General features: G+C 43.2%; 1 protein-coding gene across 9 annotated transcripts; it reads left to right on the forward strand.

Moving 5' to 3' along the window:
* Positions 1–21,920: 21,920 nt before the first annotated feature.
* On the forward strand, positions 21,921–96,584 carry LOC148020707 (uncharacterized). Of its 9 annotated transcripts, XM_087698509.1 has the most exons (11): positions 21,921–22,095; positions 22,177–22,223; positions 22,349–22,426; positions 22,555–22,715; positions 46,179–46,290; positions 46,445–46,506; positions 93,285–93,389; positions 93,920–93,998; positions 94,086–95,191; positions 95,280–95,718; positions 95,847–96,584. In XM_087698509.1, the coding sequence occupies exons 4-9, from the start codon at positions 22,683–22,685 to the stop codon at positions 94,865–94,867; spliced, it is 1,173 nt and encodes a 390-aa protein (XP_087554635.1). In that variant the 5' UTR covers positions 21,921–22,095; positions 22,177–22,223; positions 22,349–22,426; positions 22,555–22,682; the 3' UTR covers positions 94,868–95,191; positions 95,280–95,718; positions 95,847–96,584. The 9 variants fall into 9 exon arrangements, with proteins under 9 accessions (XP_087554635.1, XP_087554633.1, XP_087554634.1 ...); XM_087698507.1 differs by lacking the exon at positions 22,349–22,426 and having other exon boundaries at positions 22,177–22,298; positions 22,455–22,715; XM_087698508.1 differs by lacking the exon at positions 22,349–22,426 and having other exon boundaries at positions 22,177–22,298; positions 22,507–22,715.
* The last annotated feature ends 47,595 nt before the right edge of the window (positions 96,585–144,179 follow it).

A 144,179-nucleotide genomic window follows, 5' to 3' on the forward strand; every position in this document is an offset into this window, starting at 1 on the left:
TCGAAAAGGCCCTAATCCCTTGAACTTCTTTTGTATTTGTGGCCCATTATTGAGTACAACGCTAAGTCACCCTGTTCAAATTCTCAGTGGTAGCTGATGTGCTTGTCAAACCAACCCTTGCGACATGCCTTTTGGCAAATCAATGCACAGGTGGCTAGAAGTCCAGTCTCTAATAAGTGTTCTAGCTCGATCAAGTAGTCAGTCCATGCCTCCTTTCTGTCCCATCTCTCTTGTGTAGCTACTCTCAGGCTCCAGACAAAGAACTCTACAGGTAGAATGGCTTCAATTCCGTAGGTTAACTTCAAGGGAGTTTGTCCTATAGGTTGTTTTATAGGTTATTCGATAGGTAGAGACCACTTTGGTCAGGTCATTCACTAAGATCTTATTGATAGACTCGGCTTGGCCATTTTCCTAAGGGTAGTAGGGTGAGGATTTTTTATGGATGATTAGAAAGGTTGATAGGAGGTGAGCAATCACTTCATCAATGAAGTGTATGCCTTGATCACTAACTAGTTCAATGGGGCAACCAAAGCATGAGATCACCTGCTCCCAAAGAAACTTAGCAGTGGTTGTAGCATCATTTTTCCTTGTGGCTCATGCTTCTGCCTACTTTCTGAGATAGTCTGTAGTAGCAACAAAGATGTACTGTGCCGCAAGACTAATTGGCCCAATGAAGTCAATTCCCCATTTCTCGAATGGTTTTCTTACAATGATTCCATTTTGTCCTTGCGAACTGGTACCTTGGTCTGTTGGCACTCGTCACAATGCTTTACAAATCGTGCTGCATCTCGAAAAAGAGTAGGCCACCACAGTTGAGACTACAGCACCTTGCGAGCCATCGTGTCTCTGCTGAAGTGCTCTCCTACAACTCTGCCATGTGCTTCTGTAAGTGTGTCATGCATCTTATGTTCACATACACATCTACGCAACCAATCGTTGGGCCCTAACCTATAGAGTTGTCCTACTATCAACTAGTAGGGTTGTATTTTAAGAATGAGTCGTCTAAGTTGGTCCTTCTTGATAGGTCTTTCAGGTAGTTCGTGCTCGAGCACTTGGACTATGTTGTCTACCCAATATGGCGTCAAGTCAACTCTAAACAAGTCCCTTTCACTGGATAGGTTAAATAGGTGCGCGTCTGGCAAGTCGTCTGTGATGCCATGTCTAGTGGCTTCTCATGTGGGTATGGGAGACATATGGTCGGCCATGTAGTGCTACTTCCCTTTGCGTATAACCACAAAGAAGTTAAACTCAAGAAGTAGAAGTAACCATTGAGCAATGTGTTCCGTAGCGTAGGGTTTGTTAACACGATAAATCAAGGCTTGATGGTCAACAAAGAAGACAAAAGGTGTGGTCAAAAGGTGATATCAAAATTTCTTTATAGCAAACACCATGGCTAACCCCTCCTTCTCCATGGTGGAGTAGTTCATCTCAGTATCCGTGAGTTTTCTACTAGCAAGGCTCACTGGATAGTCTAAATTCTGTTCACCCAACTGGCACAACATAGCCCCCATGGTAGACTTGAAGGCATCAATGTGAACGTGGAAGGTTATGGTCTAGTCTCTGGGGCTTGTAGGATTGGCGCTGTGGTTAAAGCCTTCTTTAACTCTTCATATGCATGTCAGCATTCCTCGGTTCATTCAAATATCACCAGCAATTTGTATAGAGGCCTAGTGATTAATACATAGTTTAACACAAATCGTCGAGAGTACCCTGTATGGCCAAGGAAGCATTGAAATTCCTTGTAGTTGATTGGTGGTGGAAGATTGATGATAGCCCTAACTTTCGAGAAGTCGGTGGCAATGCCATTCTTTGATACCACCTACCATAGGATGCATCCGTGCTTCACCCAAAACTGGCATTTCAACGGGTTCCAACAAGAGACGGACCAATATAATCTATAGCTTTCAAAGACTGCTTGGAGCTTTCCTAGGTGTGCCTTCCAATTGGAGTGGACACATAAATTGTCAACAAATACCTCTAACTCTTGTCTAAGCATGTCTTTGAAAATGGCACACATGAGCTTTTGAAATGTGACTGGTGTGTTCATCAACTTGAAGGACATGACTACGTAGGCAAAGATGCCCCACTCGGTAGTGGTCTTGTGCCTATCATCCGAATGCACTTGCACATGATTGTATCCAAAGAAGTCGTCTAGGAAACTATAGGCCTCTTTAACGGAAACCCTCTTGAGCATATGTTCAATGTATGGCTGTGGATAATTGTCTCTCTTTATGGTAGCAGTGTTGAATTTCTTGTAATTGACACACACTCTGATTTTTTCATTTTTCTTCATTACAATCACTATGGGTGATACCCAATCTGTGTGCTCTATTTCATAAATGAATCATGCTCTCAATAGCTTATCGATTTCCTCCTTGACAGTATGAGCATGTCTGGGACTCATTGGATATGGTCGCTGCTTGACCGACATTGCATCGCATGTCATTGGGATGTTATGAGTCACTATACTTGGATCTACCCCCTTGAGTTCATCAAGGGACCAAACGAATACATCTATGTAATCTTGTAAGAGAGCAACAAGAATTTCCTCCTCTTCCTTGGTCAAGTCATCGGCCATAAAAACAGGTTGGGGTGTCTCCCCTTCCTCAACTAGATTAACCTCCTTGACTTTGGCGGGTCCTTCTATAGGTTCGCTCACTAACCCTCATCTCTTGGATCCTAGCAAGACCACTACCCTCTCACCTTTCTTAAATCTCATGAATCATTTTGGCAGGTCTTGCGGCTTCCTCTACTCCTTAGCTTGAAAATACCTAGGCTATTTCCTCTTTTCCTCCTTCAACCTTCAGCGCCTTAGGTGGATTGGTAGGTTTCCTCTTGTGCATTTGGTCTTAGGTGGCTTGGGTATCTTAGGATCACTGTTTGAGCTCACTTTCGGCTTAGAATCGAACTCTCTGTCTTCTCTAGAAGAGGAAGTATCTCATGGAGGTCGTAGCTCTGATGGTGATTCCATTCTGAGTACAAGTGTGACACTTGGTTGGGCAAGACCTACTTCATCATAATCAATCGCTCCTATGTGCTCCAATCAGGTGTAATCACAACCCATTTGCATGACTCCTTTCTCGATTCTGAAGATGCTCTCTTTCTGTTGGGAGTCTTCCCATATTTGTTCAATCTCTTGCCTCTCCATGTCATACTCTATCATATCGATCTCTTCTTCACTCGTCATTGGAGGAATAACAATCGTCGTCCTCATCCAACTGCTTGTCATCTCCTAAGTGCGATTCCTTGTCAACAGTGGCTAAGGCCCAATTGTACATAAAGTTTAGGTCATGCACCTTGGTCCATCACCACTTAGGTTTATCCAAGAGATCCTTGGGTGGTTTAAGATTTGCAATTGGGTTACCAGCTAATTTGACCGTCAGGTGCTCTAAGATCTCATGGAGATCTCATTTATTATTCGGGACATGAAATGCGATAGAGGCAGGTCACCCATGTGAGCTCCTAGGCATCATGCAAGTTTGTACTAAGGGCATGTCTCTGGGCTTACTGACTTCCTTAGCAGCTTCCTCATATTTCTTGTTATTTGAGAATGGAAGATTGATTGCAGCTAGCATATGCATCCAATCTCACTCATCCTCAATGCAAGGGATATAATTAATCGGTGGCCCATCAGATTTCTTGTTCTGAGCATTGTCCTTGAGCATAGCTGAGATGGTTTCTAGGTCGATTGGTGTAGTCTTCCAAGTATTCATCTCCACTCTTATTTGTTCCCTTTGATTGCCTAGGAAGATCAAACTGTTACCCCAGTCTTCTATGACTCATGCGTTGTGCATCCAGGGTCGGCCTAAACAGGATATCAGAGTCCACTTCTTTCATAACTATAAAGTCCACAGAGAACTAGACTCCTGCAATCTTCAATGGCCAATTTCTCAGCACTCCGGATGGCTTCACTTTCATTCTGTTAGCCAGCATGATATTAAACATAGCATTCTCGACAAGCGGGTTACTCCAAGCGTGGAGTACTGCATGGCTAAGTACACTGACTCCTGCCCCTGTGTCTACAATCCCTTTCCTTATGGTATCACCTAGAGCTAGGATCGACAAAACCATGTGCATTTGAGTGCCTTCCCAAAAAGCATTAACATAAAAAGACGGGTGTTGAGTGTGGCATCAGGCTCGTTATTTGTGTTATTGTGTCATGGTCTTGCAAGTCAATGGAAACTTGCTCCATCAATCCCTCCACCCATTGCTTTAGCTCCTGCCATAGCATCGAATGCTATCTAAGTAGATCTCCTATGCTCAAAGTTATAGGGGTGGTCACTAGCATTGTGAGAAGATTGCTAGCCGCTTGCTTGTCTCCTAATTCTGTGCTTCTTGGCCACTGGCCTTGACAAGCTTGCTAGCCCGTGGAGTTCTATTTAGGCTGCACGATTTGAGATGCGAACGTGTCTCCCAATCATGTGGGAGAGACTGGTGTGCTCACGCTAGAGAGATCATTGATCTCATCCTTTAAAATGGGCTCAGCATACTTTAAGTGTCCATGGGCTTCTCTCACCCACTCCTTAACCTTTTCTATAATTCGATTTGGCACTTCGGATTGGGGTACTCCCCTACCTTGGTGCTCCCTTTTTTAGCTGTCTTTGGAGTGGATGTTTTTACCTCAATATCTATGACTTTTTTTCCGATAGGTAGTGTCATTGCGCTCTCGGTTTTCAACATGACCTTTGCTTCACTTTTATTCTTTCTTTGCCTACAAAATTTCTTTCCGATTGAGGCTACATCAGGTTACTAGGCCCTAGCAATGATATGCCAGCCTACTTCATCTGTGCATAGATCATAACATGCAACGAGATGGGCATAGCCTCCCCATTGAGTGTCTCGATGCCAAACAGCCCCAACGGAACTAATGGTACCATTTTCGAACTAGAGGATGGTCTCCACCTAGGGTAGTGGCAACACAGGTGGGTGATTCCACACTCAATACATCTGAGATCAACCTTATCTCAATTGGTTTGCTTCCTCTCGAGGGGGGGGGCATGAAGAGATGTGTCTTGGGTGACCAAAAGTCCTTGGCTCTTGGGTCTACCCTCATAAGCCTCTGTCTCTTCGTCTTCCTAATGCCATCATCAGCATTGGTTGATAGTCCATGAGAACCGAATTGCCCTCTTCGTCGTATGAGAAGTAGGAGTTTACCTAAGGCTCCTCATCATTTGGTTCCTCCATGTACTGGATTGGAGCGTCGCTCGATGGATGGGTTACGTAGGGTCCAAGCGGCCTAGGTATCCCCATGAGATTGATCTCCATCCTAAGGATGGCTGGATTTATATCATTAGGTTTTGAAAGGGCCAATGGGGCTCCTCTCCCGAAGAAATTTAGAGGCCTATTCCCTAGGTAAGGTTGGTTATCAGACTGTGAATATGGGAGTCTCCACGACTGTCTGCAATGCATGGCATCATGACCGAACTTCTGTAATTGGTGCAAGGTCAGGACTACGTAGGTCTCCTCATCATTTCTTGTAGTCTATCTAGCTTCATTTTCATCTATGCTAGCCCCGGGCTTGGGTCAGCGCCCTTCCCTTTACCTTGGTTTCTTGGGCCTGACCGTTTGCTAGATGGCGTCGCTTGATGGATGGGTTACGTAGGGTCCAAGCGGCCTAGGTATGCCTGTGAGATTGATCTCCATCCTAAGGATGGCTGGATTTATATCATTAGGTTATGAAAGGGCCAATGGGGCTCCTCTCCCAAAGAAATTTAGAGGCTTATTTCCTAGGTAAGGTTGGTTATAAGACTGTGAATATGGGAGTCTGCGACAGTCTGCAATGCATGGCATCATGAGTGAACTTCCGTAATTGGTGCAAGGTCAGGACTATGTAGGTCTCCTCATCATTTCTTGTAGTCTATCTAGCTTCATTTTCATCTAAGCTAGCCCCGGGCTTGGGTCAGCACCCTTCCCTTTATCTTGGTTTCTTGGGCCTGACCGTTTGCTAGATGGCATTGACCTTTCTGGGATTCTAGAGTCATCATCATCTCGATTTGAGGTCCTAGAGCTTCTCTCCTTAAGTTGATTGTCCACTCGTATGGCCTCTTCAAAGACCCTAGCTAGTGCGTCTCTCTTGCAAGCTTGAGTTGCCTATCAAGGCCTTGTAGAGTTCCTCACTACATCTTACGTTGATTAATACTACTGCGGACACCACTCTCTTTATGGGTTGCTCATTAGTGGGCAATCTCTTATAGAGACTCCGCAAGTGAGTAATGTAGTCCCTGATGTCCTGTTTGTCCCCATGCTTGACATTCATCAACCACACGATAAGACTATCCGAGTACCCGGCCTTTGAGAATCTCTTAATGAAGAGACTCTTGAGGTCATTGAAATTTTTGCGCTCCACAATGTCTAGGCTTGTGTGCCATGTCCTATCCTTATCACCGAAGCATAGGCCGAAAGCTTGTGAGTGTGGGATTTTTCGCTCAACCTCCAAGACCCACGGACCACTTATTGCTTCAAGCATTCCAAGCGATCTCTAATGGCTACCTCTCACATAATCAATGCGCCGTCGATCCTACGAGTGTAGTGAGCTTACCTTGATGCCGATGTGAATTGCCTTCTCTCTTGCACACACCGGTAGCTCCACGATCCTAGATGCTAGCTCAAGCATCCTCAAGCCTCCTCTTCCTCCAAGCTCCATCCACCATAGCCGCACGTGCAAGAGAAGGGAAGAGAAGAGAAGAGAAGAAGAGAAGAAGAGAAGAGGGGATGGTGAAGAGCTTCACCCTCTTGATCCCTCACTCTCACACACTCAGTCCCTCACACTCTCACACTCCCTCTCTCAAGAGCACACACAAGCAAGAAGAGGAGAAGAAGAGAAGAAGAGAAGAGCTCTTGTTAGCCACACACCAAAGAATGAGCTTCCATTCACTTTTTGAACTTTATATATACAAACCCTAGAACCCCATGGGTGCCCATCCCTTTTTACATGACCGGCCATTGTGGCAAGGACCCTTTTTCTAATTCATTCTTCTTGCTTCATGCCCTAAGCCTATACCCATCTATTCTTTTACAAGTGGCACAGGAGGGAGCTTGGAGCTCTTTTACAAGAGTTTTTGGAGTTTTTGAGGCGCCTTTTATTTAAAATTACACTTTTGGCCCCGGCTTAGCTTTAGAGGCCGACTGCGTGTCTTTGCTCCTCTTCCATCTTCTTCCCGCTTTTTCATTCGTTCTTCCACCTTCTTGGCTTGGGCATTCTTCCCACTTTTTCATTCATTCTTCTGCCTTCTTGGCTTGGGCATTCTTCCGCCTTCTTGGCTTGGGCATTCTTCCACCTTCTTGGCTCTTGGGCATTCGTCCACCTTCTTGGCTTGGGGTTAACATTGCTCCCTCCGAGACGGGTGCCAGTCCCATGGCACTCGGTTTAAGAGGTAGTTGGTACAGTAGTCGTGTAAGGGCAGGGCCACGTGTAGACTCGGGTGCTCGTGGAAGCTTGGTAGTAAGGTTTGTTGGAGAAGTCAAACAGATAGCAAGTGGTTGACGGGGGCCTCCGAAGTCGGTGGTTGGTCGCCTTTATGATGCTTGGAAGGAAAGGGTGCGGTGCTCTACCTAAGGGGGGTGTCTACTTTATTGTATAGTGCCTTGTGCTCGTGCTGGTGGAATGGGGAGTTGGATCTAACCACAGCTAGTCGGGGAGATATCCCACGCTTGGGGGTCCCATTTGTGCAAGAGGTGCAGTGCAAGTAGCTTAGGGTGATAGGTCTAACCATAGGTGAGTGTGACCTCCCTAGGTATCTCCTACCCTTGATGGGCCCTAAGCGCGAAATGGGAAAGCAAAAGGGGCTAGGGGGTTAGGAACGGAGCTGGCCGACCAAAGCCACCGGGCACGCCTAACTTAAGGACCCCTAGGTGCAATGATCGTGCTCTATGTGGTGCTAACTGCTGCTGTAAGTGAGTTGTTTTTTCCATTCCATGTGTAATGTTCCGCTTGCTCTTCCTTGGATGCTTTTTCTTTTTCTTTTGTTTTTTTAAAAGAATAAGTAGTATTACACTAGTAAAACGATAGCATGTACCTAATCTTCCTTGTCTAATTTAGGCGGAGAAGGGGATCGGATGGATTTGCTCAAAAATTGATGGCTTTGCATGCACCCTTTGAGGTTCATATGGACGTGGAGGGAGGTGCTGGAGAGGAAGGGATGGTTGCACCTAGTGAACTGGTTGTCGTTTATATCCTCTAGGAGAGCTAGGGAAAAGGAGGGGACAAGGCTAGCTCTTATCATTAGATGCACCATGGCACAACTGTCAATGGCGTTAGGGTCAAAAAAGAAGGGAGGCAAGCCACGCTCTTGCGGGGTCAGGTCCTGCTTGAGTAGTAGCTTAAGTAGCCTAAGATAATTATAGGTACTTATAAAGGCTGGATTGGGGCATGAAGAGAAGTCTGCGAGAAAACACGTCATGGAATCATTTAGGCTTCCCGAGTCAAAAAGGAGGGCATGTTCGAAGGAGGCGGCATTGGAGTTGTAGATGATGGGGAAATCATGATGCCCATGGAGGGTGGCAAAAAAATCCACACCTACCTTATGAGGATACGCTATGAATGTGGGGTCGTTCCTCTCATAGAGCAGGGTGTTACAAAAAGCCATCCACGCGAGCATGCTAATATCGCACACTCACCTCCTCCATAGGGGTTGGCAGTTGTAGCCCTGTATAGTATGTGGTATTTCGAACACCTTGTCTTGCCAAAACTCTGCTTCTTCCCTTCCCCACAGAGTGGGGGTCCTCTCCCTCTCTTCCAACCATTTTTGTCCCAATCGGTTGCCAATCACGATCACCTCCTCCATTACCTTGATTGATAGGACCCTCCGCAGGCTGTTAGGCATGAGGAAGCTGAAGGTGAATGGGTCTTTTTATTTTCTTGCCATTCCCAAATCAGTAGCTCCACGTGGAATCTAGTAGGGAGGTCATCAGGGCACGGTGGGAGGGGTGCGGACGGCTGCACACCCGGTTTGGCTCTTAACTGCTTCCTAGTTTCCTCAACTAATTTTCTTCGTCTCTCCCTTAGTGCGGCTTGTCTTTGCGTAGATGGATCAATCTATTGCTGTTCTTGGACATGTGGCGAGGGGGTTTGTGGGATTACCTCTTCTCTGATTCTCCCCATAACGAATTCAAGGTCAGCCTCCTCCCCATGTCGGTCTTCTAGTTGTGCTCCTTCTCAAAGCCCAGTGAATCCAATTCCTGGGGGGTTAGGCCGGCCAGTAGTAGGTACTTCCATTGCTCTTCTAAGCTCAGCCTAACCTCCGTAGGTTGGGGTGGCATCTATAGCCCCACATCCAAGGCTCTACGTGCGATGGTCAATTTTTTCTGCACCATCTTCAATGACTTCTTTCCCTCTGGGCCGCTCGTGTCCAGTAATGTGTTGAGAAAGGCCTGTTGTTGGGCACTGAAGACTGTCTGGACGACGTCTGCTTTACCTTCTGCAAGGATTTTTTCTTTCTCCACCAAAGCGAGGCGTCGTGCCAGTGTCTTCACCCGTTTCTCATTTTGTGCCGCCCATTTCTCTGCTCTTTTATTCATTCCTTCTATGCTTTCCCCCTTCTTTTGTGCTAGGGTTACGAGCTTCTGCTCCTGGGCTTTGAGTTCTCTGCTCATATTCTCGTGCTCTTTCCTTCCCAAATGTAGTTGATTGATCATAGACTCGATCTCCTTTTTCTGCTGCTCCCTCTCTTGCTTTCTCTCCTCCTCTTTGGCATTTAATTCCTCCATCATTTGCTCGATGTTGGCGGTTTTCGCCTCCGATTCCCCATGTTGCATCAGCAGCAGGAGGAGCTTATATTCCCGCTGCATCTGCACCAGTTCTTGATTCTCATCCTTGAGCCGCTGCTTGTAGCTTTCTTCCATGTCTTCCTTGGCTTTTAATTCTTGCTTGAGGTCAAAGATATGTCGTTGTTGCATGGCTATTGTGCAAGTTTTTTCAAGCTGAAAAGCAGTTACTAACTCCTTTTCTGCCACCAACTCAGCCACAACCATCCTCTTTTCTTTCTTCGCCCTCTCCAATTGGGAGAGCAACTCAGCGACGTACTCGTCGTAACTGGTTGGTGGCGTCATTATTGTGTGGGTTGGGGTAGTTGAGGTTTCCACTCTCGAATCCTTCTGGTCTTGTCATGACTCAGCATTTGCAGCTGGTCTCTTTTGCCCCGTGGCCGTGGTTTCTATGCTCTTTTCTTGGGCCATTTCTTTATTGATAAAATATTTCATCTAGGCCACAAAGTTGGAAACCTCCATGCTGGTGGGGATGCTAGGGGTGAGGGTGGTTGGTTCAGTGGAGAGCACCATGAGGGTGGGGATAGGATGGAGGAGGGCCTTGCCTTTGCCTTAAAAGACAGCGGGCAGTGTGACTTCTAGTATCTGTGTGCTAGAGCTAGGCCCTTCTTCTCTCAACAGGCTCCAGCCTCCTGGATCATCAGCCCTACCACTGCTGCTCAATGGCCAAGTCCTCCTCCTCCTTTCTTCTTAGTTCCTCTTCTACCTTTGCGGCTCTTCTTTGCCTTTCTTCTTCAGCTTTTCTCTACTCTTCCTCCAGTTTCTCTTTTTCTTCCCGCTCTTCTCTTTTTCTCTTCTCGGCCTCTTGTTTTGACACCTTTTTAGCCCTCTTGACTTCTTCTTTTGTTTTTTCTTCTTCTTGTTTCTTTTTCTTTTCCCTCTCATCGGCCTCCTTGAGGGATTGTCTTTTTGCCTTTTCCAAATCCTCTTTCTCCTTCTTGCGGCCTTCATCTGACTTCTTTTTCTTTTGTGTTGTCTTCTTCTTGGGTTCCTGGGCTTGCTTTTTGCCCGATTGTTTTTCTTGTCCCTGCCCTTCCTTATCAGTCTCGGTCCTGTCCACTGGACATCTCTTGGTTCTGGTGAGGGGGTGACCTGTCGGGCATTTCTCCTTCCCCTTCTTTTGCATTCTGTGTCTCTTTCACTGCCTCCTGGATGAGTGCAGTCAAAATGCATCCATAGGCAATAAACGAGGCCTTCTTTCTTTTCGTGGTCTTGGAAGCTGGGGACTCTTCTCCTGCTGGTGTGCTTTCTAAAGTCGGTGCTTTAGCCGCCTGGTCCATAATTTTGCGCACATAACCATTCCAATCGACTTCATGCAGGGTGTAAGTCGCTACGTTCTCCAGCATAGGCATGCTGATTCAATGCATTAAGGAATTGTAGCGCTGGCTGGAGAAGAGTGCATGTACTAGTTTTGCTTGCAATCTGGCTTCCACATCAGGGATGTCCTGGATGCTGATGCCGTCGTTTGCTAGCATGTCCTCCTTTCTCATTTTCAGCATGGTGTACACATCCCTCTTCTGCTTCTTCTCTATCTTTGGCTCCAGTCCCAACGCCTTCTCCACCAAGCAAGGATTAAGAGAACCTGTACCTGTTTGGCATTTTCTCCCCTTCCTACCATGATGGTGCTGCACTCATTGTCAGGGTCGTAAGACCTGAGAAACTCCACACACTTTGTGTGGTCGGGTTCTTGCGCAAATTTTTCGAGGTACTTGGTAAAGTTGAATTATTCAATGACTCTCCTGGCCGCTTCCTCCTTGGCCACCACACCCTCTACGTTGTGAATGGTTCAGAACTTAAGATGGTTGTAGGCACGACTTTCAAGAGTGATGCTGTACTGTGCTCTTTCCTCTTCCGTGAATGGAAGTCGGTGGGCACAGTGTCTTAGCGCGTAGGGTTGAAGGTCACCACAGGGGTTTGGCAAGAGAAGAATGTATGGGGGTTCAAGAGCTTTGACTTTGAAGATGGTAGATATAAGAGAAGGGTTGAAGGTTTCAAGTCGAGTTCTTGAAGATAAGAGACAGTAGGGTGTAGGTAGATTCAAGAAGAGGAGTAGACAGAAGAGAAGGGGTTTGAAGAGATTGAATATGTAGTAGAATACTCCCAAAAATAATTTAAAAATATAGAAGAATACTAACAGAGATGAAGCCTATCTGTTTCTTTTAGCATTATGAGAAAATATAACTCTAATAGACAAAAACGTGTACAAAATAATACCTTCCTCTATGCTACTCAGATCACCAATCTGATACTTCCAATGGCTCTGAAAGGAGGGTTAAAAACCAGGACACTTGGCCAGAATCCTGCCAGATCACTCCTTCATCTCCTACTTTCAGAGTGCTGTTCACTACCTAAAAATAGCGATAACCCATCGCGCAATTTCGCTAATCTCTTTTTTTACACAAAATCCTCTCGAATTTGCTGAAAGCTACATGTTTTCTTTTACATGTCCTCCTAATCTAAAAGTTATCTATAGTTTTATGGATTTTTACAAGAGATAATATCTAGAATATCAAAAATTGACTAAAAACTTATCCAAAAAAAGCTAATATTTTGAACCATGGATACTAATACTAATGCCTAAAGTGGCATTGGCTCTCTAAATCTAAAAGAAAGCCACACTCTAGATTTTTTTTACACGGTGTGCGTGTAGCGGCATGACATCCATCCCCTCCTAACCTGCACATCCTCTGGTATGTGCCAAAGTCTTACGGATTTGCAGTGTAAGAAGAAGTATCTTCTGTCATGTCAATGTCTTGATCTTCTGCCTCTTCTTCTTCCTCTATGCCTTCATGCTCTTGAATTATATTCAAGTCTTCTAGCTCATATGTTGAACTTTCTCTTTGTTTGAAGAGATTGATTCTTTTTCCAGCTATGGGTATCTTCATGCTTGTTCCATCCAATTCAGCCAATGAATATGTGGCATTGTCATGAACGACCTTTACCACATATGGGCCAAACCAACGCTTTACCATCTTCCTAGAAGCATTGTATTGATTGTCTAGGCTGCTGTCATAGACAAGCACCCAACAATTTTCTTGAATTGCTCTTGGCTGAAGTCGATGTCGCTTATCAAATCTTCTTTTGTTCTTTAGTCTTGCTATCTTTAGCTTCTCAATAGCTGCTTGAACATCTTTAGGCCTTCTTTCTAGCTGCCATATGCGCAAAGTCAATAACTCTTCTCTACTGATGCCTTCCTCCCAAGGTAGAAAACTCCATGTGAGAATAGATTCTTCAATTGGCATAATTGGTTGTTGTCCATGCATAAGTTCAGCTGGCATATAGCCAGTCTCGCTAAACTATGAGTAGTCCAGTCAGCCCATAATGCAAAAGGTAGCATTTTAGGCCATTCTTTGATCTTTTCTCTACAATACTTTGCTAGAGCTTTGAGAATAGGTTTATGACCTCTCTCACTCTTTCCATTGCCTTCAGGGTTATAGGATAATGTAAAAGCCAACTTAATACCCAATTGAGCAAAGAAATTGCGTGCCTCATTAGCAGCCAACTCTCCTCTATCTGCAGTTACTTTACCCACACAACCATATCTACAAAACACTTCTTCAAGAAAAAAACGACGAGTCAAAGTTTGAAAAAGGAAATCTGTATTAGATCTTAATGAATTCATTCAAAAGCATAGAGTTTTTTCTTTTTCAGCAATTATTATGTCACAAGCACTGATGGAAATTACTTGACAGGAACAAGAAATGTCGTAGCAGGACTGAGCCCACCAACTTCCTTTCACAGAGGAGAGAATGTGGTATACTTTTGCTTAAAAACTATGTGTTGCTCAAAATATGAGAGAAAATGACTTCTATTTCTAATTATTTACTTAATCCCTATTTCTAATTATTAACACAACCCCCTCCCCTTCCCTAAAAATTGTAAAGGGATGCACATACTTGATTTTCATCATTTGATACCTTTTTTTGTAAGGAGTCCATTGTCTAATTGGTTGTGTAATTGGGTACCTCCTTAACTTCCCCCTTGTCGAGCAACTCGAGATTGGTCCTACTACTGTAGGGGGAGGTGTAGAATTACCTAGGCTAGCCAAAGATCTCCCTAATGCCAAGATTGAAGCGGATTTCCTCGCCAAGCTTTCCTCTTCTCTCCTGCTCTTCTGAAACCCTGCAATGCACAATGTGGCCTTTCTTGTCACTTCTGGCCCTTATACCCTCTTCCGGGTATGGCATTGGCACCCCCAATAACTCGCTTACCGACCTTAGGCATCATAAGTAAGTTTTTTTTTTCCACATTTACACGATTCTTGCCCTGTTTTGCAACAGTAACCCTAATGCTTATTTTCTTTGTTTTTCTTTGTTTTCTTCTACTCTAATGCATCCAAATCACAAAGTAAATACCTACACTACTCCATCTCTCAACATGAATCTCAAGAAAAACAACAAACCTACTTGCCAAGGAGATCGAATACCATCTTCAACCCCCTCACTTCCTACCTATCTCAAGCATCGGTTCAGGGAAAACCCTACTCCAATGCTCGATTCGAAGCGCGCAAGCGCTCAAGGCTTGAATCCGTTGGTCCAGGCAACAAAACCAAAATGTGGGAGCGTTCACTCAACTGCCAAGACCCACGGACCGCTTATTGTTTCAAGCATTCCAAGCCGAGCACTAATGGCTACCTCTCACATAACCGACGTGCCATCCATATCTACGGGTGTAGTGAGCTTACCTCCGTGCCGTTCGAGTTACCTCCTCTTCCGCGCACTCTGGTAGCTCCACGATCCAAGTGCAAGCTTCAAGCAAGCTCCATCCTCAAGCTCCATGCTCCAAGCTCCATTGCCACGAGCAAGAGAAGATAAGAGAATAGAAGAGAAGAAGAGAGGAGAAGATGGAGAGCTTCTCCTCCTCGGTCCCTCACCCTCACACACTCACTCCCTCACACTCTCACACTCCCTCTCTCAAGCACAAGCTCAATCAAGCAAGAAGAAGAAGAAGAAGAAGAAGAAGAGGAGAGTTACTTTTGGCCACACACAAGAATGGGCTTCTCATTCACTTTTTAACTTTATATACAAAACCCTAAATCCCTTTTGGGCAGTCATTCCCTTTTCCCCTTTTTACATGGCCGGCCATAGCCTAGTAGGCCCTTTTTCCCATTGTCCTTCTATCTTCCTAGCTTCCTTTCCACCGCCCATCTACATTTACAAATTGCACGGGTGAGAGCCCGGCGCTCTTTTACAAGATTTCAGGGTGCGCCTTTTTATTTTAAAATGCGCATTTCCCCTTTTGTATTTGCCTTGGACTTTTAAGGTTGCCCTTGCACTTTTGGCCTTTTCTCCTATTCTTTCTTCAGTCGGGCTACCTTTTTTCCGCCTTTGCCATGCGTCTTTTTTATTTCCTTTTGCTTTCTTCGTGTTGAGGTTAACAGGGCTATAGCTCGCAATCTCAAGGCTACCGATTGTATGATACTATTAATCAGGATGTCTACATGAGTCGTGATGTTCGGTTCGTGGAGGTTCTAGCTCTATAGGGGGGTGAGGACCACCCTGTACTTGGAGATCTTGATGATAGCTAGGCCCCAACAATTATTCCTCTCGAGCTTGTGTCTCTTGAGGACTAGGTAGGGCCACATAGGCAGGTGCCATGTGGTAGTAGTCAGACTGCATCAACAGTCGGAATGCATTAGTCGGCTACATTAAATGCAACCGACCTAATAATTTTTAGGCATTATTTTCAGCCTATAAATAGGCTATGTTTTTAGCAATATTTGGCAATTGTGTCTCACATATTTTAGCCTGCAGACTACGGAGATCGCTCTCGGGGCTGATGGAGATCGAGACCCCCAAGGTGGAGACATATGCAGATATTCTCTCTACACCTATGTATAATTCTGCATCCTTATACTGCATTCTTCACTGCAAATTTTATGTGTTTCACTATCTCTTTCACTCTCTTTCTTCACTCTATGGTTCACTCTTTGTCTCGGTCATTCGCTTCCGCATTGCTTCACTCTGACAACATTGAGCTCGACTCTCAAAATAATATTACAAATAATTATGCATCCACAATATTAATAGAAAAATATTTTTCACATATTGTAAGTGGCCTAAGAGAGTTAATCCTTTGAATATTCTTGATTTCCAACTTTATTTGCATTTTTTCTTTTGCTATTTTAGACATTCCTGTTTATGGCTTTCTATTGGCTGCTTTTGCCACCTTTAATTTTTCGTGGTTAACATCATACCACATAAAAAGCCATTTTGAGTGAATCAACTCTATGGTTAGACTAATATTATGCCTTGTTCTCTTGAGGAAAAAGCAAAGAAACGAAAAAGGTCTCAAAGAATAGAGGAGAAATAAGAGGCTTCTACTCACATAGTCAACATATCCTTAATGAATAATATTATATGAGAAGTAAAGGAGGTAGTTTGGAAGAAGAAGTTGTGGATCCAATGCAAAAGTCAATTGTGCAAGCTAACAATGTCATTGTAATAAAGAAAGATACTTGGGAGCTAGTGGATTGGCTAGCCGAAAGGAAGATTATTAACACCAAAGTGAGTCTAGATGGTAAAGTACAAGGCAAATGGGACCTTAGAAAATTATAAAGGTAGATTAGTAGCTCAAATATATCTTCAAGTTGAAGAATCTAATTTTCAAAAACTATAGAAATGACCACTATTTGCAAAGTACTTGTAGTGCAAGTTAGAAAAAGTTGTTAGTTTACAAAATGCATGTTACATCAACATTCTTGAATGATGACCCCAAGGAGGAGGTATACATAGCTGACCCACCTAGATTTGAGAGCCCCCTTCAAACAACAATGTTTGTAAGCTAAAAAAGGCACTAAATGGGCTAAAATAAGCCCTTAGAGTATGGTACTAGTAGATAGATGAGTTCTTTTAAGTTTAAACTTCAAAAGATATACCTTAGTTGTTTACTTATATATTTATAAGGATGGGAAACAATTTGTAGTGATTGTTTGATATGTGGATGAGCTTCTTATTACAAGTGACTATGAAATATTATCCATTAGACATAAAGGCTTTGAATACTAAGTTTGAAATCATAGATTTAGGCTTGATGCACTATTGTTAAGGGATTGAATCTAGCAAGAGCCAAGAAAGATCTTTATCTCTCAATAGATGTATAAATGGGAAAACTTGAAAACATTTGGCATGATCAATTGCAAGGAGATAGTTGCACATATGGAGGTCAATGTGAAGTTATCCATTGAGGACACATCATTATTAGCAAACATTGGGAGGTACAAAATTTGGTTAGTAATCTTATATATTTGTGTAAGACCAAACCAAATATCACTTTTATTATTGGTATATTGAGCAAGTAGCAAGTTCTCAAAACAAGCGTCATGCAAATAGTTGAAAATTTGGATGTAGGTGCTCAAATGCTCAACTATTTTAAGGGAGTCTCAAATATTTCAAGGGAGCTCTTCATTATAGCATCACATATAGTTTTAGAATTTCTTCAGCTAGGAATAGTAATCCGAGTTGGGTAGGATAGTGATTCAAAGAAATTAGTTTTCTATTATAGTTTATTTTAGATTTAGTAATTTTTAGTTGAATTAGTAAGAAGCAACTAATAGTGCCATTGTCTTCTATCAAGGCTAAGTACAAGGTAGCTTATATTTGCTACATTTGAAGCATGGTAGTTGAGGAGAACCTATGGCACATGGGAGTGCAAGATGATGGGCCAACTATGTGGAGACGTGACAATAGGATTAGAATCACCATTACCAAGAATTGAGTGTTCCATGTGCACACCAAACATATAGAGATTCATTACCCTAAATACACGATTTGACTAATAGGATAGTGGAGTTGATCTATTACCTCTCCATTTGAGGGATAATGGAGCAAATATCGTCATCGAGACACTTACAATGTATTTTTTGCAAGGACGAGTGATGGTGCTCAAGGCCCCATTTATGAGGACAAGCCGTGGTTGAGCCCTATGTTGACTTGTATATCAAAGGATATCTATGTGACTAAATGGTAGGAGGTGACTTTTGTGGGTCTAGCCTGCAAGCTAGATGGAGTAGTTAAGTTGGTAGCAACTCCAAGTACACAACATTGAGTCATGGGGTGTGGAAGTCATCAAGGATCCTTATTGTGAGTCCATGGCTAAGAGGTCCCAAGGGGGGCTGTGGCCCTATGGCCCCCTTGGTGGGGTTCAGGGGCAATGCCCTTGACTCAATGGGCGAAGGGAGTATTCCGTAGCCAAATAATGAAGGTTAATAATATGGTATGTCAATCAAGCTGACCGACTATCTTCATAGGCTATTAAAAGTAGGCCCTAAAAAAAGTATGATCATTTATCCATTCTCCTTATCAAAGTTCATCTAGCAAGGTTCAAGTTTTTCTTGTAGATTATATCTAGATTGCCATTTAAGATTCACTACGGAAGTAGAAGGGTGGATAGAGCCATCATCGTATCATTTTTTTTCCAATCAAAGGAATCTCAAAAATTTTCCAATTAAAGGAATCTCAATTTATCTCTAGTTTGTTTTATATTCCCTAGAAAATGCTCACATTTGTTTGCTTCCTTGTGTAACTTTGCAAGCCTATTCTAAGATGCTAATATGTCTCCATCTCGAAGTAAAGGGTCTTCTTTGTACATGTCAAATTTATTATGCAATGCATTGTGGATATCAAGGGCCTTTCTTGGCATCAAACTCCTCAACAATTCACATTGTAAAGGCAAGAATGATGTCATGAACAAGATTTCCAAACAAATGATTGTCCACTCTTTTTAGATGTTTTAAGCTACAGTCCATGGTACAACCTATGTGATTGGTTTATAGAGTTCGCATGTGATGGACTCAAATGAAGAGGATGAAGATTATGTCCCAAATGATCGTAGGGACAATGATGACAATGAAAATGAGAGAAAGAGGATGATGAGGATGGGAATAATGATGACAATGATGAGTTTTGGGATACTTTGTAGATTCACTATGTTATATACTCGAGAGCCAAGAAGGATACTTTGCATGTGAATTTGTATAATTAGATTCATCATTTTGTGGTGATCCTCAAACTTATGTAACATATCTATAATTCCATTGAATATGTTGGAATTACAAAGACTATCAAAATGCTAGAACCTTTGGTGGTAGTTGACTTTTTTGTGCATTAGAATTTGAGGTGTGTTTTAAAACTATGGAGTGCTAGAAGTTTTAGTGTTATTTTGAAAATTGTAGCATGTGTGCAATTTAAGACTTTTAATGATGATTATACAAAAATTTTCAAAATCCAAGAATTGCTTTGCTAGAGTACTTTCATGTATATAATCACCATTATTTGGTCCACATATAATAGATACATCAAGTCTATATGAAGGCAAGGACCAAAGGTTTGGTTCCATCACAAAGTAGTGATTGAGCTTTGAGTATCACATGATTCTTTTTCATCTCCTTTTTATCACGAGTCACACTTTCCTCTCTTCTCAATTCCTTTGTGCCCTTTTAATGGCATCTCTTTTGGGGGATGAGTGTAAGAATTGCATTTGAAGTTGGTAGTGTGGGTTTTCTTTGTGGAGAGTAGATTTACACACATTACAAGTGCAAGAAGGTTTATCTTAGAATATTGAAACACAACTATCTCCCCAACCACACATAGTATGAGCACCAATGTTATACGAACAAAAGAACAACTCACAATTAACTAAGCAAGATCCTTAACACATTTCAAGTTGATGACCTCACCCTTGCCACTTTTTGGCCAAGGTATGAAGGAAACTCCTCGTTTAGGTTTGAATATGGAACTTCACATGTTTGATACCTTCTTCCTCTTTGCCTAACTTGGGCATGGCAACTCTTTAGCTCCTTCTTATGATTGCAATGCTTGAAAAAAACTTCTTTTGTTCTTCCACATCAACCTCTTCTTGTTCTCATCTATGACCTTCTACTTTTTTAGGTCTTTTTAGGCCTAATTGGCTACTATGCCACACTTGATTGGTCTTCTAATCTTATTGGTTTGTGACTGGCCTTCTACTCTTCCACATGAACCTCTTCTTGCTCTCTTTTAAGCTATGAACCTTAAGCTTTTATGTTCCTTACAATATGCTACATTTTGGCAATGTTTTTTTGCCTGAATCTACATTACGGTGTCATCGATGATGCCAATGTCCATGTTGTCAAATCTAGCATCTCTCCAAGGTGCTTTATAACATAGATATCACCTTAGCCTTCATAAGCCTTAGGCTTATGCACAAGTCCTTGTTCATATGCCCCAAAATCACATATGTAATCATAATGCATTGCCCATAACAATATTAGAAGTTATTCTCCCTTAAAATTCCTAAGGATGCATATGCAAAAAGTAAACATCCCTCCCTCTATTGCAACCTTACAACATTAGTGAGAATGCCTTGAACTTGTTTTGAGAACCAATAAATTCAATGGATTTTAGAAACAAGTCTTGTCATCTCTCCTTATAGAAAAATAACAACTTGCAAAATAGCTTAATTGCATTGCTTTCTTCATGCAACATTGTCCTTGTTGCTTCTTCCATCCTCATGTTCTCTCATAGTCCTTGACACTGGTAAAGCCCTACACTACAATATAATGGCAAAAACTTGTCAAAGCCCTTCAAACCAAAGATAAGCCTTACACACCTATCACAAAGAAAATTTGAATTTCAAAGGCTAATTTATTCCATTTCCTTTGTGTCCTAGAGCACAAAACTTGTTTTTTTTTCCTTATTGTGGTATAGTCACGTGTGTTGTTTTTTTTTCCTTATTGTGGTATAGTCACGTGTGTCCTTGTATCTCTTGTTAAATATTTTTTAGCATACCAAAAAATACTTCACAATGATGTCCAAACAAATTGACTAAGTCTAATATTGGAACTTTGATCCACTTCGACGCCTAAATAGATCCATGCATATTTCTTTTGTTGGCATTACTGGCCTCTAAGGGTGTGATATAATTGGCCCCTCAAGTTGCTTATGGTAACACATTGTGAGGCACCCAACTCAAAAATCTAAAAGATTGGGTGCTACTTCCTTACACACCAAAACCGTCAAAGCATACCAAAAAGATGGTCGTGGCCTAATGGTTAAGCCAATTGTGTTTTACATCAACGGTGGGCTTAAACCCCATTCGATGCAATGTTCTTTAATACATTTATCTTTACGTTCAATATATTTTGTAGTTGGAAAAGGCCATCTCCCAACATGTATACCAACTAGTTCCCCTATGGGTACTATATTGACATAGTTTGGGGAGTTGTGAATGGAGCTCATCAAGAGGAGTTGTCAACACCATCATTTCAATTTTTTCTCTACAATTTTTTGAGTTGGAGGGTTGATTTGATCGGTTGAGGTTGGGTACCCGCCTACATAGCTTGGGACACAGCAAGCTAGTTTGGGACCCCACCATGATATAGTTGATGTTGTTGAGTTTCCATTGGCCATGTGTTGCTTTAATCTTGGAAATTGCAATTTTTGAGCATAAAAGTGCAAGTTTCGAACCAACCTTGAAACTCCCATACTTAGTGTTGTTTTGTCACATGTCACTATGTTCCTTCATTTTTCCGGACAGGTAGAGGTTTCCTATGGATATGTAACTATCCCTTGGGAAAGCAGACGGGATGTAGCCCAAGTGGTTTGAGTGTGTGGGTGTGCACATGGGTGAGTGAGTTAAAACCTTGAAGACAACCTCAAGGCATCTTGCATGTTTCAAATTTCAGGCCTTCTCTATAAGATTTAAAAAAACTATACCTAAGAAACGAAACGATGATGTGTGGAGTATTGATCCACTTTCCTATCTTCTTTTTGTTGGTAACATATACCTACTTTGGACCACATATTTTGCTCAAAGCAGTAGAGGCTGGAGCCACTGGCCTTCTGACACGTGGTCAAAAAGAAAAAAGTGCCAAAAAGCCGCGCCCGCGTCGCTGGACACGTGGCATCCGCAAGAGCTCGAATCCTACTGGCTGAAAAATGCGCTTTATCGGCGCGGCAAACCCAAAAAAGGCCCCGAAAAGAGCGACCGTTATTTGCCGGTCGCATGCCGGTTTCCTGCGAGGAGTACATGGGGTGTGTTGACCGGCAACCCGGCAACGAATTCAAGTTGCCACGCAAGCGGCCGTTCATAGCCACAAGCTTTTGGCCTTTTCCCTGCTAAATTAAGCGGGCCTGTATTTTGGCATTTTTTAAATCGTTTTCCTTTTGGGGACCCTTTCCTCTCAGACAAGAAACTCATCGTCACAAGCTGCTTCTTCGTCTCCATAGCTAGACCAGATTCTTCGATCGCGGAGCACGCAGATCGCCATATCCAAGAAAGCGGGCCTGTTTCCTGTCTGACAAAAGAAGCCGCACCGTCGCGTACAATCTTTTCCACCACTGGTGTTCCCACAAGGTGCACTCCCCAGTCCCTTCTTTCAGTTTTCTCTTCCTTCTCCAGGTTTGCCTTGAACCTCAGCGAGGATTTCTCCTGCAGAAACTGAGTTAGGATGCTACTCTGTCTCTCTTTGAAGATCAGAGAAGGTCTTTTGCACATCCACACAGCTTGTTTCTGTTTACATCCATCGATCAAATTTCTGTGAATTCACTACGGTTAAGGTGACAACAGTTCCTTTCATTTGCAATTTCACCGTATTAGTTTTTTCCAGGAAGGAAATGAACGCCATTTTCACACACATACATGAATTTGCAAGTTTGTATTGGAGAACCGAGCAACTATACTTCTGGTAAATATGATAAGATGAATCTCTGCAGATCAAAGCTTACCTAACAAGACCTTAATGCCATCAAAGCATACTTATTTCAGGCATCCAGTAATGATGCTGGAAATGCAATGATCAAAAATGCTTTGCAGGAGGTAAGGGGCAGCTCCTGATGAGGGAAGGATGGTATGAGAACAGGCTTTCTAAGCTTACAAGGTTGCGATAGAAGCCTCCTATCACCTTTCAAAGACATGTGGAGTTCATGATCAGATTGTAAATTATGAGCACTTCTCCTGGAGTTGCAACACCCCAGGTGTGTGTTTTTACTTTCACATATGGACCCTTGACATTTTTTTGGAATGAGATTTTAAAACCAGTAGTATAGTGCACATGTTAGCAATAGTATTCACCTTAAAATTTGTATATTCATCAGTGCTTTGCACATAATGATGGATTTAAGATGAAATTTTAACTCCACAAAACCAGTCAGCATGATTTTATGACTTCCTCAGTATAGTCAACATACTGATATTTTACGGCAATGGACATGCATTGATATATGTAATGAATGCCATCTCTTTCAGCTCACGGATGCAATTCACATCTCAAAATTTAGCAATGTCTTATCTTTCCTCCAAATCATCAATGAGCAGGAGTATTCTCAAATCCATTGTAATAGCTATAACCAGCTGGTTCATCTTTTTTCCTGTCATGGGCTATCCTTGTGCCAAAAAGGTGTTTTGTGGGGGTGTTGTTGGGTGGTTGGGGGTGTATTGGGGGAGGGGGGGGGGGGTTTGGATGGCTACTCTAGGTTTTGAGCTACTTGGCATGCTGTTTTAGATTTTGGCCAGCAAAATGCCACTTAAGGAGCACCTATTCCTTTGGAGATGCCTGATTGGTATTAATCCTTTGGTTCCTATACTTGCAACCAAAAGGATTGCTCCTTCTACTTGTCATAGATGTGATGCTTTAATGAGACCTTTCCACATATTTTCTGCAGTTTTCCTTGTTCATAGGAGCTTATTTGGCATGTGTCTACTTCTCTCAGGCTCCCTTTTTGGTCTTTTGGATTTCACAAACTCTTTTGGCTCTTTGGTCCTTTCGGGTCAGTTTGAAGTTCTATGCCTTTCTTTTCTTGGGTCCACTTTTGGACCTTCTGGACTATTTGGGAACTTTGTAACTGGGCTGCCTCTTAGGCCATTTAATCTGGTGGCTACACTTCATTTTGCAGATCTCTGCACCAATCCCTTTCTAACAGCCTTGCCACTAAAATATTAGATAGACCTCATATTATCTTTCTTATGAGTGTTTTTTGAACTTTTTAGGGTGTACTCTTCTGTAGTGTTCAGTCACTTTGTATATTGAGTCCTAATACAATACTTACCACAAAAGTATGTGTGCACATGCATGCAAATACAGATGCGCACTTGTAGGTGAGTGGTGTGTGTTTTGTCTTTTGTGTGAAAGAGGGCAACATTTGCAATCTAAATATGCTTGCTTTCCCCCTATCTAAAGTCAGGTTCAGCATTTGAAAGGTCTTTTTGAATGTTTTGAGGCTCCCAAAGCTGTTGGCATGGCCTACTCTAGGTCTTGGGCTATTTGGTATGCAGCTTTAGATTTTGGCCTTGGTGTTATTTTCTCATGTTGTATGCATTCCACTAGAAGGATTGGTCATGCTACTCATCTTAGTTGTGACAACTACGGTCTCTTTTTTTCGGCTTGACGCGATCAGAGTTGAGCCCATCCAAGTCTCCAGTCTTGTCAGAATGACTATACTCCTTGTAGGGTTAGTCCTTGACTAAATGACAAGCTGTACATATAGAGGAAATCCAATGAGACTGCTTTTGTGCATAAAGTACTGGTTAAGAATAAAAACTGAATAAGCAAGATCTGTGTGGGTGTGAGTGAGCCATAGGAGCTTTCCCACTACCTAACAACAGCTATGCTTGTTGAAGGGAGGAGCATCGGAGTCCTTAATTAGCTTCACAATAGGGGTGGCCACTTGAGTGCAGCGTGAGGAAAGAACTAATTGACTTACTGAAGGGCATACTTTTTACTGTGGCATAAAGACATCTTGCAAATACTGCCCAACTTCAATGCCCAAGAAATAAGAGAGAAGGCCAAGGTTGGTGATCTTGGAAGTAGAGCTTAATTGTGCCTTTAGATGTGCAATGGTAGCTTAATTTAAGCTTGCAATTAGTAGATCATCAATTTTTAACAGCATATAGCTAACCCCTTGTGGAAGATCACATGTAATGATTTGGACCATAAGGGAAGAATGGAAACTGTGAAAAAATAAGAAGTCATCCTTTTTCTAGAACCAAGACCAAGGTGCTTGCTTGAGCCCATAAAGAGCTTTTCACAATCTGAATACCTTTCCTCACAGCCTGGAATAAAGAATCCAAGCGGCTTTTCCACCTATGCTTTCTTATCAAAAAAGCCATTTATAAAAGCACTCTTAACATCAGAGCAACATGGAAAGGAAGAATGGGCCCTTGGAACATCAAAATGCCATCTCAAAATGTGAGAGATGGGAAACATGATACACATTCCCAGCATGGGAACATTCCAGTTGCATTTTCCGACAATGTTCCAATGTTGGAAAGCTCCCCAACTAGGAAATGCTATCAAAGACATGGTGTTCTTGGCAAGGGACTTGATGGTCATTTTGTGGGAGACTACACTCATTGCTTGCTTCGCCTTTGTCTCTATTCCAAGTGTGGATGCCTCCATCTCCCACTTCACCTGCTGCAGCTTGCCATGTCTTCTCTTTTTTTTTTTCGTAAAAGGTAATTGTATTAATTACGAAAAAAATACAAGATTACTGGATTACAAGATACATGATGACACAAAGCCATCATGTGAAGAGGTTTTCTCTTTCTCTCTCTCTCTCTCTTTTTTCTGATTACAAGATACACGAGGGCCCTAGGCCAATGTGTGGGGAAGCCCCGTAGTAATACACTGAAAAGGTTACACCAATCATGGCAACGACCCAGAGGCAATTGCCATATGCCACGGATGCAAATCCTCCCGAGGGAGCAAGTCGGAGTGTCGGATGATATCTAGCTGCCAATGCAAGAGCCCTTTAAGCCTGGCAATATGTCGGGGTACATTAGAGGCCGAATCAAAGAGAAAAGCATTGCGCGTGGTCCAAATGTGCCAGCATCCCCAATATCTGAAAAAGTGAAATAAGATCTTCTCATGCAACTGTGGCGGTGCGGGATACTTCGGGCGCACAAAAACCCAGTCGAAAGGAGTTAGCGAGGATCCCACCACCGCACGCCAAATGTGCGACAAGAGTGACCAGATATTCTTGGCGAGCGGGCAAGAGAGAAAACGATGTCGGGTCGATTCCGCCGGTGTGGTACAGAAGAAACAATTGCCATTTGAGATGCGACGCTTGGCAAGGGCCGAGGCCAGAGGAAGACCACCAATCATCACCCGCCAAAGAAAAACCTTGCATTTGAAAGGTGTCTTATTTAGCCAGCCCTCCATCAGCGTTTTGCGCCACCATGACAGCGATTTCCGCAGTCCCCAAACAGTGTTAGCTTTCTCTCCCAGCCATTGGTGATCTTGAACAAGAAGATGATACACCTGATTGGTAGAGGCCTTTTCCAGACTCAGGCGGCCTGCAAGGTCCCAGTCCTGCCAAGGGCGATCCACAGTCAAGGCAGGAAATGGTTGCCGATCCTGAAGCTTCGACGAAAGCTGCTCCCATAAATCACGGTATCCACGTGGGATCTTAAAGAGTCGCCGAGCAATCCGAAATGATACGAGGACATTGTGAGTGGCAAGGGTAGCATCCGCAACCGACGTCACACCTAAACGGGCCATGCGATTAAATCTTGGTCTGAGTTGATGTTTATCTTCCCATGAAAGGAGTCTCGATACTGCCAACAATTCCAGCTGAAAGGAGTTAGTCTGCAAGCGGTCCCCTACTGGGTGCCAACGGGCCTTTTGGAGCACCACTTTCCAAGAGCCGACCAAGTGCAGTAACAAAGAGGAAGAGGGACTGGAAACACGAGAGTCAGCATTAAGGACATGCCACCAGGAGGCCCGAAGCCGTGTGTTGCCATGGCGGAGCCCGCTGTCCTCAAGAAAATAACGGGCTATGATGGTCCATGGGTGATGATCCACACACATGGCACGAAAAAGGGACCAACGGAGAGCTAACATATGAGTGTGTGCATCCAAAATAGCTCCTCCACCCATGCGCTTAGGGGTACATGCGTGTGACCATGAAATCCAGGAAATGCCGGCCTGCAGTGAATCCTTCTTCCATAGCATGAAACGGATGGGATGAGTGAGGGCCTTCAAAGTAGTAGGGCATCCATGGCAACAAAGGCAGGAAATACGTTAGCATTGGAAGCATGATTGTCTGGGCCACTTTGAGGCGGACATGGAATGGCCACGCTTGCGACTTCCAATACATAAACTTCGCTGCCAATTTTTGTGAAATCCACTCCAGCAGGGCTTTTGGCCGTACATCCACCCCCAATGGGTATCCAAGATACCTGACAATGGAGCCACGGGAAACCACCTGGCCTTGCCAGCCTAAGGACTGCAAATCAGGCTCCGTACAACTGAGAATGGCTGACTTAAGGGCATTGATGCGAAGCCCAGAGGCCTGACCAAAGAGTGTCCAAACATCTAATGCCCTTCGAATGTTGTCCCTGTCTGCCTGCAAAATCATAAAGGTGTCATCAGCCAAAGATTGGCTAACGAAGTGCTGACCCAACGGAAGAGACAGCCCGGCCAGCTGAGCAGAGGCTGCCATGGAGGATAACATTGAAAGGACCGGGTGAGTCGCCAGGGCAAAGAAGAGAGGGCTCAAAGGACAACCCTGTCTGACCGAGCGTGCAAGGACAAATGGCTCTGTAACTCCACCATTAAGCATAACTCTGGAGGAAGCCTCAGCACTAATGGTGTAGATCAATCGGGACATTCGGGTACCAAAGCCCATAGCCGACATGAGGTCTGCAATGAAAGACCAGTCCACATAATCAAACGTCTTTTCCAAGTCCAATTGGATCAATACCACTTCCTGACCGGAGTGCCGCGCATAGTCAATAGCCATTTGCACATTTAAGATATTATGCAGAATGTTGCGGCCCTTAATGAAACCATATTGGAGAGGATGCACAATAGCTGGAAGGTGCTTGTGGAGCCGATTCGCCAGTACTTTGGAGTAGATTTTATACATGGAGCCCATCAAAGAGATTGGTCTCCAGTGTTGCAACTTTGACGGCGAAGGGACCTTTGGAATTAGTTTGATAAGGCCTTCTTTCCATGAGGAGGGCATGACCCCCGTTTCTCACACCTGCTGAAACATGGCCACCAATGGCTTCACCAACTGTGTGGCCGAGGTCTGAAAGAATTCATTAGTGAGACCATCCCAGCCAGGACTTTTATCATTCGGCAGGTGCAACAAAACGTCCATAACCTCTTCCTCGCAAATATCCGTCTCCAAAGCGGCTTGCATATCAACTGGAACCTGCTGGCGGACCAGATGATAGAAGACCGAGCGGGCATGCATAACCTGGCTAGAAGGCGAGGAAGTGGAACCAAGAAGTTCCATAAAATAGTTTCTGCACATAGTGACAATGGTCTGCGGATCCGTGACCATGCGACCTTCCGAATCCTAGAGTCTGGTCATATTTTCGCGAGCCGGAGATGCATGCAAGGCGCGAAAGAACTTATGAGACTGGCAGGCGCTATCTTGCATTGTGTCCGTCAAGTTGTGCAGCTTGGCCTGTTGATAAGATTTCAACTGAAACACTTGAATAAGATGGGCCAACCGCCTCTCCAGAGACAGCAGAAAATCATCATCAGGGGAATCCAGGAGCAAGGAACGGACCAAAGCCAGTAAGTCTTCTGCTGCATGTCGACGTCGGCGGCAAAGCGAGGCATGATGGATCCCATACTGGCGAGCAACCCGCTGCACATTAGAGAGCAGCCATGCAAATGAAGGCCAGCCCTCAGAGGCGAAGTCCAATAAGAACCTCTCAATCAGCTGCTGCATATAGCCCTGGAAAATTGAATGCTTCAAATAAGAGGAGTTGAAACGTAAAGGGAGCCTATCCATGAATTGCACAAAAGGTGCAATAGAGTGTGTCCGCATCTCAAGCTGGAGGGGGAAATGGTCCGACAACGCATATTGCCGCAAGACCTTCATTTCCAGCATCTCGGGAAGAAAATCATCGCCCTGCATGATATACATTCTGTCCAGTCGCGACCAGGTAGTTGAATATTGTGCGGAATGAAAAGTAAACCCTAAAAAAGAAGGGTGAAGCCACGACCAAAGATCTTGCTTAAGCACGTGCAAAGCAAAGGAACTCCACACCCGGCTTTCCGGCGTATCCATTACCGAATGCCCTGAAGTGGACTGAGAAGAGTCAACACACATATTGAAATCTCCCATCAAGAACCCCCTTCGGCCGAGTGACATGGAGCCCTGCAAAGTGGACCAAAGATCCCGTCGGGATGCGGGATCATTCGGAGCATAGAGGCCCAACAGCCATAAAATCTCTCCTTCAAATAAGACTTCAATCACCAGAAAGCGGCCCTGCACATCATTTTTAACAAGGACAGGCTGATATTTCTCATGGACAATCATCAGCACACCCGAATAGTGCGTAGCATGGGTCCCTGCATAAAACAGACGGAATCCATGACAATCCATCACTTTTCCTGCTTCACCGTGACTTTTGTGCTCAACTGCACACAATACATCCCACTGGTTCTCGTGCAAGACGGTACACATGGCATGTTGCTTATGGCGAGAGCAAATGCCTCGCACATTCCACGTGGCTATCTTCATGTATCCTCAAAGAAGGAAGTCAGGAACGAGGCACCTGCTGCCTCGATTTCACCTTTTCCGCGAGAGCATCCAGGACACCCTCATCCAGAAAATCAGCCAATACTGCAAAAGAATTCTGGCGACCTGCTTTGGAGGTAGAAGGGAAATCCACTGCCTTGGGAGAGGGGCGGGGATAACGCCGATCCTAGGGTGTAATAACATTTCCTTTGGCATCGAACGCCAACTTGGCAGGTGGGCCTCTGGGGCCGTCGGTATAGGCTCTCCTTGGAGACTGATTGCGGGGGCCCGACGGGGCCGTAGGACGCGCAGCCTGCTGTGAAGTGGCCATTTCTTTCCGGCGCGTATATGTGCGCACGGAATCCTGGGAAGCGGGAGGCCCAGGATCCGCCAGGCCTGCATCCAACTTTTTACCTTTTTTAGGACGTGCTTCAGTCCAGTCAGTGCGACGGGAATCCACACTCAGGACCTGTTGTTTGCCTTTATCCATGACATGAGGAGACTGAAGGGCTTCCTGGGGCGTGGCATCAAGCACCATGTCGTCCTTGGGCAGCACAACCTGCGCATCCTCCGAAGACGATTGCTTTTCAGGGCATTCGGCCATGAAATGCTCCAATTTACCACATGAAAAGCAATGGCCCGCAAAGTTGCCCCATTTTAAGCGAAAATACAAAGGATGCATGCCCGAACAATTGAGGCGAAGCCACGCGGGCCTTTTCCTGGCCGTGTCCCATAGCATGCATAAACGGTTGCGGTTCATCGCCCTGAGGCTTGGGGGAACCAGCACTGTTCCCACAACTGCCATCGCATCCTTCAATATGGGCCAATAGACCGCCGGACAGTTTTCCACCTCTACCCACACCGGGCATTCGCGTTGAAGCAGACGCTGGAAGTCGGCCATGGGGCGCCATGGCACAACATGAACCAAGCGGCGATCAAAGAATAGCGGCAACTTGGACAGGAGCTCAGCGCGATGCGTTTCCGATTTTAGCAGGACCTCATAAAACCCGCGAGGTCCAAGGAAGATCTCCTCAACAGACTCCCCTTGCAATATATGGTGCAGCCACTGGCGAATATGCGAAAGCACTGGGATCCTGCCAGTGAAGAAAAGTATAACTGCACGGTCATAGAACACTGAGAAGGATTGCAAGACTGATTTGGGGTCCACCGTGGCTTCCAGCACATCATCCGTTCCCGCAACAGAAAAAGATTCGGTATTATGCTGGACATAATCGCCGAGCAGAGTATTGGCGAAGTCCAGCAAATGCTCCCAGTCGATTTCCTGTGAATCCACAGGATCAGAGGCCACTTGCGCATAGGAGCGTTCCGGAGGACTCATTGGCTCATCAGGCGTATGCTTGGAGCGTTTGCCGGCAGGCGGCTGTTCAGAACTCAACGGCAACTCCTCCGTGTATGGCACCATATCTTCCGGCTCCTCTGCATCGGAATCAGGGCCAAGGGCTGCCACCGTCCGGTCAAGAAAATCCAAATCCAGGCCAGCCATACTGCTGTCTTCACACAGAGGGCGAGCTCTCTCTCTCTCTCTCTCTCTCTCTCTCTCTCTCTCGTGAGGCAGAGGTGCACGTCTGTCTGCCTCAGTCGTGGCCTGTCCAGAGATAGTGTAGGTGACGCAGAGGGCAGGGTGCAACCCTAATGATGCAGGTTTACGAGCACGATTCGCAGGACTGAAGGGCAGCTGCAGGGACCACGGCGTGCAGGGACTACGAGGCTCAGGTTTGATGGCGACAGCAGGGACCTCGAATCGCAGGGCTGACAGGCGATGTCTGCGACCAGGACCCGCAGGTCAGACGGCCCGTGGCAGGGAGGGGCGGTCTGCCTCAGTCGTGGCCTGTCCAGAGATAGTGTAGGTGACGCAGAGGGGAGGGCGCAACCCTAATGATGCAGGTTTACGAGCACGATTCGCAGGACTGAAGGGCAGCTGCAGGGACCACGGCGTGCAGGGACCACGAGGCTCAGGTTTGATGGCGACAGCAGGGACCTCGAATCGCAGGGCTGACAGGCGATGTCTGTGGTGAGCTAATAGGCAGTTGACAGGCGACGGCGCCCAGGACTGATGGCGACGGCAAGGACCCCAGCACGCAGGGCGGACGGGTGACGACGGCAACCAGGACCTGCGTGCAAAAGCGGTGCCATGTCTTCTCTCTCTCTCTCTCTCACGCATGTTTTTCATCTTTCCTCGTTCCAGATGAGAAACACACCATCATTGTATGTACTGCTTTGGTCTCATAGGCCACATTGGCCTTTTAGAGACGTTAATATACTCTCTCTCTCTCTCTCTCACGCGGACATGTGTGTGCGAGTCACCAAGGTCCAAAATCATCAAGTTTCTGAACATACAAGCTATGTCCGTATGGGTGCAGGAGTGCCCCTGATAAGGTGCATGCTCATTTTTCGGGGAGGAAGGAAAAGAGGTGTGCTCTTGCACACGATTGATGCCTCAAAATAGGCACCAGTTTGAGATGGGTGTGGTAGACCTAGATGCCTTGGCTCGATCAAGGCAACATGTGGCCACCACTGATCTTGCCACACATATTCCACAGCTAGCATTGGATGCATCCGCATCGAGATGGGCTATAGCTACACCCTCATCCTCTCATGCCTAGAGCATGTTCGAGATTGTTGCCCCATCATCTACTTCTACTGCACCTTGTTTTGACAACATGGAAACTTTGAAGCTTCATGGGACCCACAAAAGGAGGAGACTGATGCTACCATCGCTTGCTACTTCTAACGTGATCACGTTGCCTTTCATGTTGTGAGGTAATTTTAAAACTAATAAGTTTTAGGGGAAAGATGGAAAGATGAGCAAGTGTCATGTTGGTGGATCATGGTGGGAAGGCTGACGTTTGGCCTAGTACTATGTGCAACACCCACGTTCTTGGCACCCATGGAAGGTGATAATACTTGATAGAAGGTGGATAGGCATCTACACAAATTGTGTGGCCATTTAAGTGATGTTCAAGGCTTGATACACTTGGGATGGATACCCTTGTGTGTAGGTCCCCATGGGTGCTTGTTTTGGGGGATATACCCCCACCATTGGTGCACCTCTATCATTTGGATGTGGGATAGGAATGGAACCTATGTGGGAATGAATATGAGGAGTAAATGGGATAGGTGGGATCTATAAATATGTGATGTACCAAAAGCTAAATCTTGCAATTGAATGAGAGGAGTTACCTTGTCTTCTTGCTCTTGAACCATCTTTATTGACGTTCACATGCTGGTATATGTATGGGCCAAGGTTATCATGAATACTTGCATCCATGGCCCACATATGAGACAAAGTAAACAAAGAAGGATCAGCTGAATGTAAAATTTGCATCCAGGCAGAAATGTAGCAAATCTGACATAAAACCTCAGCAGCAGCAAGGCATAGTCACAGGGGGTGCAGGGGACGCGGGCCCGGAACGCAAGGATCCTGTCTTGAAACACGGGACCAGTTCCCAATGTGTCCCAAAAAGGGTGTGTTTCCATGCAGTGGTTTGTCACAAGGGGACGCGTTTTGGGATAAGCGGGATAGGGGGGATGTGTGGGATGGGACACAGGGGACGCCACATATCATAGGGTTTTTACTATTTGCATTGTTTCTTGTAGTCTTTAGTCCACTAGTTTTATTGTTTCTCAGCTTGTACTGCTTCTTGTAGTCTTTAGTTCGAGGATTCACTATTTGGTAGTTACTGCTGGACACTAGTCTTTATGTCATATGGCATTTATGATTCCCTAGTTTTAACTTTATATTGTTTCTTGTTCAGTGTTTACTGTTGGACTTCAGTCTTTAAGTCGCATAACATTTCTCAATCACCATTTGGCATTGACAATTATTGCTTTTACCCTTCAATTTGAGTATTCATTTTTATTTATGTTTCAACTTTCATGGTTCATGTATTGTTTTAAACTTTTATGGGGTATTTTTAGAAGGTTTTTGAGTTAAGCTATTATATTTGTTAATGACAGAGTCAAATGCACTTCTTCAAGACGGCTCAAAATCCTGTCACAATCAGCAATATGATCAACCACAAATCTTCTACATCCATGCTCATTCAACTCTTAATTCTTCTCATAGATATCACATCCTTTAATCAACACATCATCAAGAAAGGGTAAGGTCAATTAAGGAATATACTCCCTCAAAACTTTATGCATAGCATTCATCATATGCGCCACTGAATTGGTTGCTACCTGTGGAAGCGTACACATCCTAACCAATCCAAGCGGTGTCTTCATGGTAGTGATATCCTAGCTTTCCAATGCAAGTTTGAACTGATCATATCCTGAATATAAATCACCCATAGGGTAAATTGCCACTGAATTGATTGCTACCTGTGGAAGCGTACACATCCTAACCAATCCAAGCGGTGTTTTCATGGTAGTGATATCCTAGCTTTCTAATGCAAGTTTGAACTGATCATATCTTGAATATAAATCACCCATAGAGTAAATTTCCTTGCTTGCAAATGCTTCTGCGAATTCATCCACCACTATCGGGCCTTATCCAACATTTCTTATGGTGACTTTATTAATTGGTTGTAAATCCTGTATAAACCTCAAAGCACCATTCTTCTTTGGAATAGTAAACCACCGATTCGAATATGGAGCTGAAGAAGGCCCCAAAATCCGCATTCTGATCTTCTCGTTCAAAAGCTCCAGCAGCTTAGGCAAATATGCCCCATGCACTAGAATAGGCTTTAAATTCCATGGCACATGAGGTATTGTAAAGATCACCATAGGTGCAACTATGGTCGGATTAACACATCCAATTTCATGTGGCTGAAACGCAAAGGCTTTTCCATGCCTTGCTAACATGTGCAAGAAACAAGCTCTTTCTACAGGCAAAAGGAAGCTTGTATCACCAATTTTCAGCTCTTGTAAAGTTTCAGCTGTAAATTAATGTCCTACTCCATGTGGATCCCGTAAAGTAGGCTGTTGAGTCACTTTTTCAGTCAACCCATTACTTTCAGGTGGTAAAGGCAAAGCCACAGGCTTAACCTTCTTTGCAACTGTTTTATACTTTTATCCACCCTTGCTTCAGCCTTGTTTTAAGTATTCTCTACTCCTTGCTCAGATTTTGTCTGCTGTGCCATGAAATTTCTACATGGTATTAGAGCGCGGGGGGCTTTGAGGAGTAAAGAGTATGCGAGAGGCAAGGGCTTTAAGAGCGAAGAGGAGAAATGCCATCTGCTGTATCAAGTAGCGGTGTTGGCCCATCAGGTGGTGCTGCTATTGTACCAGCAATTCAAATACTAAGGATTCATCCACCAACCTTCAACGAAGACAAGTTAGATGGTACAAACTATACTTTGTGAAAGTTTAAAATCATAACTATCCTTGATTCTTATGAGCTTTTGGAGATGGTGTTGGAGACTGAATCAAAACTACAATCCACCCTCGTCAAATTTAAGTGTTATGATTGCAAATCTTCTACGAGCTTGGAAACGAAGAAATGCAGATGCAATGTATGCCTTAGTTACAAGCTCTTTTGACAGTGTTTGGACCTTGATTCAACACACAACCAAGGCATCAGAGGCTTAGAACGTACTGAGAAGTTAGTACGAAATACGAAATGAAACAAGGATTTAGAACTTGGAGAATCAACTAGGAGCAAAGAAGTTTGCTGAAGAAGAGACAGTTAAAGCATTCATTACTCGAATCAAGAATCTGCGTGATTAGATGGCTGGCGGCGCTGGGATATAAAAAGCTAATGAGGAGCTAGCTCAGAGGTGTCTTTGGATTTGTCCACCAAAGTTTGATGGATTGGTAACTGCCCTAGACACTCAGGTGAGACCCCAAGCTTTGACGTTTGAGGAATTTTGTGCACTACTAACGGAGGAGGAGTTGAGGTTTAAAGTCCGAGAAGGTAGCAGTAGTGGAGATGTTGCATTCTCCATTAATGCGAAAGGCAAAGGTGGCTTCTCTACCAACAGTAACAAAAAGAAGAAGGGTGGTAAGAAAAAATTCAAGGAGAGTGCTTCTACTGCAAGAAGAAAAAACATACAATTGTAGATTATTGTTAAGAAGGTAGATGAAAATAATGACACCGCGAAGACTAAAGGGAAGGAGATAGCCTATAAGGTTGAAGCAGAGTTAGAGTTATTTATAACGATCATTGAGAAAGTGTATTACTCGGTGCAAGAGATACCTAACACTGACTCACGGGTATTGGATAGTGATACCTCCTGTCACATGACCAACAAGAAAGGTCTATATAGTTCTATGAAGCCTCTGCAAGAATCCATCACTACAATGGTTGGGAATGATGCAAAAAGTCCTACTGCATGAGGGCACATGTACTATTTTCTTTGTTACTGCAAATGGTGAACTCAAGAATCTTTCAAATGTGTCGTATGTTCTAGAGATTAAGAGAAATCTGCTATTAGTTGCTTCTATAACTGATCTTGGCCATGAGGTGAGGTTCAGTAAGAGGTGCAGAAATTATTGATAGTGCTAGCAAAGTTGTCAACAAAGAAGAAAGGAGAAACAACATGTATGAGCTAAGTGCTCTTACAGCCACCATTGGTGTAGGCACAAGTAAACTTTGGCATGAAAGATTTGGTCACATTGGTTTTGCAGTGTTGAAGGAGATGCATAAGCAAGGCACGGTTGCTCATCTACTTGCAATAAACTAAAATGAAAGAACCATGTAAAGCTTGTATGATGGGCAAGCAACAAAGAAAGACATTTCCATAAGAAAGCAAAAATAGAGTGAAGGCTCCTCTAGAGTTGGTGTATGTTGACTTGTGCGGTAAATTGCCTATAAAAGCCTTGGGAGGATCTTCTTATTTTATGTTGATCGTCAATGACTATAGTAGGAAGATGTGGGTGTACTTCCTTTGTAATAAGGCTCAAGTTTTTTGTAAGTTTAAAGAATGGCTAAAACTTATTGAGAACGAAACATGGCAAAATGTGAAGAAGTTTAGAATAGATAGTAGTGGAGAGTTCAATTCAAAGGAGTTTGAAGACTTTCGTAAGAGCAAAGGGATTGAATGTCAATTGATGACGCCTCATACACCTCAGCAGAATGGCATTGTTGAAGGTCGAAATCGCACCATTGTGGAAATGGCAAGGTGCATGCTTAAGGACAAGGGATTGCCTAACCTATTTTGGGCAGAAGCTATTAATACTGTAGTCTACATTCTTAGTCGGAGTTACTCAAAGGCTCTTAAGGGTAAAACTCCTCATGAGGCCTATTTTGGTAAGAAACCATTTGTCTCACATTTTTGAACTTTTGGATGTGAATGTTATGCATATATTCCAAAGGATAAGAGAAACAAGTTAAATCCAAAAAGCACAAAATGTATCTTCTTGGATTATAGTGATAAGTAAAGGCTTACACATTGTATGACCAAGAGGCAAATAAGACCATAGCGAGCTGTGATGTGGTCTTTAAGGAGCAGGCACATACAGTGAAGAAGGAGAATAGAAGTTCTTCCACTTTATCATCAAGCAAAGAAGTAGTCCACTATGAACCTATCCCAAGAGCTGTTCCTACCCTCAAGGAGGAGGAAGCATTATCTTCGAATGATGAGGAAAAAGTTTACCAACCTGCAATTACACCATTGAAAAAGCCATTGCCATGATGGGTGAAGTAGCTCTATGATCGTAGCAATTCTATGCCTACTACAATTGAGGAAAAGGCAGATGGACCAAGGAGGTCACTGAGAATAGAGGAGCAAAGAAAGACTTCTTCTTACATAGTCAATATGGCCTTGATGACTGAGATTATGAGAGAAGTAAAGGAACCAGCAGACTTGGAAAAAAGGACTTGCCGATCCAGCATGGAGAATAGCTATGCAAGCTGAGTATGGCAACATCATGAAGAATGACACTTGGGAGCTAGTGGATCGGCCAGAAAAGAGAAATATTTTTTATACCAAGTGGGTCTGGAAGGTAAAGTACTGATGGCAGCTTAGAAAAGTACAAAGTTAGATTAGTTGCATAGGTATTTTCAAAGGTTGAAGGATTTGATTTTCAAGAATCATTTGCTCCAATTGCTAGAATGATCACTATTCGCACAATACTTGCATTGGCTACTCATAAGAAGTGGCGAGTTTACCAAATGGATGTCAAATCAACATTCTTGAATGGTGATCTTAAGGAGGTGTGTGGCTCAGCCACTAGGGTTTGAGACCCCCCATTTTGAGAACAAAGTTTGTAAGTTGAAGAAGACATTGTATGGGCTGAAGCAAGCCCCTAGAGCATGGTACCACTGGATAGATAAATTCTTCCTAGGTTTAAATTTCAAAAGATGTGCCTTAGATGCTAATTTGTATGTTTACATGGATAGTGAAAAGTCTGTAGTAATTGTCCTATATATGGACAACCTTCTTATTACAGGTGACTATGAAGATATGATCCATTAGACTCAAAAGTCTTTGAGCTTTGAGTTTGAAATGATAGACTTGGGCTTGTTGTACTATTATTTGTTGGGTATTTGACTCACGTCTCACTTACGCCTATGCTCATATGGGAGTGTCGGTGATCAGTAGGACACTGGGGCACTTTTTACTCTCGGTAGGAGAGGTTTTTTCCCCCAGACTTATGGTCTTATTGTCATATGTACTTATGTGCTTATGTTGCACACATTTGGGCACTTAGTGTGTGTCGGGTGTGAACACCCCCTACAACCCTAAGGTTTAAGGGTTGTACTTTGTACTTTCTGGTTACACTCATTCAGTCTATTCTCTCTTGGGTGTCGTGCTTCAACTCTGTCTCTCACTCTCACACTGTCTACTGAATCCCGGCTGCACCTCGATCCTTCCATCTCACATTTGGTATCAGAGCAGTCTTCTGTCTGCTGTCTGCAGCCCCCGCCAGCTCTGCCCAGTCGACCAGTTCAGTAGCTCGACCTGCAGCTCGTCTGCCCGCTAGCACCGCCTGATCCTGCTCGCCTTCTGAGCATGCCCCTGCCCCCGTCAGTCTGCCAGCGTTACAGCCCTCCAGCGTAGCTCCACCAGTGCACTGTTCGTCAGCGCTGCCCTCGTCAGCCCAGGCGCCAGCTAAGTCGACTGTGATCCTGTTTGTCAGCACTGGCGCCAGCTACCTCGACTGTTCGCCCACGCGACTTCCGTCAGACTGTCTTGCCGCCCGCTTGACGACCAGCCAGCCCGCCCGCTCGACGACCAGCCACCTGCCACACAACTCGCGACTGTCTTGCCCGCCCGTTTGACGCCTCCACGTCAGCTCGCGACTGTCTTGCCCGCCATCTGACGAGTCCACGTCAGACCTGTCACTCTGCTCGTCCGCCCAGACCACGTCAGGTGTGTTTTTCTTTAAAAATAAAATTTTTAATTTTAGTCCAGAATCAATTTCTGGTAGAGGAGGTTCATACGCAGCAGGGACCGCAGGCACAACACAGGTGTGAGATAAATTTCATGCAAATTTCTGGACTGGATCATTAGAAATTTTGGGGCTTTTGTGTATTTTGGGGACAGCTGCATATGAACTGCTGGTAAAGTCATAGAAAGACTGTTTTGATAGAAATTTTGGCAAAAATTTTGGGGATTTTGATATAACAGTGTTGTAGTGCACTGTTTGCACCTTGGGAAGCGTGCATTAAAAGACAGTTTTCTGACAGAGTACGCCCTTGCACATTAATTGCAGAAACGTGTTTGCTGCAATTTCTGGAAATTTGCACGTTTCCAGTTCATACTGCTTTGACATTGCTCATTTTGTCTTTGGAAATTTGTCATCATGGCAAATCAGGGAGGTGATGTCTTTACGTATGTATCCAAGGAAGACAGATTGGACGGAAACAACTATTCGCTTTGGTCATTCATGATGAAGAATGTATTAGTGGCCAAGAATTTATGGGATTATGTCAGTGGAGAGGAAACTCGACCGGGAGTTGTAGCTCCCGTTACTCCTCCTCCCCATGGCGCATGTGGACAACGGGGACCTCAGCCCGCTCCACCTCAGCCAATTTCTCCAAGAATTGCAGCTCAAAAAGCTTGGGATGCACGTGATGCACAGGCCTTGTCGCTGATTGCTCTGGCAGTTCAGCGGTCCATCATACCTCATATCCGTTCGGCATCTTCTTCATGAGATGCATGGTTGACTTTGGAGCATATGTTTGCAGGAAAGAATGAGACTCGGATCTCTTTCTTGAAGAAAGAGTTGGAAACTCTGAAGATGCATGAAGGTGATTCTATGCAGGGTCACTTAAATAAGATTCAGGACTTGGGGAGCAGCTCATGAATGTAGATGAGTATTTTTCGGATGCACAGTTGATATCCACCACCTTGAATTCCTTACCTCCTTCGTACTTGTCTTTTCATACTGCATTGAATCTCACCATGAGGATTGCTGAGCACCCACTCACTTTTATTCAGCTGGTTAGTTTGCTTCTAGAGGAGGAGCAAACACGGAAAAATAGTGGTGTGGATGCTATAGTCTCTGAGCAGGCTTTTGTGGCAAGACAGAAAGGCAAAAATAGCAAGGTGAAAAATGCTCCACAGAGTTCTGGCACTTCGGGCACATCGCCGAATCAGACACAAGGGGGGACGCAAGCTAAAAAAGGAAAATGTCACTATTGTAAGAAGCCCGGCCACTATATCACTGAGTGCAAGAAGCGCATTGCCAAAGAGAAGAAGAAGAAGTCAGGAATGCCTGTTTCTACTACTCCTTCTACTGCTAGTGAGTCCGCGTCCTTTGTTGTGGACAGGGACTATTGTTTTTACACTTGCAGTTATGACATCTCTTGGGCCGATAGAGCACTTAGCTCTACAGAGGATGCTGACACTTGGTTCTTTGACATTGGTGCTTCTAGACATATTACATCTCGCAGAGATTTGTTTGCTTCAGTTAGTGCACCTCCCGTTGGGAAATCGGTATAGTGTGCCAATAATGCATCATACCCTGTTCGTGGTATTGGGGAGATTCAGCTCACAGCCATTGATGGCTCTATTCTCTGCCTGCAGGATGCTTTGTTTGTGCCTGGAATCAAGAAGAATTTGCTTTCTATTTCTTCTTTGGCACATTGTGGTTTGCAGGTCACCTTTGATGATGACCGTTGCATGGTTAGAGAAAAAGAATGCATGACTTTGGTCTTGACAGGATCTTTGTGTCATGGTTTATATGAGTTGGATGCTCTTTCAGTAGATCAGTCGGCATACTTGATATCCACTCTTACTCCTGCTACGATACAGGCGGAGTTATGGCATGCTCGTTTAGGGCATGTAAACTTTGGCAGCTTGATGCTTTTGCAGCGTACTCAGATGCTGGATGGCTTACCTCCCTTGGAGAGACCTCCTGAGCAGTTATGCGAGGGATGCATTTTGGGAAAAATGCATCGGTTCTCATTTCCTCGTGATGTTGCTTTCAGAGCAACAACCAGATTGCAGTTGGTGCATTCAGATATTTGTGGGCCTATGCAGACCATGTCATTGGGCGGTTGTTATTATTTTGTGACATTCATTGATGACTTTACATGTTTTTGCTGGGTCTACTGTTTGAAAAAGAAGTCAGAAGTGTATGATGCATTTTTGGCTTTCAGTGTACTTGTTGAAAACCAATCTGGATGCAAGATTAAGACTCTGCGTTTGGACCGAGGGGGGGAATACATGTCCTCTATGCTGAATTCTTTTTTGCAGCAGAAGGGCATAGTCCATCAGTATACTGCAGCTTATACTCCACAGCAGAATGGGGTAGCAAAGAGGAAGAATCGGTCACTCATGGAGATGGCCAGATGTATGCTGAAGGCAAAGAGCTTGCGTCATAGTTTTTGGATGGAAGCAGTCATGTGTGCTTGCCATATTTTGAATAGATGCCCTACCAAAGCCTTGAAGACCATCACACCTTTTGAGGTTTGGAACAGCCGTAAACCTTCTGTTGGTCACTTTCGTACCTTTGGGTGTCTTGCCTATGCCCATGTTCCACACGTACTTAGAAAAAAATTGAACAACAAGGCTGTTAAGTGCATTTTTATGGGATATGGCAATGAGAGCAAAGGCTACAGACTCTATGATCCCGTTACAAAGAAGGTTTTTGTCAGTAGGGATGTTGTTTTTGATGAAAAATCAGAATTATCCTTGGCTGGTTTGGATACATATCAGGCTGTCCGTGATGTTTTTGAAGGGTTGCTGCCCATTACTTTTGGTGATTCAGCTGGAGGTTCAGAAAATGAACCTAATGTTCAGCCAGCTGCTCCTATGGAAAGTGCAGAAATTCAGCCATTTGCTGATCGGAATATTCAGCATCATGCTGAAACTGAAATTCAGCAAGAGCTTGCACACAGTCAGGATGCTAGACAGCTACCTAGATGGTATTTGCAGACTATGCAAGATAGTCCTTTGGATGCACCCATGGCTGGTCGTACTAGAAGGCAAACTCGTTTGCATGATTCGGCACATACCATGGAGTTTATTATGGCAGCAAGTACTTTTGATAATGAAGAGCCTGAATGTTATGAGGATGCACAACACAGTGTGCATTGGATGGCAGCTATGCAAGCTGAATTAGATTCTATTACTAAGAATCAAACTTGGGATTTAGTGTCCTTGCCATTTGGGAAGAAAGCCATTGGAACGAAATGGGTCTACAAACTGAAAAGGAAAGCAGATGGATCCATTGATAAATACAAGGTACGGCTTGTAGCTAAAGGCTACGCATAGAAAAAGGGCATTGATTATGAGGAGACATTTGCTCCTACTTCCCGTATGACGACCATCAGGTCTATGATTGCTTTGGCTGCACATTGTGGTTGGACAGTGCATCAGCTAGATATCAAGACTGCATTTTTACATGGGGAACTTCAGTAGGAAGTTTATGTACAGCAGCCCATTGGTTTTGCAGTTGAAAGCTCAGAACATTTGGTATGCAAGCTTAAAAAGGCACTATATGGTTTGAAACAAGCTCCTAGAGCTTGGTATGCAAAAATAGATGCTTTCTTGCTTGGTCAGGGGTTTCTAAACAGCTCATCTGAGTCTACCCTTTACGTATGTAAAGAAGGGGGATCTATGCTGATTATATGTCTTTATGTTGATGACCTTTTGCTCACTGGAACACATGCTGATCAGATTTCAGCATTCAAACAAAATTTGCAGCAAACTTTTGACATGTCTGACTTGGGAGTTTTGCATTACTACTTGGGCATCCAGTTCATACATAATGCTTGAGGTATTGGGCTATCACAGTCAAGGTATATTGGGCAGCTTCTTGAGACGTTTGGCTTACAGGATTGCAAGCCAGTTTGTACTCCCATGGAACCTGGACTGAAACTGTCATTACATGATGACAGTGATTTGTTTGATATACATACATATGCTCCTGCAGTCGGATGTCTTATCTATCTATGCAGTACTAGGCCGGACATACAGTTTGCAGTTTCAGCTTTGAGCAGGTATATGCATCAGCCACGTATGTCACATTGGCAAGCTGTCAAGCGTGGTTTTTGGTTACTTGCAGGCTACTCGATCTCTTGGGTTGCTTTATGCCAAGGGGGGACCATTGCAATTACATGCTTACAGTGCTTTTGATTGGGCTGATGATTATGATACACGTCACTCCACTAGTGGCAATTGTTTCTTTCTTGGCTCTTCTTGCATTTCTTGGCTTAGCAAGAAACAATCCACTGTTGCCACATCGTCATGTGAAGTTGAATACAAGGCAGCTTTCACTACCATAGTTGAATGCGTATGGCTTAGACGCTTGCTGGCTGATATGGATGTATCTGTTACTGAGCCTACTCCTTTGTTCACTGATAGTCAGAGTGCCATTGCAGTGGCACGGAACCCAGTGTTTCATGCTCGCACGAGACACATTGAGATTCATTATCACTTTGTCAGAGAGAGGCTACATGCAGGTGATATCAGCATTGTCTATTGTCCTACCACCAGTAATGTGGCAGACATCTTCACCAAAGCTTTTCCTCGTGATAAATTTGAAGCATTTCGCGATGCTTTAAATTTGATATCCTTTGGTGGCGGATCATCCTTGTACTTTTGATCACTCTTCACTCCAGGGGGGTTTGTTGGGTATTTGACTCACGCCTCACTTACACCTAGGCTCATATGGGAGTGTCAGTGATCAGTAGGACACTAGGGCACTTTTTACTCTCGGTAGGAGAGATTTTTTCCCCCAGACTTATGGTCTTATTGTCGTATGTACTTATGTGCTTATATTACACACATTTGGGCACTTAGTGTGTGTCGGGTGTGAACACCCCCTACAACCCTAAGGTTTAAGGGTTGTACCTTATACTTTCTGGTTACACTCATTCAGTCTATTCTCTCCTGGGTGTTGTGCTTCAACTCTGTCTCTCACTCTCACACTGTCTACTGAATCCCGGCTGCACCTCGATCCTTCCATCTCACATTATTTAGGGATTGAAGTCTAGCAAGTGCCTGGAAAAATCTCTCTCTCAAAAGAAGTATGCATGGGAGATCTTAAAAGCATTTGGCACGACCGAGTGTAAGGAGATAGCTACACCTATGGAGGTTAATGTGAAGTTATCCATTGAAGATACATCAATACTAGGAGACATTGGGAGGTACAGTAAGTTGATTGGCAGCCTCATCTACTTGTGTAACACTAGGCCAGATATTAGCTTGTCGTTGGAGTTTTGAGCAGGTTCTCAAACAAATCGCAAGAAAGCCATTGGAAAGTTGGGATGCGGGTGCTCAGATCCTTAAAGGTAACTCTTGACTATGGTATCACATACTGTTCTGGAATTGCTCTTATGGAAAACTATGACTCGGATTGGGCAGGTGATAGATTCTAGGAAATCAATTTCTGGATATTGTTTCTGTTTAGGTTCAGGAATTTTCTCTTGGATTAGTAAGAAGCAACCAAATGTGGCATTGTCTTCTACTGAAGTAGAGTACAAGGCAGCTTGCTTTGCTACATGTGAAGCAGTATGGTTAAGGAGGATCCTATGGCATATGGAAGTATAGGATGAAGATCCAAGAGTGCTAAGATGTGACAATTAGAGTTGCATTGCCTTTGCCACAAATCGAGTTTTTCATGCACGCACCAAACCTCGTTTTCTAGAGTAGTTGTTTGGGCCATGAGACATTTGCAACCTGTTTTGGCTTATCATGGTCCATGGAATAGATGGTTGGTAATGTACATTTGCACTTCTGTATAGATTTGTGAAATTGCTACCGTTATGCTCCTTGGGCTTTATCCCATAGAGAAAATGTATGGGCTCAAATTACTGTCTATCCTTGGCTGCAAAATTCCGTCATTGTGGGGATATCAATAATGCCCACAGAGCAAATGTATGGGCTCAAATAGCTGTCTATCCTTGGCTGCAAATTTCCTTTGTTGCAGGGATTTCAATAGTGCTCCCTAGTAGATGGATAACTCTTTTGGACATTCTCAGATGTTAACATTTGAAAGGGAAACATGGGCTGCATTTGCTTGTGAATCTTATGCTTTACAAACAATGTGTATTTTTAAACATCTTATAACGAATACTGTGCCCATTGGGACAGACTGTACTTACCAAATGCTACTGAGCTTGGTGCAGTTTCGTGCAAGCTTTGAAATATGGTCTTGTCAAAATTGTGTGCCTTGCGATGAACAGGATAGAGGATTTCATTATCTTTGTGTAAGGTTTTTGTATTAAATAATAATTTTCTACTGCATCAGATTTTCATAGTGGATGAAGTTTGACATGTGACAGACAGTCTTCGATTGAAATGCTGGATGATGTACATTATGTGCTGTAAAATTCAATTTTTGCATGCAACATGTGAGGCACAGTCATGTCAAATATTACATGGGTCGCATTAGATAGTATGTTCAAGAAGCGAAGTTATTTCAGCTCTAGCGAACCCAAGCCTTGCTGCATTTCAGCGGACAGCCACCTCCAGCAACCAGTGATATTTGCATTGTGGGTGGACAGCCACTTTTGGCAATCCCGAGTCTGTGTTCTTGCAGCTTCTAAGAAGGTGATAACCAACACCTTATCTGATGGGGATTACATTAGAAAGATGGAGCAGCTTCATAGTGAGTTTGTCAATGGTGACTTGCAAGAAGATGGTTGCAGTTGAGGATATGCCAGTCACACTGCTGACTCAACTCCTCGTCTGATGCTCTGAATGACCGGAGGTGCTCATCTGAGAGGACATGCAAGGCTTGAGGCAGTAGTAGACTTCTCTAATGTGTGTAGAAGGAACAACATGTTCACAAACTTCTCTGCTGAAGACCGGAAGAGAGCTGCTGCAAGTAGATGGAGAAGTGCTAAAGATCAGGCCAGGAGGAGAGAGGGAGGCAGGGAGCAGCTAGGAGTACGGTGGCTGCTAGCAGTGGTAGCTGATGAGGGCCAAGACACAAGCGGGTGCTCAGTTAGGGAAGGGGCAATCTTGGCAGATTGCAAGGGGGAGGCTGGGAGAAGGTGGGCAAGCAGGGAGGTGCATGTGTGGGGTCTGCAAGAGAAGGTTGGGGGGGGGGGGGGGGGCAGCGAGGGACACAAGAGGGGGGAAACCGGTGCACGTATGGGCCCTGGGGCTACAGTCAGTGAAGGAAGGGGGGTCGGCTCCATGTACAATGGAGTGGTCTGATTCCTATTGCTCTGTCAAATGCTTAAAACAAAACAGCTAATTTGCACATCAGTTCCAGGAATAACCTACTAAGATACTGCACAATTTCTAAATAATTTTGATTCTTCAGTAAGATAATTGAGGAAATAAGTAGATAAGTCTGGTCAAGTATTGTCACCTCTTTTGTGGTTCTTTATGAATTCAGAAATGCTTAGTCATAATCTAGTCCAGATATTTGAATCCCAATCGAAAAGGGATAGAAGAAATGTACTGCATAGTTGCCAAGAGATCCGAAAATTTATCAGACTAGAAATTGCATACATATAATGAAAAATCTAATTAGCTCATTACTAATAGTGAAGCATAGAATTTTCCTAGTGCCCTCTCAATGGTCATTCTTAAGTTGATGCTTATATACTGCTCATGTCTATTGGGAGATGGGGCCTTCATTTGTCAGGTCAGAAAGCCCTATACCATAACAAAACAACGGGAGAGGTGGACTGAAGATGAGCATCATAAATTTCTAGAGGCTCTGAAGCTTTATGGTAGAGCATGGCGACGTATTGAAGGTTTACCCTGGAATCTTGTAACTAATATTGATTAGGGAAATCTTATTTCTTATCAGGGGAGTCTCATATGATTGCCTCAGACCCTGCTTTTTTCTCTCAACTAGTCATTTGAACTTTCAGTATTCTCAAGCATTCAAAATTACTGTCGATGTAGAACATGTGGGAACCAAGACTGCTGTCCAAAATTGCAGCCATGCACAAAAGTTCTTTTGCAAGGTTAGAATCAATTCTCAATTGCCAAAGTAACACAGATTATTTAGTGTTTATTTTGGGCCTGTATCAGTGTCGTGTTAATTTGCAGTTCCCTTTGAGGCTTTCATTGCAAGTATGTATCATCTTTTAGGAAGAAATAGCATTTGATAGTTTGAAAGTGCTGGTTCTGCTGCTTTTGTTTTGATCTGGTGATTCATGTGGCAGTACAACAACTGGTCGTCATGATTAGGCATTACATTATGAGCAATTAGCTGCATTTATTCCTCGTCAGCAGCTGGTCGGCTAGTTTTCTGGCCACCCTACTTATTTTATTGCTTTGTTTTATGCTATATATAGCCATTAGGCAGCCTGCCCTTCATCACTTGTCTTTTCAGGTGTTGGCGAGAGAGATTGGCTTGAGGAGATACTCCGATAGCCCCTTGTATATCTGCCTTTTTCATTTCAGCATTCATTGACTGCAGATGTTTGTGTTCTTTTGTCTCTTTTCCCTCTTCCTCTTCTCTTGTGTTCATTGTCTTTCAGTCTTGTCCATACACTTCCGCATTCGTTGCACTGTGACAACTCCTCCCTGGACTGGTACAGCAGATTATCTTCATCATTATAGTCTGTTTTCAGCTTCTATTGCCACCCTAGCACCCAGGCGACACACCCAACCATTAGCCACTTTGTGGAGGCTTCATTTGCAGAAAATTCAAACCATTTACAGCAAATTACACCCTCTTCATCAGCCCTACATCAGATACTTGCGTTTTTGTGTTTTCTTCACTCTTGACGACTGTATTTGGCTTTGTACAGTGCTTTCCTTCATCTTTCAGCATCTACTTTGATATTCTACTGCCCGAAGGACTGCATTTCGCTCCCTTCATTGTGCAGATTCCCTTCAGTGTTTGCTGTACACTCAATCTTTCTCCCCGCAAACCTTACCGTCTCTCTGATATGGTGTGAGTGCATACCACGTGCGTCTAGAGAGGGAAGAAAGTGCTGGAATCCCATGTATTGAGAAAAGCATCTCTTCTCCTCCTCATAGTCTCCAAACTGCCTTGTATTCTCTTCCATCTCCTATAGAGAGTATGCACAATCTCAGTCGAGATCTTGGAGAGAGTCTCTTAGTAGATATGTCCAAAAATTCAATAATGTAGCTACATTTGGCTGTCCATATGTACCAAGCTATAATGCTAGCTATGAGCTCACATCACAAGTTGACCTGAAAGAAGATAGGTATGACTTTCCATACATCCTCATATCCATAAGATGGGTCTTTGTCTATGACCCGAGCAACCATTCCCCACATAGCAATATGTCTCCTCATGCTCCCCCTATTTGGTGTGAAGGGAGAGGGCCTCTATTTTAGCCAAGCCTGCACCAACTACTAGACTCTTGTGTGCTAGTAAGCAATGAAAGAGTGAAATCTTTCTTGGTCTGAAGTTGTCCTTCAATCTCGTCAAGAGGTTTGCCAAGAAAGGCTATGATATACCTTGGTTAGTCCAATGCTGAGTTGTAGCTGGCACCACTCTAATCATGCTCATTTATATCCTCCTCCCTAGCTTGGTCATATATCCAAAGGAGGACATATCTTGTGGTGTCTTTGGAAATGGTTCTCTCCATACCCACTCCCTAGGGTCCCACTGAAGTCTCTACGATAGTCTTCTTCTATATACCCAATGTCTCCATCCATCTATCATGCAAGTCTAAGGGTTTAGGTGTAAGTATCAATTTCCGTCATAGCGAACCAAAACTCTAATTCTCTATCGACCTAATTGATCTAGGTCCTCTTGTTTAACTCTTCCATCCATCTCTATTGAGAAAGTAAATACACTCTCCATTGGTGGCTACCATTGCAAGGAGGATCTGTCCTTTGGTGAAGATCCCAATTCAAGTCTGCAAAGTCTCTATGTCAATCCTCCATTCTGGGGATACCACTTCCCTGATGGTCTCCATTATCGCTATAGCCCCCCTAATGCCTCGAAGATTCTATCTTTGTATATGGGCCGGCAGCTTAAGAAAGGCAAACCACTCCCCCACTATGGAAGCTACTTGTGAAGAGAACCTCCCCCAATATAGAAGGGTCCTCTCTCTAATGGTGTGGCCTCTATTTGTCCTAAGTAGCTGGCTGAAGGAGAAGTTGCTACCTCAACTTCTTTTCAAAAGTGATAACTAGGTCAATATGGTGAAGTCATTGATATACTAATCTCCATGCCTGTATAACAAATGAGGCAAATCTGACCTCAAAACTGTTCCCAAGCCCTATAGCTCAGATGTGTTGAAATATCCAATGTATGCTAGGCTATCATGGACCACTGATTAGGAGCAATGGTCTCTAGTATTCATAATTGTAGCTTCTTCCATGGCTCCTTGCCAGGAAGAAGGTCCCTCACAATAAGCTTTACCATCAATGCTCTACTTTGATTGTTTGGAGCAATAATCCCCAAACCACCCCTAGATCTGGGCTGAATGATAGCATCCTAGGCTACCTGAGCTCTTGTAGGGTTACCATCTCCACCTGACCAAATGAAACTCTTGATGAGTTGCTTCACCTGACCCATGCATGACCTAGAGAAGGCCCAACAGGAAGTAATATACCACATAGCAGGATATGTTTGTTTGGCATGCTTTTGCAAGAGTTAAATTTGTGACTTATCACTTATAGTTTGAAAATCTCATAAAAAAGGATGTACATAGCTGGTGGTAAGAAGAATGAGCTTTGGTCCTATGCTATACAAATAGCTGAAAAAGGAAAGATTACCAGGTCCAAATTGAATGATGTAGGTAATTGCATTAGAAGAATGATCGGCTAGAAGGACCTTGTAGATTCTTTTTCTATGTATGCACATATTGCCAAAAGCCAAAATACTGAGGTGGTTGTGGAAGAAAAAATGGAAATGGGATGATGGTAATGAAGGGACATCAAAGAGGATAGCTAAAGGAGTTGTTAAGTCTAATTCTGAACAACGTATGCCTCTTGCAAATTCTTCACTTGATGTAACCATGGAAATTACAGAAAAAGGGAAAAAGCAAGATCAAAGTAAAGCTTAAGCCAAGAATTTGGCTTATAAATTGCAGTCAGATATGGAGATGACCACTGATTTGAAGAAAGTCTTGAAAGAGAGGATTTTAAATAGCAATGTGGAATTTATCTTAGATGAATTTCTAGGAATCGCAAAGAGAGAATTCCATGATGAACATTGATATTATCAAGAGGAAGTGCCAAATTGTGGGTGAATCACCGAGTATCAGCTTGCAGGGTGAAAAATATGAATTGTCTTTGTAGGGCATACACGGTATTCAAAATTCTAATGGGATACAAGGGCCACAAGAAAAAGATGTTGAAAATGTAATCGTATGTAACCATACTTTCCAAGAGGTAAAGCAGGTTCATTTCATGGAAGAAGAAGCACCAGGTTTTATTTTGAGAAGTCATTATACAAAGAATCATTGGGCCAAAGCTATGATAGAGACTCTTATTAAAGTGGGAGATCTAGAGGAGCCATGTATTACAATGTCATGGGTCTGAGATAAATGTGATAACAAGAAGTCTTTTTCATTGTGGGAGATGGCCACTTGATATGGATCATGGATGGAGGATGCGGGCTGCTAATAATGCAATAGGGGATTGGTATGTTGCATGTCTGAATGTCAAAATCACTACTGGGGATGTATAGGATAAGCAACACTTCTTTGTATAGGATGTTTCTACATACCTTGTAATTCTTTGGCAGCTGTATATGACTGCAGTTTGCATGGAAAAAAAGGTTCTTTGATGATGGATTTGCTTATGCTAGGGTAAGAAGCTGTGATGGAAAGGGGGTTGTGCAGTTTCTTATAGTATATGTGAATCATGAGATTAATCGTAATAGTCTTTGGGAGTATCCATTGCCCTCGAATTTTAAGGAACTCAAAGAGTCTTGTGAGAAGGTGGTTTTTCAGCAAGTGCCATTATAAAGTGGGACTATGATGGTGCTGAAAGGAAAAAGCTCTCACCTCTTTTTGTAGGCACATATGCTTTCTTTGCACGATTTGTAACATTTTCAGCGAAGGGTTTGGTTTACTTTCGGAAAATTAAAAATATGCATAGATATTTAAGGCAGTTTGTTCATAAGGCTCAAGAGAAGTATTTTGAGGCAGAATGGATGGCTTGATTTTGATGAATGTATTTTGAGACTTTTGATCAGTTGTCATACTTTGACACTATGGCAGACCGTGGTACTATGATTCTAGGCTGCATACAGGCCATGATATTATCAAAGTATTCTCTTTTCATATATATAGAGTGATAGAAGACTTTGAAAAACAAGCACATGGATGTACAGATGAAAGATTGGAGGCATGGGTTGAAATGAAGTATAAAACTGTGGTTATGAAGGTTAAGCTTGTTGCTTTGTTGTTGCCTTCTGACAGTGAAGAAAAGATTGAGTTGGCTACTCATTAGTCAAATCTTGGAGACCCAAAGAAGATTGGGTATAAGTTTACTACAAAGTTTCTAAAGGACTTGAAGATTGGATGTGAGGATTTTCTTACTCATACAAAGAAACAATGCTTCATGGATATGCATTTCATTTCAGCCATATAAAATTGGATGTGTTAATCCTAGTGTTGTTGTTTTGATGGTTATTTTCACTGTGCCTCATGTACCATTGAATTTCTAGCCTATTATAGTGCCAAAAGCACATTTATTAAAGTTGATTAAGTTACTGAATGAGAAGATCAAATTGGATTTATTGAAGCCATTGTCTGCTCCATATTTATACATGTGATTCATTGTGCCTAAGAAGAATGGGACTTAAGGTTCATATAGGACATGTAGCTAGTGAACAAAGTGACTATTAGGAATGTTAGGGCTCGTCCAATTGTGGATGAGTTTGCAAAAGTTTTTACAGGTAAGGCTAACTACTTCTTGGGTAATCTTTACTCTAGTTTTATGATCAGTTTTAGTTGTTTATTGAAAGAAGGGATCTAACTACAATGAAAACACCTTGGGATTGGTGAGGATGTGTATCTTGTCGCATGGAGCAATGAATTCTGTTGCACATATGATGAATGCCATGAATAAGGTTCTACGGGATTACATACCAAAGATCACTATGCTTTTTCTTGATGATGTATTGATAAAAGGGTGTGAGGACGAGGCCAAAGATGAATCAATGTATGAAAAGGAATGTAGAAAATTTGTTACAGATCACATAGCCAACTATGAGAAAATCTTAACCAGATTGGAAGAGGTGAATCTTACTCTATCACGACAAAAGTCAATCTTTGGGGTAGAGAAGTCTTGATTGTAGGTCACATATGTGGAACATATGTAAGATAGCCATGTTCAGCGAAGGTGGATACAATTGGGAGAATGAATGAAGCTTGTACATTAGTCTAAAAAATATGGAGATTCTTGGGTGCTTGTGTATTCTATCTCATATAGGTTCCACACTTTGCTCATGTTGTAGATGCACTCTATCAGTTGTCAAGAAAGGGGCAAAGGTTTTAGTAGGATGAGATGCATATAAAAGCAATGAGAAAGCTGAAATACTTGTTACAAACAGCACTTACACTAAGAAAGGCTGATTATAAAAGCAGAAGACCTATAATTGTTATAGTTGATATGAGCCCTATAGGGATAGGATAGGCAATTGGACAAAGGATGATGAAGAAGGAAACATGTATGCTATAAGATTTAGAGCCAAAGTGTTAAACCCACGTTTTTTAAAAAAAAAACCCTCACATAAACAGGGAATTATGGGGAGTGGTTATTGTAAAGATATGCTAGGGTTTGCATTGAGGAAGCACAACATGCACAACCAAGACTAAAACACATAGACTCGGACAGAGACAAGCAAAACTCGAACTCTAAACACAAAAGGCAAAACACAAACTCAAAACTCAAACATGGAGACAAACACAGAGAGTAGAAACTCTGAAGTGAATGAATGTTGTAAATGAATGTAAGAGTGTACAGAATGCCCAAGGGCAGAGCAATGCAATCTCAGAGAGTGACATTCACCGAAGACGGATCCCAAGTGTTGTGACCACTAGTCAGAGATGAGAGAGTGCTGAATAATGAAGGGTAGCAGGCTAGTGACCAAAACATAGCAGTCGAAGCCTGAAATCTAGTAAACACAGCAGTGTACGACCAAAGGAAGAATGAAAATTGATCACTCGAGACAGAGAACTATTAGGCGACAACAGGAGAGGTGTTTGCTGATATAGATGGCCTGCTGGACAACAAAAGCAGCCTATTGGTACTAGATGCTGAAAATACAGGCTGATCAGGTGCAATGATGACGCAATAGATGGAGACCTCCAAATAGTAGGACGATGGCTGAAAAGAAGCTGCCTAGGACTGGATAGTGATGGACTGCAGTTGATGATGGCTCAAGAGCAGATGGTAGGTGGTTGATGGCTGAAATCTCCATAGTAGTGTGAGAAACTTGCACAAAATGAAAAGGTTGAATGATGGGAAGCTTGTCTATTTATAGATGTTAAAGGGTGCCCCAAAAAATTAGGATTTTGGGAGATCACTGAAACTCTCTCGAACTACGCACCAAATTTGCATTTTTCATTAATTAAGCATGTTTTGGGACTGTGTAAAAATGCTAATCAGCTGCTATAAAGTGTGTTTTAGCTGAACACCCCTTCTCAGGCCCAAAACTGAGCCTGAAAGGAAAGGCCTGTAATAATTACCCCAAGGCATCACACGCCAAAGTAGCCAGGGCATCGGACAAAGAGTGTACGTTTGCTACCCAGTGGCCTACCAAGACTACAGAGGCAATAGTGATCTTACCAGGGGAGTCCAAGTAGTCACCCCAAAGAGGATAGGGCATCGGACAAAGGGTGTTCGTCGGCTGTCTAGTGGCCTACCAAGGCCTATAAAGGTGGATGGAACCACATTGAACTTTTTTTTGGGGGAGGAGGGTGAAAAGTTAATTTTAGGGGTGGTGGCCGATTGAGTAACAGTGACCCAAAAAATGGGAGTAGGGATGGTACATCCAACACATCACAAAACAGTACAAGCATACCCAACTACTCAAGGATGTGGATGATGAGGGAAAGGTGATGAAGTATCATGTGAAGAAGGATGGTGGTGTAATCCGTCAATGGAAACAACTTAGGATCCGTCGTGTGGTGCTCCGCACAATGGGATGCATAGTATGCTATATACTAAAGAATGCTCATGCAACATGTGCCACTTGGACAGTGTCCCTCGTGGAAAAATTGTTTACTTGTCCAAGTGCCCTAGTACAAGAAAAGATACAACAGGGAAAAGGACGATGTCGAAGACAAGTGCCAAAACCTGTAGAATACCAAGAAGGGTAGGAATCCCCTCTCAACTTGGATGTTGATGCCGAAGAAGAAAGAGAAACCTGAGGATATTGGTATTCGTGTGGTGCGGAGAACCATGTGAATGAAAATGATGAAGCATCTTGACTAGAAGAGCAAGGATAGAAGACACTGTTGTTGGGTATTTCACTCACGCCTCACCTACGCCTATGCTCACATCGGTGTGTCGGTGATCAGTAGGACACTGGGGCACTTTTTACTCTCGGTAGGAGAGGTTTTTTTCCCTAGACTTATAGTATTATTTCGTATGTGCTTATGACACACACTTACGGGCACTTACTGTGTTCGGGTGTGAACACCCCTCTACAACCCTAAGGTTTAAGGGTTGTACCTTGTACTTTCAGTTTACACTCTTTCAATCTATTGCATTGGGTGTCGTGCTTCACTCTCTACTGTCTTCTATTTTCTATGCCGAGCTTCGATCTTGACCTCCACTCTCGCATTTGGTATCAGAGTAGCATTGGCTCTGTTCAGCCGAGGTTCCGTTCAGCTTAGCTTCGCTCAGCCTGTGGGAGCTCCAATTGTGTCCGTCGGATTCGATATGACTGCAGCAGCTCGACCAACGCCTTGTCCTGCAGCACTTCGTCTTGCACCCGCCAGGCCTCGTGTATTGCGCCACGCCAGTCTGTTGTATACGCTAAACTGACACCCGCCAGGCTGCTGCGCCACTCGCTAGACAGCTCTCACCCAGCCAGTGCTTGCCTCGTCAGCTACTCATCCAGCTCCTGCCACCTAGACCTCAGGCGCTTGACGTCTCCTGTCTGCCCCTGTGTCACTCGTCTTCAGAGCTTAGCTCGTTACCAGCCCGATTGCTAAACACTGTGCCTAGCATCAGCACTGTTGATGCGCCAGACGTCACGCCTGTCAGTCACCAGCGTTGCATGTCAACTTGCCTGCGACGACCAGCCCGATGGCCCTCATGTCAGCAATGTTGACCACTCCCACACCCGCCTGTCGTCAGCGATGATTTGTCATTTCCAAGTCATTGATAGATTGTTTTGAACAAATCTAGGGCAAGAAATTTTGGGGATTTTGTTGGTACAGTGTCGTTGAACACTGATTGCACATTGGACTGCGTGCATAACAGACATTTTTGACAGAGTGCACCTCTGTACACTAATTGCAGAAAGTTATTTCCCGCAATTTCTGGAAATTCTCAGATATCCAGTGTAGTCCTTCTTTGACATTACTCTTTTGCATTTTTTTCAGTAATTGAAAATCATGGCAAATCAGGGAGGAGATGTTTTCACCTATGTATCCAAGGAGGACAGATTGGATGGAAATAACTATTCACTTTGGTCCTTCATGATAAAGAATGTACTTGTGGCGAAAAATCTTTGGGATTTTGTCAGTGGAGAAGAAGCTCGATCTGGAGTTGTGGCTCCAGCTACTCCTCCTCCAGGAGGATGTGCACCACGGGCACCTCAGCCTACTCCACTTCAGCCACTTTCCCAAAGAACAGCAGCTCAAAAAGCATGGGATACACGGAATGCACAGGCTTTGTCGCTGATTGCATTGGTAGTTCAGCGGTCAATCATCCCCCACATTCGTTCAGTAGCTTTTTCACGAGAAGCTTGGCTAACTTTGGAGCAGATGTTTGCAGGCAAGAATGAGACTCATATCTCTTTCTTAAAGAAAGAGCTAGAAACATTGAAAATGGATGAAGGTGATTCTATTCAAGATCACTTGAACAAAATTCAGGACTTGTGAGAGCAACTCATGAATGTTGATGAGTACTATTCGGATGCATAGATGATATCCACCACTTTGAACTCATTACCTCCTTCGTACTTGGCTTTTCATACAGCCTTAAACCTCACCATGAGGATTGCCGTACAGCCAATCACTTTTTTTTAGTTAGTCAGTTTGCTTCTAGAGGAGGAGCAAACACGAAGGAATAGTGGTGTGGATGCTATAGCCTCTGAGCAGGCTTTTATGGCTAGACAGAAGGGCAAAGGCAGCCAAGTGAAGAATGCTCCGCAGAGTTCTAGGACTTTTGGCACATCCCAGGCAAACAAAAAACAAGGGGGCACGCAAGCCAAAAAGGGAAAATGCCATTATTGCAAGAAGCTAGGCCACTACATCACTGAGTGCAGAAAGCGCATTGCCAAAGAGAAGAAAAAGGAGTCAGGAATGTCTGTTTCTGATGCTCCTTCCACTGCTACCGAGTCCGCGTCCTTTCTTGCAGACAGGGACTATTGTTTTTACACATGCAGTTATGACACCTCTTGGGCAGATCGAGCATTTAGCTCTACTGAGGATGCATACACTTGGTTTTTTGATAGTGGTGCTTCTAGGCATATTACATTTCGCAGAGATTTATTTGCATCTGTTCGTGAAGTTCAAGTTGGCAAGTCTGTACAGTGTGCCAACAATGCATCATATCTTGTTAGAGGTATTGGGGAGATTGTGCTCACAGCCATTGATGGCTCTATTCTCCGCCTACAGGATGCTTTATTTGTGCCAAGCATAAAGAAGAATTTGGTCTCTATCTCTTCTTTGGCACGTTGTGGATTGCAGGTCACATTTGATGATGACCGATGCATGGTGAGAGACAAAGAACACATGACTTTGGTCTTGACAGATACTTTATGTCATGGGTTATACGAGTTGGATGCTCTTTCAGTTGATCAGTCAGCGTACTTGGCATCCACTTTTACTCTTGCTATGATACAGGCAGAGTTATGGCATGCTAGGATGGGGCATGTGAACTTTGGCATCTTGATACTCTTACAGTGTACGCAGATGCTAGATGGATTACCTCTATTGGAGAGACCTCCTGAGCACTTGTGCGAAGGATGTATTTTGGGAAAAATGCATCATTTTTCGTTTCCTCGTGATGTTGCTTTTAGAGCAAGAGCCAGGTTGCAGTTAGTGCATTCAGATGTATGTGGACCTATGCAGACAAAGTCATTGGGAGGATGTTGCTATTTTGTGACTTTTATTGATAACTTTACTCGATTTTGCTGGGTCTACTCTTTGGTCAAAAAGTCAGAAGTGTATGATGTATTCTTGGCTTTTCTTGCACTTGTTGAAAACCAGTTTGGTTGTAAAATTAAGTCTCTCCATTCGGACCGAGGGGGAGAATACATGTCCTCTATGCTGAATTCTTTTTTGAAGCAGAAGGGCATTGTCCATCAGGACACTACTGCTTATACTCCACAGCAGAATGGGGTTGCAGAGAGAAAGAATCGGTCACTCATGGAGATGGCCAGATGTATGCTGAAGGCAAAGAGCTTGCCTCACAGTTTTTGGATGGAAGCCATCATGTGTGCTTGCCATGTTTTGAATAGATGCTCCACCAAAGCATTGAAGAAAATTACACCTTTTAAGGCTTGGAACAGCCGGAAACCTTCTGTTGGACACTTTCGTACCTTTGGGTGCCTTGCATATGCACATATTCCAAAGGTATTCAAGAAAAAGTTGGATAATAAGGCTGTTAAATGCATTTTTATGGGATATAGCAGTGAGAGCTGTTGGGTATTTGACTCACGCCGCACTTACGCCTACGCTCATATGGGAGTGTCGATGATCAGTAGGACACTGGGGCACTTTTTACTCTCGGTAGAAGAGGTTTTTTCCCCTAGACTTATAGTCTTATTTTCGTATGTGCTTATGTGCTTATGTTACACACTTATGGGCACTTACCGTGTGTCGGGTGTGAACACCCCCTACAACCCTAAGGTTTAAGGGTTGTACTTTGTACTTTCATGCTACACTCTTTTCAGTCTATTCTCTTGGGTGTCGTGCTTCACTCTGTCTCTCACTCTCACATTGTCTACTGAATCTCAGTGCACCTCGATCCTTCCATGTCACATTTGGTATCAGAGCACAGCTCTGAGCTCAGCTCCTGCCTGCAGTGTGCAGTTCTGACCGCACCCGAGCCACCTCTGCTCTGCGTCTGCTCCAAGTCATCAGTCTTCAGCACGCCAGTGCTGTTCGTCAGACGTCGCTTCCTGCCTCCAGTTTACAGCGCAGACGTCTCGAGCTAACTTGGGGCGCGTAGCCTGTCTCTAGCGCAAGGTCTGCCCAGCCACGTCAGTCATCAGGCGTCACGTCAGCTGCAGGTGCAGACGTCTGCCAGCGCGCTGCTCGTCAGCGCCCAAACGGCCGCCCGTCTGCCCCGCAGTCCACGTCAGCCATGACGTTGCCTAAGTCGCGTGTCGTCCTGTTCGTCAGCACTGTCGCCTGCTGCACATCAGTCGTAAAAACGTCTGCTCGACTGTTTGCCCGCCCGACTTCCGTCAGACCACCGTCAGACTAGCGCCCGCCTGTCAGTTTGCCCGCCCGACTTCCGTCAGACCACCGTCAGACCAACGCCCGCCTGTTAGTTTGCCGCCAGTTGCAGACGTCACGCCATCACGTCCTGTCCGCCTGTTGCAGTCTATGTTAGGTGTGTTTTTTTTAAAACAAAAATATTTAATTTTAGCCCAGAACAAAGTTCTGGAACAGGAGGTTCATACACGGCAGGCACAGCACGAATACATGCGACAAATTTGATGCAAAGTTTTGGACTGGATCATCAGAAATTTTGGGGCTTTTGTGTATTTTGAGGACAGTTGCATATGAACTGCTGGTACAGTCACAAAAAGACTGTTTTGACAGACATTTTGGCAAAAATTTTGGGGATTTTGATATAACAGTGTTGCTGTGCACTGTTTGCACCTTGGGAAGCGTGCATAAAAAGACAGTTTTTGACAGAGTACGTCCTTGCACATTAATTGCAGAAGCGTGTTTGCTGCAATTTCTGGAAATTTGCAGATTTCCAGTCCATATTGCTTTGACATTGCTCATTGTCTTTGGAAATTTGTCATCATGGCAAATCAGGAGGTGATGTCTTTGCGTATGTATCCAAGGAAGACAGATTGGACGGAAACAACTATTCGCTTTGGTCATTCATGATGAAGAGTGTATTAGTGGCCAAGAATTTATGGGATTATGTCAGTGGAGAGGAAACTTGACCGGGAGTTGTAGCTCCCATTACTCCTCCTCCCCATGGTGCACGTGGACAACGGGGACCTCAGCCCGCTCCACCTCAGCCAATTCCTCCAAGAACTGCAACTCAAAAAGCTTGGGATACACGTGATGCACAGGCCTTGTCGCTGATTGCTCTGGCAGTTCAACGGTCCATCATACCTCACATCCGTTCGGCATCTTCTTCACGAGATGCATGGTTGACTTTGGAGCATATGTTTGGAGGAAAGAATGAGACTCGAATCTCTTTCTTGAAGAAAGAGTTGGAAACTTTGAAGATGCATGAGGGTGATTCTATGCAGGATCACTTAAATAAGATTCAGGACTTGAGGGAGCAGCTCATGAATGTAGATGAGTATTTTTCGGATGCATAGTTGATATCCACCACCTTGAATTCCTTATCTTCTTCGTACTTGTCTTTTCATACTGCATTGAACCTCACCATGAGGATTGCTGAGCACCCACTCACTTTTATTCAGCTGGTTAGTTTGCTTCTAGAGGAGGAGCAAACACGGAAAAATAGTGGTGTGGATGCTATAGTCTCTGAGCAGGCTTTTGTGGCAAGACAGAAAGGCAAAAATAGCAAGGTGAAAAATGCTCCACAGAGTTCTGGCACTTCGGGCACATCGCCGAATCAGACACAAGGGGGGACGCAAGCTAAAAAAGGAAAATGTCACTATTGTAAGAAGCCCGGCCACTATATCACTGAGTGCAAGAAGCGCATTGCCAAAGAGAAGAAGAAGAAGTCAGGAATGCCTGTTTCTACTACTCCTTCTACTGCTAGTGAGTCCGCGTCCTTTGTTGTGGACAGGGACTATTGTTTTTACACTTGCAGTTATGACATCTCTTGGGCCGATAGAGCACTTAGCTCTACAGAGGATGCTGACACTTGGTTCTTTGACATTGGTGCTTCTAGACATATTACATCTCGCAGAGATTTGTTTGCTTCAATTAGTGCACCTCCCGTTGGAAAATCGGTATAGTGTGCCAAATGCATTATACCCTGTTCGTGGTATTGGGGAGATTCAGCTCACAGCCATTGATGGCTCTATTCTCCGCCTGCAGGATGCTTTGTTTGTGCCTGGAATCAAGAAGAATTTGCTTTCTATTTCTTCTTTGGCATGTTATGGTTTGCAGGTCACCTTTGATGATGACCGTTGCATGGTTAGAGATAAAGAACACATGACTTTGGTCTTGACAGGATCTTTGTGTCATGGTTTATATGAGTTGGATGCTCTTTCAGTAGATCAGTCGGCATACTTAAGTTATGGCATGCTCGTTTGGGGCATGTAAACTTTGGCAGCCTGATGCTTTTGCAGTGTACTCAGATGCTAGATGGCTTACCTCTCTTGGAGAGACCTCCTGAGCACTTATGTGAGGGATGCATTTTAGGGAAAATGCATCGTTTCTCATTTCCTCGTGATGTTGCTTTCAGAGCAACAACCAGATTGCAGTTGGTGCATTCAGATGTTTGTGGGCCTATGCAAACCATGTCATTGGGGAGTTGTTATTATTTTGCGACCTTCATTGATGACTTTACACGTTTTTGCTGGGTCTACTGTTTGAAAAAGAAGTCAGAAGTGTATGATGTATTTTTGGCTTTCAGTGCACTTGTTGAAAATCAATCTGGATGCAAGATTAAGACTCTCCGTTCGGACCGAGGGGGGGAATACATGTCCTCTATGCTGAATTCCTTTTTGCAGCAAAAGGGCATAGTCCATCAGTATACTACAGCCTATACTCCACAGCAGAATGGGGTAGCAAAGAGGAAGAATCGGTCACTCATGGAGATGGCCAGATGTATGCTCAAGGCAAAAAGCTTTCCTCATAGTTTTTGGATGGAAGCAGTCATGTGTGCTTGCCATATTTTGAACAGATGCCCTACCAAAGCCTTGAAGACCATCACACCTTTTGAGGTTTGGAACAGCCGTAAACCTTATGTTGGTCACTTTCGTACCTTTGGGTGTCTTGCCTATGCCCATATTCCACAAGTACTTAGAAAAAAGTTGGACAACAAGGCTGTTAAGTGCATTTTTATGGGATATAGCAATGAGAGCAAAGGCTACAGACTCTATGATCCCGTTACAAAGAAGGTTTTTGTCAGCAGGGATGTTGTTTTTGATGAAAAATCAGAATTATCCTTGGCTGGTTTGGACACATATCAGGCTGCCCGTGATGTTTTTGAAGGGCTGCTGCCCATTACTTTTGGTGATTCAGCTGGAGCTTCAGAAAATGAACCTAATGTTCAGCCAGCTGCTCCTATGGAAAGTGCAGAAATTCAGCCATTGGCTGATTGGAATATTCAGCATAATGCTGAAACTGAAATTCAGCAAGAGCTTGCACACAGTCAGGAAGCTAGACAGTTACCTAGATGGTATTTGCAGACTCTGCAAGATAGTCCTTTGGATGCACCCATGGCTGGTCGTACTAGAAGGCAAACTCGTTTGCATGATTCAGCACATACCATGGAGCTTATTATGGCAACAAGTACTTTTGATAATGAAGAGCTTGAATGTTTTGAGGATGCACAACACAGTGTGCATTGGATGGCAGCTATGCAAGCTGAATTAGATTCTATTACTAAGAATCAAACTTGGGATTTGGTGTCCTTGCCATTTGGGAAGAAAGCCATTGGAACGAAATGGGTCTACAAACTGAAAAGGAAAGCAGATGGATCCATTGATATATACAAAGCACGGCTTGTTGCTAAAGGCTACGCATAGAAAAAGGGCATTGATTATGAGGAGACATTTGCTCCTACTTCCCGTATGACGACCATCAGGTCTATGATTGCTTTGGCTGCACATTATGGTTGGACAGTGCATCAGCTAGATATCAAGACTGCATTTTTACATGGGGAACTTCAGGAGGAAGTTTATGTACAGCAGCCCATTGGTTTTGCAGTTGAAGGCTTAGAATATTTGGTATGTAAGCTCAAAAAGGCACTATATGGTTTGAAACAAGCTCCTAGAGCTTTGTATGCAAAAATAGATGCTTTCTTGCTTGGTTAGGGGTTTCTAAACAGCTCATTTGAGTCTACCCTTTACGTATGTAAAGAAGGGGGGGATCTATGCTGATTATATGTCTTTATGTTGATGACCTTTTGCTCACTGGAACACATGCTGATCAGATTTCAGCATTCAAACAAAATTTGCAGCAAACTTTTGACATGTCTGACTTGGGAGTTTTGCATTACTACTTGGGCATCCAGTTCATACATGATGCTCGAGGTATTGGGCTATCACAGTCAAGGTATATTGGGCAGCTTCTTGAGAAGTTCGGCTTACAGGATTGCAAGCCAGTTTGTACCCCCATGGAACCTGGACTGAAATTGTCATTATATGATGACAGTGATTTGTTTGATAGACATACATATGCTCCTGCAGTTGGATGTCTTATCTATCTATGCAACACTAGGCCGGACATACAGTTTGCAGTTTCAGCTTTGAGCAGGTATATGCATCAGCCACGTATGTCACATTGGCAAGCTGTCAAGCGTGGTTTTTGGTTACTTGCAGGCTACTCGATCTCTTGGGTTGCTTTATGCCAAGGGGGGACCATTGCAATTACATGCTTACAGTGATTCTGATTGGGCTGGTGATTATGATACACGTCACTCCACTACTGGCAATTGTTTCTTTCTTGGCTCTTCTTTTTTTTTCTTGGCTTAGCAAGAAACAATCCACTGTTGCCACATCCATGTCACATTGGCAAGCTGTTAAGCGTGTCTTCCGTTACTTGCAGGGTACTAGATCTCTTGGATTGCTTTATGCCAAGGGGGGACCACTGCAGTTACATGCTTATAGTGATTCTGATTGGGCTGGTGATTATGATTCACGTCACTCCACTAGTGGCAATTGTTTCTTTCTTGGCTCGTCTTGCATATCTTGGCTTAGCAAGAAACAGTCCATTGTTGCCACATCATCATGTGAAGCTGAATACAAGGCAGCTTTCACTACCACAGTTGAATGCGTATGAATTAGACGCTTGCTTGCTGATTTGGATGTATCTGTTATGGAGCCTACTCCTTTGTTCACTGACAGTCAGAGTGCCATTGCAGTGGCACGGAACCCAGTGTTTCATGCACGAACGAAACACATTGAGATAAATTATCACTTTATTAGAGAGAGGCTTCATGTAGGTGATATCAGCCTTGTCTATTGTCCTACCACCAGTAATGTGGCAGACATCTTCACCAAAGCTCTTCCTCGTGAGAAATTTGAAGCATTTCGCCATGCTTTAAATTTGATCTCCTTTGGTGGCGACTTGGCTTTTTTTCCGTTAGGACCTTGGATGCTATATGGGATTTGATGCTCTGATTATGGATCTTGGCTATTACTTCGATGCACTTATAGGTATTGAGCAGTGAATTGCTCCCTTGTTTTAGCAATTGCCTATTGAGTTGTGATTGCTCGTTTGCATTTGATATGCGGGATACTTACTGATCAGTGGACTTGGACAGTGCTTGGGATTTACAGTTATGGCCGTCCTGCTTCTCTATTGTATGGCATCTATGCTATTTGGGCTGCTATTGCCCGTGTATGTCAGGGAGCAGTTGATCTTTATGGCCACCTATGTATGCACATGGTCTGCTGCTATGTATTTTACAGAGCCTCTTACCTAGATGCTTTTACACAGATATTTGGGCTTTTATTGGAGCTTGATTCTTGCAGGTTTATTTGCCACCTGCCGTTCTTGGCTGGACATGTATGTCAATACATGGTATGAGACACTGCAAAGTTATGTATACTCCTATGTTTCGGGGATGCTTATGCATTTATGGCTCCGAGGCATGCTTATGCTTTTATGACTGTGAGCTACAGTGGTTGGATATGTCATGCTTTTGTCTACTAGGCTTGTCCGTGTAGGAGCTTTTACATCTGTGGTTGATGCCTTTGTTCTCCCCTTCTAGTTTGGATAAGTTCCCTTTGCAGTATGCTATGACGACTTCCAGCTCTTCTAGTCATGCAGAAAATCCTCTTGATGAGCCTGTTCTCTCTGATGAGAGTTCCCCTGATTATTTGAGCTCCTTGGATGTATTGGACAACCCCACTCATGCTATTACAGAGCAGTTGTCCTCTTCTACAAGTTTTATAGGTTCAGTTTGCTTTCATTGTGGAAAGACAGGGCATGTGAAGCGTAAATGCTTCAAGTGGATTAGAGAGCAGAAAAGATTGCGCCGTACTAGACATGAGAGCAGAGTCAGTGATACAGTAGGTGAGACCATTGTTAATAGTGGTATGGTGCATGTAGTTACCCATGATGATGCAGCTGAGCCTAGACTCCTAGCATCGTGTCACCCTCCTGCAGATTACTTGCTCAGTGATATGGCCTATACCTTTGATTGGCTTTTAGACAGTATGGCATCTTGTCATGTTACTCCGCATAGAGCTTGGTTCTCTTCTTACAGGGAGGTTGCCGGATGTATTTCTTTGGGCCTTGAGCAGGATTGTCATGTTATTGGTACAGGGGATATACACTTGGCTTTGCCAAATGGGTCTTCTCTTATGCTCCGTGATGTCTTGCATATACCTACGCTCAATAAGAGCCTGATCTCTGTTAGTCAGTTGCATAGTGCAAGATATTATGTCTCTCTTGGGGATACTTCATGGAAAATCCGTCGTGGTTGCTTGGTATTGGCCAGAGATGCTAGATATGACAGTGATTATGTAGTGCATGTCTCTCATGTGGGAGATTCTATGGTTGCAGTTACGCAGATACCATATGCATTGTTATGGCATTGTCGCCTAGGCCATGTACGGCACACTGAGATGGATGCTTTATGTGATATGGGCTTATTGCCTGCTCTTCCCTATGCTACTTGCTCTCATTGTACTCATGGTGTGTGCAGAGCCTCTTTGGCTTATGGCGATCGTGTGAGGCATGCTCCTCTAGATCTAGTCCATGTTGCAGTATATGGACCTATGCCTTCCCAGTCACTTGGTGGAGCGTCGTATTTTGTGACCTTCATGGATCATGCTACCTACCGTGTTTGGGCTTACCCTTTGGTACGGATTGAGGATGTTGTTACTATGCTTGACAGGTTTATGGATTCTGCTGGTAGCAGGCCTAGATGCTTGCAGATGGATTATGAGAGTCATGGTATCTCTCCCAGCTTACGGATCTCTTGTCAGCAATATGGCATTGATTTCTTATGCCCACGGTATTATGGGATTGCTCATGGCATGTGCCTGACTTTATAGGCAAAGATTGCTTCTATGCTTACCATAGCTAGGTTGTCTTATGGCTTTTGGGCTGAGGCCCTTATGACGGCAGTCTACTTGGTTAATCGGCATGAGACCCTCCTATGATCACTTGAGGATGTTTGGCTGTCAGGCATCTGTCAGTATGCCACATGAGCCTATGTTACGCAGATGCATACTCCTTGGTTATGGAGATGGTGACTTTACGGCTTACAGGTTTTTGGATTTAGATACCTAGCAGGTTCTACGCAGCCATCATGCTATCTTTTATGAGACGCAGACACCTCTTAGGCCTCTTGATGCGTGCTCGGTGCGCTTTATGGCTGATTCTAGAGCCATATGCTAGTCTTCCGCTTTGCTGAGGCCGCATATTGTCTTGAGACCCCGTTTGACTTGTTTCCGGGATGCTGGCCCTCTTTTGATGATTGACCTTAGAGAGTTTGTATGCTCTCCGTTGTTTTTTATGCGCTGTGCTAATACTATGCGCCACTTTGATGCTTTACAGCCGTGCACTTATGAGTTGTGTTGCTTGCTTCATGGGAAGCAGCCATGGATTGCTTTATTGTCTAGAGCTATGGGATCGCTTATCTTCTGGATGTCATGGACTCGGGGATGCTTGATTCTTCTTGTGAGGAGGTTCCCGCCACTTATTGCACAGCTTGCTTTCCGATTGGGCATTGGGTGAGATGTCATAATTCCTCACCCTGTCTCTTTTGTTTTATTTTGTTTTTTCACTCCCTAGCCCATTGGCCTTTTAGTGGAAGGTTGTTGGGGTAAAAGGCCCTTGGGCCTGCTCGTGTACAGTGACTGCCCATATTCTTTGATCATATATATATGAAAGTGCAATAAGACTGTCATAACATTGTTGACAACACCTACATTGTGTGTGCTCTTCTCTCCTGTGTCTCCTGCATCCCTTTCAAAAGCTCTTGCACATACCATTGTGTTGGAAGATAAAATTCCCCCTCGGATTTTGGTAAATCTCATGGCCTAAAAAGAAATGAAGAAGGCCCATATCCATCATTTGGAACACCTTGTGTAGTGCCACCTTAGTCTCCTTGACCTTTTGGGCATGGTTACTTATCAAAATAAGATCATAGAAAAATCAATAATACAAATACTTAGCGAGCTTGTCATTGAGATCATCTTGGTTAGTAATTTTGAGCTCTTGGAACTCATGGTCAAGGTTTATTCGAGGTATCCTGTCTTGAGCTACATAGCGATTAGTAAAAGCCCGTCGGTCAGAGCCTAACAATTCAATGCTAAGTCAAAGTATTGCAATTGAGAGTGGAATTGTGGTAGTGGACCTTGCATTAATGCAGCTATGGCAATGGCATTACGGCTTTTCATATGAGGACCAATGGGGGTTTGGCTAGGGTCCCAACCTTGAACAAGGTCCCAAAGGACTTGTGAGTCCAAGACATCCTGCATCAAGCTAGACCAAGTAGTAAAGTTAGACCCTTTGAAACAAGTCTTATCACTAAAATAATTATTGAGAGATATAGATCATGGAAAGAATTGTGATGTCACATGAGGTTGATATGGTGGGAAGGTATATGTGGGAGCCTAGTGCTACACATTGGAATGTATGGCTAGGCATAGTGACTCATGGCCTTTGCTCAATAGTAGGCGGTGTTACATGATAGAGGATTGATAGTACATTAGGTAAACACGTGTGCAAAGTATGGTACTATCGGGGTGACACTCGAGGCTTGATATGCTTGGGAATGAAACCCTTGCGTGTAGTTTCCCCAAGGTGCTTAGTCAGTGAATATGGCCCCCCCAATGGTGCACATCCATTACCCAATTTTGGATAAGATTAAGGCCCTATGGGATGCATATTTAAGGACTATGTACCCCCCCTATAGTGAAGTGTGTCATAGGTGGATGATTAGAGGAATGTATAGTAGAATGTGTATTTGACATGGGTGGGAATCAAAGGTACTATGATGAACCCAAAGCAACATCTCTTGAATCAACAACTAATGAGAGGTGTTATTTGATCTTTTTCTTCTTGAGTCTTCTTTTTTACGTTCTCATACTTGTATGGGTTAAGGTTATCATGAATACTTGCACTCATGTCCTGCTCATCAACCGAAGTAAAGGAAGAAGGTGCTGGGTATGACTCATGCCTATGCTCACAGATGAGTGTTGGTGATCCACGGTAGGACATCGGGGCACTTTTTACTCTCCTTATGAGAGGTCTTTTCTCCCAGTTATATTATCTTTTCTTTTATGTGCTTCTGTTACACAATTCAGACACTTATCGTATTTTACACCTTTTGGGTGTGAACAGACATTAACAACCCTAAAGTTTAAGGCTTGTACTTTATACTTTCATTACACTCTTTGGTAATTGCATTGAGAGTTGTGTGTTCACTCTCTTTACTATCAACTGTGTACTCTCAGCTAATCTTTGATCTTCCTCATCTCACATTTGGTATTAGAGGAGGGATTTAACTTAGCTTCAACTCCAGTAGCGAGATCAGCTCAAGCTAGCCACTTAGCCCCTACAGGTTCGTCCGTCAGCAGTCACCACCATCACCAGTTGTGCCGTACCAGTTGGCGGCCGCCAGCTTTGCTGTCCTAGCTTGTCACCTTGCTTGCTAAGTCCGCTAGGAGCCAGTGCTGTTGATTGTTTGCTCCAGCTCGCTTGGCCGCCTGCACCACCTATGCCCTAGTCCTGCGCTGCCTGTAGTCGACCGCCTGGGTCCACTGCTCTAGCTTGTCCGCCTCTTATGCGGCTCTTGAGCGCCGCCTTATTTACCTTTTAGCTGTTTGCACCTTCCTCGCCACTTGTCTGCCAAGGTTGCTAGCATCTTGCTGCTTCTCCAAGCAATCGCCCCCAGCTAGCTGCCAACACAGAAGGTAACAGAGACGTTTATCCATTTTTTATTCAAAATTTTGAATTTCAAAAAGGGGATTTTTGCCCAGGTAGTCTCATGTCTTGGACACACTTCTAGCAAGAATTTCTTGGAAAGCGAGCCAAGAAATTTGGGGTTTTTTGGTTTATGTAGACATTATCACATATACTACAGGTTCAGTGTGGAATAGACTAAAATTGTGCATTTTAGACAACAAAATTTTGGGGCTTTTGCATTGATTACATTGTGAGCACTATTTGTGCATTGGACAGCGTGTACATTGGATAGTTTTGACAGAGTGTGATACACATTTGTCAATTGCAGCGTGGTGCATGTAGATGAGTATTATTCGGATGCACAGTTGATCTCTACTACCATGAACTCTTTGTTGCCCTCTTATTTGGCCTTTCATATAGCCCTAAATCTCACCACGAGAATTTCTCCTTAGCCACTTACTTTTCTTTAGTTGGTTAGTTTGCTCCTAGAAGAAGAGCAAATAAGAAAGAACAGTGAGATGGATGTAATAGCCTCTAAACAGGATTTTATGGCGAGGCAGAATGGCAAGGGCAACCAATCTAAAAATGCTCCGCACAGTTCTGGAAGTTTAGGTACTTCAGGGAGTAGCAAGAAACAAGGGGGCACACAAGCCAAGAAGGGTAAGTACCACTATTGTAAGAAGCCAAGTCATTATATCATGGAATGTAAAAAGCGCATGGCCGAGAAGAATGGGGATGTCTGTTTCTGATGCAGCTTCTATTGCTACAAAGTCTGCGCCTTTTGTTGTAGACCATGACTAGTGTTTTTACACTTGCAGTTATGACTCTTCTTGGGCTAATAGAGCATTTAGCTCTACTGAGGATGCTAGCACTTGATTCTTTGACAGTGGTGCTTCTAAGCACATTACATCCCTCAAGGATTTCCTTTGTTATTGTAGCACTTGTTGGTAAGTCTGTGCAGTGTATCAATGATGTATCTCACCTTGTTGGAGGTGTTGGAGAGATTGTCTTAACAGCCATTGATGGCTGTACTCTCCGTTTATAGGATGCATTATATATGCCAAGCATAAATAAGAATTTGTTGTCCATTTCTTTTTTAGCAAAGTGTGGTATGCTAGTCACATTTGATGATGACAAATGTATGGTCAAGGATAAAGAATTCTTGACTTTGGTTTTGATTGGCACATTATGTCATGGACTCTATGAGCTAGATGCTTATTCGATTGATCCATTGGTCTATTAAGCATCTACTCTTACTCCTCCTATGTCATAGGTAGAGTTATGGCAGGCTCGCATGGGGCATGTCAACTGTGGCAGTTTGATGCTTATGCATCGTACTCAAATGCTAGATGGCTTACCTTTCTTGGAGAGATATCCTAAGCATATTTGTTAGGGATGCATTTTGGGGAAAATGCATCGATTCTCGTTTCCTCGTGATGCTTTTAAGGCAACTGCCATATTACAGATTGTGCATTGAGATGTATGTGGACCTGTGCAGACAAAGTCATTGGATGGATGTTATTATTTTGTCACCTTCATTGATGACTTTACTCATTTTTGTTGGGTCTACTTATTTGTGAAAAAGTCAGAGGTGTATGATGCATTTATTGCTTTTGTTGCACTTGCTGAAAATCAATTTGGCTACAAGATTAAGACTCTTCGTTCGGACCGAGGAGGGGAATACATGTCTTTCATTAAGCTGAATAATTTTTTGAAGCAGAGAGGCATTGTCCATCGATATACTACTGCATATAACCCAAGCAGAAAGGATGAATCGGTCACTCATGGAGATGGCCAGATGTATGCTGAAAGCTAAGAGTTTGCCACATGGCTTTTGGATGGAAGCAGTTGTGTGTGCTTGTCATGTTTTGAACAGGTGCCCTACCAAGGTATTAAAAAGTGTTACGTCTTTTGAGGCTTGGAACAGCTGAAAACCTTCAATTGGCCATTTTCGTACTTTTGGGTGTCTTGCATATGCTCATATTTCCGAAGTACTAAGAAAGAAGTTGGACAACAAGGCTGTTAAATGCATTTTTGTAGGGTATAACAATGAGAGCAAAGGATATAGAGTGTATGATTCTGTTTCCAAGAAAGTCTTTGTCAGTACGAATGTGGTTTTTGATGAAAAATCAGAATTATCTCTTGCTGGTTTTGATACATATCATGCTGCAAGCGATGTGTTTGAAGGGCTGTTGCCCATTTTTTTAGTGACACAGTTGGAGCTTCAGTAAATGAATACAATGTTTAGCCAGCTGCTCCATTGAGCAATGCAGAAATTCAGCATATGGCTGATCTGAATATTCAGCAAGATGCTTAATTTGAGATTCAATAGGAGCTTGTACACAATCAGGAAGCTAGGCAGACGCCTAGATGGTACTTGCAAACTATGAAAGATAGTCATTTGGATGCTCTTATTGTTGGTCATACTAAAAGACGAGCTCGCCTGCATGATCATGCTAATACAATGGAGTTTGTTATGGCAACACACACACTTGATGATGAGGAGCTTGAATGTTTTGAGGATGCACAACAAAGTGTGCATTGGATGGCAGTAATGCAAGCTGAATTTGATTCTATCATAAAGAATCAAACATGGGATTTAGTGACATTGCCTATTGGAAAGAAAGCCATTGGTACAAAGTGGATCCATAAGTTGAAAAGAAATGCGGATGGACTCATTGATAAATATAAAGCCAAGCTTGTGGCCAAAGGCTACACGCAAAAGAAAGGCATTGACTATGAGTAGACATTTGCTTCTACATCCTGTATGACTACCATTCAATCTATGGTTGCTTTGGCTGCCCATCATGGTTGGATTGTGCACTAGCTTGATATTAAGATTGCATTTTTACATGGGGAGCTTCAAGAAGTGTATGTACAACAACCCATTGGTTTTTGCAGTTGAGGGATCCAAACACTCGGTATGTAAGTTGAAAAAGACTTTGTATGGTTTAAAGCTAGCTATTCGAGCTTGGTATGCAAAAATTGATGCCTTTTTACTTAGCCAAGGATTCATTTATAGTTTATTAGAGTCTACTCTTTACGTATGCAAAGAGGGGAGATCCTTGCTGGTCATATGTCTTTATGTAGATAATCTTGTGCTCACAAGGACACATGTTGATGAGATCTCAGCATTCAAGAAAAATTTGCTACAACTTTTGAGATGTCAAACTTAGGGTCTTTGCACTACTCTTTGGGCATTCAGTTCATTCATGATGCTAGAGGCATTGGATTGTCACAGTCCAGATATATTGGTAGACTCCTTGAGAGGCTTGGCTTATAGGTTGCAAGGGAGTTTGCACAACAATGGATACTGGATGCAAGTTGTCATTGCATAATGACTGTGATTTGTTTGACATCTATACATATGCTCCAGCAGTTGGATGCCTCATTTATTTATACAACACGAGGCTAGATATTCAGTTTGCAGTTTCAACCCCTGAGCGGACATATGCACAACCCACGCATGTCACATTGGCAAGCTGTGAAGCATACTTTTCGTTACTTGCAGGGTACTAGGACTCTTGAACTGCTTTATGCCAAGGGGGAACCACTGCAACTACATGCTTGCAATGATTCAGATTAGGTTGGTGATTTTGATTCACGTCACTCTATGAGTGGAAACTATTTCTTTCTTAGCTCATCTTGCATCTCTTGGCTTTGCAAGAAACAATCCACTATTGCCACATCATCTTGTGAAGCTGAATACGAGGCAGCTTTCACTACCAAAGTTGAATGTGTATGGCTAAGACGTTTGTTGGCTGAACTTGATGTATCTGTCACGAAGCCTACTCCTTTGTTTATTGATAGTCAAAGTGCCATTGCCATGGCATGGAACCGAGTGTCTCATGTACGCACGAAACACATAGAGATCCACTATTAATTTGTCATAGAGAGGCTACATGCAGGAGATATCAGCCTTGTCTAGTGTCCTACCATTGGTAATGTGGCTGACATCTTTGCCAAAGCTCTTCCTTGTGACAAATTTGAAGCATTTCACAATGCTTTAAATTTAATCTCCTTTGGTGGATGATCCTTGTATGTTGATCACTTTTCACTCCAAGGGGATTTGTTGGGTATGACTCATGCCAATGCTCACAGAGGAGTATCAGTGATCCGCAATAGGACACTGGGGCACTTTTTACTCTTTTTATGAGAGGCTTTTTCCCCCAGTTATAGTATCTTTTATTTTATGCGCTTATGTTACACAGTTCGGGCACTTATCGTGTTTTACACCTTTTGGGTGAAAGCATACCTTAACAACCCTAAGGTTTAAGGGTTGTACTTTGTATTTTCATTACTCTTTAGTAATTGCATTGGGATTCGTGTCTTCTCTCTTCACTGTCAACTTTGTACTCTCAGTTGAGCTTCCATCTTCCCCATCTCATAGGACTGGATGGATTTAGAAGAGAGACTAGATATGGCATGTACCCCTTGTTAGTGTGTCCTCCTCAAACTGGGAGTTCTAGATCCTCATTAAGTATCATACTTATGCTGGTGTGCACCTTCCCGTGGGTTGTATACACGGTCATCTAGATAGCATGCAAAAGGGATAGAAGTAGTGCAAGGCAATGTGGCATAAGGGCTTCATCTACTCCATTCACATTCTTCAGAATAATTAAAAACTCCTCATAAGTAGATGATTGAATCTTGATGGAATCTTTTCAATTTGAGGATCTTCTGTTTTGGGATATCCAGTATCCATCAAGGCCTGCATGGAAGAAGCTGTTAATATTAAACAAACATATTCAGAGGCGGACTGCTTTGGTGACTATGGTAAATACATTTTTCTCTTGCATTCTTTCTTCTCTTCAATGCCAGGCTTTCAAATCAGGGCTTGGATATCGATGCATGTACCTAGCATTGACATTATGTGACAAAATGCTCGAATAGAGATAGAGAAATGCGAGTACAAAGTGTGATGTAGAATTCAAGATGAAGAGAACTCGAAAGGTAAGTGAATGAATGAATGTCATACACTGAATATGCTACAAAGGGGCCTCAAACTGATATGTTTTGAGGACCAAGGATGAGGTGAACCGAGAAAGGCATTAGATACATCAATATTAGCTCCGAGATATCGTACTCGAGATGGATTCTTAAAATCTATAGGCGGTTCACAAGTCATATGTAGGGGTTGTAAAGAAATGCTCTACCACAAAAAACAAAAAAAAAAATCGTATGAAAATGGAATACAATGCTCAATCCAACAAACACACTGCAATGAAGAATATTGACCCCGGACTCTGGAGTCTCGAGAACTGGAGCAAAGTGTATGAGTTAGAGAGTGTGTCGTACTTTGATGGATCTTGAAATGCAGCGAGGCAGCCTCCGAATGTGTTTGGTAGCAGCAAATGCAGTAGTAGGATTCTAGATTAGTGACAGACAAGCAGAAGAGGGCAGAAAACTGCAAATGTAGCACAAGATGATAACATGACAGTTGATGAAAGGCCTAGAACAGTAGAACACAGCACTAGAGGGTAGCGACCAGCCAAGGCAGCAGCAAGGACAAAACACAGCCTTGGAACAGGTCGCCTATTGTTGACGACATCAATGCACCCCAAAACACAAGGTTTCTGATGAAGATAAGCAGTAAACGCAATCTCCGAACGGTAGACTACAGCCGCCTTGATGATACTGGGGAGATGATGGCTGGAAACAGTTTGGATCTGCGAGAAATGGCTGAGAAGCAAGAGTTTGATGGTAGCAGACAACAGTGGACAGGTTTGGCTAAGATATCCTTCCGGTATGGGGTGTAGACAGCAAAGCTCTAGCACCTGCAAGCTGCAAAAACGAGATATGGCTGAGTGGAGGGTAGCATGCCTATTTATAGAAAGTTTGGGTCCTCCCAATTAGAGTTTGTGCTTATGGGACAAAGACACTCTCTAGGAACACATTTCTTTTTAATAAAAGGTTTAATGTAGATGTTGCCCATCTCATGTGGATAGCAGCTCCTCTTCTTGGACTCCAGCTTCAACCAAGGTGAATGGTACCATGTGAGAGTGCAATGGAAAGGAAATCAAACACATAGCAAATAGAGAAGAAGGAAACTGAAAGAAACAAAGGGGAGAGAAAAAAAATTGACCGAGGATGGACTAATACAAGGTTGCAACAATCAGCCCCAATATGTAGAAGTAAGCATCAATGTGGACATTAGACGGAAACAGGGGGATAATAGAAGATTGAGGAGGGCTGGTTGATCTAATGGATTAATGAGTGAATGAAGTGAGGGGGGACAGGCTACCTATAAATAGGCAAGTTGAGGCCACCATTGGCATAGAAACTTGCTAGGCCCAACATGTAGGTGCCCACTTGACCAAAATGGTCATTGTACTAGAAAAACTAATGTCCTTGTTTGACTTAGATTGAGACTCACAAGTAGAAGATGACTATACGTGATGCCCATGACTTCTAACATGCACTTCATATGTAGCGCATGTGAGGGGGAGAGAGAAGACTTGAGAAAATTGATATGTCAAACAAGGCTCAAAGATGACTGCATTGTCATGGCTGATTGAGTGATAGCACGTGGATGAGAATGCTTTGTGGAGGGAGTGAATGCAATCCTACAAGTGGGGGGATGTCGGAGAAGACGCCAGATGATGATGGACAGTCGTAGAGGGAGCAAAATGCAGCCCTGGGGAGCTATAGATGATGAGAAGTGATCTCCAGGGATTGCAATACCAAAACAGAGATGTAGACTGACTAGAGGCAGCTGCCAGGAGGTGGGCAACTGGCTGTGATGAGAGCAGCTATGCAAAATGCAGGTAATGATGGATACCAAACCTATTAACAACAAACACGGATGCTGCAGGTGTAGGCAACAGCTGAGGGAGCCTGAAGGGATGTTGGGTGAAGAGACTACAAACGCAGGGCCAGACCTATTGCTGATGTTAGATGGAGCAGATCAGCTGGCAGCCAAATGAAAGATGAAACACAGCTGTAGCATATGCCAAATCTGGTCGACATAATGGAGAGAGGTCATGAGCAGCAGCACAAGATGTTTATCATGGGTGATAGAGTGCGTGTTTATGTGCATTTCAGTTTCTATGCCTGAGCATTTTTTATGTTGCCTAACTAGTATTTTTGCGCCAGTTTATGTTTGGCTGAATGGTAATTTTTCATGGTATATTTGTGACTATTTATAGGCATTCTCCCTCCTCCTTACTCATTCACTCGGATACACATCCTATAGCACGATTGCTTTGAGGTGGGGAGAAGGAGACTGGTGCACATTGCCAGCAACTCACTGCTCATGCCATTGTATATTCTTGAGCCTTGGTATATGGATTGCATTCCTAAGTCTACTCTCTTTGAGTTCTTGTGTTCTTGCTGTTCTCTTTTCTGCTTTTTGTGTTCGTTGCAGTCTATATCAGCAGTGTCTCTTTCCTTTTGTTGCTTCACACTATTTTGACATGGTATGGTGCTGCCTGGTGTTTTCAACTGCTATTTTCAGGTCTGATTTCGCTTTGACTGCTCCAAAAGCTTGTGTTTGCTGCTGATTTCATCTGGGCTGGTCCAGGCGGCTATGCAGAGGCAGTTTTCAGCCATTGGGTGGTTGTTTTTTGCAGCCTGCACTTTTGCTGCTGATCCTTCCGTTTTGCTGAGCTCGGATGTGCAGTCCCTTTTTTTTTGGCTAGATCTACTCTTCAATAGTCTGTATTTTTAGCCTAATCCGAACATACTTAGAGGATGGATCACATGTGTTGGTTGTCATGCTTTTGTCACTACTCTCTCTTCACTTGTATTCCTCTCTTTGTGCTTTAAACTCTACTACTTGAGCTGTTGAGATCGTGGTATTTGGGCAACTATGTCCACAAATGTCTCTCTCTTTTTTTTGTGAATAAGAGTATATTAATGTATGGAAATATTTACATCAGGCCTTTAGGCCAACCAAACAGGAAGGAAACAACTGTAATGAAGCCATCAGGCTATCAGAACAACCTTCTACATGAGTACCACAAAGAGGTCACACAAAAAGGACAGCAGGAGTAGAGCAAACAATAGCCAGCCAGGGAGCAGCAATGTTAGGAAGAACCAGGTCAGCTGATATCGTAGAAGAGATTTGCCATAGCACTAAACCATGAACACAGGCCACATGACCATGGATGTCCAATACTGAATCAAAAATAGAGGCATTACGAGTACGCCAAATATGCCACAGGGCTGTCCATCTAAGGAAATGGAAAAGGCAAGAATAATCTGAATGCAAAGAAGATATAGAGGGCATGTTTCCCATAATCCACAAACGAGCAAGCATCTGATGCTGAGTCGTCGAAGACTACACACGGGAAATAAAACTCCAAATTTGTCGAGCGACAGGGCAAGAGACAAAAAGATGAAGCAATGTCTCATCACATGTAGTGTAGAATACACAACGACCAGCAAAAATCTTTCGGGCACGTAGGACATCCCCAGTTGGAAGACCCCCAATGAGCAACCTCCACATGAACACTTTACCTTGATATGGAACCTTAGATTTCCAAAGTTGGATAAATCTTTCTTGCCACTTTTTTTTACTATCCCGGATATGCCTCTCTCTCTCTCTCTCTCTCTCTCTCTCTCTCTCTCTCCAACCACTTGCCTTCTTTCAGCTCCTATGCACCTCATCTCAATGGCTCCTTCATGTGGCTCTATTGATGATAAGCTAGAGGGACATGGCTATCTTTCTTGGAGTGTTGTCAGGAAAGCTTGGTTTGTGCAGAAGCACCTATGGCATGTCATTTCAGGAGCTATCTTACGTCCCCAAATGCCCTCTCCTTTCCAAATGATTGGGATGAAGACAACTATGAGGAAGCCATTCTTACTTCGGAGACAAATGATTCTTGCACCTACTCTACTCTTCTTCAATGCATGTGTAGTTCTTTCCGTGATTATTTCCTATAGGATGTCTCACAAGTGTGGGAGAAGTTATAGCTTATGTACGAGGCTCCATTGACCTTGTGAGCTATGACCCTTTATGGTCAACTTCAGACTATCAAGCTCGAGGTGATTAATAGGATTTACTAATTCCTTATGTGAAACATAGATTCAAAATTAGATTCGACACATGCAATTCGCTCTTCCAGAAGCACATCTTGTCAGGAATGTTCTCTACAAGCTCCCTCCTGAGTTTTATGGTGTGGCCAACATCGTATGAGCTCAAGCATCAGTAACACTTCTTAAGTTTGAGCATATGACCTCTATGCTACTTGAGCATGAGGCTTCTTTGCATTTGCATGGGAGGCTATCATCTTGATATGGTGGCAAGAGGAATGCTTTTATAGCTTAAAAGAGGGGGTGTCAAGTAGAAAAAGAAGGAAGCACAATGTTACCATTGTGGCAAGAAGGGGCATCTCTAAAAGGATTGCAAGGAATTAACTATAGAGCGGAAGGAGAAGGAGAAAAAGAAGAAGGGCAAGGACTCCTTCTACAAGTCACCATCATCCTCATCTTTAGATTTAGATTCTGACTTAGGCCCTTTGGCAAAGGCACAAAGGCCTCCTCTTTTGTGATGAAGGCAAAGGTCATTAAGGCCTCCTCTTCGACCTTCTAGCCCTAGTGTGCTAGCATTCCTCGTGATTCTCTAGTGCTAGATAAGGAATGTGAGGGGGTGGTGGAGGTGGGGTATCTTTATCTCATAGATATGCAAGTGCAGTAAATTGTGGCTTCCCACACACCTTGATGAAGTCTAGTAGGTTTTGAAATCCGAGAGCTGGGATTGACTTCCAAGTTCATAACTAGTTGTTTGGTGTGAGAGAGAGCAATCTCTACTCCGAGTCTAAAGCTCATGTGAGGAGACACTTTGGCAGATTGTCCAAAGATGAGGAATCCATGGTTACAAATACCTTTGCAAGGCATCAGTGTTAGGCATTGAGATCAAGCTATTTCTACTTTCGATGATTAGGGATTGGTATAGTCGACATCGACATCGTTGTCTTTCCAAGCCACTTTGGTGGTGACTTAATCAGCCATTGCTTGGGTATCTCTGGTCCTACATGATTGTCATTGTTGTATGTGCTATGATGAGTCATTATCATTGTATATTTAATTGTCCTAATAATCCATGCTTTGAGAGAGGGTGTTTGCAAAGTATGTCTCATAGGTGACAAAGTCTGTGTTTATGTGCATTTCATTTTTATACCAGTGTATTTTTAATGCTGGCCAATTGATATTTTGTTGCTAGTTTATGGATGGCAGAGTACTCATTTTTCATGGCATATTTCTGCCTTTTTATAGCAGTCTCTCTCCTCCTTAGTCATTCACTCAGATACACATCCTACAGCATGATTGCTTCTAGGTGGAGAGAGGGATATTGGTGCACACTATCGATAACTCATTGTCCATGCCCTTGTACTATTCTTGAGCCTTGGTATATGGATTCCATTTCCCGAGTCTACTGTCTTCGAGTTCTTGTGTTCTTGCTGTTCTCTTTTCTGTTCTTTGTGTTGATTGCAATCTATATCAGCAGTGTCTCTTTTACTTCTTTTGTTGCTCCACACTTCTCTGTCATGGTATCAAAGCTTGTGTCTCCTGGTTCTCATGTTGCCTGCTATTTTCAGGTCTGATTGCGCTTTGACTGCTCCAAAAGCTTGTGTTTGCTGCTGATATTATCCATGCATGTCCAAGCAGTCACGCAGAGTGCTGGGCAGCAGTTTTCAGCCTTTAGGTGGCTGTGTGTAGCTTGTGTTTTTGCTGCTGATCTGCCTACATTTTCATCTGTTCTACTGTCATTTTTGCTAGGACAGCTGATGTTTCTCTTCCACAGCTAACAATTTTGCTGGTGTGCAGTCATTTTAAAGTTCTCCTTTTTGCAGATCTACTCTCTGACAATCTGCACTTTTAACTAAGTTTACATTTTCAGTCTGATCAGGACATGCTCAGAGGAAGGTGCTTTGGTTGGCACTATGGTGCTTACCAGTGCATTTCAGAGTGGGTGTTGGATTGCTTTGCTTTCGGAGCAGTCTTTGGTTCCATCACTATTCAGCAGAACTACAACCATGCACATGAAGGTGGAGAGATGGTGTCGTGTGACTTCCTAAGACGACAAAGATGGGGTCCTACACATCACCAGAGCACCAGATCACATAGTGATTGCTAGTTGGTTTCACTCCCAACCTGCTAGTGGCCTGTGTGAAGGATTCTTGTATAATGTGATGGATACATGAGAATGCTTCTTTCAACTATATGCTTCAATCACCCCTTGCCAGAGAGGGGCATGTGATGTAATGAGAGAAGGCATGTTGATGCTCTCAAGTGCACTATTGTTTTCTGCTATTTAGGGTCCATGTCTAGAGTCTCAAGGAGCACTACCTACACTTGAGCAAAAACACTTGTTATGCACGTTTTACCTTCAGGTTCCTGGTGGATATGATATGACAAAATTCCAGTGTCCTTTCTACATTGGGGGCATCTTAAGGGCATGCTGATGCTTTGAGTTGAAGAGTCTATTTTCATGGCTGCCTTGCTAGTGGCTGGTATGATTGGTGAGAATTGGCTTTTCTCTTCCTACAGTACCTCTTGCTCATCGGGGAGCACTACTTTGGTTATTGGGTGCTCACCAGGAGTGTATGCTACTGGAGTATCCATGGTCCATCTTGGGTGGTACTCTCGTTTGATATGTGTTCACCAATGAGCTGATAGAGGGTGTTAGCAGCTGTTATTTTGGCATGCCATATGTGCTTGCATTTGTTCCACTTGTGCACTACTCTATGTTTACATTCTATACCTTACGATATCATGTGCCTATATGTAGAGGTCTATGGTGCAGGGCGCTTACGTTGCACATTCCTTGTGCCATCTTGTCATGTACCATTTATATATTGTTGGTAGTTGATTGATTGATTACCCTGGTTCATCTCTATATTTTGGGTTCATTAATTGCTATGGTGTTCTATTGCTTTTGTTGGTATTTGATTATTCTGAAGACTTATGGAGCAGAAGCGATCCACTGAGCACAAGGCCACTTATGTGGCTGCCCAAGACATGGTGCAATTGAGGAGATTTATTGCAGAGGTTGGCTTTCCATAGCAGCAACAAACTGTGATTTTGGTGCAACAGCTAAAGTTGTTTTGATGTTATGAAGAACCCAAATGTTCCATATGCTTATAGAGATCCAAAGAGAGACAAGAGGTTGTAGATTATCCATTGTTTAATTGAGCTTCACATAGGCTTTTCCATTACCTTTGGTTCTTATCACTTTGGCTTCTTAAATCTTTCTTGCACTCCTAATATTTGGCATGGGTGATTCTCTTCTACTCGAGGGCACTTTCATTGAGTCAGTGGGGGGGCATCATTAGATCTTCCCTTTGGTTAGTTTTTTATTCACTTTTTTCATTCTGTGGGACTTTTAGGCACCCATTGGTCTTTTGGAACTTCCCTCAACTGGCATCCTTTTATGCTTAAAGATGATGGCCTGTCATTTGGGTGATCAGCTTAGTTTACGCAGCATCATTTTTGTCTACATCTTTTCATTGCACAACACTTGCAATTGCCTATATCTCTTCCTTTCGCTCATTCATGTAATGATTTGGCGGACTACTGGGAGTCCATATCCATGCTGCCATCATAAGAGGGAATGCCACCTTCCCTGTAATGAGTAACTTGTGTTATAAATCGTTTGTACATAAAATCACTCATTGATGATTGTGTATGCAATGCCTGGTCTGACTGAAAACAACAAAATGTAGGAATTTTAGCCATAGGTGTATCCGCTTGCACTCCACTCAAAAAATATATATCAAATCATTTTCATTGTTGGTTGGTCTTTGTGGTTGTGATCAGTTGTCTGGTCAGCTTCCATGTGCTTGATGATTGTTTTGTGTGTTGAGATATCGAGCTCCACTCGTGGTATGCCAGGGTGACCGTTGTGCATTTATGTCACGGACTTGTTAGCTGCAGATGCAGTTGGTACACCACCCATGAATAATAGCTAGATGACAGCTATCCTTATCTACTCTAGTTCGTGGCTCAGTTAGTATGCCACCTTAGTTAGTTGAGTTTGGTTTGAGACCCATATATAGGGTTCTTCTATTTCTCTGTACAAGTGTTCTTTTTTGGCTTACACAACTAAGAAGAGGAAAACTGTTTTCAGCCTCCACCTTTGTGTGTATTCCCCCATTGTGTAAGTGAGAAAGCTACAAGTGGGACTCCTTCCTTCTCTCCCACAATCGTGACATGGTATCAGAGCCTGGTTCGTGGTAAGGAGCTCAAGAAAGCAAACCAAGTTCGCGGTGTTCTGGTTAAGAGGACCAGTGTTGCTTTCATTTTTTGAGTTTGGGAGCAAGTCTCTGCAGGTAGCACAACCGGAAAGTGCAAGAGTGTATTGTCTCAGATTGAGACGCCTTTCGCGGTGTAGCAAGAGGGTAGTATATGCTACGGGATAGGGCTTTAGCCCTAGGTTGCCCTGTTATTTTTATTTGAGGCCATTTCGGGGCCTGTTTTGGAGGCAGAAGTTTTCCGCACGTACTCATGAAAAAACCCTGTTTTTTGCTGTGCGATCACTGTTCAACAGGTCGGTGAAAAGTTACCGTAGAAATTGTATCGTATATCTTTGCGCAGAGACATTGGGAGTTACAGAATCATCCTTGTTACATGTTGATGCAAAATCGTCACTAGGAAGTGACTATGTAGTCAAATACCACTTTCGTCAGTTTTGCAGATTTGCCCTTGTGAGGCTGAAGCTGTGTTTTTTGCAGTGACAGAATTCTTTGCAGTGTTCTGTAATGACGTCTGATTCTCTTTCACAGATTGTCACTGAAAAGCTTGACAAGAACAACTTCCAAGCATGGAAGTTTAGAATGACGAATTTCCTTATGAGAAAAGGATATTGGGAATTCGTTGCAGGAAATGAAGAAGAACCAGTTTTTCCTGATGTTTCCAATCAACAACAAATGCAGGCATTTAAAGGATGGCATGAGAGAGCCAGAAAAGTTATGTAGTGGTTGTCTATCAGTATTTCAGACTCTATGATTGTGCATATTCAGGATGCAAGTACGCCAAAGGAGGCATGGGATACTTTGTCAAAAATGTATAGCACAAATACGTAAGCTAGGAAAATGCAGCTCAAGCAAGAGTTGCACAATGTGCAAAGAGAAAGTATGAGCATCAATGACTACCACATGAAGGTGAAGAAGATTGCAGATGCACTTGCTTCCATTGGGTCGCCAGTGGAAGATGATGATTTAGTTTCTGTGACCTTGAATGGTCTAGGAAAGGATTATGCACAGTTCCGAACATCAATTTCCATCCATGAAAGATTTCCTGATTTTGAGGAGTTGATTGCTCTTCTAATTTCTGAGGAGCAGAGAAATGGTGGTGCATCTTTTTCAGGAGAAACTTCAAAAGAAACTGTCTTCTACTCAAATGCTGGAAGAGGTAGAGGCAGAGGTAGAGGAGGCCGATTTGGAGGCCGTGGTAGAAATCAGAATATGTAGCAAACTCAAGAAAACCAGTCCTATGAAGGAGGACGTGGTAACTCTAGAGGCAGAGGGAGCCAAAGAGGCCGTGGTGGATGGCAAAGAGGCCAAAATGCAAACAACAATGTTGAATGTTACTACTGTGGTAAAATGGGTCATATGGCTAAAGACTGCTATAAAAAGCAGAATGACATCATGAATGAAAAATTGCAACAAGGGAATTATGCATCTTCTAGTAGACAGGGTGAAGACAGAAATGAGCATTTATTTATGGTGCAACACATGAACAATTCTGTGACAAGTGCAGAAGAAAGCAACGAAGTGTGGTATGTTGACTCAGGTGCGTCAAACCACATGACAGGTCATGCAAAATGGATGCAGGATGCAAGGAAAATGGAAAAACTAGGATTTGTGGAGACTGGTGATGATACTGCACATCCTATTGTGCAGATTGGAAAAATTCCTTTGTCTATGCAGGATGGGAAAAAGAAATACTTGTCAGATGTATTTCATGTTCCAAATATCACCAAGAATCTGGTTTCTGTTGGTCAAATGGTTGAGCAGGGCTTGCACGTCAGATTTAATCCTCATGGATGTTTTGTTGAGGATATGAAAAATAAAGGTCGCTTGATAGTAAAAGAAAAGAAGAAGGGCAGAATGTTTACGTTGGATGCAGACATGCTTGAATTGAGTGTAGCAATGTTTGCATATGGGATCGGTGTAGTTGCAGATATTGATATCTGACATAAACGTATTGGTCATGTTAATGTACAGCGACTTAAATCAATGCAGGCCCAAAATATTGTTGCAGGATTGCCTAAATTCAAGGTTGCAGAAATGCATAAGGTATGTGAAGCCTGTCAATTTGGAAAATAGGCAAGGAAACAATTTCCTAGACATGTTCAAGAGAGTAAGAAGCCATTGAAATTAATCCACTCTGATGTGTGGACTACTAAAGCTGCATCTATTGAAGGCTATCATTATTTTGTCACTTTTATTGATGACTATAACATAAAAGTTTGGGTGTATTTTATGAAAAAGAAAAGTGAAGTGTTTGGGCATTTCAAAACTCTTAAAGCTATGGTTGAAAATGAAACAGGCCTGCAAATAAAATGCCTAAGGTCAGATGGAGGGGGAGAGTACCTCTCAAATGAGTTTGCAAGGTTCCTGCAGGAGCATGGCATAAAGCAGCAATATTCATGCAGTTATATCCCACAACAAAATGGAATTGCAGAAAGGAAAAATAGGCATATTGGAGAGGTATCTCGTGCCATGCTCAACGAAAAAGACTTACCAGATTTTTATTGGGCTGAAGCAGTTGCTACAGTAATCTATATAATGAACAAGACTCTCATTGCAGCAATACATGGGATGACTCCAGAGGAGAGGTATACTGGTAGGAAACCATGTATTTCTCATTTGAAAATTTTTGGTTGCATTGCCTATGTTCATGTGCCAGATGAGTTGAGATCCAAGTTGGATCCAAAAGCTGAGAAGTGCATCTTTATTGGTTACTCTCTGTAGCAGAAAGGGTATAGATGCTATAACCCTTCTACTCGTAAGTTTATAGTGAGCAGAGATGTTGTTTTTGATGAGATGAGTAGCTGGTATAAACCAGTAAATGTAATTGATAATGTAGATGCACAAAATTGTAATGCTGCACAGAATTCACAGCAGTAGTCACAAGATATTAGTGGACCTGGAGTGTCCTCTAGCAGTGGTTCACATTCTTCGCCATGGATAGGCAGATTGAGATTAGGAGAATCTTCTCAAAGCAATGCAGATGGTGGTATGCAGGTGTCACGAAAAGGAAAAGAGAAGGTAGATCAGCCCATGTTTGATGTGAATGCAGGTCACTCTTATGTGGATGGTAAATCCAGTGGCTCAGAACAGAGCATTGATGATGAGTTGGATATTCCTTCTGTTGTTACACCTGGAGTAAGGAAGACCAGGGATGTTTTGAGAGCACCTTGAAGTGAGCTTACTTTGCGCAGGTCTACCAAAGCTAGGTATCTTGTGGATAGGCTGAAATATGATGGATTTACAACCATTCACTATGCTTATATAGTCAAAGTGATACAGGAACCAGAACCCACTTCTTTTGAGCAAGCCATGGGAAAAGAAAAATGGGAGAAAGCCATGGATGAAGAAATGGATGCCTTGGAAGAAAATGCTACATGGGAATTGGTACCTTTGCCTAAAGATAATAATGCAATTGGTTGTAGGTGGGTTTATAAGGTGAAGCACAATGCAGATGGTTCTGTAAACAGATACAAGGCAAGATTAGTAGTCAAGGGGTATGCACAAACATATGGCATTGATTATGAAGAAACATTCAGTCCAGTTGCAAGGATGGCAACCGTAAGAGCAGTCATTGCTATGGTTGCATCAAAGGGACGGTCTTTACATCCGATGGATGTAAAGAATGTCTTCTTGCATGGTGATTTGCAAGAAGAGGTCTATATGGAGCAGCCACCAGGTTATGTGCATGCTGTTCATCTTGAGTTTGTTTGCAGGTTGAAGAAAGCCTTGTATGGCTTGAAGCAAGCACCTAGAGCATGGTCTGATAAGATAGGACAATATCTTGCCACTATTGGCTTTCAGATTTTCAAGGCAAAATTTTCACTTTATGTGAGAAAAACAGAGAAAGGTATTATGCTACTTGTCATTTATGTTGATGATTTGATTATTATTGGATATGATCAATGCCCCACCCTCATTAGGTGCTACCAATGATCCATGGTGCTCAAAGTTGTAAGGTCCCCATTATGAGGAGAAGCCAAATGTGAGCCCGGACATTGGTTGAGTCTTGACTTGTATATCAGATGAGGTCTATGTGACCGGATGGCAAAAAGGTGACTGTTGTGGGTCTAATCTTTGGGTTAGACGGAGTGGTCAAGCTGGTAGCAACTCGAGGCAGCCCTCGGCCCGATGGTAAAGAGAATATTCCCTGGCCGACTAGTGGAGGCTCATATGGTAGGTCGGTCAGCAGGCCGACCTAACGACCTTCGCATGCTATAAAAGCTAAACCCCTTCGCAGCCATCACTCACTCATCTTTCACCCAGTCAGAGTTGTTGTTCCAGCTAGCCTTAAGCTCTTCACCTATCTTCTGTCTAGATCGCCATCTAAGCTTCACACAGTGGAAGCGCACGGGTGGACAGAGCCATCTTTGTATTAGTTGTTTAGAGTTAAAGAATTTACTGATTCTCCTCTTATCTGTTGTGTACTCTCTATCTCTTTCTCAGATTCTGTTCGCTGCGCCGTGTAATATTTTACATGGTATCAGAGCCCAAGGGGCTCTAGAGATCGGAGAGCGTGCAAGAGGCAAAGGCTTCAACAGCAAAGAGAAACGATGTCGACTTCGGGAAGCGGTTCTGGTGCATCAGGAAGCGGTGCAGGAGGTGGTGCTGCTGTACCGGCTATTCAAACACTGAGGATTCGTCCACTAACCTTCAGCGAAGGCAAGTTAGATGGTACAAACTACACCTTGTGGAAGTTCAAAATTACAACTATCCTTGATTCTTATGAGCTTCTGGAGACTATGCTGGGGACTGACGTAGAACCACAGCCTACCCCCGACCCATCAAATCCTAGTGTGATGATTCCTCCGAATGCAGATCTTCTACGAGCTTGGAAACGAAGGAATGCAGATACATTGTGTGCCTTAGTTACAAGCTGTTCTGATAGTGTTTTGACTCTGATTCAGCATACAACCAAAGCGTCAGAGGCTTGGAATGTACTAAGGAGTCAGTACGAAACACGAAACCAAACAAGGATTCAAAACTTGGAGAATCAACTAGCAGCGGAGAAGTTTGCTGAAGGAGAGACAGTTGAAGCATTCATCACTCGGATTATGAATCTGCGCGACCAGATGACTGGCGCTGGGATACAAAAGACTAGCGAAGAGCTAGCTCGGAGGTATCTTCGGATTTGTCCACAAAAGTTTGATGGACTAGTAACTACCCTTAATACTCAGGTGAGACCTCAAGCTTTGACTTTTGAGGAGTTTTGTGCATTATTAATGGAGGAGGAGTTGAGGCTGAAAGCCCGAGAAGGAAGCAACAATGGAGATGCTGCATTCTCTGCCAATGCAAAAGGCAAAGGTGTTTCCTCCACAAAAAATGATGGTGACAAAAAGAAGAAGGGCGGCAAGAAGAAGTTTCAAGGAGAGCGCTTCTACTGTAAGAAGAAAGGACATGCAATTGCAGATTGTCGTGTCAAGAAGGCAGATGAAAAGAATGGTACCCTTAAAAGTAAAGGGAAAGAGACAGCCAATACGGCTGAAGCAGAGTTGGAATTATTCATGGCGACCATTGAGGAAGTGTGCTCCTCGGGGCAAGAAGAATCTACCACTGAATCTTGGGTGTTGGATAGTGGGGCCTCCCGTCACATGACCAACAAGAAAGGTCTATACAGTTCTATGCAGTCTCTACAAGAATCCATCACTGTGACGGTTGGAAATGATACTAAATGCCCTGCTGCGGGCACATGTACTATTTCTTTTGTTGCTGCAAATGGTGAAGTCAAAAAGCTTTCAAATGTGTTGTATGTTCCCGAAATCAGGAGAAATCTCTTATCAGTTGCTGCCATAACTGATCTTGGTCATGAAGTAAGGTTCAAGAAGACAGGTGCATAAATTATTGATAGTGTTGGCACAATTGTTGGCAAAGGAGAAAGAAGGAACAACCTGTATGAGCTAAGTGCTCTTACAGCCACCGCTGGAGTGGGCACAAGTAAGCTTTGGCATGAAAGGTTTGGACACATCGGATTTGCAGTATTGAAGGAGATACAAAAGCAAGGTATGGTTGCTCACCTACCTACAATAACTGAATTGAAGGAACCATGTGAAGCTTGTATGATGGGCAAGCAACAAAGAAAGGCATTTCCACAAGAAAGCAAGAATAGAGCACAGGCTCCTCTAGAGTTGGTGCATGCTGACTTGTGTGGTAAGATGCCTACACAGGCCTTGGAGGGATCTTCTTATTTTATGTTGATTGTCGACGACTACAGTAGGAAGATGTGGGTGTACTTCCTTCGTGAAAAGGCTCAAGCTTTTGGTAAGTTTAAAGAATGGCTAATACTTGTTGAGAATGAAACAGGGAAAAGTGTGAAGAAATTTAGAACAGATGGTGGTGGTGAGTTCAACTCAAAGGAGTTTGAAGGCTTTTGCAAGAGCAAAGGGATCAAGCGTCAATTGACGACGCCTCACACACCTCAGCAGAATGGTGTTGTGGAATGCAGGAATCGTACCATTGTGGAGATGGCAAGATGTATGCTAAAGGGCAAGGGATTGCCTGACCATTTTTGGGCTGAAGCTGTTAATACTGCAGTCTACATTCTAAATCGGAGCTACAGAAAGACTCTCAAGGGAAAAACACCTCATGAGGCTTACACTGGTAAGAAACCATCTGTTTTACATTTCAGAATTTTTGGATGTGAATGTTATGCACATGTTCCAGATGAGAAGAGAAACAAGTTACAACCAAAAAGCAGAAAATGTATCTTCTTGGGTTATAGTGATGAGCAGAAGGCTTACAAGTTATATGACCAAGAGGCAAAGAAGATCATCGCGAGCCGTGATGTGGTGTTCAAGGAGGAGCCGCATACAGTGGAGGAGGAGAAGGCAAGTTCTTCCACTTTATCATCAAGCGAAGAAGTAGTCCATTATGAACCTGTCCCGAGAGCTATCCCTATCCTTAAGGAGGAGGAAGCATCATCTTCAGATGATGAGGAAAAAGTTCACCAACCTGACATCACCCCACCGGAAAAGCCATTGTCGCGCTGGGTGAAGCAGCTCTATGACCACAATAATCCTATGCCTGCATCTGTTGAGGAGAAGGCAGACGGACCAAGGAGGTCTCAGAGAATAGAGGAGCAAAGGAGGGCTTCTGCTCACATAGTCAATATGGCCTTGATGGTTGAGATTATGAGAGAAGTAAAGGAGCCAACTGACTTAGAAGAAGCACTTGCAGATCCATTATGGAAGGCTGCTATGCAGGCGGAGTATGACAGCATAATGAAGAATGACACTTGGGAGCTAGTGGATCGACCAACAAAGCGAAGGTTATTGGCACCAAGTGGATCTGGAAGGTAAAGTACAAGGCTGATGGTACCTTAGAAAAGTACAAAGCTAGACTGGTTGGCCAAGGATTTTCACAAGTTGAAGGGTTTGATTTTCAAGAGTCATTTGCCCCAACTGCCAGAATGACCACTATTCGCACGGTACTTGCAGTGGCTGCCCATAAGAAGTGGCCAGTGTACCAAATGGATGTTAAGTCAGCGTTCTTAAATGGTGACCTCAAGGAGGAGGTGTACGTGGCTCAGCCACCAGGGTTTGAGGCCCCCCATTCTGAGAACAAAGTGTGTAAACTGAAGAAGGCATTGTATGGGCTGAAACAAGCCCCCAGAGCATGGTACCAGCGGATAGATAGGTTCTTTTTAAACCTAAACTTCAAAAGATGTGCCTTAGATGCTAACTTGTATGTTTACAGGGATGGTAAAAAGTCTGTAGTGATTGTCCTATATGTGGACGACCTTCTTATTACAGGTGACTATGAAGATATGATCAACCAAACTCGAAAGGCTTTGAGTTCTGAGTTTGAAATGACAGACTTGGGCTTGCTACACTATTGTTTGGGGATTGAAGTCTGGCAAGAGCCAGGAAAGATCTTCATCTCTCAGAAGAAGTATGCATGGGAGATCTTGAAGGCATTTGGCATGACCGAGTGCAAGGAGATAGCTACACCTATGGAGGTGAATGCAAAGTTATCCATCGAGGATACATCAGCATTAGCAGACATTGGGAGGTATAGGAGGTTGGTCAGCAGTCTGTGATCTACTTGTGTAACGGCAGTCTGTGATCTACTTGTGTAACACCAGACCAGATATCGGTTTTGCTGTTGGTGTTTTGAGCAGGTTCTCAAACAAACCTCATGAGAGTCATTGGAAGGTTGGGATGCGGGTGCTCAGATACTTGAAGAAAACTCTTGACTATGGTATCACATACAGTTTTGAAACTTCTCTTGTGGGGAACTGTGACTCAGATTGGGCAGGAGACATTGATTCCAGGAAGTCAGTTTCTGGTTATTGTTTCTCTTTGGGTTCAGGAATTTTCTCTTGGATTAGTAAGAAGCAACCAACAGTGGCATTGTCTTCTACCGAAGCAGAGTACAAGGCAGCTTGTTTTGCTGCATGTGAGGCCGTATGGTTGAGAAGGATTCTATGGCATATGGGAGTGCAGGATGAAGAACCAACTGTGCTGAGATGTGACAATCAGAGTTGCATCGCCATTGCCAAAAATCTAGTGTTTCATGCACGCACCAAACATATAGAGATCCAGTATCACTATGTGCGTGATTTGATGGAGGATGGGATAGTGGAATTGGTCTATTGTCCAACAGAGGAGAATGGAGCAGATATCTTCACCAAAGCACTTACGAAGGATCTGCTTCAAGTTCATCTTCAGAGACTCGGCATTGGGCCGAGGAGATAGTTCACCTATGGGTGGACATTGAGGGGGGATGTTGGATATGATCAATGCCCCACCCTCATTAGGTGCTACCAATGATCCATGGTGCTCAAAGTTGTAAGACCCCCATTATGAGGAGAAGCCAAATGTGAGCCCGGACATTGGTTGAGTCCTGACTTGTATATCAGATGAGGTCTATGTGACCGGATGGCAAAAAGGTGACTGTTGTGGGTCTAATCTTTGGGTTAGACGGAGTGGTTAAGCTGGTAGCAACTCCAGGCACATTGCATTGAGTTGCGTGGTAAGGGAGTTAAAAGGGGTCCCTATTGTAAAGAGAATATTCCCTGGCCGACTAGGGGAGGCTCATATGGTAGGTCGGTCAGCAGGCCGACCTAACGACCTTCGCATGCTATAAAAGCTAAACCCCTTCGCAGCCATCACTCACTCATCTTTTACCCAGTCAGAGTTGTTGTTCCAGCTAGCCTTAAGCTCTTCACCTATCTTCTGTCTAGATCGCCATCTAAGCTTCACACAGTGGAAGCACACGGGTGGACAGAGCCATCTTTGTATCAGTTGTTTGGAGTTAAAGAATTTACTGATTCTCCTCTTATCTGTTGTGTACTCTCTATCTCTTTCTCAGATTCTGTTCGCTGCGCCGTGTAATATTTTACAATTATGACAGGTGATAGTGATGAAGATATCCTTTATGTGAAAATGCTATTGATGCAGAAGTTTGAGATGAAGGATTTGGGAGAGCTGCGTTATTTCTTGGGCATTGAGGTGATTAGATCACCAAGTGGGATACGGCTCTTGTAGAGGTAGTATGGATTGGACATGCTGTCCAAATATGGGATGACAGGTTGTAAGTCTATTTCAGTTTCTTTGGAGCAGAATGTGAAGCTGAACGCAGATGTAGGTGAGCTTCTGGAAGACCCTACTATGTACAGACGCATAGTAGGAAGTTTGATTTATATGACTATTACCAGGGCAGATTTGAGCTATGCTGTTGGATTGGTAAGGCAGTTTATGCAGGCTCCAAGGAAACCGCATTTGGATGCGGCTAGACGCATACTCAGGTATGTGAAGTCCACATTGCAGTATGGACTATTTTATGAGATTGGGGTTCAGATATAGTTGCATGGATACACCGATGCTGATTGGGCTGGTAGTACTTTTGATAGACGATCTACCAGTGGATATGTGTTCTCTTTTGAGAGTGGTGCAGTCACTTGGAGCAGCAAGAAACAGCCTACAGTTGCCTTGTCGAGCACAGAGGCTGAGTACAGGGGTGCAACAATGGCTGTATGTGAGGTAGCTTGGTTGCATAAGCTACTTTATGATATGCATCAGCCTACAGATGGGCCAGTTGTCATTTATTGTGACAACATGAGTAGTATATACTTGGCAAATAACCCAGTCTATCATGCTAAAACAAAGCACATTGAGGTGCATTATCACTATGTGCGAGAGGGAGTTTTACTAGGTCTTATTGATCTAGTTTATGTCGGCACAGAGGATCAGGTAGCTGACATATTCACGAAGGCATTGGGTGCAGAGAAGCTGCGCAAGTTCAGAGACCTGCTTGGTGTGCAGGAATTGGGATTGAGCTCGAGGGGGAGTGCTGAGATATCGAGCTCCACTCGTGGTATACCAGGGTGACCGTTGTGCATTTATGTCACCGACTTGTTAGTTGCAGATGCGGTTGGTACACCGCCCATGAATAATAACTAGATGACAGCTATCCTTATCTACTCTAGTTCGTGGCTCAGTTAGTATGCCACCTTAGTTAGTTGAGTTTGGTTTGAGACCCATATATAGGGTTCTTCTATTTCTCTGTACAAGTGTTCTTTTTTGGCTTACACAACTAAGAAGAGGAAAACTATTTTCAGCCTCCACCTTTGTGTGTATTCCCCCATTGTGTAAGTGAGAAAGCTACAAGTGGGACTCCTTCCTTCTCTCCCACAATCGTGACATTGTGAGGTGACATATCATCAAGGAGGGAATAGTTGGGCATTTGTTGCCCAAGCCTGGCTGGTAGAACTGATGTTTTGTGATAGCAAGTTTTGCCCTTAGTTTTGACCAGCAGAGCAGTTTAAAGCTGCTTCTTTTCTGGTGATTTTCTCGGAAAATAGTGTAGCCTCATCAGAGTTCAATTTTGTGGAGGTCTATCATGTCCAATGTTCCTACATGGCATTGCATTGGGACCCGATCTTCTTGGTAAACTTTTGCTAAGGTGTTTTGTTCTAGCACATACACGAAGCTTCCTTCCATTGTCTGCTTCTGCAAGCACACTCTTTAGGTGGTTATGATCAGCTTTGCTTGGTCACCTTCCATGTGCTTGCCACACAGTTTTGTGAGGTGTCGTACATAATCAAGGGGGGAGCAGTTAAGCATTTGTTGCCAAATCAAGCTGGCAGAGGTGATGTTTTGTAATAGCCATATTTCACTATGAGTTTTGACCAGCAGAGCAGTCTAAAGGTGCTGGTTTTTCCTGAAAACAGCATAGCCTCATTAGAACTCAATATTATGCATGTCTATCATGTCCAATGTTCCTACATGACATTGCATATTGAAGCCTTCAGTTGCTTGATTAGGACCCAATCCGGTTAGCAAAATTTTGCTATTCAAATTGCTTTGTTCTGCGAGCACGCTTTTTTAGTGGTTTTGATCAGCCTTACCTTGTCAGCTTTTGTATGCTTGCTGCCCTGTTTTGTGATGTGTTGTACATCACCAAGGAGGGAATGGTTGGGTTGCCAAGGAAAGCTGGCAGAGGTGTTTTGTAATAGCCATGTTTCACTTTGAGTTTTGAATAGCAGAGCAGTCTAAAGCTGCTGCTTTGGCTGAAAACAGCATAACCTCATCGGAGTTCATTTTTGTGCATGTCTGTCATGGCTAATGTTCCTACATGCCAGTTGCATATTGAAACCTTCAGTTGGTTGATTAGGAATCAATCCTGTTGCTAAACTTTTGCTATTCAACCTGTTTGGTTCAAGCAGATACATCAAGCTGCCCTCCATTGTCTGCTAATCTAATTATTGCAGGGGTGGTGTTCAGCAAGCACCCTCTTTGAAAGACAAGAGGCACGTCTATTAACTGGGAGATGTGTACCAACTCAAGTCAGTTATAGTATAATTTTCAGCATTAAAACGCATCAACTATTCATACTATGTTGTTCCATGTCAAATTCCAATGGAGTAACCATTGCTACGAGGATATTGATATAAAATTTTCCAGCAGGGTTTCTTTTACTCAAGATGCTGATTGCTTGTCCACTTTTTCATATATATATCTGTCAATTGATTGTTTATGAATTTACTAAGTACTTTAGGAAGCTATCATTGTTTAATGCATTCATGGATTGGTGAATTTGAATCAACTGGATCCTATGATTTCTTCATATTGAAATGTATTCGTTTGGTTTTCTTGCTGAGGCTGTAACCTTGAAACATACAACAAATAATTATAAGTTAGATGCATTAGGATTCGGAAAAAATTAAAAAAGGTTTATAAATGGCCTCTGTTATTCAAGAGCTTTTTGTGACTTTGACCACAGATCAAGAAGGAAGCATCTTTAGGTGTCACCAAGGAGGCAATTGAAGATTTTGATATCCCACCTCCAAGGCCGAAGCGTAAGCCAATCCATCCTTACCCACGAAAGGTGAGAGCCATTTGATCACCATAACAAGACCTGTTTGAAAATGTGTGTATAGCCACCTTTCCCACATTCCCTCTCATCTCTCTGACCTCCATGTTTTGATCAGCCACTTAAATCATCCAGTATGCCAATCCTCATCACAAACAGCAACATGGCAAGCCTTGTATTTTGACTCTATTACCATCAATCTTTTAGGTCACCTGTCAATCTTTCAGCTTGACATAAATCTTTTTTCACCTATTCAACTTCATCATTTTTCTTGCAACTCTTGAAAGTGTTACTTTATGAGGCTATGGTATGTTAAATGTCTTTGTTCACTGTGACAAAAGGTCAACATTCTTCATATCCTCTATATCTGTCACTTGTGATGCATCGCTGATGGCTTTGTGTAGTCAGCAATTTTGTCTGTTACTATTTGCAAACTTTGCCACACAGTGCATATTGTGTTCATCGAGAGGTTACTTTGGTATATCTCAAAACCTTAATCCAGGGAATGTTAAAGCCTACTGACATGAACATTTTTTTTGGTGCAGTGTGTGGGAGTCATTCCATCCAATGACAAAGTGCCTAGGCCAAAATCAGAGTCCAAGCCTGCTCTCTTAAGAATTCCTGGTGAAAATTGTTAAGACATATACCATAGGAATGTGAAAATCTGCATAAATGCCTGATTTTTTCCTTCCTGTGCATGCTTCCTTGCAGATAGAGATTCGATAAACAGTGTACCCCCTGCAGTTGACTATGATCCTTGTCAACAAAGAAGAGCAGATGACAATGCGTCTGCTGGAAAGTCTCATGAGAACCTTCAAGAGATGCAGTCAGAAGAAAGTCAAAATAGTGACCCAGCCATTGAAGTTGCAAAAGAGCTGCAAAGTCTGTCAGGATTGGTGTTTGATCGATCAACCAAGGCAACTAAAGGTAAATTGTCACCTGTCAAAGAAATGCTGCCAGATCAACCAGACAATGGAACCATCGACAACAAGAATATAACTTCAGAGATGTCAAGCTCTAACTTAGCGGCCACATTCCAACAACTGATTGCTCCTTTACAACCATTTATGCACTGTACAAACTCATCTGAAAATTCTTCTCCTTTCCAATCTTCCTCTTCTGCTACACAGAATCTAATGCAGAATTCTTTATCCCCAAATCAAGTTCCAAGCATGGATGGTGCACCTGCTTTGCCTAACCTTACAAGTCCTTGCAGCTCTTACATACCATGGCATCTAGCACATGCTGCACCCTTCAATAATCCAATAGCTTTTGCTGCAGCTGCAGCAGCGTTCTGGCCAGGCCTTACTCAGCAATCATCATTACATGTACCTTTAAGACCACCTTCAAATCTTGAAGCACAAAATGGTTTGGAAAGCGCTAATGCAGTGGCGGCAGCAGCAGTGGCAGCAGCTGCAGCTGCTTTTGCTAATACATCAACTTGGTGGTCCTTAAATAGGGCTGTTGCTAATCCCCTTTCACTCCAAAAGTAAGGTCAGTTTATAAACCAAATCCTACAGTGCAGCCTACAACTATTGAAGGTCAACAAACTGGTTGGAGCTGTTTGCCTCACAATCCAAAGAGTCAGGAGAAGGATTGCAAACCAATATCAGGTGAACAAGAAGACAGTACTGTAAATGGTAGTCTAGAGGATGTACATTCCGATTATCCAGATTCACAGGACTGGACTGTTGCAAACTCTAGATACTCTCCCGAACATAGAGAGGAAAACTGCACTCAAGCCAAGTGTGACATCTCAAAGGAGGTCGATGAGAAAAACCGAATCACAGAACTTTTAAGTGTTACTGCAAGTGAAGGTAGGTAGAATTAGTGCAAACTTCATAGAATCGTCTTCAGATTTTGTAGAAATGACATAACATTGAGTGCTTTTCCATGTCTTGTTAGGTAAAATGAAGCGAGCTTCGAGTGGCCTAGCTACAACAGAAGATGGGGAAGAAGGCTCATCACAAACTGGATATAGCTCACCTGTCAAAGCAAATGCTACGGCGCAGTGGGTTGCATCAAGAGTAGACGAGCCATGTGGAAGTGCTCATCTAATGAAATGTGAAACTTCAAGTGAACAGGATGCCTTCAGGATAACCTTTCTGGTAACTGTAACAGGAGATGCCTCACAAGATGAGAAGGAGCTTGACATGATAAAGCAAAGCATGTCAGGCAACACCAGAAAGCTGCATGAAGAAAACAAAGATATTCATGTCAATCGTAAAAAATGGAGTGTTTGTCAGATCATGCCAGAAAGCTGCTTGAAGGAAACAATGATCTGCAGATGAAGCATGATAACATGTGGGGTCATTCATTACAACAATGGGAAACATCTGATGAGGTACTAAACTCTTAACAGACCTCTATTTCTTCAATCTCCTCTTTTCCTTGGAATCTCCATGGCTTGTGATCAAATTTTGAGTTTGAAAAGCACCGACAACCTGAACTTTCATTTGAATGTCTTGCCAGGTGTCCTACAGTGCAGGAAGAAAGAAAGTTGCAGAAAATGGAAATCTGTTGGCAGCCCATAAGACAGCAGACACCTTGTCTGTGACACGGGGGGGAAATCATGTGGCAGACACTACTTCAGAGGTTGCTTCATCAAAACACAGAGAAAAGCTTGTAGTAACTGAATATTCCAAAGTATGGAAAGTGGCAGGAAACAAGTCCAAACTCTTGTCTTCAAGCCAGAAAAGCCAGTTGCATGGAGAATACAGAGGCAGGATTAGGACATGTAAATTAGACCAACAAAATTTGGAGAAAGCAGCAGAAGGATCACCATTCAAAAGCCAAATGTTATGTGATCCAGTGGCCTCAAGCTCTGGAAGGAGTAGGTATAGCGGGCAGGGTTTTGTGCCCTACAGGCGAAGTTGACCACTGAAGTGGGAGGAAGTTATACACATTACAAGCACCAGTTCGATTCATGGAAACCCCTCCCCTCTTTGATGGATAGAGGGATAAGTACAATGAGAGAAAGCAAGATCTCATATATGTAAACCCTCTTCATGGCACCCCTCCCCTCTTTGATGGATAGAGCCAATGAGAAAGTGAGATCCCATGTACAAGCCTTCTCCCAAACTTGTGACAAGTCTGCTCTTGGGCAAGAATCTCTCTCTCTGAGATGGATAGAGCCAATGAGTACAAGTCTGCTCTTGGGCAAATCTCTCTCTCTCTCTCTCTCTTCCCTGTAAATATTGGCTAATTAATCAAGAGTTTTTTCTTACAATGCGCAGATGATAATAATAAAACAAATATAAAATATTTACAATGCCTATAAAAGGCAGTCTTCAAGACACATTGGTCTTAGGCCTTAAGAAGCCCTTTGCAAAACAGTTTCAAGACACTATCTACTGATCTAAAGCCTTTGAGAGCAGCCAAAACCTCACCCCTAATCCTCGTCCATCTATCCATTGGAACTAGAGGTAGCTTAACCCTTCCAAAAAGCCTCAAATTCCTAAGCCTCCATATTTCCTGCATGGCAACAGCCTGTTATACATTCCAAAGCTTTAAAGTCTGGTCATCCCTAGGACCTTTATCACCAAAAAGAACCAATTTACAGTCAATTGCTTCAGAGAAGCCAGCCCTTTGCACGCCCAACTTTGTGACTATTTCCACATGATTCTGACTTGCGTGCACTCCTAGAAAAGGTCTCTCACAATTTCTTTTTTATGCTTGTAGAATAGGCACAAAGGGGGGGGACCCAAATGCTTGAGGAAGTACACCCACATGTATCTAGAGAAGTCATCCACTATCAAAAAGAAGTAAAGCACGCCATTCAAGGTGGCGGTGGATGTGGACTACAAAGATCTACATAAATGAGCCTAAGGGGTTCCGCAGCACGAGTGGTAGACTATTAAGGAAAGGGTGTACGATGTTGCTTACCTAGTTGATATGCTTTACAAATCTCTTGAGCTAGTTTTAGGCGTGGAAGGTTCTCAACCATCCCCTAATGTGACAGCTCATAAAGAGAGTCATAGCCAAGATATCCTAAGCAAAAATTCCCAAGACACTCAGAGTCCGTGGACTCCCGTGTGGTGGCTAAAGCCTGGAAGCGATGGAACTCCGAATCACTGCTTAGTAAGAAAGTGTGTCATGTGGTAAAGGCCATTAGGTTGTGCCTTGGCACAAACAATTACTAAGCTAATCTGAGAGTCAAGGACCTTAACTGTGGTCGCAATGAAGAAAACTGCTCGCCCCAACTGACAAAGGTATTGAACGGACAACAAGTCCACCCCAAGCTGGGGGACATGATAGATATCATCCAACAAAGCAAGATTTGGACCCAGGTCAATGGGAAAGCTGATGTGACCCTAGGCCTGAATCTTGACTGAGGTGTTTCCTACACTCCCAGTTGCAAGGGCTTATTGAGCTAAAAATGCATTAGCTTCACTTAAACAGCCCCCAAACATGCTTAAATAAGGAAGAAACCTTGTTTATTTAAAAAGAAATGCCTTCCTAGAGAGTGTCTGTATCCCATAAGCATAAATCCACTGGGGAGAGTCCAAACTTTCTATAAATAAATATGTTGTTCTCCATTCAGCCCTAATCTCGTTTTTGCACGTTTCAGGTGTTTTCAGCTTATTGCTCATACCCCGTTCACGGAGGACATCGCAGTCCAAGCTGTCCATTGCAGTCTTCACTCATCTAGCACTTATTTCCAACCCTCCGTCATTAGTTTGTTGTTGTTTCTAGCCAGGTGATTGCTGTTGTCCATCATCCAATTGTCATACATCATGCCACGTCAGCATACTGCTGCGTTTGCAGGCCCTAGTTATCGCCCTGCAGATTTTCTCTCCTCCAGCTATCGCCGTCATCTCCTTAGCCTGTCACTGTTGTTTTCTCTCTTGCAGCCTATGTTCACTATTTTCTCTCTCCTCACCTTCGTTTTTCGTCTCTCTCCTGCATTGCCATTTACATCAGATATAGCTTTTCTTGGTTGCATTTATTGGTGTTTAACATCCAGAGGCTGTCTTACTGCGATTTGGGTTTTGTTCGGAGTACGACACTCTCTAGCTCATTAGCCCTGTCCTAATCCTTGAGATACAGGAGTTCGAGGTAAGGTATTCATTCACTGCATAGTGTATTTGCCACATGAGCATTGTATATTCAGTAGTCATATCATTTCATTCATTCTCTGTGTTTATTATCTCTGAGTTATCCTAATCCCAACTATGTTATTCTATCAATCTGAGCTTTGTCGTATGGTGTTATTTGTGTTTCTGTGTTAGGGTATTTTTTTCACATGGTATCAAAGCTGAGTTTTCTAAGAGAAACCTAGGCCTTGATCTGAAAGCTCTACACAAGAAGCATGAACAATAGAAGGACAGATGAATTCAAATACTATTTCCGTATCACTTTTGACATTTGATCTAAATCCATTGAGGAATGAGTCAAAGTGGGTCTTATAGCTTGCTTCACAAGCTCCTGATAGGCCGGACAGACATTAGACTACCATGGAGTTCCATAGCCTTACGAGATCACTACAGCTGAGTACGGTCTCATTTTGATGCATAGAGCCCAACAACAGATAGAAGGTAAGTTTGAATTTCACCCTTTAGATTTGGTGCACCGATCTACTAGCCATGCAGGAAGGGCGGAATCTCCACTTAGGACTGGTCATCCGCAAGTGGAAACTTGCATAGAGACACATCATTGCCTTCATACTTATTCTCACGATACAAGGTATGCCTATCATTTCAGATCTTGTTAATGATGATTTCCCTTCTCTTATTGGTATGGATGATTTTCATGATGAAGGACGTATTCTAAACAAATTTTGGTTTACGAGTAATGAGGAAGACAAATATTTCTTTATGAACTCAAGACTAGGTAAACAATTGAAACAAGAAACTGTGAGTACTTCTTTCTCTTATTTTCCTTCAAATAATTTTTATTTCAAAGATTAAAATGGAGCAGGTGCATCATCATCATCATCATCATTTCAATTTAATGCATTTAATGGACAAAAGAAACCCACATTATTTCCCACATCTACATCTATCACAAATCCATTTAATCTCCCTCCCATCCCAACCTCTTATTCCGCTGCTACATCCTTTCAGCCTCCATTGAGTGCACCTCCTATGAGATGGTTGAAGGCCTTCCTTGCCTAAAGCTAGCTCGAGATGTTTGTAAAGCATGTCAGCTCAAGAAGCAGCAACGTACCCCATTCCCTCAATAGTCTACACATAGAGCTAAGGTGCCTATCTTAGATTGATTCACGTTGATCTTTGTGGGGCAACATCCACTGCCACCTTGAACGGTGCACTCTACTTATTTTTTATAGTGGATGATCATTCAAGATACATGTGGATGTACTTTCTTAAGCATAAGTCCTATGCTCATATATTTCTCTGCTTGGGTGCTGCTGATCATAACCAACCGGGTCGTTGTGTTGGTTGCATGAGGAGTGATAGCAATGGTGAGTTCATCTCCCATGAGTTTTTCGAGTTTCTATAGCAGCATGGTATCTCGCCAACTCACCTCTACTAACTTCCGCTCTCAGAATGGAGTCTTAGAGCGTAGGAACCATATAGTCATGGAAATGACACGCTCTATGCTATTCGCAACAGAGCTCCCTGAGGACTTTTGGGTTGAGGCTGCTACCATTGCAGTATACATCCTCAACCAATGCTCAACTGCGGCTCTTTCTCTCAAAAGATCCCATACGAGGCATTCTTTGGCTTTCGGCTTGTCATATCCCGCTTTAGAGTCTTCGGGTGACGTGCATATATACACACTTGATGATAAAATAGGAAAGCTCGCTCCCCCATCTAATCTCCTTATCTTTGTCGGATATTCCTCGAAATCGAAAGCCTACCGATGATCGTTATTAGGAGGGACATCATCTTTGACAATAGGGATATCGGGTAGTCCTGTACACTGGATTCCGATCCAACTTCTCCTTCTATATTATTGGAGATCGTGCCTTACTGAGCCTAGTCTACTTCCCGCTCCTAACCTACTTGCGGATTCTTTAGCTTCCAGGCCCCCTATGTGGGATTCGAGAATCTTACCACTGAATTCCACTCCGAAGGGATCTAGAAGATATGCCTTGCTTGCACCTCAGGCATCATTTGCGTCATTGTTTACAGCTAATTACATAGCGCATTCTAAGTCGGATACATGGTACGAGGCTCTTCAGCATCCTCAATAGCGAGAGGCCATGAGAAGGAGCTAGAGAGTATTGACCGAAATGAGACTTGGACATTGGTGGGTCGTCCGATCCACAAGAAAGTTATCGAGATGAAGTGGATTTTTAGGACCAAGCTAAAGGCTGATGGGACTTTAGACAAGTATAAGACTCACCTTGTTGTGCAAGGGTTTCAACAAAAGCATGATATTGATTATGAAGAGACCTTCACACCTACTACGGTTGACATCTTTTCAGTTATTACTTGCGTAGCCGCTCACCACGGTTGGATGATACATCAGTTGGATGTTGAGTGTGCCTTCCTGAATGGTTATCTAGAGAAGGAAGTCTATGTGGAGCAACCACCAGGATTTCCTTCTGCGAACCCGAGGGATAAGGTATTCCACTTACAAAAAGCTCTTTATGGGCTGAAACAAGCACCAATGTCTTGGTTCCATAGAATGGACGAGTTGTTACAGACTCACGGATACCATTCTACCCCTTATGACCAGAACTTATATGTTTGATCTACTGCAAAGGGGATCAACTACATCGTGCTGTACGTTGATGACTTACTTATCAAGGCTCAAATTTTGATGTCATAGTGGAAATCAAGACACATCTTAGTACTACATTTGAGATGACAAACCTTGGTTTGTTGTCTTACTTCTTGGGGATGAGATAGTTCAATCTAAGGGTTGTACTTTTGTGTCATAGCAAAAGTACACACTTCAACTCATGGAATAGTTCACTACGGATCAGACACGGCAGTGGCCATGCCTCTCGATCCTATGATCCACTTGTCGAAGGATACCCTAGGTCAGCCCTTCGATGCGTATACCTATAGGTCTGTTAGGAAACTTCTTTGGTTGATTCATACTAGGCTAGACTTAGCTTACTTAGTCAGCATTTTTATTCAGTATTTCACAGCATCTAGAATATCACATTGAATTGCATATCTAATGTGTTGCGTTATTTACAGTATACTTATTCTTATGGCCTCACTTATGGTTTTGATTCATGTTTGCAAGGGTACATTGATTATGATTGGGTAGGAGATCTTGACATGGAGCATTCCCATGGCGGCTACCTCTTTATCTTGGGCACGGCTCCCATTTCTTGGTCCAGCCATAATAAGCAAGAGATGGTGGCAGCTTCCACATTTTAGCGATGGCTGTCAGATCCTGGCCGTACCAATCGGACTGGTCGAACTGACCAATCGGACAATTCGATTGTACTACACCAGTCGGCTGCATTTAATGCAGCCGACCTGTCTTTTTTGGTGCATATTTCCTGGCTATTTATAGTTGATGTCCAGCACCGTCTCTCTCACTTCTGATCGCAGGTCTCAGGTTGGAGATTCGTGCAGATTACATCTCTGTTTGCAGATTTCAGGTTGGAGATCTTGCAGACTGCAGCGGACTTCGAGGTGAACAGCAGGTTGCATCGTCGAGGTGGAGACACGCAGTCCCGCGCATTGCGCCCGTATACATATCTGCATATCTTTGTATACAGCACACTTTATACAGCAGATCTTCATCTTCCACTGTCTCTTTCTCTCTCTTCTCTCTGCGTTCTCTCTCTCTCAGTCTTGGTCCCACGCTTTCGCATCGCTGCACTCTGACATGGTATCAGAGCAGTGAAGAATGGCTGATTGAGTGAAGAACCTACCTGAAGAGGAGATTCCATCGTGACACAAGGTTGCGTTTCCAACGTTCGAGGGCGAGCGGGAGGGCTGCGTATCGGAACAAGGTTGAAGCAAGCGCGGGCGCGTGGGAAAGGAGTCCAGTTGGTGGATTTGCTGCTGTTTACTGCTGTTTAAAGAGAAGGAGGGTTGAGTTTTCAGCTTTCAAGTGCAGGTTTTGCTTTTTCATCGCCTCCGACAGGTGAAGAAGGTATGAGACACGGAAGAAAGAGCCCTAGCAGGTTGCGTTTTTACAGTCAGAGGGGGCTGCTTTTGCGTTTGTGAAGGCATTCCAGGTGAAGATGTCTACAGAGATTGACTTGGAGTTCCAGACGATCATGGACCGGAAGGTGCCTGTCTTACCGGCTCTTCCCGCAGATCAAAAGCTCGATGGCAACAATTACCGCATTTGGCGCGTGATGATGTTAGCCATCCTTGAGTCCTACGATTTGATGGAGCTTGTACAGGAGGAGATCGAGTGGCCCTCGGTAAGAGATGAGTCCAAACTCTCTTTCGATGCTCGTGCGGAGTTGGCCAAGGCGCAGTCTCACCGGGACAAACTAAATGCCCGGATTCGTTCTTTTCTTTTTTTGTCTTGTACTACAGCGTGATATCCCACATCGAGCACTTGACGGTGGCTCAAGAGATATGGTTGGAGCTTGATCAGATGTATATCCGGATGACCCTTATGAAGCAGGTTTCTTTGGAGGTGCAGATGTGGACCTTGTCCGTGAACGAGTCTTCTTCGTTGCGGGAGCACATCAACAAGCTTAGACAGCTTCGGATGCAGGGAAGCCGATTTCCTCCGAAGACATGGCGATCACACTCTTATCCTAGTTGTCGCCACGATTCGGTGCTTTTTACTCCGCCCTTATTGCTTCGGGACATGAGTCTACTCTTCGTTGGGAAGAGCTGGTTCCTATGGTCTTGGACCAAGAGGAACAACTGAAGGGATAGCATGCTTCCAAGTCGGAAGCCTTGACAGGTCAAGCCTCTCAGAAGAAGGGGAAGGACCAAAAGAAGAAGAGGGAGGATAACAAGTCAAAGAAGGACAAGGACAAAGAATCCACATGCCACATTTGTGGAAAGACCGGCCATTGGAAGAAGGATTGCCTTGACAAAGACAAGAAGGACACGAAGGATTCTGGAGCGGTGGCTGCACCCTCATCAGCTGCGTTTCTTCATCTAGCTGTCATTGAGGACTCTACATGGAATGCTTTTGATGCTCCGATGACAGCTCCCTAGGCTCGAGAGTGGATCGTTGACAGTGGTGCCTCCCGGCACATGACTCCTTCATCAGTTGGTGTTGCGCAGTTGCGACCTTCGCGTGGGCAAATTCTCATCGGAGATAGCTATTCGGTGTCTATTGCAGGACGGGGTGAGGTGCAGCTCATTCCAGATGGGCGTGGTGGTACCCATACCTCAGAGGTCTTGCATGTGCCAGGTTTGGGGTATAATCTACTTTCGGTCCATAAGATTTGTTCCCTTGGACTTTTGGTGGAGTTTGACAGTAATTCGGTGCGAGTCCTTGATCGTGGGTCAAGGAAGGTTCTCTCATCAAGATATGAGGAGAATGGAATCTACAAATTGACATCTTCTACCGCCCTCCCTACTCTTCTTCTTACCTCTCAGACATAGTCAGAGCTATGGCATGCTTGGTTTGGTCACCTCAACTATGATTATCTTCGGAGGGTGTCACGTGGACAGCTTGTTCGAGGGTTGCCGGACATAGTGGTGAGCCAGCAGCCATGCGTCTCTTGCATTCATGGGAAGTAGCATAGGGATGCGAGTCCTTGAGAGGAAGCTCGTACTTCATGTTGATCGTAGATGACTACAGCAGGATGACATGGGCCTATTTCTTAGCGTAGAAGTCGGAGGTTTTCTCCCACTTCAAGGATTGGCTTCTCTTTGAGGAGAACCAATTGGGCCGGCGCTTGAAGACCTTGCGATCCGACAAGGGTGGTGAATTTGTTTCTAATGAGTTTGCTCATTTTTGTGCAGATAAAGGCATTCACCAGGAGTTTGCTAACACCAACACTCCTCAAGAAAATGACATTCTTGAACGGAAGAACCGAAGTGTGATCGAGATGGCGCGCACCATGATGGAGCACCGACAGACACCTCAATTTCTGTGGGCCGAGGCTGTGGCTACTGCAGTCCACATCCTTAACCGATCCCCCACTTCGACCGTTGATGGGATGACACCATTTGAGGCTTACTTTGGGACTAAGCCCGATGTTTCTTATTTCAGGGTTTTTGGGTGTGATGCCTATGTTCACATTCCCAAGACTCATCGTGATAAATTTGAAGCAGCTTCCCGAAGACAGGTGTTCGTTGGCTACAGCTCTCAGTCCCAAGGCTATCGTTTGTATGATCCCATCAAGCAGGATGTGTACACTAGTCAAGATGTGCGGTTCGTGGAGGTTCCAGCCATAGCAGCGGGTGAGGAGCATCTCATTCTTGGAGATCCAGGGGAGAGTTGGGCTCCCGAGATAGTTCCTTTGGAGCTAGCTCCTTTTGATTCCGATTCTGTTTCCGATACAGAGTCTACTGTTCCACCGGTCACCCCCGAGGAGTTCCCACCGGTGGCTATCCCAGAGTCTTCAGCTAATGGAGAGAGATGAGGAGAGGTCCGGCCTCCTCCTCGTTGGGCCCGTGACACATTCCGTGATTCAGGGATCGAGGGGGTCCCCGAGGAGTGGGGACCGCAGGATGGTCCGTGGTGGTCATGGAGATACCAGGCACATTCTACGGAGCTTGTTTGCTCTAACTATTGTTTGATGACCCGTCTTATGCAGGATCGAGAGTCCACCTCCGTGAAGGAGGCTTTACAGTCCGCACCATGGAAGAAAGCTATGGAAGCCGAGTTGGAGGCTATTGAGAGGAATGACACTTGGTATCTCATACCTCGCCCCTTGAATAAGAAGGTGATTGGCGTCAAATGGGTCTTCAAGACCAAGTACCTTAGCGATGGTTCTTTGGACAAGCACAAGGCTCGCCTTATTGCTAAAGGTTTTGCATAGCACCCAAGGATTGATTGCCATGACACTTTTGCCCCCACTCCTCGTATGGCAACTATTCGAGCTGTTCTTGCCTTGGCTGGCCATAGGAGATGGCCTGTCTACCAGTTGGATGTGAAGTCGGCCTTCCTTAATGGTGATTTGAAGGAGGAGATCTATGTCGAGTAGCCTCCTGGCTTTGGATCTTCAGATGGGCAAGTCTACAGGTTAAAGAAAGCCTTGTATGGCCTCAAGCAAGCTCTGCGTGCATGGAACGAGAAGATTGACTCGTTCCTTTAGTCACAGTTGGAATATCAACGCTCCAAGGCCGATCTGCAGCTTTATGTACACAGTTCCGAGGCTGGTTGTGTGCTTTTTGTATTGTATGTTGATGATTTGATTGTCACAGGTGATCATGCACAGAAGGTCAAAGAGACGAAAGCAACTTTACATCAGACGTTCGAGATGACGGATTTGGGTCTACTCCACTTCTTCTTGGGCCATGAGATTTATTAGTCTCAGAGGGGGATTTTCATCTCTCGGCAGAGATATGTACATGAGCTCTTGGTTTCTTTTGCGATGGAGGATTGTTGGACCATTTCTACTCCTATGGATCTGAACTGGAAGGCCACTTCACATTCAGATTCTCCTTTGGCGGATGCTTCCCAGTTGATTGGATCATTGATTTGGCTCCTCAACACTCATCTTGATCTTTGTTTTGCTGTTGGTCTCTTGGCAAGGTTCATGAGTGAACCTCAGACGGTGCATTGGTAGGCTGCCCAGATGATACTTCGGTATTTGAGGGGGACATTTGATTTAGGGATTCATTATCTAGCAGGCATGGATGGTTCAGATCTTGTACTTGCAGGTTGGAGCGACTCGGATTGGGCTGGTGATGTGGATCACAGACGGTCTACTACAGGTTATTGTTTTACCTTGGGTGCAGGTGTTATCTCATGGAGTAGCAAGAAGCAGCCCACGGTAGCCCTTTCGTCTATTGAGGCAGAGTATCAGGCCGTGTCTTCCACCACATGTGAGGCTGTGTGGCTTCGGAGATTGTTGGAGGAGCTTGGCTGCCCCCAGATTCGTCCTACTTTGCTGCAATGTAACAATGAGAGTTGCATTGCCTTGGCACGGAATCCTGTTTTCCATGCCCGGATGAAGCACATAGAGATCCAGTACCACTTCATTAGAGAGAAGCTTCTGGATGAGACCATCAGTGTGGAGTACTGCAAGACGGAGGACAATCTTGCAGATTTGTTTACGAAGGCACTTCCCTAGGCTCTACTTCGGAGACATGCCAAATCCCTCAGGCTTCTGCCCCGTCCAAGCTCTGAGAGGGGGTGTTAGCAATGTCTGTCAGATCCTGGCCGTACCAGTCGGGACTGGTCGGACTGACCAGTCAAATTGCCACGTGGCAGTCCGACTGTACTGCACCAGTCTGCTGCATTTAATGCAGCTGACCTGTCTTTTCGGGCGCATATTTCCTGGCTATTTATAGCCGATGTCCAACACAATCTCTCTCACTTTTGATCACAGGTTTTAGGCTGGAGATTCGTGCAGATTACATCTCTATTTTCAGATTTCAGGTTGGAGATCGTGTAGACTGCAGCGGACTTCGAGGTGAACAGCATGTTGCATCGTCAAGGTCGAGACACGCAGTCCCGCACACTGCGCCTGTGTACATATCTACATATCTTTGTATACATCATAGTTTATACATCAGATCTTCATCTTCCACTGTCTCTTTCTCTCTCTTCTCTCTGCGTTCTCTCTCTCTCTCAGTCTTGGTCCCACGCTTCCGCATCGCTGCACTCTGACACCACAGTGGTGGCTAAGGCTAAGTATAGGGGTCTCTTTGACGGCACCAGCAAGGCCATCTACTTGAGGATCTTATTGGCGGCGCTTCACTTTCCTTGTGACTCTCCCACCGTTGTCTACTAGGATAACTAGAGTGCCATTGCCCTTGTGGGCAATTCGATCATCACACTACAGACACAGCATGTGGAAGTCCACTTCCACTTTTCTAGAGAGCAAGTTGAGCTAGGCACTATTCGCCTAGAGTTTGTGCCTTCATTAGATAATTTTGCAGACCTTTTGACCAAAGCGGTCAACCGGCTAGTTCTTCAACCTTCTACCCAGGGTCGGCTTAGACATACCCTCAACTACTTCTTTAGATTGACATGGAGAGCGTGTTTCCCTCTTGCTTTCCCTTCCAGTTTGAGAAGGGTGGCTACTTCTCTTGATAGTGACAGTGATGATGCTTACCATTTTTAGACATTCATTCATTCATTTATTCTTTTATATTGTACTTATTATGGACATTTTTAACTTCAACCGCATTGTCAGGATAACATGATTGTCAAAGGACACTTGGGCAAGTAAACAATTCCCCAACAAGGGCATTGTCCAAGTGGCACCGTTGCATTGCATTTTGCGTGAGCATGACATCTTATATCTCCCTTTGCATTATGCCATACATTGACATTCTGTTTATGTACACATTCATTTGTGCACATTTATCCCTTTTCGGTCTTTTGGAGTGGTTGAATTTGGATCCACCATATTCGTGGCATTGCACATGGTAGTCTCCAAGGCAATTCTTCATAGCTTGCTTTGCTTGTCTTTCTTACTTTACATCTTTACTATATTTGTGTCACCCATACCTTAGCCATTTTTCTTCTTCACTAACACCTAATAATGGTAGGGATAGTATGCTTGTTTTATGAATGCCTTGGATCAAACCATCCCTTATCACTCTCTCGTTTGGGACACATACTCAACATGACGAAACTTGATTTGAAACCCTCAATGTTAAATCTATTAAAACTACAAAGCCCTAAAAAAAATTCCATAGCTAATTTCATTCGCCTTTGCAAGACTTGGTAGGTCACTAGGCAGTTGACATGCACCCTTTGTCTGATGCCTTGGTCTCTCTGAGGTGATCACTTAGGCTCCCTTGGTCAGATAACCATCGCCTCTGTAGTCTTAATAGGCCACTGGGCAGCTGACGCACATCCTTTGTCCGATGGTCTGGCTGCTTTGGGGTGGGACGCCTTGGGGTAATTTTTTTAAAAAAGATAAAAGAAAAAAGGGTTTGACTGGCCTACTTCTCATGGCACCACTATTGGGCCTGAGGAGGTGCTGAGCTAAAAATGCATTAGCTTCTAAACAGTCCCAAAACATGCTTAATTAAGAAAGAAACCTTATTTATTTAAAAAGATATGCGTTCCTAGAGAGCATTTGTATCCCATAAGCATAAAGTCACTTGGAAAGACCCAAACTTTCTATAAATAGGTATACTGCCTTCCATTCAACCCTAATCTCATTCTTGTAGGTTTTAAGTGTTTTCAGCTTGTTTCCCACACCTCGTTCACGGAGGACATGGCAGTCCACCAAGCTGTCCATTATAGTCTTCACTCATTTGACACTTATTTCTAGCTCTCCGTCATCAATTTGTTGCTGTTTCTAGCCAAGAGATTGCTGCACCATTATCCAGCTATCCTAAAACCTACCACGTCAGTATACTACTGTGTTTGCAGGTGCTCCAGCTGTTGGGCTGACCTACAGATTTTCTCTCTTCTCCAGCTGTCGCCATCATCTCCTTAGCCTATCGCTGATATTTTCTTTCATCCAGCTTGCATTCATTGTTTTCTCTCTCCTCACCTATGTTTTTAGTATTTCTCTCTCCTGCATTGTCATTTGTATCAGATCTAGCCTTCCTTAGCTTTGTTTGCTGGTGTTCAACATCCAGAGGTTGCCTTGTTGCTATTTAGGATCCATTCAAAGTACGACACACTCTCCTGCTCATTACCCCTGCCCTGATCCTTGAGATATAGGAGTTCAAGGTATAGTATTCATTCACTGCATAGTGTGTTTGTTGCATGAGCATTGTGTATTCAGTAGTCATATCATTTTATTTATTATTTATGTTCATTGTCTCTGAGTTACCCTAAGCCCTAACTGTATTCTTCTATCAATCTGTGCTTTGTCGTACAATGTTATTTGTATTTCTGTGTTAGGGTATTTTCTTCCCAAGGCTTGGAAAATAAAAATGTCTAGTCTAGGAGTTGTGATGGATAGCTCCACTGTCCACAAGCCAAACAGGTAGTACTGAAGTGCTCGGCTATGATGAGTAGGCCTCTATAGGCACCTCATCAAGAGGCAACTTGCAGATGTAAATGAGACTTGCATTCGATGTCTCTAAAGAGACGATGTGGGCCTCTGCAGATTAGTCAAACAAATCCTCTAGAGTTGAGTAGTTTGTCGACTATGATGACTAATCGATGGCAATGTGGATCTAGCCTCACCACTGCCCTTGCTAAGGGTTGCCACTACCCTACTTTCCTTATTAGAGGTTACCCGACTAGGATGTGGGGTTTTGATTCTTGGATTTTGGCTATGTGCTTCTTACCTTAGTTTGACACTCGTCATCATAATGGCCAACCTTTTGACAATGTTGACGATACCTATTCTTTTTAGGTACATTCTATCATCTAGGTTTAAATTAAATCATGGTACTCACTTAAGAGGATGGTCATGATGTGTTTTTACCTGTCATAATAATCTTGCTTAAAGTACCTCACATGCAACCCAATTCGAGATAAGTTGCACACTAATCATAGTGCTTAGTGGATTATAGTGGATGATAACAAAATAAAATATCTTTGTTACATGACCATCAAATCATGTTTCATTGATGTGTAATCTAAAATTGGTTCTAACTTGGAGGACCATGATTGGTTCGTCACCATTTTGCTTAACTAAATCTTCATTTTCTTTTGCATAAGACTAAAAGCTACCTTCAACATAAAGATGTGATGTGTGTTAAAGCTACAAAAATTTCATTTGAAGGCTAAGCAAGAATGGAGAGATGGCCCAATTCTCGTACTCTTAATGCATTATTGAAGATCAAGCACAAGAGAGACAATTCCTTTTGTTGAGGACAAAGAGGGTGCCATAGTCAAGAATGGCAATCAAGAAATTCAACAACTCTTTAAGTGGCACCTTACCATGATTATATGCTCTCAAAACCTAAGATGATCACTGACTACTAGTTCAATCTGAAGACTTTCTCTAATAATGCAATGTCCCCCTTGCAACAAAGCTAATGCTTGGCCTTAAGAGATCTTACACTAAGGAAAAAGGTCAAAAAAATCATGCATTTCATGAAAATGGTAAGTTGCTAGGATTGAGTGGTATCTTGGTAGAGGTATTTCAGAAGATTTGGGATGTCTATAACCGTGATTTAATTGGCATAGTCAACTATGTAGTAAGTAGGATACACAAGAACTAGGGTTAGATACCCAGTCACATTGACTGGGTATAAAATATGTAAGAGACCCAGTTCGGGGCATCCACATATAATCAAGAATTGACTCTTCACCTTCTTCTTCAACTTCCATGGCTTCCTTCCTCTTTCTTTCCTCTTTCCCATCTTTCTCTCTCCTCTTTTAGTCTTTCTCTCTCTTCTTCTTCCTCTCCTCTCTCTTCTGCTCATTCGCCTCTCTCCTCTCTCCTCTCTCCTCTCTCCTCTCTCCTCTTAGCCTCATTCATTACAAGTGATATAAAAGCTTCAAGCTTTGGTCTTTTCCCCTTTTCTTTTTCTCTATCCATTCCCCTTTTAAAATTTGAAAACTGTAGTTACTCGAGCACCTGATACGGGTACAACAAGGAGGATTATAGTTAGTGATAGCTTTCTTGAAGGAAAAAGGAGCCATGGCAAGGAGCTTCCGACATATATAGACGTAAAATTGTTAATTTACATGAAACTTTAAGAGGTCTCAAGACAAAGTTGGAGGCTCAGGAGGTAGAGGAGGACAAAAACTCCAGTTACTTTTTATTGCGGGCTTCTCTCTCTACTTTCCACAAGCTTCCTCTTCAAGCTCCCATGGTGGATTTCCCCCAAATCTTCCCTTGTACTATAAGCACCCCTTAATCTCACTTCTAAGCTGCCCCACATTGTTCCTTGATTGATTTCAAGCTTGCCCACAAGTACCATTTGTGCCCCCATCAGAGCCACATAGATATCAGAGAGAACATCCTGCAAAATGCATTGCATTTTGCACTGATCTTCCTGTCGCCTTCTTCTCAATCCAACCCCTCTCCCAACTGAGTAAGCTTCATGTCTAATCTCTTGAGCACAAGGCACTTTTCCCATGGCAAGTTTTGAATCTCTCTTGCACCCTCTTACTAATTCTTCCTCTTGAGATAGGCAACCTTGCCATACACTACTTGGGACAACCATTAAAGCTCAGCCCAAGCTCTCAAATCAGCCTATAATATCTAAAAGTTCACCTCTCAAGGGATCCTTCGACCATTCTTGGCCACATTAACTTGGATTGAAGACATGGAGCTCAACATGCAAGACTTCTTATGGGTAGCCATGAAAGCTCTGCTTGAAGCTTTCAATTCTTAAAGAGCAAGCTTGAGATAAAGCACGAGAGCCCCCTCCATCAAAGCAAGCACCAAACTTTTGAAGATTGTATCCATTGGAGTACTTTGCTTCCCTGGGTTAACTTAATGAAGGACATGGATCATTGTGAGATCATGCTTCATCCATCTACTTCAAACATTGAAGAGGTATGTCAATTCAATCTTAATCTCTCATTTTATTCTACTTGCTGAGCTTAGTCCCTTTGTTGGAGAGATTAAGGATGCATATTGCCTTAATAGTAGAGTCCTTCATTGAATGAATGATGGCCACATTGAATCAATAGCTTACTTGCTATTCATTCACTCCCCACTGTATCATGTTATCTCTTTCCATTGGTTATTACTAACTCTAACTCTTATTTAATCATGTGTGTGTTGAATTGATCCCAAGTGGATAATAAGCCATTGTAAAAGGGTAAGTGGTAGCCAGTGAGTCACTGGACTGCCAAGGTAAGCCCCTACCCAAGCTCTTGTTCAATCCTTGCATCTCACGAAAAGGCCCAATGTTTATTTTTCAATGCATCTCATGCTCATTGAATAATTAAAATATATACCATGTATACTTCGGATGAGGAAAAAGACCAATGCCAAGCGAGGTGGTAAGCCAAAAGAGAGGTGACCCTTTCTTACCACTTAAGACGCTGAAGGGGTGCACAACCCTACCTAAGGGAAACTTTGCCCACGTTTGGGTGATCCAAAGCTCAATACTTGTATGCAGGTGCATGTACACTTTATGATCACCCCATTCTTGATGAGATGCCCCTTGATATGAGGCATTTTTTGTGATCTAGACACCCACATATGGCACTCAACATGTATGTAGTCAAAGCGAGATGTATGGCACCAAGGCTTCCCTGTATAGTGATGGCAGATCAAACTAATACTTAAATGTACTTGGGATCATGCTCAATATGCTAAGGATGTTGCTAGCAGTGATGCTTAGGCTCCTCAACCCATGAGCCACTCATACAATGTATGCTTGAATGGGGACAAGCAGTGTTTTAGTTGGAGACCTTCAAGGAGAGTCACAAAAAGCTTGATGCAATAAATTCTATCTTGTATCTGGGAATGAACCCTTTAACTCATCTTGATACATTGAGGTCATTGTGGATAGGGTGTAGACCGCTCTAGGATAGAAACAAAGATCCAATTGCAAAATTCTTTGATAATTTTTTATCTCAAGGATTTATAGTCCGTCTTGAAGAGAGCTTTGTCCCCTTCAATTTGAATCAAAAATCTCCTCAATCGGAGTTTCCTACTACAAGTTACACCCATTTTACTAACAGTGGGTCCTATGGACTGCACTCGTATGGCAGGACAGAAAGGCAAAGGCAAGGCCCATGAGGAGGTCTAGAGGGAGATTAGGGACTCCAAAGCACCAATGAATGAGGAACCCAACTTAGCACAATATTATAATGGCAAGATGCAAGAGGAAGTGCTCGATATGGATCCTTATAGCATGCTCAATCACACCCTTTGTCACCGTGAGATCCACCACATAGAAAGGCACAATGACATAGTTTCCAATCATCATCAGATGCTCTTTAAAATAGATATTGCAATAGAACAAATGGCCCTTTCCAACTCTCAAACTTAATAGGACACCCTAGAACACCTCACCACTCTTATAGCCTAGTTAGCCACGATGTTGGCACAAGACAAGGTCAACGAGTCTAAGCACGAATCATGATGGCCTTCTCCATTGAACCCTCTCCATGGTCCACAAGGTATTCTTGGAGCTAAGGATATTCCCTCTCCTTCCACATTTGAGATTGGTGAGCCTTTCCACAGTCAGGACGAGCCCCTCTTGAGCTCTCCCATCATCCATGCAGCTAATCCCCTAGTGAGACCCCCACCCCACACTAGCAAAACCTCACCCATTCTCCCTAGGATCCCCAATGGGACTGATACAACTCAGCCCCATCATGGACAACATGGTATTAATTGGCTAGAATGGCAACAATGGGCAACATGGGTTCAATGCACAACATGGCATGTATGGACAGCATGGTATATATAGGCAACATGGTATACATGGATAGCAAGGCTATCATGTGCAACAAGGCCCCAAAGAGCTCCATGACAAGATCATTCTTGTCAAGTACAATGGGCAATCACCATCCCCATTGGACTTGGAAGAATGTAACTCCAAACTAGAGTCCTACTTCAATATTTACCCACATACTGATGACCAAAAAATCTATTCGCCTCTCTTCATTTAGAAGGATTTGCCCACACATGGTGGCATTACATCAACCATGAGAATCATCAATTCATTGATTAGGAAGACTTTAAGATGCATATGGTTTAGGTCTTTATATCCCTAGTGGAAAAAGAGCAATTGGCACGACAATGGTTTCAACTGGACCAACTTAATCTCACATTATGGGAGTATATAAATCACTTCATGAACTTGGTTATGTATGTTAAGAGTAATATTGATGATGTAAAATTATACAAGTACATCTATGGGTTAGAGCCTAGCTTGTCAACTGATGTAATAGCTCAAAATCCTTCCACCTTATTCGATGCAATTGAATTGATTGAAAGATATGCAAGGAAGTATTGTAAAAATGAGAATTTTTAGCAACCCACATTCCATTGAGGTCAACTCCATATGTGGATGTTTTTAGAGGCAACCCCATGCCTAGTAGTAGCCCAATTATAGCCAAGCCCTTCCATACTGAAAGAAAATATGGCACTTTTGGGATAGAATTTGGCTCTAATGGTGAGGGTAAATATGTTGAAAATAGATCCCAAACTGCATCAGCCCCAAACAGTCCAAGTGATAAAAAATTATCTCCCCAAATGTTGTGAAGGAGCAGAATGAAAAAGGCCTATGTTTTAAATGTGATGATAAGTACGCGGTAGACCATGTCTCAAAATGCCCATATAAGATAGCAAAAGTCAAAGTTCATAGCATGTATATCCTGGAAGATTGGAACAATGATGTAGATAAATTACATACTGAAAATGAGGAGTATGCAGAGGACTTGGACCAGGAGCAGTTCTATGATTTGGAGGATGTCCCTTTGAACTAGGTGGTTGCCCATCTTATGATCTTGGTTTGATTACCCCTACTACACCGCACCCAGCTAGCACTTCCCTATGCTCTATCTCCATGGATGCATGGACTAGCTCTAGGAGCCCTAGCACTCTATGCATTCAACGCAACATTAATGGAAAGCATGTATTTATCCTTGTGGATAGTAGTAGTACACACAATTTTTTCAATAAATTAGCCTTCATTGATTGGCTAAAATGCATCCCTATGGAATTATAGCATCCCCTAAAATTTCAAGTAGAAAATGGTAAAGAAGAAATCAACACACATGTATGCTCCAAGGTTCCCCTATGCTTTCCTGAAAATTATGTGGCATTAGTTGGTCTAATTGCATTAGATATGGGCCCCATTGGTGTTGCCATGGATTGTGACTAGTTGAAATACTTGGGTAAAGTTGTTATGGACTTGTCTAAGCTCAACCTGGAGTTTATGATGCATGGACAACTCATTTTCTTAGAGAAAGTTTGTGATAATACTGATTTTCAGCTAATTACAACAAATCAACTTAAAAGGAAGTTTAAGAAATGCTCATAGATCTTTGTCTTGCACTTGAATATGGAAAATTCATATCAACCCTCCAAAATATCCAAGAATTCAGCCTTGAAAACCTTACTACAGAAGTATGATGATTTCTTTTAGATGACTATGGCCCTTTCCCCTAAGAGACAAGTGGATCATCCACTCAATCTAGAGCTCCATTCTAAGCCAATGAGAACAAGCTGCCTTACAGACTCTCCAAGTGCAAACGTGAAGAAGTTGTAAAGCAAGTTATAGAAATACTCAAAATGGGGTTTATTGAACCGAGTTCCTCACCTTATGCATCTCCAGTCTTGCTAGTCAAGAAGAAAGATGGCTCTTTCTGCATGTGCATTGACTACAAGGACTTAAAATAAGATCACAATCAAGAAAAAGTATTCTATCTCATAGATTGATGACATGTTGGATGAGTTGAACGGGGGATAGTATTTCACTAAGATTGAATTGCGCTCTGGCTATCATGAGATACGCATGAGGGAGGGTGATGAGATTGAAATGGCCTTCAAGATTGATTGTGGGCCTTATCATTTTCTAATGATGCCTTTTGGATTGACTAATGCCCCCACCACATTTCAGAGCCTCATGAATAAAATCTTACATCCCTTCTTGTTCAATTTTATGCTCATATTCTTTGATGACATCTCATTTACAACAAATCACAAGAGGAGTACTGGATACATATCAGAAGGGTGTCTGATATCTTGAGAGAGCATAGAATATTTTCTAAGGAAAGTAAGTGCATATTCATGCAGGCCTTAGTGGAGTACTTGGGACACATTGTTAGTGAAAATGGCACATAAGTTGATCCAAAAAATGTGCAATCTCTTAAGGAGAAGCCTACCCTATCCACCACTACCTCATTACATGGTTTCCTTGGTTTGTTCTTATTTTGCAGAGGCTTCGTCAAGCATTATGCCACCATTGCGGTCCCTTTGATTGATCAATTAAAGAAGGAATTATTGTTTTAGGATGCTATTGCTGATCACTGTTTTAACTACTTGAAGGAAATGCTTACTTCAGCCCCCATCCTCATATTCCCTAACTTCTCAAAAGAGCTTACCATTTACTAGTGTGATGTTAGTGGTCGAGGTATTCGTCTATCTTACTGCAAGAGCATGGTGTGATTGCTTTTGAGAGCCAGAAGCTTGATGAAAAAGAGATGCAAATGAATGTTTATGACTAGGAGATATTGGCCATCCTTTGTACTCTTAAGAAATGGAACCATTACCTATATGGAAGATGGTTTTGAGTGAAGAGCAACCATCGAAAACTCCAATACTTCCTGACTCAGTCTACTTTGACTCCTAAGTAGAGGAAATGGGTGGCAACTTTGCAAAACTATGATTTTGACATCTCCCATACTAGGGGCAAGGATAATATATTGGCCGATTCATTATCACGTATGTGAGCATGTAGAGTATCTTCCATTTCATGGTTGTATAATGATTAGATCGAGGAGCTTCAGAAGGCCTATTTGCTAAATGAGGACTTTAGCCACTTATTTTAGAAATTGTAGCATGGGGTAATGGACAAAAAATCCCAATATTAGCTAAAAAATGGCCTTATCTAGTCCCATGGCAAGATTGTCATCCCCCACACTTCTCCCTTCACACGGAAGATCATGGAAGAGATGTATTCTTGCCCCAATATTGGTCATTTGGGCATTTTCAAAACATATGATTGGATTGCCAAGAGCTTTCACTGGAAGGGCATATGGAGGGTTTTGTGGCTAGTTGTATTCCATGCCAATAGGATAACGACATCACACTTAGACCCATTGGTCTCTTGCAACCCCCTGCGTATTCCTAAAGAAAAATGGACACATATCACTACATATTTCATTACTGGCCTCCACATCACCAAGAAAGGATGGAATAGTATATATGTGGTAGTTGTCTCACTAAGGTTGCCCACTTCATCCCAATTAAGACCCAGTACACTGCATCTCAGGTGGCCACTCAGTTTACAGAGTATGTATTTAAGTTAAATGGGTTACCACAAGTCATAGTGCATGATTGCGATGCCAAGTTTATGAGAAACTTTTGCCAAGTTATTTTCACATCTATGGGTACCAAGCTTGCTCTGCAAATCACCCACAAATTGATGATTGAACCGAAAGGGTAAATAAATGGATTAAGACTTACCTATGACACTTTCGCCACAATGTACAACATAGTTGGGATATGTGGCTCCACTTGGCTGAATTTGCATACAATAACTCCATCCACTTTAGCATTGGGGTTTCTCCATTTAAGGCACTATACGGGTATAAGATTCCCCTCCCTAGGGTCTTGTTTGATGACAAGATCAATCCCCAAAGTAAAGAAGAGCTGGAGCATATGCCGGCCTTGCTTCAGTAATGCAAAGTGAATATTAAGAAGGCATAAGATCACATGAATCTTTATGCTGATGAGAAAAGAAGGCATTTGCAATTCCAGGAGGGAGAGTTGGTTCTCTTGAAAGTGCCTAAATCCCGTTACTCCACTTCCAAAGAGAGCAATAGTAACAAGTTAGCTCCTACCAAATTCTTAAGAGAGTTGGTGACTTAGCTTATCAATTAGAGCTTCCCCCCACCACCAAGACTCACAATGTGTTTCATGTCAGCTAGCTAAAGCTCTTCATTGGCACCTTTGTGCATTATGTGGAAGAGCTATCTCCCATAGATGAAGAAGGCATCATTCAATATATCCCTGAGGCAATCATTGGGCAACGATATAAACACTTGAGATCTCAATCCATCAAGGAATACCTCATCAAATGGGAAGGCCTACCCCTGGAAAAAGCCTCTTGACACCTAGCCACCATTGTGGAAGAGTTTCCTTATCTTCAAGAGGTCCAACGGGCTGAAGACTAGATGGATATGCTCTATTTTGACCCCATACTACCTGCATGTTGCACATTGTTTTAGAGTGATTTTGTAGCTACATTTATTACAGCCATGTTCTACCTACATGGATTGAAAATGCTTGTCATAAGCTTCGTTTTGACATGCAGCACACCCCATTTGGAGCATGCCATCAAAAAGTTATGATAGATTTACCTCAGTAGGCCTATGGTGGACAACATGCTATCCATAGTCTTCACCATATCTTCTCACTATAATGTAGATCAAAGTAGTACTTTGCACCTCCCCCCCCCTCCCTAGCTACTTTTTCACGTTCCTCTAGTTGTCTTTTATTTTTTAGGGAAAAAATTTTAGTCATATTGATCAGGGTATAAAAGGTGTAAGAGACCTAGTTTAGGGCATCCACATATAATAAAAAATTGACTCTTCACCTTCTTCTTCACCTTCCATGGCTTCATTCCTCTTTCCTATCTTTCTCTCTCTTCTTATCTCTCCCATCTCTCTTCTATTCATTCTCCTCTCTCCTCTCAGTCTCATTCATTACAAACTATTGCCACAAGTCTAATTTGTGATATTGAAGGAGTTTAATAAAGGCCTAATCAAGTTGGCTTCCAAGATACTAGATGGAAGAAAATTGAGTCACTCAAGGGTCCTCAGTATACTCGACTTTCCTCATAAAGACCTAGCTAGGATCAAGTTTCTTTTTTCGAAGGTGACCCAACTAGAATAATACAACTTCATCCATGGGAGGAAGATCCAAGTTGCTATTCAGATCTCATATTCTCCACAAACCTAGTATTTGTTCTAATCCTACAAAATATAATTGCACATATTAAACTAAGAATTCATACACAAACTGCAAGAGAAAAGAATAGATAATACATACACATCATAAGATTCTGCATAATCTCCCCCCATGCATGTACTTATAATTTCTATTACGCTTTTGTGCTAAAAAATAACATTGAAAAGTATATATTTTTTGGACTCTTTGCTTTCATTGCATGAACGCCATGCTTTTGCTCTATTATTTTCTAACTTCTACCTAATAAATCTAAACTAAGGTTTACAAAAATAATAACCATGCCTTCTAAGCCTTACAAAATAAGTTGTATCCAAATAAATAAATTGTGCACATAAATGACTACAATCTCGTTGTACTAAGAAACACATAAAAATACAATAAATCTAGGCTATAACGCACTTTAACTCTTGTGCATTAAAATGCACTTCCACAAAACATTTATTCCGCATAACTCTATCTAACAATCTACTCACCACAACACAAAGCATATTAGTATCCGTTCATCTATCAATCAAGTATAATGCAACCAATGTCACACGAATACACTTGTGCAACAAGTCATGGATCATGCACCACAAATAGAAAAGATCCACAAAAATAAATAGAGTAAAAATCATCTTATTTTCATAATGAATTCCAATAAATTTTATAATTCCATAATATTTCTTAGGCATTAAAAAGCAACTACCCTCATTTGATAAAACAAACAAAACTATGTGGGTGATCAACCATGTGTTAGTGCTGCCTCATGTGGAAAATTTGCACATTTCTTATGGAAAAAGGTTACCATGGATTTTCATTAAATACTACCTCATGAGGTAAATCTGCTCTTGTGGAACATTCACGTGACAGTGAGAGATAGATATTTATTAGATGATCATAAGTTTGAGTTAGCATTGACTTTTGAATCCACTAAGATTCTTCAAAGAATGATCTCTATATTCACTAGATACCTATGGTATTAATTTCAAGTTCTAGTTATGATCTGTTCATGATCAAGAATAACTTCAAGTATTGACATTTTCATATATTCCTCTAATAATGGAGGATCATTTATAGCTAGAGTAATTGGTGGGGTTTCTTTAAAAGGTGTCAATAAACTAATATAGAAAGAATTATGAATCTTCCAATGAGAGGAGGAATATGCAATCTAAATGCATTTTCATTGATCTTATGAACTATACAAATGACTCATAATATCTTGAAGCTAATTTGATTTTTGAATGCCTTTTAATGGATTCTAGTCTCCTATTTTCAATTTGCAGCCAAACTAAATCATTTTCTTTAAATGTAATAGCCTTACGCTTTTTATTTGCTTGGCTTGGATATCTCAAGTGTGATTACTTAATCTTTTCAATCACCTCTTCTAGAAGTTTTCTATGGTCACTAGTTAAAGTATCGACAATTGGAATATCAATAGTGATAGTGGTCATGGTGATAGGTTGTTTCTTCCCATAAACAACTTTGAAAGATGCTCAACCAATAGTAAAATGTCGAGTATTGTTATACACAAACTGGAGAATAGGCAAGTGTTGATCCGAGTTATTTAGCACGTGTGCATCTCATGTTCGCACATGCATCTGCGCAGCAATCCATCTTGCCCTAAGCAATATAGTTGGCATGCTATCAACTGGTAGGGTTGGATTTTGAGAATAAGTCGCCTCAGCCTTGCCTTCTCTATTGGTCGTTCAGGCAGTCTGTACTTAAGCACTTGGACTATGTCATATGCCCAATATGGCATTAGATTGGCCTTGATTAAATCTCTCCCGCTGGAGAGGTTAAAGAGGTGGGGCATTTGGCAATTCATCGGTAATGTCTTCTCCAGCGGATTCTCCTGTGAGGATGCGTGACATATGATCAGCCATCTAGTACTGTCTTCCCTTCCATACAACCACAGAGAAGCCAAACTCCAAAAGCAGAAGGAGCCACTGAGCTATGCATCCTGTAGCGCAAGGTTTGTTCAGTAGGTATAGCAAGGCTTGATGGTCCACAAAGAAGGTAAAGGGTGTAGCCAATAGATAATGCCAGAATTTCTTTACAGTAAACACCATGGCCAAGCCCTCTCTTTCTGTCATCGACTAGTTCATTTCTATGTCTGTGAGTTGTCTGCTAGCAAAGCTCACTGGATAGTCTAGGTTGTGCTTGCCAAGTTGGCACAACACTACCCCCACAGCAAATTTAGAAGCATCGATATGCACGTGGAAGGTTATGGTCCAATCAGGGGCTTGTAGAATTGGTGTTGTGGTTAGAGCCTTCTTCAACTCTTCATATGCTCGTTGGCATGCTTCAATCCATTCAAAGACAATCAGAAGCTTGTATAAAGGTCTGGCTATCAATACGTAATTCAGCACAAATCGCTGATAGTATCCCGTATGCCCTAAGAAGCATTGAACTCCCTTGTAGTTGGTTAGGGGTGGAAGGTCGAACTTTCGAGAAGTTAGTGGCAATGCCGTTCTTTGACCCCATGTGGCCAAGGATGCATCCATGCTTCTCCCAAAACTGGCATTTCAAGGGGTTAAAAGAGAGACGATATAGGTGACATCGGTCAAAGAATGCTTGGAGTTTGTTTAGGTGTTCCATCCAAGTCGAGTGAACACAAAGGTCATCGACAAAGACTTCCATCATGCAAACTGGTACCAGAGGGCATGTTGTCGGTTGTGCCCATCATCTTGATGGCTTGCTCATACACCTTGATTCGAGAACGGTAGGTTGACTGTAGTAGCAGGTTGACTGTACCAAGGACATGCATCCAATCCCGCTCATCCTCTGGCCATGGGATATACTTAGTCAAGGATCCATAAAACTTCTTGACTTGACCATCACCCTTGAGCATCGCGGAGATGGCATCCAAGTTGACTAGTGAGGTCTTCCAAGTCTCCATCTCTATCCTCATAGCTTCCGTCTTGTTGCATAAGAATATCAAGCCGTTACCCCAATCTTTGATAACTCTGGCATTGCGCATCCAGGGTCGGCCTAACAGGAGATCGTAGTCCACCCCCTTCATGACTATAAAGTTGATAGAGAATTGGACACCTATGATTTTCACTCTCCAATTTTTAAGTACCCCGAATGGCTTCTCTCTCATGTCGTCTGCTAATGTGACATTAAATCGAGTGGTCTCAATAGGTGGGTTTTCCCAGGTCTGTAGTACTGTGTGGCTCAGTACACTAACCCCGGCTCCCGTGTCTACAATCCCCTTTCTCATTGTGTCGCCTAAGGCTAGGACTGGTAACACTGCATGCATCTCGGTGCCTTTCCAGAAAGCATTAACTTGCAAGGATTTTGGCACACAGTGCAGCATTAGACTCGGTATTTGTGTTTCTGCATCCTAATCATGCAGATCTAGAGCTTGTTCTTATGACCCCTCAACCCACTTCTTAAGGTCTTGCCATAGGGTGGGATGCTGCTTCAGAAGGTTTCCTAGGCTTAATGTCACAAGGGTGGTCACTAGCGTGGTAAGGAGGCTGTGGGCTGCTCGTCCCTCTCCTACACCGGATTGTCCTGGCCAACGGTTGTGACTAATTTGTGGGCCTGCAGTATCAAGGCTTGGCCTAAGGGGTATTGTCTGCGGTGCGGTTACATCTCCTGACTTTGGTCGAGAGGGTGAGACCGCCGTGTTCATGCTGGTGAGATCATCGATCTCATCTTCTAGGATGGGCTCAGCATCCCTTAAGTGCTCTTGGGCCTCTTTTACCCGGTCCTTCACTTTCTCTATGGCCTCGAGTTGGCGCTTCGAATGCAGGTACTCCCCCACCTTGGCACTTCCCTTTTCGGCCGTCTTGGGGGCTAAAGTTTTTGCCTCTACATCCGTGACTTTCTTTCCAACATACAGGGTTGTAGTACTCTTAGTTTTCAGTGCGATCTTAGCCTCCGACCTCTTCTTCCTTTGCATGTGGCTCTTCTTCGCTATCGAGGCTGCATCAAGGTTGTTGGGCCTCGGTAGTGATATGCCAGCTTGCTTTGTCTGGACACGGGTCATGACCCGCAACGGGATGCATGTGGCCTCCCCATCAAGGTTCTCAACACCAAATAGCCCCAATGGAACAGATGGTACATTGGATGAACTTGCAGAAGGTTTTCGCTTTGGGCAATTGACAAAGAGATGGGTGACTCTGCACTCCACGCACCTTAGGTCAGCTTTGTCTCTGTTCTGCTACTCCCTCTCGAGGCAACATGATGAGACATGACCAGGGTGACCACAAGTCCAATAGATGATTGGATCCTACGCCTGCCCTCCTAGGCCTCTACCTCGTCCTCTCCCCAATGCCATCACTGGTACTGGTCGATAGTCCATAAGGACTACATTTCCCTTGTTGTCGTAAGAGACATAAGGGCATAAGTAAGTCTCTTCCTCATTTTGCTCTTCCACATAGTGGACTGGAGCATCACTCGGTGGATGGGTCACATAGGGACTAGGCGGCCTAGGTATACCTGTAGGGTTTATGTCCACCCTAGGGACAACCGACTTAATGTCGCTAGGCGCAAGAAGGGCCAATGGGGCTCCCAAGTGGCTACGAACTGTTTGCTAGGTAGTAAGGCTGACCGTATGGTTGGGAGTATGAAAATCTCATGGGCAATTTGCAATGCACAATGTCATGAGTGAATCTGCTGCAGTTAGCGCAAGGTCTCGACCGAGGGTCTTGGCACTCAACTAAAAAATGGTTTCCGCCATAGTACACACATTGGATGTGTGACCCTGTTGGTCGTCTCCACAGATCTTGCAACTTGACTAACTCCATCTTGACATCAGCCAAGTCTTGGTTCGTCTCGATGGCCTTCCCCTTATCTTGGGATGATGGGGCTAGTTGCTCACTAGAGAATGATGCTCTTTTTGAACTTCATGAGATGGCTTCTTCTGAGTTGGAGCTCTTGGAGCTCCTCTCCTTCAGTTGATCATCAACTTTGATAGCTTCCTCAAAAACCCTAGCTAGTGTGCCTCGCTGCAAGCTTGAGTTGGCTGCCAAAGCCTTATACAGTTCCTCGTTTCGAATTTCGCTGATGAACAGAGTTAAAACTGCTCTTTCACTCGGTCACTCACCTATAGGGATTCTCTTGAAGGGGCTCCTCATGTGGGTTATGTAATCGCGAATGTCCTCCTTCTCTTTCTGCTGGACATTCATTAGTCGTACTCGGAGTATCCAGGCTTGGAAAATCTCTTAATCAAGAGGTTCTTCAGGCTATTGAAATTTGCTCGCTCTGCACCATCTAAGCTTGTATACCAAGTCCTGCCCTTGTCACCTAAGCAGAGCCCAAACACTTGAGAGCGATGAGTCAGGTCATTGAGGCCGTTGGCTTTATAGACTTGTTCGAGCTGCTCTACAAAGCTGTATGGGTCATCATGGGGCTGCTTTGTGACTATTGGGATTTTAGACTGGCTCTTAGAGCCTTGGGTTACTCCTAACCCTGCCAGTAGTGATGTCGCCAATGCTGTAGCACTTTGCTCTGCTACGATGTTGTCTAACAATCGCTTTATAAGAAGCCCACTCAGCGTTAAGTCTCCTTCTAGGGCTCTCTCGTGATCCGTTCAATTTCTGCTGGCTAAGTTCAGCACTCGCTGCACCTCACGCAACTCCGTGCTTTGCCTTTGACTCCTGGCATGCTGGTCTCTATTGTATGCGGCTATGCTTTGCAATGCCTTGTGGGCTAGCTTCCTCTCTTTTTCTAAGTCTGCGATGATAGCATCTGTTGTCCGACCGCGTTGCTCATACCGAGCGTGCGTATCGTAGCTGCTGACCAGTTTGCTGAATAGCCTCTAGGAAGATGCCTCAATCGAGTTCCTTGTTAGACCTGCGATCGGAGCTTTCCTCTGCCATAGTCGAGTTCTCATGCTTCGCCAAGCTATCGATCAGGTTGAGTAGGTTTGTCAAATCCCCTTCATTTGCGCCACTTGCTTGGTCCTACTTCGCATGTTGATGGTTTGTCTCTGTCTATGGGTTCTCTCCTATTCGTGGGTTCCTTGAGTGGCTTATCTGAGTGAGTTCCTTGACTTATTAAATACAGTCCTCAATTTATCTCCACTCCGTGCATGTGTTATTTCTAGTGCACTTGTGCTCAATCACGCTTTCAGTTTTCCTTAAGTGCACTTCAAGTGTGGAAATTCAAGGTGAGTGCGGCAAACAGCCTCTAAGCGTCTTACGCACCCTCGCTTCGTTTTGGGCCTGATAGGCTTTGTCGATCAATTCTTTGGCCATCTAGATGAGATTTAGGGCTTTTCGGTTACGTTGCCTTGCTGTTTTTGGATCCAATCAGGGTTTTATGGTTCAGTGGGTTGCCTCTAGGTCTCTAGGTTTCTAGGTATTGCGACAATCCACTCAAATTGCTAAGCAGTTGCACCTTATGATTTTGTCTATTCCATGCAGCAGAATCAGGTTCTGAGCATCAGGAGGGCTTACGACAATTTGTGCTGCTGAGCTCCAGCTGGGTCAGGTCAAATTTCTGAGAAATTGAGGCAAATACACACTCGGCCCAAATGGTCCAAATTGCAAGGGCCGAGTGGGTGACTCGGACTGGCCGAATTGCACTAGTCTGAGTACAAAAAGTTTTTCACGTGCTGAGGTCCAAGTGGCGTGACTCAAACAAGCCGAGTCAAATGTTGGCTTGAGGGCCGAGTCAGGTCTTGGGCCGAGGGCCGAACTGGTGAATGGGGCCGAGTGGACTTTGGGCCGAGTGCTGAGTGGTCAAAAGGCCAAGTGCCGCCACTCGAATGGGCTGAGTGGACAAAGGACCGAGGGCCGATTAGGGTTTTCGAGTCAAGATCTGAATGGCCAGGTTCGAGGGCCAAGTCTGGGACTCGGCCTAACAAAGGCCGCTCAAATGGGCCTAACATGGCACGACGAATGTCGTGTGACGACGATTTCGATCAAATCTCACGAGTCAGGCAATCATTCCAAGCACAAACTTCCAGATCCCAGCTAAGGCACCAAGGAAAGTGATTGGTATACTTGTCGTGAGCGGTAGGCTCTCCGATGATGACGAAATCGAATCGAATCTTTGCGGGGACTCTCTCTCTCTCTCTCATTGCAATGGTTGCAAATGAGCTCTCCCTTGGCCTCTTGGCTCTTAAGCCCCCTCCCAGGTAAGGCTTTGATGCTCCCAATTACTCTTTTGCCGACATTAAGCATCCCAAGCAAGCTTTTTGGCATTTTTTGCATGATTTATGCCTTGTTTTGCCCTATTTTGCAACAGTTAACCCTACCCTTTCCCGATTCAATTTTCTAATCCTATCCTACACTAAATGCAACGAGAATCAAAAGAAACAAACTGAAATGAATTCTCCCTGTTTTCCAATCATCAAACTAACTAACTAACCCAAAATACTTACTTCTTTCGAAGATCAAAACACCCAACCTTCCTACCTATCTCAAGCTCCGTTTCAGGGATGAATCCCTTACTTTGATGCTCGATATAGGGTGCGCAAGTGCTCAAGCTTGAATCCATTGGTCCCGGAAGCAGAACCAAAATGTGGGAGCTTTCGCTCAACCACCAAGACCCACAGTCTGCTTATTGATTCAAGCATTCCAAGCGAGCTCTAATGGCTACCTCTCACATAGCCGACGCACCATCGATCCTACGAGTGTAGTGAGCTTACTTTGATGCTGATGTGAGTTGCATTCTCTCTTGCACACACCGATAGCTCTATGATCCTAGATGCCAGCTCAAGCATCCTCAAGCCTCCTCCTCCTCCAAGCTCCATCCACCATAGCCACGCGTGCAAGAGAAGGGAAGAGAAGAGAAGAGAAGAAGAGAAGAGGGGATGGTAAAGAGCTTCATCCTCTTGATCCCTCACTCTCACACACTCACTCCCTCACACTCTCACACTCCCTCTCTTAAGAGCACACACAAGCAAGAAGAGGAGAAGAAGAGAAGAGCTCTTGTTAGCCACACACCAAAGAATGAGCTTCCATTCAATTTTTGAACTTAATATATACAAACCCTAAAACCCCATGGGCACCCATCCCTTTTTACATGTGGCACAGGAGGGAGCCTGGCGCTCTTTTACAAGAGTTTTTGGAGTTTTTGAGGCACCTTTTATTTAAAATTACTCATTTGGCCTCGACTTAGCTTTAGAGGCCGACTGCATGTCTTTGCTCCTCTTCCATCTTCTTCCTACTTTTTCATTCGTTCTTTTGCCTTCTTGGCTTGGGCATTCTTCTGCCTTCTTGGCTTGGGGTTAACAGTGAGCATTGGAGCGAGATCTATGAGGTCATTAGTCTCGCAAACTTGAGCGAACTACTCTACAAAACTGTACCAATCATTGCTTGCACGGCTGGTACTTGTCTAGTTGTTTCGCAACTATGGGGATCCTCGACTGGCTCTTGGAGCCCTAGGTAACTCCTAATCCTGCAAGCAACAATGTTGCTAGTGCTATCACACTTTGTTCTGTCGACATGTTGTCTATTAGTCGCTCCATGAGAAGTTCGCTCAATATTAAGTCTGCCTCTAACACTATTTCCCTCTTTGTGTTCCGTCCTGTTCGGTTTCTATTTGCTAGGGCTAGCATGCACTGGACTTCTTACATTTTAATGTCCTACTACAATCTCCCAGTCTCTTGCTACTGGTTGTATGCTGCTATGCTTTGCAAGGCTTTCCATGCCGGTTTTCTTTCCTTCTCGAGGTCCTCTATGATGTCTTCTAATGGTCTGCCATGGTGATCTAGCCTGGTTTGTGTGTTGTATTCATTTACCATTCCCTAGATTTCAATCGAGAAATCTCCAGGTTACAAAGCTCTTCCTTTCCACAGTTTATACTAGGTTTTGTCATATCTGCGGTCTCCTACTCCACTAAATTTTTGATGAGGTTGATCAAGTCGATCATCGTCACGCTTCCAATGTTGTTGCTCCTTCGATGCCTATGGCCTTCCATGTTGTGTCTGTCACTTGGTCCTACCAATTGGGGTTGCTTGATCACCCGTCTAGATTTGAGGGTCATCTCTAATCGTGGGTTCATTCTATTCATTAAGTCTGGGTGTGTTCCTTTTTGTTTATAGACAATCCTTAATTTACATGCACTCAATGTGTGTGTTCGGTGCTCTTTTTTGTGCCCTGTGCGAAATCAGGCTTTCAATTTTTTCAAGTGTACTTCAAGTGTTGAAAACAATGTGGGTGTGAACATGAGATAATGAATGTAGATTTCGCACTCCAGACTAAGTTCTTGGCCAAATAGGACTTTATACTCAGTCTCATTGGCTACTCTCTTTGGTCTCTAGGGTCTATGCTACACCACCACTCAGCTTGATTAAGGTCAAATGGGGGTTTGGGGGTCAGTTTACGGCTCTAAAAGGGGCTAAAAGCTAATGTGAGTGTTAGCAGTCATGTCTAGCCATCCGCTATGATCTCTAAGGTCAATTGCACCTGTAAGGCTTTCATAGCCTTCCTCGATTGTGGGAGGTGTTCTGCTTTGCTCAGGATGCGCTAACTTTTTCAGTTTCTCCTATCAAAATTTTGGTCCGATTTGACAGTGTTTGATTCTACAGTGTCTCATCCTCTCAGAATTGGACGTCCGAGTGAGGATGGTCTAGTTCTACCTCGTTTGATTTTCATGTCTTGGTCTAAGTGGCCAATGGCCCCATTTTCGTTTGTTTGATTCAGGTCCCATGTGATTACCATGTGGTTTGATTTTGGGGCATCCGATTTGCGTGATTTTGATTGTTTGAGTGCCCGATTTCCAAATCCAAAGAGCCACATGCCCGATCAGACAGGTTGGGTGATGTCTGAGTGATCTGATTTTCAAAATTGGACCATCTGATTATCCAAAATCAGACAGTCCTTCGAGTCCCATTCTAGGAATCGAACTTTGTCAATTGCATCTGATTTTGACGAGGTCGTGGTGCTAAGTCGAGGCTAAAATCGAATCGATGGCAACATTTTTTTTGGCATGCCAAGCCACACAACCTTCCAAAATGCAAAAATAGACAAGGGGAAATGTTTGTATACACTTGGAATGGCAGAGAAACTCTAGCACAAGTCAATAGATCTGTTTGTTTGGCCCTAGACTCTCTCTTCTCTCACAAGCTCTCTCTCTCTCTCTCTCTCTCTCTCTCTCTCTCTCTACTGTAGAAGCTAAAAATGAGCCTTCCACCCCCCTTCCTTGGGTCTTAAACCTTTGTTCTAATGCCCGAGTGGTGCATCATCATTAGTGCTTATACCTTGTCAATGGATTGCAAGCTCGTTTTTCCCCTGTTTTGGGCCTGTTTACAGCAAAAACCCTAAGTTGATTCGTTTCGATTTCTCAATCCTATCCTACCCTAAATGCAACAAAAATCAAAACCCAAATACTGAAATGATTCATCCTACTTGTTTACTCATCAAAAACCCAAAATACTTAAATTTAATGAAGATTAAAACCCCCAAATCTCCTACCTATATCAAGCACCGGTTCGAGGATGCAACCCTACTTCGATGCTTGATTTGAGGCATGCAAGTTCTTAAGCTTGAATCCGTTGGTCTTGGCAAACATAACCAAAATGTAGTGGGAGCTCATGCTCAATTGCCAAGACCCACGGACTGCTTATTGCTTCAAGCATTTCAAGTGAGCACAAATGGCTATCTCTCACCTAGCCAATGCACCTTTGATCCTACATGGGTGTAGTGAGCTTATCTTGATACCTGAATGAGTAGCCTCCTCCCTCAAGCAAGCTGGTAGCTCCACGGTTTGACATGCGAGCTCAAGTAACCTCAAGCCTTCTCCTTCGAGCTCCATCCTCTATAGCCATGTGTGAGACAAGAGAAGAAGAAGAAGAAGAAGAAGAAGAAGAAGAAGAAGAAGAAGAAGAGAGGAGATGATGGAGAGCTTATTCTCCAAGATCCCTCACCCTCACACATTCAATGCCTCACACTCCCTCTCTCAAGCACATACAGGCAAGCAAGAAGGAGAGAAGAAGAGAAGAAGAAGAGACCACTTTTGCCATGCACCAAAGAATGAGCTCCTCATTCACTTTTCAGGTTTATATACGAGCCCTAAATCCCTTGGGGACCGTTCCCTTTTTATTGTTGAGAGACTGAGACAGACAGAAGGGTTGGAGCAATACAAAGGATCCGTATACTCACTTCTTATTATCTTCTTATTCTATAACCCATATATCCAAAGTGAATACAACACTCTAAGGTCTATAAGACCATTCACACCAAGTATAGACTAAGTCTAAAGTGAGTGACTTATTTAATGTCCACATGTAGTACAATTAGACAAGCTAAGTGTTGGGTACACACAATCTAAAGATAGTAGAGCTAAGCTTGAAGTCTTAAAACTCCCCCTCAAGCTCAAGACACCATCTGTACACCAAGCAAATATCTAAAAACACTCAACTTATCTTTACCCAAAGACTTGGTAAGGATATCTGCAACCTGTTCATCAATCTTCACATGCATGAGATCCACTCTCCCTACAAGAACCATCTCTCTCATAAAGTGGTAGTGTACCTCAATGTATTTAGTCCTGGGATGCTATATTGGATTCGTTGCCAGGAGTATACTATTGAGATTGTCGCATAACAAAGTCACTGGAGCATCCACCTGTATGTCCAAATCAGCCATAAACTTGAACAGCCAAGCAATCTCACATGCTGGCAATGTAGCACCCCTGTACTCAGCCTCAGTACTAGACCATGCAACCATAGTTTGCTTCTTGTTGCTCCAGCTGATCATTCTGCTTCCAAAGCCAAAAGCATAACCACTCATAGATCTGCGATCATATGAGCATCATGCCCAATCCGCATCTGTGTATCCAACCAGTATCAAGGGATTATTTTTCACATAGAATAGCCCATAATCTACTGTGGACTTAACATATCTCATAATCTGCCTAACAACATCCAAATGTGGCTTTTTGGGCTTCTGCATGAACGGACTTATGAGCCCGACAACATAACTTAAATCCAGCCTAGTGATAGTCAAGTAGATCAGACTACCAACCATCTGCCTGTACATAGTCACATAATCAATTTCAGTTCCAGTGCTAATGTCCAACTTGACATTATAATCAAGAGGTGTATCCAAAGGTTTACATTCAACCATGCCATATTTCTTCAACATTTCCATGGCACAGTGTTTCTGCATCAGCCATAGACCATTTTCAGCTTTGATCACCTCAATACCCAATAAATACTTCAGTTCATCTAAGTCTTTCATGTCAAATTCAGATTTCAGCATTTGCATAACATGCTATATCCCAAAGTCATTATCACCTATGATTATCAGGTCATCCACATAGATGACCACCACTACCAAGCCTTTGTCTATTTTTTTCATAAGCAAACTATGATTAGCCCTACCAATAGTAAATCCCAAAGTTTGCAAGTAATTACTGATCCTTGCGTGCCCAGCTCCCGGAACCTGCTTCAACCCCCATACAATGCCTTTTTTAGTTTGCATACATAATGCTGAAAATCAGGGTGTACATACCCTTCAGGTTGATCCATATAAACATCCTATGCTAAATCACCATTGAGAAATGCATTCTTAACATCCATCAGCTGCAATTTACAACCTTTAGCAGTAGCCAATGCAATCAGTGTTCTTATGGTTGCCATCTTGGCAAGAGGGCTAAATATTTTCTCATAGTCTAACCCATACTGCTGGTCATATTCCTTTGCAACCAACATGGCTTTGTATCTCTCCACAGTGCCATCGGATTGGTATTTAATATTGTAGACCCATTTGCAGCCAATGGTCTTCTTTCCTTCTTGCAGTGGCACAAGATCCCAAGTACTATTTTCAACCAAAGCATCTATCTCCTCATCCATAGCTATGCACACAAATGTAGTAGGCTCTTTGACCTCTGTCACCTTTGTCATATAAGCAATATGCTTCACAGAAAAACCACTGTAAGTTAGCCTATCCATAGGGTACCTAACTCTCTGCGATCGTCTAAGCTATGGTGCACTACTCGATTCCCCTCCCTCATGAGGCGGAATATACTTGTTTTGCCTAGTGCCAGGCATATAAACAGTCGGAATACCAAGCTCACTGTCTAGATTGTCAGTTGAGTTGTATCCTAAAGTCATCCTACCATGTGTCATCACACCGGATGTATCATCAAGGACTTTTTCTTTCCCTTTGTTGTCCATCACATCATATCTCCCCCTCACTGACATAATGGTGTCAGTGGTCGGTGAGCCAGAGCTCCGTAATCTCCCTGTCCATGGAGATATTATTGTATCACTAGGGCCTATCAATGTAGTACTCTGCTACTTCAAATTAACTATAGAAACATGTGTAGAAGGCATATCCAATTGCACTCCAACCGGTGATGCATATAATAGGCCATCTCATCAAAGATAACATCTCTACTAACTAACGTCTCTCAAATAGAGGGATCATAGCATTTATATGCTCTCTTCTACTGCGAGTAACCAATAAAGACACACTTATGTACTTTTGGATCTAGCTTCTTCTTTTTCTCATTAGGTATGTGCACATAAGCAAGACATCCAAATACTTTCATGTGACTGAAATTAGGCTTGTAGCCATACAACTTCTCAAATGGTGTTATATCATGAATGCCTGTAGTGGGAGTCATGTTCAAAATATACATGGCTGTCATAACAGCCTCAGCCTAATAATAGAGCAGCATACTCTTCTCATCCATCATTGCCCAAGCAGCTTCCATCAATACCCTATTCTTCCATTCAGCTACCCCATTCTGCTAAGGAGTGTAGCTACAGGTAAGCTGCCTATGTATGGCATTTTTAGCCAAAAAATTATCAAACTCATTTGACATATACTCCCCACCACTGTTAGATCTCAAACAAGAGATGTAACAATCAAATTCATTTTCAACCTACTTTTTAAAGTGCTAAAAAATAGCAAACACCTCGTCCTTTGTTTTCAAGATATAAACCAAGTATAGTGATTGACTGTAATCATCAATAAATGCCACATAGTACTTGGAGCCTCCCATGGATGCATTATGGGTTGGCCCCCTGTTGAGAGTGGAAAAAGATTGAAATTTTGACTGATTTTTGTTGTTTTTGAGGTCTGAATGATTGATTTTTGATGGATTTATAGTGATGTATAGTTGTTAAAGGAAGTATTTGAGAGTGTTTTGGATGATATTGATTATGTTTTGGAAATTCATGATATTCTCAGTGGAGATATGAGGTGATTGGTTATGTATACCTTCTATATAGCTTCTGTTTTGTTCTGATTTTCTTCTGTATAAAGCATGGATTGATGATTGATGAAGATTGAGATCTTTTGAAAGCTTATTGAATATTTTTTGATAGTTTGGAATGGTTTGAGTATGAGTTATGAGGTTCTGATGACCTTCTGTAGACCCTCTGTAGAGCCTCTGTCTCTGCTCTGTCTTTATACTGTAACTGTACTATAGCTATTCTGGTACTATACAGTAACTGTTTTGTAGACCTTATGTAAATGTTCTGTAGAATGTATGTGTAACTTTGGGAAATTTTTATAACCTTTGGAAATGATAAATCTAAGTTCAAAAGAGCTAAAACAAGTGGAAGAAGTAGCTGCTGAAGATTGAAGAGAAGACTAAGTGACAGTGACAGTAGTGAGCTGTGAAAAGACACTGTAGTGGCTCTGGTGACTCTTCATATCAAACATACATCTTGGGAGGTGCATCCATGACCTAAGAAGGATTATTGAGGGTTATTATGAGAGCATTGTAGTGAGGATATGATGTATTATTGATAGAGAGAGAGAGAGAGCAAGAGATAGTCAATTCTATCAAAACAGTGTAATTGTATATGAGAGATTGAGAGAGAGAACTATGAAGACATTGAAGATGAATAATATGTGATTGATTTTCATTCAAAGATGGTGTATTATTTTGTGTTCTTTGTTCTATTGATCGATTCTATGAAGATGTTGAAGATTATGGTTGATTCTATCAAATCCGTGGGAGAAATCTACTATGGTGCTGCGTGAAGAATTGATGTTTTCTTTGTTTTAATGATCTGAAGAATGAAATAAAATCTTTTTGATGTTACAAGATAGATTTTCTTGCAAGATTATTCCCTTTTCCTTGGTGTTCCTCTTGGGGCTCCATGTTTTTGGTACGCAGCTGGGGAAACTTACCATCAACAAGCACCAGAAGAGGCTGAAAATGAAGGAAATGGCATTGCCAAGAAGAGAAGAATTGAATGGATGTTTGTAAAGTTCCTTCTTCCACTGAAGAGTTGGAATTTCTCATAATCAAAGCCAATTTCCACAAGAAATTCATCCCACAATGGCAGAAACATATCACCATCATGATGCATGCTCTATGTGATGGATTGTTTCCTCTTCCTATTGAAGCAGCAGAAACTTGCATCTTGGTAGCAAACTATTTGGGAATAAATTGAAGAGTAGAAATAGAGAGAATGACCATTCATGAAAGATTTGGCATTCATTGAGAAGTTTCCAGACATCATCAAGTGGGAGATTGTGAAGAAGCTTCAGGAGTCTTAGTCTGTAGAGGTTCACGAAAACAAGAAGGAAAAGAGTTGGAATTTGTTCGTGGATGCTCAACAGCAAGATACACGGGATGCTTGGTGCATTGATAATCTTCTGTTTGTCCAATTAGCAACCCACTGGAAGTTGGTAGATAGAGTGTTTTTCACAACATACACTATTGAAACTCTTAGAAGCTGGCATTATTATAATGACGCAACAACGATCCTAAGAAGAATGAGTTTTGATACTTTCAGAACAAAATATCTTCCCCTCTGTAGTGGTTTGAAAGCTGAATTCAGAGATGTTGAAAAGAAGGAAGTAGAGGAGATGTTGGCCAGAGAATCCATCAGAGATTGAAGCCCCCTCTGATACTATCCTGCTGATTCCAAACAACTGGTTGAAGCCAACCCCCTGATGAATGACGCAATAAAGAGGCAAGCGTTGGAACTAGTCCAGAGGTACGTGAGAAGAGAGAAGGCAAAAATAAAAGCTGAGAACAAGCTTGCTGCAGAAGCCTCCTTTGACGCCCTAAAAGCACTCTTTACAGAAGTCCCCATGGCAACTCAAGGTCCCCTTCCTAGTCAGATTCATCCTGGAAATATTGATGACATGCCAACAAATGTAGTTCCATTGCCAGTTTTTAAGGGAGAGTACAATGAAGACCCTGATCTTCATGTAGCAGAGTTCATGGTAGCATGTGTGGCTAACAATGCCAGAACCCTTGAGCATTGGTTAGCAATCTTCCCTGCCACTTTCAAGGGTGCGGCGTTTCAGTGGTATGAGAGACAAGCAGTAGGAACTTTTGGTACATGGGACGACCTAGCCTTCCTCACTAAATTCAGGCGTGAAGGTTTTGAAGAGCGGATGCGAGAGGAGTTCATGAACCTAAGTCAGTCCTCTGGAGAAAGAGTAGAAGCTTATGTCTCGCGAATGGAATCCATCCTGAAGAGATGGACTAACCATCATTTGGACGAAGGAATCCAAAAAGGAGTGTTTCTCAGGGGCCTACAACCAGAAGTTTGCAAGTTCGTGGAATTGAGAAGATGAGTCAATCTGCAAGTTACAGTGGAAGGTGCAAGATTGTATGACAAAGTTGAAGCAAGGCTGTCAATGACTCTAGGAAGAGGAGTCTTACCTCCTCCCATGCCAAGAATGGTATACCCACCAAATGCAGTCCCAGGTATAGTTCCCTACCCCTATCCCCAGATGCAAACAGTGCCGCAGTATAATGCACCCAATCCACTGTGGTCACCACAGACGACAGTGCCTCAAATGATGGTTCAACCACAACAACAGTGGTCTCAAACAATTCCTCCAATGGCGACTTAACAATAGTGGAATCCTACCAACTGGAATCAACAATCCCAAGTCTCAACAGGAGCTCTGAATCAGAGCCATAATAGAGGACCTCCTGGATCAACCCAACCAGTTTATGCAGTAATTACAAATGCTTCCCAAAACCCTACCACAAGCACTTCAGGAGGTGAAAATATGGACTACTTATCCAACTCAGTTGCAAGCATCAAGAAAGAGCTTCAGGATGTGATTAAAGAGCAGTTACAGACACTGAAGGTGAATACTGCCAATATATTCACTCCTGCGGGAGCTGGAAGAGATGTGATGCGCTCTAATACATGGTGTGGAAAGTGTCATCAAGCGGGACATTTAGCCACAGAATGTACCCGAAAACCAACCATTCCTGGAGCCTTCTATTCCTATTGTTTGAGGAAGAACCATACAGAGGATATTTGCTCTTTGAAAGAGATGCATGAACGAAGACAAAAGGATGAAAATGCAAGATTCAACTTGCTGGAATCCAAAATGACAACACAGTATATTGGACCAAAGCCTAGGGAGTTTGGTCCTAATTTCGGTCCAAGGAGGTTTCCCTCTCAAAGTTACAAAGGCTGACAGTCTGATCTCTGGCGGTGGTCAGAGATCAGAGGTGGAATGTTATAGGTGTGGAGAAAAGGGACATATCTCCCCAAATTTTCCAAACCCTAGACGATCTGTGGATTACAAGCCCTTGTGCAGTCGATGTAAAGGTGAAGGCCACACTGCAAAGGACTGTCCAAGTCCAGCCCCTATAAAGGCCAATGCCACTGATAGCCAACAGAAGGTACAAGAACTTGCTTCCAATTTTGTCGAGTTGGAAGGTGCCGCTGTTACGTGCACCAAGAAAAAGAAACCAGTGGTTTAGAATGAAAATAATTCTCCTGCCACCAAGACTGTGAAGTTCAGCCTACCTACAGAGGGACAAAGTAATACAGAATAGAACAGTGCAGTATAGAGCACTACAGTGCCACAGAGAGTTATAGAGACATGACCAGAGGCCCAAGAGATAGAAGATACAGAAGCACCTCCAAGAACAGAAGAAATAGTGATGTTGAAATTATTAGAAGAAAGAGGAAAGATGAAAATGGGGGTAGCCCCATTTCCCAGCCGGTTGGAGAAGTCTGTGGATCCTATCAAAGATTATGACTTGGTCAAAGACCTACACACTTTTAAACCAAACCTAACATTTCGACAGTTTGCTGATGTTGTCTCTCAGCTGCCAAAAGAAATTCAAAAGCATCTTGACAAGAAGAAGTGGACTAAGGATCGCTCCTTCAACAGTGACCAAGACCAATAAGGCCCCGGAGCCTGTAAAGGAAGTAGATGTGGCTAATGCCTTCCTAGATCCTGGAACCCCAGAGATTAGTGTATGGATAGAAGGATGCTTCATTTTAGATGCATTGATTGATGGAGGCTCATCAATAAACATAATGATGGATGTGACAATGAAGGACTTAGGGTTGCAAGGAATTCAAACTACACAGTGGCTTATCAAATTGGCAGACCAAAGCAGAGTTAAACCGTTAGGCATCCTCCCATACATAAAAACAAGCCTTGCAGGAAGAGACTATTGGCTTACATATTTGGTGGTCATACCAAATTCTTATGGGACCTCATACCCTCTACTGTTGGGAAGACCTTGGCTTTTTGAAGCAAGAGCCAGGATGGACTGGTTCAAAGGAACCCTAACCCTAGGCAGAGGACCCAACAAAGCGGTGTCAAAGTTGTATGGCTCGCAAAAAGGTAATGGATCCACATCCATTGAAGTTATAAGTGACTCCTCTAACGAGGCAACAGATGGTACATCAGGAGACGAAGAGGCTGTTAAGCAGATCTTTCCTAAGAAAACAGAGACACAGTCCCTAACAATGGGCACTGTAAGCCAACTGCCACAAGATGCAAAATCCTTGTCCATGGGTGAATACCTCCTGCCTCAACTAGAATTAGCTTCTGAAATCACCTTTGACAGTGAAATAGAAGCATGGATGTACTATTCTCCCTATTACATGACAGTCGCAGAGACAATACAGAGGCAGAGCAGATACAGAGCGGCTACAGAATAGAGACAGAGCGGATATAGAGATAGTTATAGAGATAGTAATAGATACAGAGCCAGAGCCAGAAGCAGAACCAGAAGCTGTGACAGAAGCAGAAGCAGATGCAGAGGCAGAAGATCTGTTCTTCTCCTACAGAGCCTCCAGAGGACAAGGATGAAACTGATGAGGAAGAAAACGAAGTAGGCTATGAAAGTGCAGATGAAGAATTCCTTCTGTTAGAGGATGATCTTGTTGATGTCCCTACAGAGACCTCAAAGACTGAATATCTCAGGGTACTAGATGGAATGACTATGGTTCCATTTGGGTTGATCAATGGACCGCAAAGTATGCAGAATCTGTATAAGCAATGGATTAAAAGCATAAAGATTAAGTTTATCAGTGGCTCCTGTCACCCTGACCGTTCCGTCCAGAGGAAAGATGATGATGATGCTCCTTGTCAACAAAAGCCAATGCCCTCAAAGCCTCGGCCTCTAGCAAGTCCATGCTATGTGACATTCTTGGATGCATCTTCTGAAGATGAATCCCTAAGTCCAAAAGAAATCACTACCAACTCAGAAGCAAACAAAGCTCTGATACCCTTCTAGTAACCTAAATAGACAAAGGAGTCATCTATTCAGAAGGAGGATACTGGTTCTAGTGGGACATCAGACGAGGATACTACTCTCTTGAAAGAGTCAGACCTCTATCAGGAAGCAATCCATGGGACGTTTATCCGCAAAGTGGAAGGTGCAAGACAAGTAACATTCCTGGATGCTGAGGGTACTGAACATCACCTGAAAGTGGGTCTAAATCTTCCAGAAGAAGAACTAGTAGTCCTGCGAGACCTACTCAAAGAGAACTTAGACGTGTTTGCTTGGTCATATAAAGACCTAAAGGGGATTGATCCCACAGTATGCCAACAACTAGAGCCTGATGCCAAACCTGTAAGGCAAAGACAAAGGCGTATGAATCCTAATTACTCTGCTCTGGTGAAGGCCAAATTCAACTTCTTGAATCAGAGTTCATCAATCCCGTGGCTAACAGTGAATGGGTTTCGCCCATTGTGGTAGTACCCAAGAAGAATGGGAAACTTCGAATATGTGTCAACTTTCGGAAGCTCAATTTGAAGACGAAGAAGGATCATTTCCCTATTCCTTTTACAGACCAACTGTTGGACACTGGCAGGTCATGAGCTATATTCCCTCTTGGATGGATTCAGCGGATATAACCAAGTCCAAATTGCAAAAGAGGACCAATCCAAAACAACCTTCACCACAGAATGGGGGACCTATGCCTACAAAGTGATGCCATTTGGGCTCTGTAATGCTCCTGGCACCTTCCAACAAGTAATGATGGCTGCCTTCCAGAATCATCTGCATGATTTCATAGAGGTGTCTTGATGACTTTTGTGTCTATAGCTTGATCCATGAGCATTGGGGACACCTAGAGCAATGTTTTGACAGATGCCGAGAGTATGGGATTTCTCTCAACCCCAACAAATGTGTCTTTGGTGTCTCCTCGTGAGTTACTTTAGGCCATATTGTCTCTGCACAAGGGATTGCAATAGACCCAGCAAAAATTGAAAAGATTGCTGCTCTAACAACACCAACAAACCTCAAGCAATTGAGAGGATTTAAGATTTATTGCACATTTTGCAACTAAGGCAGCCCCTCTACACAAGCTCCTAAGGAAAGAGGCAGATTTCCTTTGGATTGATGGATTGTGAAGAAACCTTTAATACCCTAAAATAGTGCCTTATCCAAGCACCTATTTTACAACCTCCTGATTGGACGAAGGAGTTCCATGTGCACACAGATGCATCAGTTGAAGGGCTAGGTGCTGTCCTATGTCAAAAGGCCCCCTCTAAATTAGATCAACCAATATATTATGCAAGCCGAAAGGTCACTGATAGGGAATGGAACTACACAGTGATAGAGCTTGAGTACTTGGCAATGGTGTCTGCACTGGAGAAGTTTCGACACTATCTACTGTCAACGCATTTCAAGTTCTACGTGGATCATGAAGCCCTATCCTTCTTGATGAACAAAGCAGATGTTAAAGGATGACTAATGAAATGGTTGCTCCTATTACAGAAGCCGTCTTCCCTGTTGAGCTGGAATTGCCCTCTTTGCGAGTGGCAGTTAAAGAACGCTTGGGAGATAGTGAGTTACTGCAACGCCATCTCCTGCATTTGGAATGCTTGTATGAGATACGGCGGATGGCCCTACAGTGCATGGAAACTACTCAAGCACGACGCAAGGCCTATCATGACAGTTTCATCAAGCACAAGGAGTTCAAAGAAGGTGATCTTGTCCTAGCCTATGATTCGAGATTGGGCAAGTTTCCTGGCAAGCTTCAACAACGGTGGATGGGTCCGTACAAGGTACTGGCTATCAATCCTAACGGCTCTGTTCAGGTTAGACCGTTGATGCCTCTGATGATCCTTTCCTAATCAATGGCTATCGCCTGAAGAAGTACTTCCCTCCTTGGGGATCTTGACAAACACAGTCGACCTACCCTTTCCCTTTTGGACGTCGTACTGTCATTCTTGTTATGCTTCTGATAGCCATTATGATTCTCCTCATGAGGCAGTCTCATTCTGCTACCCCCTCGCAGAAACATCCCAATTCGACATTGTTCTCTTCTCGTCTGATCCAACAATGGTGGCGAGGTTGGTCCTGACATATGGTATTTCTACCATTCTCTTTCTTAATTAAAAAAAACAAAAGAAAAAAAAGGAAAAAAAAAGAGAAGAAGAAAAGAAAAGAAAAAAAAAAGAAAAACAAACAAAACTATTATGGGAGAAAAGGAAGAAATTCCCTATCATAACAAGCCTCGTTCGAAGAAAAGGTGGAAAAACCCTTGGGCGAAAAGCTGACTATGGAAAAGGTGGTAACACCTTGCAGTTCAGGATAGCTGATTCACCAGCAGAATCTCTCTTTAGCAAGTAATTTGAAGCCACCTCCCTTGGTGCGCTGTCTTTGCAATATCAATCCGTCTGCCCTTCTTAACAGACGACTCTTCTTACCAATCATTGAAGTCCTAGATTTGTAGGCTGCCTCCCTGGGTACGCCTTGTCCTCAAGATCCAGATGACACCAACAGTCAACATGATCTTCATCACCAACCCCTTGAGTGATGTGAGCTTTCATCCTAACATGATGTGGACATGAGTATGGGATGCACTCTGTATCTATCAGAGAGTGAGACAGAGGGTGGGGTGAGTGACCAGTCTTTTCCTTCAAATCAAATGAGAGGTGAGATGTGTGAACAGAGTGTTGCACGCACGGATGGGCCTCTCAATGCACAAAGCATGATCTATTTCTGTGCACTGCACCATAAGGCTCCCTGGTCTTCCTTCTTGCACTATATGCCGGCACAAGGTGGGATGCACAATTGCACCAACAAATGCGCATAAGGCATACAACCTTTGCACAAGTGACGGTGAGAATTACATCAATGGGTTTCAGGAAAGGGCTGCCCTCTGTATCTTTCAACCGAGTGTGAGACAAAGGGTGGGCTGAGTGTGACTGGAGTTTTTTTAATCAATTATCGAGAGGTGAGGATTAAGGGACGTTACGACCCTTGGAATCACGTACGTTCCCGTTTCCCTATGCACCCACGGGCTGGGTTTTTGCCATTAGCACATGACACATCATTCTATTCTATACATTGCACTACAAGGCTCCCTGGCCTTCCTCCTTGCACCTACACCAGACGGGTTGGATACACTGATGCACCATCAATTGTGTACACTGGCATACTCCCTCTGCATCATTCTTTGGTCAATTCCTAAACCGGGTGTGAGCTATGAGTTTCATCTTGATTTCCTCGAGTGATATTAGTCATGGGGTGAGCGCATGCTCTTTCAGTCCATTTGAGTGATCATGAGTTGAGTGCAATATCCTTCGCTATCGACAAATTTCCTACAATTCCTTCAACCAGCTACCTCCCTGGGTGCTGCCGCTTGGTCCTTGCCACAAAGGACGAAGAACGTGTGTTGTGAAGACACTTTGTTACCTCTTGCGACCGATGACGCCTCCAGACGCAACCTCGATAGTCAACATTCCTCCTCGGCAATATGGGCCAAGTTTTTCTAACCCTACACCTTTTGTTTCTCAGTGATGGTCATGTTTTAAGTATGGGGACGTTATGGTTGGTCTAATGTGAGGTACCAAGTCTTTGAAGTTTGGTTTAACCTCCCTGTTAAGGTCTTAAGTGCGGGGACGCGTCCCTGCGCGTGGTGTGGTTTAGTTAATTGATTTTATTATGTGTGTTTGTGTGGTTTATGTGTTTTTTGCTGTTTTTGTTTTTTAAGAAAGTGTATATGGTGGTTTTGTTTTTTTTTTCAAAAGGAAGAATAATTAAATATGGATATGTGATGAAGGAAAAAAGGAAAATTTCAGCCATTTAGGAAAGATCCACAATTTATGTTATGAAAATAAGTACTTTGTTTGTATGGTTATTCTATTTTGTGTTTTCAAAGAATATTGGTGCCTTATATGAAAATATTTTAAAGTGAAAATTTAAGGGAAAAAGGTTAGGGGATGGGTGAAAATTTTTGGATTTTTTTATAAATTTTATGTATTTTTTACTAATTTTAAATGATTTTTTTGCATTTTTAGGTAATTTTGAATGAATGGTCAAATATTTAATTTTTTGTAAATTTTTTTATTGAAATTTCCTCCTAACAAAATTTCCAAAAACTTGCAAAAATCTGGGGAAATTTTTAGAATTTTTTTTGGAAATTTTTCTGAGTTGAAATGAATTTGTAAATTAACTAAATCAATTAAATCATGGAAATCAGGTTAGTTTGGTAAGTAGGGTCAAAGCAAGTCAACTAAGTCCTGTTAGGTTGGTTAAGTCAGGTAAGTCATGCTAAGTCTAGTCAGGTTAGTCAAGGTGGATTAGGTTAGTTTGGGTTAGTCTAGGGTTAGTTAGGCTAGGCTAAGGCAAGTCAGATTAACCTAGGTTAGACTAACTAACCTAGGGTAGTTAGTAGGGTGGGGACTAACCTGAGGTAGGTTAGTGAACTTACTATAGTTAGGTTAGGGTTAACCTTAGTCTAGTTAGGTTAGGGTTAACCTAAGTCTAGTGAGGTTAGGGTGAACCTAAGTCTAGTTAGGTTAGTGTAACTGAAGTTAGGTTAGTGCAACCAAAATTAGGTTAGTTTAACCTAGGTTAGATTAGGTTAACCAAAAGTGGGTTAGTGGCCAACCTAGCAATTAGGAGGAGGAGGAGGAGGAGGAGGAGGAGGAGGAGGAGGAGGAGGGGGGGGGGGGGGGGGGGAGGGGTAGGTAGAAGAGAGGGTGGGGGGAGGTGGTAGAAGAGAGGGTGGGGGCGGTGGTGGACGACAGTCGATGGCACTGCATGGAGGGCGAGCAGGAGGCGTCGCTGGTGGATAGCGCCGGGAGGAGCGCTGCAGGCCGCCGCGGGTGGAGGTGCAGGCCGCCGCAAGTGGAGGACAGGCCGCCAGGAGGGAGTGTCAGGCTGCCGTGCAAGAGGGGCTGGGAGCCACCATGAAAAAGGCACTGGGAGCCGCCACACAGGAGGAAGGCCGCCATGCAGGAGAGGAGGAAGAAGGAGGGGTGGAGAGAAGGAGAGGTGGAGGGAGAAGGTGAGAGAAGAGGTGGAGGGAAGGAGAAGGAAAAGAAGAAGAAGAAGAAGAAGAAGAAGAAGAAGAAGAAGAAGAAGGAGAAGCAGGAGAGGAGGAAGGGGAGAGGAGCGAACCGACAGGTACATAGAGTTATTATTTTTTCTTTTTTTATCATCAATTTTTGTTTGATTTTTTTCTTTTAAAAAATTTTTGGATTTTCCTTTTTATGTGTATGTGTGTGTTTTTGTTCTATTCTTTTTTTTTCTCTCTCTCTCTCTCTTTTCTTTTTTTTTCATTTTTTTAAAAGTTAGATTATTTATTTATTTATTTTTATTTTTTTGTTTTTAGTTTGAAATTGTGTGTATAGTGTTTTTATTTATTTTTTCTTGTGATATTAAATAATGAAAAAAATAAGAAAAGAACACATCCCTGGCCTATGCGTATGTGTGGAGAGGGGTAAAAAAATTTGCAATGACGGTTTCAAACAGGCAGGGATGGGGACGGGCGAGCCACGGACACAACGGGGCATCCCGAGATGCGTAAACCAAAAACAGGCGCGTTCACACGTGAGGCGAGAAACACGATTAACGGAAAAAATAAAGAAAAATTAATAAAATCCAAACCGCTTGTTAGAACAAAAATCCGTAAAAAGGAAAAATAGGCCGAGGGACAAGGAAAAAATGTTGCAAACATATAATACTGGTTTCGGAACAAAATCAAGGTGTTCACATGGGAAAAACACAAAAAACAAACCCGAAAACATGTATGAGCATTTATATCGAAAAATCCGCGCATCGGAATGAAGTACGGAAAGACAGTTCTGATCGAGATAGGACACATTCACATGGGAAAAACCCCAAAAATGGGCCCAAAAATGGAGTCAAAAATTAATACGGGAAGAACCGTGCGTCGGAATAGCAGGCGATAAAAAGGAAAAATGTCC

This window comes from Lygodium microphyllum, chromosome 18 (genome assembly GCF_053477565.2).
Source record: "Lygodium microphyllum isolate KBCC chromosome 18, Lygodium_microphyllum_v1.1.10, whole genome shotgun sequence".
Taxonomy (NCBI): domain Eukaryota; kingdom Viridiplantae; phylum Streptophyta; class Polypodiopsida; order Schizaeales; family Lygodiaceae; genus Lygodium; species Lygodium microphyllum.

Excerpts from the sequence above, each read along its gene's own strand:
- LOC148020707 (XM_087698507.1), top strand. The coding sequence starts at position 22,683 with ATGAGCACTTCTCCTGGAGTTGCAACACCCCAG. Across the intron at positions 22,716-46,178 it reads CTGGAGTTGCAACACCCCAG|GTCAGAAAGCCCTATACCAT; the intron begins GTGTGTGTTTTT and ends TTCATTTGTCAG. Across the intron at positions 93,390-93,919 it reads TCCATCCTTACCCACGAAAG|TGTGTGGGAGTCATTCCATC; the intron begins GTGAGAGCCATT and ends TTTTTGGTGCAG.